Source organism: Electrona antarctica, assembly GCF_951216825.1.
Source record: "Electrona antarctica genome assembly, chromosome: 6".
NCBI lineage: Eukaryota > Metazoa > Chordata > Actinopteri > Myctophiformes > Myctophidae > Electrona > Electrona antarctica.
Genome location: NC_136811.1, coordinates 35645415 through 35785285, shown reverse-complemented (window position 1 = coordinate 35785285; position 139871 = coordinate 35645415). Strand labels below are relative to the sequence as shown.

The 139871-nt window shown below is 42.5% G+C and overlaps 3 protein-coding genes and 1 long non-coding RNA gene across 7 annotated transcripts in view; 3 read left to right on the top strand and 1 right to left on the bottom strand.

The window, feature by feature from the left end:
- Positions 1-5955, bottom strand: part of LOC306925516 — a 7269-nt gene extending 1314 nt beyond the window's left edge. The window contains exons 1-4 of one of the 2 annotated variants that reach the window (XR_013790259.1): positions 5534-5949; positions 1427-1549; positions 1242-1396; positions 1-738 (exon numbers count right to left, since the gene is read on the bottom strand). The exon at positions 1-738 is cut by the window's left edge and continues 1314 nt beyond it. This is a non-coding gene — a long non-coding RNA (uncharacterized lncRNA). Of the gene's footprint in view, positions 739-1241; positions 1550-5533 lie in introns of both variants that reach the window. The other variant, XR_013790258.1, reaches the window with a different exon arrangement.
- A 1555-nt stretch (positions 5956-7510) lies between these two features.
- meox2a (mesenchyme homeobox 2a) lies at positions 7511-17208 on the top strand. Its single transcript, XM_079504457.1, has 3 exons — positions 7511-8543; positions 13430-13599; positions 15597-17208. The coding sequence occupies exons 1-3, from the start codon at positions 7979-7981 to the stop codon at positions 15813-15815; spliced, it is 954 nt and encodes a 317-aa protein (XP_079360583.1). The 5' UTR covers positions 7511-7978; the 3' UTR covers positions 15816-17208.
- A 1833-nt stretch (positions 17209-19041) lies between these two features.
- On the top strand, positions 19042-72805 carry agmo (alkylglycerol monooxygenase). Of its 2 annotated transcripts, none has more exons than XM_079504194.1 (14): positions 19042-19160; positions 19858-20105; positions 23007-23137; positions 27349-27500; positions 40875-40978; positions 43078-43173; positions 49103-49169; positions 49281-49346; positions 49551-49630; positions 50235-50369; positions 51709-51825; positions 54478-54560; positions 56537-56654; positions 71109-72805. In XM_079504194.1, exons 2-14 carry the CDS (start codon positions 19959-19961, stop codon positions 71322-71324), a joined length of 1512 nt encoding a protein of 503 aa, XP_079360320.1. In that variant the 5' UTR covers positions 19042-19160; positions 19858-19958; the 3' UTR covers positions 71325-72805. The 2 variants fall into 2 exon arrangements, with proteins under 2 accessions (XP_079360320.1, XP_079360321.1); XM_079504195.1 differs by lacking the exon at positions 19042-19160 and adding an exon at positions 19610-19717.
- Positions 72806-90001: 17196 nt separating this feature from the next.
- The window catches only part of dgkb (diacylglycerol kinase, beta), a gene marked incomplete at its 3' end in the record, with an annotated part of 75182 nt that continues 25312 nt past the window's right edge, over positions 90002-139871 (top strand). The window contains exons 1-19 of one of the 2 annotated variants that reach the window (XM_079503962.1): positions 90002-90104; positions 101152-101228; positions 102378-102398; positions 104980-105124; positions 107489-107626; positions 109572-109621; positions 110157-110231; positions 113184-113303; positions 116992-117109; positions 117443-117531; positions 117846-117962; positions 118170-118268; positions 118695-118796; positions 119718-119791; positions 120584-120658; positions 123213-123298; positions 124195-124284; positions 124905-125065; positions 137671-137735. In XM_079503962.1, coding sequence (XP_079360088.1) covers positions 90035-90104; positions 101152-101228; positions 102378-102398; positions 104980-105124; positions 107489-107626; positions 109572-109621; positions 110157-110231; positions 113184-113303; positions 116992-117109; positions 117443-117531; positions 117846-117962; positions 118170-118268; positions 118695-118796; positions 119718-119791; positions 120584-120658; positions 123213-123298; positions 124195-124284; positions 124905-125065; positions 137671-137735 — 1772 coding nt within the window. In that variant the 5' untranslated portion in view covers positions 90002-90034. The remainder of the gene's footprint in view (positions 90105-101151; positions 101229-102377; positions 102399-104979; positions 105125-107488; positions 107627-109571; positions 109622-110156; positions 110232-113183; positions 113304-116991; positions 117110-117442; positions 117532-117845; positions 117963-118169; positions 118269-118694; positions 118797-119717; positions 119792-120583; positions 120659-123212; positions 123299-124194; positions 124285-124904; positions 125066-137670; positions 137736-139871) is intronic. The other variant, XM_079503961.1, reaches the window with a different exon arrangement.

Here is a 139871-nt window from a genome sequence, read left to right as displayed (position 1 = left end):
GATTGTAGCCTTCCAGCAGGAAGTCCCACCTCCTCCGCCTCTTCTTCTGCTTTAACGAAGCCCCTGGGAGGTTTCGGAAAGCCCTGGAACTGAATGCTGTCCGTCCCATCCAAGCCCCCACCTCCTCTTCCATTCCGCCGGTCTTGGACCAAACCCTACATCCTGCACACACCACACTGTCACCATGACTACTACTACTACATACAGGACAGCATAGGGTCCCCTTTAAAGGCAAATATGATTTCAACAGATGTCAATGTGATGTAGCAGAAGTCTCGAGCTTCCCTCACACATCATATTTCAGCCATCCATGAAAAAGAAATAATAAAGATGGTAATGTTTTGTATTTCATTTAGTTGCATACTGAACGACTCATCCATTATCAATCAGTCCTGCACAACACAGCAGCTCTCTTTTTGGTGCCACCAAGACATGAAAACACAGGAAATCGACACAGGTTTAGTTCATCGTTCATAACAACCCATCCTAACCCCGTCCTCATAAAAGGGGGATTTCTTGCACCCAGTACAGCGTGCCTTTTGTATCCTCCTATTGTTCTGGCCATGCGTCATGTCCATGCTCTGGACGCTTCAGCTGAAGCCAGATACGGGTCTTCTCCTGACGGAGACACGGGATTGTTCTGGACCATGTTAGGGGAAATGCTTGGGAACTCCTCTTCCCAGCGTGAGAGTAGACCGAGCGCACAACAGCTCCCCGGAGGCCCAGCCAGTGACCTTGCTGAGTGAAAAATATGCAGAGGTCAATGGGTTTCTATTGGGCAAGAGCTAAATCTGACTGACACCACGCAGCAATAAACTTTGACTCTGGAGCTGTTCTGAGATGCAACTATTTGTAGAGGGATAAATATCAGAGGACTTATATTAGAATTTCAACAAACTCTTCAAACAATGAAATAAAATATGAATAAAAATCTGTCATGGTATTATTTTTACTCTGATCTATCTGATCCTGAATATGATATGATTCTCTTAAAGTATCAGTTATGACACGTTTAATCATACAGTTAAATGTACATCAAATTAATACATAACGTATTAAGTCTCCCATTCATCTCCTGAATGTTTGAATGAGACAGCAGACTATAATGACCCGCCATACCTCAGAGGTCAATCTTGTACAACATCAGCCATAGCTGGGTCAGTGGGGGATCAAAACCGGTATTGCTATAGTTGTATATCATGTACTTGTATACCATACCCATACCCCCTTTCAACACCCACCAGCAGAGGTCAGCGTTCTCCTGCATACTTCATTGACCTGTGAGAGGAGGGGAGATGCAGCCTTGGGGCCTTGGCTCATGGCGTAGAGTAGAGAAAGCTTCACTGACAAGCGACAGCAAAGAATCCAGTCTCAGTAGAACAGGCTGCCCTGAGACCTGACTGCTTGGGCCACGGTGTCCTGAGACCTGACTGCTTGGGCCACGGTGTCATTTGCAGCTTGGGAAAAGTTCATGCATCCATGGATATGTTTTTAGAGTTGTATTAGTCCCAGTGTGATTGCAGCTGCAGGTCACTTTTTCAAGAAGCTCCTGCAGTCAAGTGTCAAACAAAAGACAGTTACAGAAAAACAACACAAAAGCCGGATTTAGTTGTGAGCTCAGCAACAGATAAAAAACCCAAGTCCAGGCAGTGACTATAAAAGGTAACTTCCAAAACAAGTGTTATGTTGTCATTGAACAGCTATGGCGCTACAGCATGACCGTTGCTCAAGATCAAACCAATGTTGCAGAGTCTGAATTGAGTGTTAATGAGCTTCACCAGCTCCAACCCACTGACTTAACGTTAGTCATGAGTGCCTATCTGAGAAAATAGGCTGGTTCGACACACAGCAACTATAGGGAATCAACCCTCTGGGAATCATCCAGAAAACCCCCAGGAACCTAAAGAGAGAAGGAAGCCGTTAAATCATAAAAGGTTGACTTCACTCTTTAGAATTATTAGGCTTATTGAAACAGCATGTTTAGGCAGGACCATCAGAGAGATGCTGAAGTGATGCAATATGGTCAGAGTTCTTCCAACGCTGTTGGACGAAACCCTGACTTGTGGGCGTTTGAAACAAATTGCATTGTGAAACAGGAGGCATAGCATGGGTTGGGGGGCTGGGGTGGGGTGCTGAGGCAATCGAAAAAATAAAAGCACTAATGGTCCCATTCACAGATTGGGGAGTGCAGGAGTCTGGAGCCGCTCAACGCCTGGCATCCATTCACACATGAGACCCTTGAAGGCAGCAAAGTGTGTGAGGGGGGTAAAATGGAGGAGGGCATTTACAAATTTAGTCTGGGAGGAAACGGGCTTAGCACTATTGGGTAATGTGCATGGCTGGCTGGAGCCGGGGCCTTTTGGTTTTGGTGGTTGCACCAGGTCCAGAATTAAATGAAGGTTTTAGTGGGGGACCCTGGGCTGTTTGAGGTGTGGTCTGCCTTGGTGCTAGGTCCTGTACAATATCACACACGTCTACCCAGGCTCCAGTGCCTCCAAGCTAAAGGCAGAGGGGAACCATCACGCTATCCACAAGGCAGCCCCAACCACCCCCATTATAGATGATGATCTCACTCTGGCTGTCTTTGGCCATTAAAGCGACAGAAATGGCCACCTAAGAGCTGAACCGGTACCGTTTTCTCAGTGACTTGCATTACATTATGAATGTATACTGCAAGTCATTGGATCAAAAGTTAGACATTTTTCTTTTAAATGTTATAATTCAAAGCAGGAAATATTAATGCCCCTGAATCGGATTTCTAAAACAAAACCAAAGACATAGATGGATATACAATGATGTAGCCTATATAAATTGTTTTGTTTTTTTTACATTATGCTGCTATGTCAACACGAACTATGAAAGCAAGCCAGACGTTTTCTCATACATTTTTTATATTAAATAAATGTATATAATTTTCCACTTCATTTAATGTAACAAGTGGTTCATGTATTCTCTTTCAAACTAAATTAACCAATAAACATTACATATATTCGATATTTTTAACTGCCTTTATGTTTTTACAGTAGTGTTCTTATGTACAGTAATTTGGCCTAACAACAGGAAAACGCAGCTGAGACTACATTTACTAAGACTACATCATTCATATCTTCAACATCCCACTAACGTCTGTATAGACAGTTTTGGTCTGACAACTGTTATGAATCTGTAGCAGAAGTTAGAAGTGTAAAAAGCAGTGATGAGTGCCTCTCTACCAGAGCCTGACGTGCATGCTGTCAGCACATGCTCATCTTATCTCATTTCAATATATAACTTTGCACCGGGACACCACCAGGCAAGTGTACTGTATAAATTGTCTGTGAATGTGTAATAATCTAGTCAAAAGTAACTATCATTTTAATGGTTGTCAAACTGTATTTTATTTATAAGCTACACCAAATGAAAAATGAATTACTTTTGCAGCTGTACAATCATTTCAAGAATTAACAGCATAACTCATTTCCTGAATGATTTATTTCCAAAAGAGATTTACAGACAATCATTATCAATTGTATTAAACAAAGAAATGTTATTTAACAGATAATATCTGTGTTTAATATCCATTTCTCAAATTTCCAATTTTATCCTAGGATGCCTATTTTGAATATTATCATTCAAAAGTGATTTAACAAGAGTTGAATTACCGTTCTAAAACATGGAAATAAATGCCTTTTTGATGACATGCTTTATATTTTTAGAGGTGCACAACATGTAATGTACTCTAAAACCTTTCCATATTAGCTGAGGAATAAAATCATATAAAAGTTTAATGACGATCATACACACATTGAGTCTTTTTAAATATCCAAATTATATTATAGACTAGAGGGTTACATCAAGGGGTTTTGAGTAAAACATATAACATTTTTGAGGCAATAAAATTCTTGCAAAAAGAGGCGGGCAGTATGGACTTTAACGTATTAAAATGTTTGAATACTTTTTCATACTTTAGCCTGGGGATCATTAAATTCTGATAGTCAGTCAGTTCTGCTTTTAGAACTGTTATTGTTGTCATCTCTACTTCACTATAAGTATGTCAAACACGTTTAATACCACAGCTTATAAGTATTTCATTTTTTACTGTCATTTTGTGTTTAGGGGGGTGCTGAGAAACCCTGTGACATATTCCAGTGCTGAGGCCACTCTGATTTGAAATATTATCTTTCACCTTTCAAATGTATTTTTCAACTGTTTTAACCTTTGTTTTAATCATTTAGGATGATACTTAATGAAAATTATGCTATTATATAATGTGCTCACAAATGTCCAACAATACAATGTTAAGTAAAAACATAGTGTGAAGTTTATAGGTATACTGTTACAAATATTAGAGACATTTTAATTAAGTACAGCAAATTACAAATTTATCCTTAAATTACCTTTACTTCCTTTAATAGGACATAGATTATTAAACTGGATTTAGAGCCATTAAAATATAGCTAATTCACATTGGCTTTAATACTGTATGTCTATTGCACAAAGGACACTTCTGCAATAAGTATACATTTATTCAGGGACGGAGAGAAGAGTAAATCACTGCCACCCAACAAGCTGCATTTTGACATTTTGAGGCCCCAGTAGGACATGAAACTCACACTACATGACCACTGTAAATGCAGTTCAAGTAGTGCACAGCAAATTCCGGAGTGTTAATTTAACTCTGAGTGTTTATAAATGGACAGAGTGAAATCATCACCCTTGATTTTCACAGTGCACAGTGGTAAAATCCTCAGTGTTCATTTATCCATTTGTAACTCAGAGAGTGCACAAATGTACCCAAACAGACCCCGTTTGTGCACTCTCCACATTTTGTGCACTCTCTGAGCTAAAGGTACTTCTGCCACAGTCGATCCGCGTGATACGCCCGCAGGCCTCCCCATCATCTCCCTCCCCGGGCCGACATGTCTGACTGACAGCCACAGGTTTAGCAGCAGGTATCAAGAGCACCGCTATCTGTCTATTCTGGAGGAACAAGCTGTCCTGACCTCACGGGGTCCGGTCATGGATCACCACACCCACATCACATCAACGTATGAATCCATACCCTGACCCTGCAGCCTCTGTTCCCATCGCTCGGTTCCAAATCAGGGGACAAAAGTTTCACTCACTCCCAAACCATCTTCTCTTGCCTCTTCTATCTCCTTCTATCCCTTTTTGCACGCACGCACGCACGCACGCACGCACGCACGCACGCACGCACGCACGCACAGACGCACACACGCACGCACGCACGCACGCACGCACGCACGCACACACACACACACACACGCACACACACACACAGACTCACTCAGTCACTCAGTCACTCACTGGTAGATATTGCCTCATAGCCTTACGGCAACAGTGCACAAGGGGCAAAGAGAAGGATTCACTGAGACGCCCTCGCCACAGGGCATCACAGCTGAGAGAATCATGCCAGGATATTGGAACCACATGTGCATTAATACCAAGTCAAGGCCGGAGCCAATGCAGTTTTCACTAACCTGCTAATAGCCTTAATTTGTAACATAAACAGCAGCGTCTGACACTCACTTACCTAAGGAGCCTTTAGCCGGGTGCTGCCTCCCTCCACTCCCTTCCGAGGGTATGACTGGGAGAGTGATAGCACCACAGTTAGAGCCTGCCTCGGCTGTGCTATCTGCTAAAGTCATTTTCTCTCAAAGAGGAATTAATTTCCTTTCTCAGTCAGGCCGTGTATGTGGCACAGCCTGTCTGCGTAGCTGGAGTCAAATCCACTGCTGTGTGGAGCTGTGACCCATTCATCTGCAGCACACGTCGTGGGAAAAGTCTGATACAAACAACAGAAAAGTTGATTTAAAATATGTTTTTATTTATTAATAAAATCATTTATTTTTGTATTCATTTTATATTATTATTCTGTTAAATTAACTCGGACAGTGTGCAAATGTAACCAATGGACATTTGTGTACTGTACACTCTCAGAATTGCAAATTGATAAATGAACACTGACGCTTTTCATTTTAATTTTCTTTTTTTTGTTCATGTAACAAACATAATAAAGCTTCAATATTATATTGCATTGATTATACACAGTACTGGGTTGGGTTACATGGGAGGTTTTGTTGACGCCGTTTTCAAATGCTTGCTCTTACCTGCTCTACATCTAAAGTGTCATGAGATAACTTTTGATTGATTTGGGTGTATTTAAATAACATTGACTTGATTTGAGTATTCTTTGAACTTTGATAATTGTCTTATTCCATAATAAATAAATACATAATACAAGGTCTATACTGTGTGTGTGTGTGTGTGTGTGTGTGTGTGTGTGTGTGTGTGTGTGTGTGTGTGTGTGTGTGTGTGTGTGTGTGTGTGTGTGTGTGTGTGTGTGTGTGTGTGTGTGTGTGTGTTGGAAATTAGAGCATCTAGACTTGAATCTTTGTCATCAATTGACACATACTGGAGGCCACTGACACTGAATGTGTGATTGACCTTGTGTAATACCTAAATCACACACACGCACACACACACACACACACACACACACACACACACACACACACACACACACACACACACACACACACACACACACACACACACACACACACACACACACACACACACACACACACACACACACACACACACAATTATTTACACAGTATGTATGTCAATTAAGAGAGGACAGAATTTTAAATAGTTCTCCTGACCTGTTCACATTTTTTATTCAAATCTGATTACTCACAGTTGCGGTGAGTCACCCTGAGTTGTTTATAAATGTATACAAAGTTATTGAGGACTGAGTATGGAGATATTAATTAAATATGGATTTTGGCTTATTTTGAGTTTGTGATTTGTTCATGCTTGTGATTGTTTGTGAACAGCATTGTCAAAAGGTCTCAATACAATGTCAAATGAGAAATATATTTTTAAATAGAATGTCATACTTTGCAATGCCCTTCCAGGATGCGTTATTTAAACAGCTGAATGAAGTTCCATAAATAATTAATAAAATAATAAGTTACGAATATTTGTGTCGTTTTCTTTGTCCCAGTTAACATTTTGAAGTCATTAATTTGGTATGACAAAAATAACGTACTGTATATTAAGGTGGTGAAGAGAAAGTGCTCTTCAATGCACAGGATGCAGGCTGACAGGTTTCCACTTGAAGGGGAGTGGTAAGAAGAGGGAGCCATTAGAAGTGGGTGGAAGCAGCAAATGTGCTAGGAAACCGCCACAACACAAACATTACAGAGAGGGGTCAACATCAACAAAAGTAGGGTGACATCCCAGAGTTAACCCATGACACCTAGCCCCCTATCTCATGCCTGCTCACATCCCAGACCCCGTGAACCATTTAGGGCCTGTTTTCTTAGGGGGGGGGGGGGGGGGGGGGGTGGAAAGAAGGCCACCGGAGGTCAGATCCAAGTCCAAAATAAATTGCCGTCTTTCCTGAGGCTCAGCCATTTTAATAGTGCAGATTTATTGTGCTGTGCTTTTTGGAGGGCGATCATATGTATGTGGTCAGTGGCGCGTATGCAGTCTGTGACCCAGCCTCCCTCTCACATTACACCCTATTTATAACTTTCCCCCGACCGGCTCCCCTTCGTTCTGCAGTTCGTAGGAACTACCTTCTTCTCCCAGCCTCGAGCTCCAGTCCCCTACTCTTCCTGACATCCGAGAGGCTCTCCCAGCGCAGCTTACCCAGGGCTCACTGTTTATCCTGTGCAGCCTGGCAACTGGCCGCATGCTCCGGATTACCATAGGACCCACCTTTCAACACACACTTAATTTTTTTGTGTGCTTCCAATCTCAATTTATTTTTTTATTATTTTTGTACAAAGAGGAAAGGTTTTTGCACTAACTAGTTGAGGAAAGAGACAAGCATTGTGGATATCTATGTGCTTTCATTTGCATTTTTAATCATTTTTTTTATTTTTTAAAATTCTGATTGATTTATAACTTTAGCCTGTTGACCTTCCCTTTTCACTTTTCCTGGAGTGCCTTGTGTTTGCATGTGATGGATCACACACTCTTCGGTTGCCTGCGCAGCCCCCATGCCCCAGCACAGGCCTTGCACCCGGCTTTCACCCAGTCTCCCCTGACTCTGCACGGACGCTCGGACCACGTCTCCTACCCTGACTTGGCCGTTTCCTCCTCCCCCGCCACATCCTCTCCGTCGCCTTGTATCCTCTCTGGCTACCCCGCCGATGATGGCCTGTTCTCTGGACAGCACCATCACCCCCATCATCGCGGCCACCTGCCCTCCCAGCAGCATCTTCATCCGCCTCAGCACCAGGCCCACTGGCACATTCCGCAGATGCCCTCGCCTGGCAGCACAGGCTCCCGCCACAACCTGTGCCACCCTCACACTCATGCTCACTCTCACTCCGCCCAGGACGGTGGTCCCACAACCCCAGACCTAGGTCCCCCAGGTGGGCCCAGCATGTGTGCCAGTACCCCCAGCCTGGGGGGTGGCAGCACCCCCACGGGGGCCTCTTGTATTCCTGTAGACTTTGGCAGACAGACGCTGTCGCCAGTCGAGGCGGAGAAAAGGAATGGCAAGAGGAAGAGTGACAGCTCAGGTAAGTAAGGACAAAAACATAAGAGAGCGACTGAGTGACTATTTTATTTTTAGTTGCGCGCAAAACTATGTGACGGGGCTAGATGCGGTCAAATAAGAAAGACTGGTTGTACTTTTAAGTAGCCTATAACATTTTACGAACAACAAAATTAATTCAATTTAGACTACATCAATAGACGTTCATAATGTTGTTAAGAATATGTCAATAGAAGTTCATGAAGTTCTTCAGATTCATAATGTTATATTCTGAGTGAAACCGGGAACCAAATTAATCTTTGGCAACATATTTCTGTTATAACCCGTGTTGTATTATCCTTATATAAACGTTATCGCAACAACATCCACTTTTTAAGGGATCCTGAGCAGATCACAAGAGAGACATTACTTTATTCATATATTGCTTTAAAGTTTAAATCTTTCAGCGACACATACCAAACACAGTGGAGGTTCACACTGCTTTGACAGGACAACATGGCAGAATATTGCCTTAAAAGCAGTTTGTACGTGTTGGTTGACATGAACAGAAGCAGTTGCACTTGGTTCACTATACCCTGGAGCAAAACGCTATGCTACAGCTCTGTGGCAGGCACTGGTATGTTTTGTTTAAAAATCACATCTGGTTCATTTCTACACATTTCAGAGAGCAGAAAATGAGGCACACTGTAAAGAATTAATGTCACGGATTGTAAAAGACTACACCGGCGCCTAGTGTGACATTAAACACCCAGAAAGATTTGGGGCTTTTCATGCTATGCGCAGTGATTTATTTAAGGATTTGTCTCACTCATGCATTCTCAATAAATCATTATATGCTCTGTTCAAATAAACCCCTCGGAAAATAAAATTATGCAAAGTTTAACACATAATCAAGAGTGCTTATTCATTGAGATCAAATTGATCAGTGTACTGATGAAGTTCATTTCAACATAATCAGTTACATTTACATTTACATTACATTGTCCATAATCCATTCATTTTAATGTCTTTCTTGCATGTTACTTTAGTCGTCTGTTTTTAGTAGTGGTAGTGCACCTGGCCATTTCATATGTAATGTAGGCTACTATACAGGATATTATAATGTATATTATAGCATATACTGTATATTATATATACTATACAGTATATTATAATGTATAGTATTGTTATGCTATTACCGCATGTATTTTATAAATCAAGTAGTGTGCTGGCTACAGGTGTCTTGACCCATTTCCTAAGGGTTATAAAAACAAAATGAAATTTCCTGTACTGTACACTACCTACTACACTGTAAATATAATGAATTAATTATTTTATTTAAGTGTCATGCCACCTCGTGGCCCATCCCTCATGGGATTATATGACACCGTTTCATACAGTTACAATTATTCAGATATACACTTTAATAAACATTAACTAAAATTGTATTTCTGAAAATAATATTCTAATTCTATCCATCGTCAATTCAACTAGATCAAATGACAAATCTTTATATATTAAATACCCTTTGTAAGGAAAATCTGCATTCCAACACAACTTCCTGATAATCAGTGCAACATTTAAAAACCACATTCACCACAATAATCAATCACGGCATGACAATCTGCTATGGTTGGGGGCGCGGGAGATTTTGCATGGCAACACGATACGAAAATGAGTGATCGGTTTTCTGGAAAGTGTGCCTGCCGTACTGTCCGTCTGTTTGCAGAATGTAGGCCCTCGCTAGGGGGATTGAACCTGAGCTCTTTTTAAAAGCCTCGCTGTATACTGTACGTCACCTGGTCTTGGCTGTGTCTACACAGCACTTTACCACTGACTGATATTTCCTTATACGATTAGTATTCATTCAGGATGCACATAGCCACATCACAGACATCTCCATAGTATGCTCTTTCATAGTCTGGTCACTCAGACGTGACTTTACAGGACCCCAGGGACACGTAAATAACATTTCAGAGATTCATTCTTGAGTGATAGAGTGTATGATGATTCTGGGTACATTCTTTTTTATTTTGTAGAATAATTTCAGTTGGAACACCACATTTTGGGTTTCGCAGGTAGTGTGTAGTGTAGACAGCATTTTCCACATTTCAGCTACTTTTACAGTATTTTTGTGGTTGCTAGGTAGGCTATTGAGTCAAGGCACATGGTTCATAAGTATATATCTTAAATTAATGGCCTTAATGATATTACTTGACAGAGCTTTTCCTGCACTTGAGTGCCTTCATTTCTAATTCTACTTCTAGTATAGTTTTGCTAAGCCTCCTGTCAAGACGCATCACATTGCTGTAGTCCATTTGATTAACAAATTCAACACACCAACCTCTATTTCCTTTTCCCCTTTGTCAAGTCGTTTGGAATGTAACCCCTGGCCCCCAAACCCCATTTCACTAATAACAATAGTTATTGCATGCTCATATGTGCCATGCTTTCTCTTAATGCGAACACCAATCATGCTGATTATTGAGACTATTTAGCTTTCTAGCACAATCAGCTGTCTAAATATCATACCCCTGCTAGTTCAATAAGATAGGCCACGATTTGGTTTCACCATCTGGCTCGGAAACTGAAAGCCAGGTGAAACTTAAAGTTACATATCAAAACAATAACCCATTTTAGTCAAATAAGTAGGATCCCACTTTTGGATTTAAGCTGCATGGCTTAATATTGTTGTTATTGCTAAATGGGGTTGGCCACCTTTGGCATTTGGGTGTTTTGTTTCTGTGGAACTTGTTAAATTTCAGTAGGCCATCTGAAGACATCATGGGTGTACAGGTCCTCTTTACTGAGCTGCAAGCAGCTCTTTAAGGGAGTGGCCATTCTTTATAAGTTACAAGAATATTCTGTGTGGAACAATAAAAATAAGCTTGAAGTCTTCTTTTGTTGAGGCAGACACTTCTTTTGGACAGCAATAAAAAGGAGTGAGCAGAAATGGATGAGTCATTCAGTATTCAGACTTTCTAAAAGCAATTTTGTTTTTTCACTCATTTTTCTTTTCTTTTTTTACTTCAATGCATGAATAAAAAATAGGAAAATTGCCCAACTCTTCTATATCTTCTATACAGTAAGCTTAAAGCTGAGCTAAGCCAAGCTCTGTTCATTTGGGAACCCTAAATTAAATACCCTGTCTGAGTGCATGTTTTTTCTCCTATTATTCATCCTTTTTAGTGGAGAGATGAAAGTTACAGAGGAGACCTAATTGCTGTGGTGTAGTGGCTGCGTCGTAAAAGCCTGCCACTCGTTTTAAACTCTGGGGCGGCTGGTCACAAGCAGCTGGCTGTGTTATTCTTTTATTCTTCTTACACAATGTCTGTGTTTACCAGAGAGAGAGTAAATACATCTGAGTGCCTGTTTCAATCAGCCCAGCTCCGGGCCAGAATGCCATTTGGACCGCTCTGCTAAAATTACAGGGAAGATGGTGTGAGGTCAAGGGGAAGCTGGACACTGACTGTGGGTCAAGCAATAAGCCGCTTCATTTCAAGGGTTCTCTTTTTGGGGATTCCTGCAGTAGCTTAGGCATCGCTGCATCATTCATCCTTCATTCTAACTACTAACAGTTTAAATTTACCCTCTGTTGAGCAGTTTAAATTTACCCGATGTTTTATAGCCACTACATAATTTTTTTCCCCACTGCAAGAAAAGAATGCATGCGTGCGTGCGTGCGTGCGTGCGTGCGTGTGTTTGCTGTATGTATGTATATGCTGCAACAGAAGACTCTCAATCCAAAAATAAATAAGGATTTTTCACTAAACAAAGTAGACATATACATTTATAATGAGAGATTTTACATAAAGAAAATAATCAAGTTTCTTGTGACGTGACTGGGTCTGACACAGCTTGTGAAATTGGCTCTGAACCCAAGGCCTATTTACAGTTTGGCCTTAAACAGGCCTGGTGGATTAACACACACTACAGAACATGGCCGCAGATGAATTAGCATGCAATCACGACTGCCTTCAAATACAATGTGTAACTGAAGCATGTCCAACAGAGAAACCACAAGGCCTGCTCACAATAGGAACGTTTTGGAAACCAAATTAACAATACGTGTTTTCTTGGGAAAGACCGTGGAAAAACAAAAACAAAATGTATTTTTCGGAAGTGAGAATGATGTGTTCTTATTTTTATATTACATTCATATATATATATATATTAAATGTAATATAGAAATACATTTTCTTATGTGTAGCCTACTTATACAGTATATATATATTTTGCTTAAGAATACAGTGCAGTACAAATGACCTATGTTATGTAATTTAAAGTTGTATGCTTTTCTTAGCAATCTATCCTTTCCTACAGCATGCTATTTATGAGTTTTATTGACTTTATTGACCCATAATGTTTTAGAGACATTTGCCTGCAATTTTCTAATTGTTATCAATTATTGAATAGAGGGTTGCAGTGCTGTCACTTGTGTTGCTGTTTTCAATACCTAAAATAAAATCGATCCAAGAGAAAGAAAACTGCGAATTGTGTGAGTTGGCAGCTTGTTAGCCATAATAAGGAGACGCTTATAAATGCTGAAGTAAATAAACGGAGGACCATAGAACATATTTTACACATCCTGCAGAGCTGTTTTGTTCCATATTAAAATGTTTGGGGGTAGCAGCAGATTCCATTAAGACTAAGACAAATTAACTCCATGTTGGAAAATCTATGAGCCAGCCTATTGTGAGAGTGCAGCTGCCAGAGTCAGACACATGTGCAGCCGCCTATGGGTCCTTCCAGCCGCGTAACATACGCCTGAACAATAAAGTCTGATTGGAGCTTTCCATTGTTTCTCTTACCTGATGTTTTCCTGTCCTCCACTTGACTTGCACCTGCCACACTACACTCATTTAATCATTATTTCCCTTGCTTATAAATCTCCCCTGACTGGAAAAATAAATGTGTGGTGTTTGATTTCAGAGTCCCAGGATGGGAATTACAAATCAGATGTGAGCAAGCCCAGGAAGGAGAGGACGGCCTTCACCAAGGAGCAGATCCGAGAGCTGGAGGCAGAGTTTGCCCACCACAATTACCTGACCAGGTTAAGGCGCTACGAGATAGCTGTCAACCTCGACCTTACCGAGCGACAGGTATGTTCCTAACCATTGTAACTGCTTTTCCATTGGGTTCACACATCATCAGGCCCCTATTAGCACATTAATGCCATGTTATGAAAACAGAGGGGGCCTCAAGGCGAAGAAGAGGCTGTTCAGCCTGCTACTGTTTTTGTTACTTTGGTGCATGTGCTACAGTATTATGCACCAGTCTGAGTGAAGGGAGCAAGGGACTATTATATTCCAGTTGTTCCTGTCTATTCCCCCTATTTTTCTGGCAGGCCACGGTGAAGTCAGAGAGAGGGGTTGAAGGAAATGCTGTCTAGCAAGTCACTTCCTCTCCTCTCTAGTCCTGCCTTTAGACATTAGTCTGAATGTGGGAAGACTGTTGTACAAGCAGGCAAAGGCATGCAGTACAAATAATACGAGACAAATTATGCGGGAAGGAAACACCCTGCAGTGCGTTGTCCTGACACCTTTTTGGTTTCGCAAGTCATACTTAGTTGACCCTTTGCCCGTGATAGATTGTAGTGAGATCGAGATCCTGTATGGATTCAATATAAAGAAAAGACGAGTTAAAGAGTAACATTAGCATTGGATTTCAGTTCTTACTTCAGTAACTCAATAACTGTTTTCCCCTGGGAGAGTTTAGACTTCTAATTTGTTTTAGCTCAGAGGTTGAATTATGTTTGTCAAGGCCCTATAAGTCCCATGCAATCTGAGTATCTCATTTCACACTGAAATCAAAAGAAGTAACACTTACGCAACAAGTTAAGTAGATGTTATGAAGAACCAAACAGATCGAATTAGCTAATGAACCTAGATGAACCTTCAGACTCTAATACAAGTCTCAACTTACGGAACTCAAATAGACCACTATTTTATTCTTCGTCTCAAATTCAGTCACTGTAATGATTACTCACAGGAATTTTAACTGTACAATTTGCCTCAAACTTTGTGCATAAAACCAACATACATTTACAAGTGTTTTATTTTGTTTGAAGTATTAATATTCCTGCTGATAGCATAAGTAGACATAATGCTGTGAAATCTCCTTCAATGCTTTTACACAGTGAAATCCAGTGTGTTAACTGGATTTTGCTGTATACTCCCTGAATACATGGGAGTGAAAAGGCAATGCTTGCGGATATGTTTTAAGGTTAGTCTACTTGGAGTAGTGATATTTGGGAACCTGGGTGGTCATGTTTTGGACTTCATTGCTCAACAAGCAAGTGAAAAATGACAGTGATATATCTCCACAACGGAAGTCTCCTACAGTACTATATACTGTAATGCATTAGGAGCCACATGTGTCAGGAGTCAGGACTGGAGGTGGTCAAAGGTTAAGTTTAGACACAAGAGAGCTTATGCAAGTGTCTTTTGCACCTGTCACCAAGACTTTGAGGGCCATAGGTTATCTTTCTGGATAAGGGCTTTACCAGTGGCCGTGGATTGGAATCGTGCCGTTGCTCAAGTCCCCCTCTGTCCTCCAACCCTTAAAAAAGCCCCCACCACCATGTCATAAAGATGAGGTGATATCCAGCATGGCGCACGTTGCTGATGTTTAAGACAAACGTTTGTGCTGCCAACTGACTTCCTGACCATGTGACCTGTGGGGCCCCTCGGAATGACATTCCCCAAAAATAAACCCCACACGACATGAGGGGCGCGAGCCCCCTCCCTTAAGCGCAGTGTCAACACTCAGGGAAGCACGGCCTCACTACGTGTAAACCGTTTTAAGCAACAGCTTAATCATCAATCTGAGAGACGTAAATACGGTTTAAGTTGTCAAGTCAGGAAAAAAGAGGTAGATGCCAAACAGCAGGTGGAACATCACATCAACACATAATTGCTGCTGTAGAAATAGCTGCCAAACATTTACAGTAGCTAGCTAGCTATCAAGTGTATCTGTTTACTCAATATTTGGGTTACTTGGGTTGTCCAAATATCGAAAGATGTGAAAAGCCATTGTGTCTACTTTCCCATTCAGACCTGTGTTTGACCACTTCATTTATGTCCATTTGACCCCCTAGGTCAAGGTGTGGTTTCAAAACAGGAGGATGAAGTGGAAGCGAGTGAAAGGAGGCCAGCAGGGGGCAGTAGCACGAGAGAAGGAACTGGTGAATGTGAAAAAGGGAACATTGCTGCCTTCCGAGTTCTCTGGCATGTCTGCCCTTCACCACTCCACAGACTCCTTAGCCAATGAGGACAGTCATGACAGCGACCAGAGTTCTGAGCATGCTCACTTATAATGCACGGACAACTGGCCACACCTTCACAAAGTAGGCCTTGCCTCTGCCTCAGGAACGTCCTTAAAAGGATTGCTGTTTGCTGATTTGCCATCGTCATTAAGAGTACAGCGATGCTAAATAAATGTACAAATGTACAAATGTACAAAGGGATGATGTGTGTTACTTGATGTAATAAAGTCCAGAACATGGGCAGGCAAAAAGTCAATTTCATGAACAAAGTAGAATGTTGAAACGTAAACACTGCAAAGTGGAAAATAGCAATAAAGGGTTATTTTACAAATGACAGAAACATGAATGTTAGACTGTAATTCTATTTTACATACATTTATTGAATATATCATTTTTGATACAATTCAAATTTGGTCAAAACATTTTGAACATTCCATGTTGTGTGTCTTTGAGAAGGATGCAGCAGCAGGTTGATTTGCACTGTTAAACATCAGCTGTATGTAATGTAAATTACCATGTAATTGAGTTACTGATCAAATCAAGTGCCAGGAAAGTCTACAGTACCTAATATATTCTGTAAATAATCCTCAGTATTGTCTTACCTTAACAATAACTTCTATATGAAAACTATTCAACTCACTTGAACAATAAACAATTGCGGTTCTTTAGTTAACACTTTTCTGCCTGAAGATTATATTTTATAAACACACCTTGAGTTATCATTTATGAAAATAATTTGTAGATCTATTAAAAGTGACCCTGCGGTACATTTAATTCCTGATGATTGCATAACTTCTCCATGTAACCCCACCCCATCTACTGTATCTGTCCATATGAATCCATGGTAATGTGTCCACATAACGTGAACTGAGGCTGAAATGAATTATTCATTACAGAGAGTGTAGAAAGCTGTCGAAGGGGATGCATGCTAAATTCGCCTCCCTTCAGGCAGAGTCAGGACATTCTGCCAAGTCTCCACATCCACAAGAGAACCTGCAAATTGCAATGGATCATATTCTATTACAAAATCCAGTTGAAAATAATTTCATGGTTTGATCACGTCTCTCACCACATTGTGAGTGTGCATTCTAATTAGCAGAGAAGGTGCTTTACAATGTGATTCTTTTTCCTACAAAAAGGTTGGCCTATATACTGTAGGCTCTCCGCATTTTGGCCTATGCTGAGAAATAATCCTCCAATATGAAATTCAGTTATTTACAATATTTCAATCATACCTTCATCTGACATTGATGTCTGATGAAGTTCTTGTGAATTGCTAGTATGAATACTAGCATTACTAGCATTACAATACTAGAATGTTTTGACCTAAATATTTGGGAATTAGAAGGCTACAACAAAATACTAGCCTATATATTCCCATAGTACTCTAAAGCTATAAATGTTTTTGGATTTAAAGGGATAGTTCAGAATTTTTTAACTTAAGCTGTATGAAATACGTGGTTATACTTGGTTACCCCCTTGTTGGGGGCACAGGGGGCCACGCATTAAAAGTAAATTAATTCACAAAACTAACGTAATTTGTATTATTGACCTATTTCTACCATATAGTGCAACATTTGTTAATTTCTTACCCCTCTATCACAGGGAACTATGTTTTTATGTCCATATCACTATACCCAAAATAGTTCCATGGGATAGAGGAGTCAAAGTTGAACGAAAGTTGAGCTAATATTTTAGAAATAGGTCAACAATACAAATGACGCTAGTTTTATAGATTCATTTACTTTTAATGTGTGGCCCCAGTGCCCCCCACACAATGACCGGAACTACTTAATATTCACCAAAACCAGAGCAGAACTCCCACCACCGGACTCGGGCAATCAATTACTACAGTTTCAACCACTATATTAATGGCAAGTATTTCATACAACTTAAGTTAAAATATTGTGAACTATACCTTTAAGGGTAATAGTCAGGGAATATTATCAGAATAATGTCAAATCTGGGAATATATCCCACATTAGTTTCTATTCAACCACCCTAGGGGAAGTTTTGACAGCTGCTGAAAGTTGGGGTACCATCAACAACCAATATAAGGCAAAATGTGCTACTTAAAGCATAATGAAATTTAGAACATTTTGGTTGTTGATGGTACCCCAACTTTCAGCAGCTGTCAAAATTTCCCCTAGGGTGGTTGAATAGAAACCAATGTGGGATATGTTAGTAGACAGTAGACACCTTTACAAACACATTGGTGAAGAAAATTCTTAATATCCCCTGACTATAGGCGTTATTGAGAGATCCTGAATCCTGATTCATCAACACTACATATAGGCTGCTTGACCCTGAGACGCGAGCGGGCCTTTCCCAGCGGATCCCAGTCGCTTGGCGACTGGGATCCGCTGGGAACGGTATAGGTTGCCTATAGACACACAGAGTATACCTCAGTCAAAACAAACCTGTTTGGCTGGTTTACACATTGTACAAGCAGGGTGAATTCAAGCTGAGGTGCATATAGGCTGATTTAAGACAACCTAAGTACAGGTGAAAAAATAAAACCTGTTCCTGCAATTGTTTAGGCTATAACAATGTTTTGTCTTGTTTTTTTTTTTATAGCTACAATGTTTATTGTTTTCTTGTAGTATTCTCTCAGCAATGCATCTAAAAGCAATCAGCTCATTCACTAAACAGGGTAATGGGTATAGCCATGAGGTTTGATTGATGGGATACTTTAACAGTTTGCAGGGGAAAAAAGCACAGGGAAGTACAGTTCAATACCAGGTCTGCTAAGAGGTTTTAAAACCTAAAGTCTATGGCTTGTTTCCATTGTGGTCCTATATTCAATTCATCAGAGGTGACCTGTCCTGACTGTGGCTATAGTCTACCTGTGTCCTGACTCGTTTCCCCTATCTGCAGTGGGTAGATTTAACATGGGAAGAATGCGCTTGTTCCTCACAGGTTAATTACATGTATGTACATAGCATACCTGTCTTGAACTCACCCTTAAGGCTATTCCCAAGAGAGTGCAGGTTTGAGCAAATACCGGTATTCAAACAATGTTTTGAGTGTAGCTATGAGCCTATTTATATGCAAGCAGTGAGAAATATTGCTCTTCACAGACACAGACAGTAATCTTTCATCAACAGATGTATTATTATTCCTTTTTTTTTTTTTTACTTCCCTTTGTTTTCTCCATCGATACAGGATGTATGATTGGAGTGTTGCTGTTAAAAAGGCCAGAACAGTTTAGTCCACACTCACCCCTCCCCCCTCCTAGAGTGGTGGCTTTCACTAGCAGGTGAAGTTTATTGAGTTAATTAGGTCACTATGACACCAGCAGGTGTATTTCACTCAGTTAATCAAGCCACACAGTATGCAAGTACCAGTTCATTCTTCACTGCAGAGTTGTTGTGAGAGGTTGTGAGTCCATTGACAGTAAGTGTGTTTGGTTATGCAATGCAAAGATGATGTTTTCATGCTTATGTTCGATCTAAATGCCTTGTCTGTATTTTGTGTATTTGACACTAGGCTACTGCTAGTTTTACCACTCAAAGCCTATTATGTGAGATCCTGTAGATCAGTGCTTTTTGGTTGATACATTTGATTGTATACTGATTGCCGGTCTATAAATATGCTGTTTATCTTCTCATTTCTTGTACTATAGAAACCACATGCCTACACAACCTGTACAAAATAAACTGATCTAAACATCACATTCACTTTTCTTCAGTTGCTCAACACTGTCTCACCCCCCCAGAGTCCCCTGCGTTGGGTTGCACACTGCTGCACACTGCACACAGACAATGCTGTGCAACTCTCGCGAGTTGAAACGACCCTTTTCAATGAATGCACAAGTGAACAACTGACTGTCATTCAATCTAGTAGCCTAACAAGTAGGCTGACTATAGGCTCTATGATACACACAATATGACCGCGCTCAAGGGCAGCTTCGCCCTTTCTAACCAAGCCTAAAAGCCTACGCTACAGTAAATGTGAGTTCAAATATATTGTAGACAGACATTATAGCATAAAGCAGTTTGTTTAGCCATTTAGAACTGTCCCTGCTGTGAGGAACGACAGGCTGCGACCAAGTTATTTTTGTTGTTGAGTGACCCAACTTTACCTTCCCAAGGCGACTGCAGGGACTTGTTGTGGTCCAAAGGGCGCGCGTCGCACGCTCCCAATATAAGCAGCAGCATTCCATTACCTATCAGACTGCAGTCTGCAGGCGACATGGCTCAAGTTCTGGATGCAGACTTCTTGTCTCAAGTTCGGGATGCAGACTCCTTGTCCAGGGGGGTTCGGTCCATGTTTTACTTTGTTACACCGAACGAGTCATCCTTTCAGCATGTGGAGGAAGTGCCGTTATATGTACAGCAGGTGAGTGGGCTACCTGGTTCCTCGTTTGTTTGTTTGTTTGTTTAACTTATCTAGACCACATTGATTAGGTAGGCCGAAATGAGCTGCACAAAAAATAATAAATCATAATACTTAATTGAAAACACCTGTGTAAAGACTAAGAGAAAAGTGTGTGGTAGTTTTACAACATAATTTAATTTTATAGTGGCACACGTGTATTTTATCATTACACTTGTCTGATAAAGGTTGGCTGGCATAAAAACCAACATGCTCCTAATAAAACACACTTTATTGGGCACATCAGGAAAAAATAACAATTACTCACTCAGCAGGAGACATTATAAAGTACCAAACCAAAATTAAACAACTTCTGTTTGGATTTTATGGTGTTTACATTTACACTGCTGTTTACTGGGTGTGGCAGGCTGTTGTTCAGCTTCAGCTCTAACATACTTAAAACGTTGTAACCGGCAAGAACAATTTATTTATTACAGCAAGGCTAACCTTCATACACAAAAAACTCATAGGCCTATTTTGTTTTTGTTGTTCTTGGGGTTGTCATAAGTTACTGTGAGAGGGAGGATGACTGATTTGGGCAGTCACACCTGGCCTGAGTCAAACTAGAACTGGACTCAGAGCTGGGTGTGGCTGCGCACCTGTTGTGCATGGACTTGATCAAGGCACAACAGGATAAATCAGTCATCCTCCCTCTCACAGTTACATTGTGTACAATGGCAATATTTTTAAGTCATGAGTGTTTATAAGTGTGTTGTCAGCTCACACCACTCATCCATGACGACATTATAAAAAAGACGCTGTTAAAGACAATTCTTGCCTACAAATGCCATTTCCCATGTAAAGTTTTAAAGTAATTATTGAAAATAAAACTGACTCCACAATAAACAATCCACAACAACAAGTTCCCTCACGTATGGTGCAGCCTCTATTAGTTTGGGTGACTTTGTGTGGCTGATTTAATCAAAAAGTCCCATGGCCTGGGGCGCCTGCTGGCCAAGTGGTCCAGGCGCATGCCACATATAGGCTATGGCCTGTCGAGTCACGTTCATGACTACCTTTGCTGCATGTCTCTCCCCTTCTCTCTCTCTCTCTCTCTCCCTCTTACCTGTCTATCTTCACTTGATACTATCAATAAAAACAAAAGCCAAAAACAAATCTTTAAAAAAAAAAAAGTCACATGGCCTGATAAGAATGGTGGAGAGGGTCAAATTAGTATTCAGAAAAACATGAGGTGAAAAAACATACACTCCTTGCACAGCTTGAGTATCAACGTGTCTCTCTGAATAATTTTTCACTGAACTGCCGAACTGTCAGGAACTATCCGCTAGACAGCGGACTAAAAGAAGGGAAAGTTTAGGCTAGCATCCAGAATGATAATCTCTCTCTCAGCGGGTTTGGAGAGAGACAGCCTGTGCTCTGAGCCCATTTGTTAGCTGCAGCTCTCAGTCCGTTGCCAGATGTTGGAGTGTTGCGTGTGATCGCAGGTCCCTTGTGGTGCTCTCACCTCTGCTTGTGTAGTGACACACACACACACACACACACACACATATGCCGGTGCAAATGCACACAGTCACAGCCGGCGCACACTTAAATGTACAGTACTGTATTTACGACTAATCTGACACACAAGTATACACACTTCTGCACGCATGCATGTGCACCTACTGTATGAACATATACATGCATGCGTACAAACATACACTCATGCTGTGTGTGTGCGCGTGCGTGTGCGTGTGTAAATGCACATGCAGATGTGTTTCTCAGTGGTTCTGTTACGCCTACATTCCTCATTGCGTTTCTCTGGGTGGGGCCACATGTCCATGCTGGGGTCATAGTGACTTGGTCAACCTTTGGCTACAGTCAAAACTAATCACCTATCCGGTGTGTTCATTTAACTCTGAGAAGCTTCACTATGTAACTTCCCTCTTCTACCCCAGATTTGTGCAGATCTTTTTTATTTTTATTTCACAGTTTCAAGTTATATAGTGCTGCTTTAAGTATGCCGCCCACAACATAAAGTTGCCACCAACAATGCACTTAAATGCTGACTAAATATCTGGGGACAAATGGTGGAAAGATTATGTAATTACAGTAAGTCTAGGGCACCAAACTTGGTGTTGAATACTTCATTGGTCTTGAATACTTCCCAGGTGAGATATTTTTAGATATGGCTTGATGACTTTTACGTGGAGGGTAATATATTTTAATCATTTTAATAATCCATAAACTAAATCCTGACTCAGTGAAGCCGAGTTATGCTGAGTGGCCATATTTTGCCATACACAATTGATGCCCATGTGTCCTTTAGCTAGAGTACTAGATATGCTGAATTGCTGATGATGTCATTTATGACCTTTTTGTGACCCTGTTGGTCCATGTTTGACATACCCATGGGGTGGTACTTAAGTTGCTGGGTGAGAAGTAATACTTACTCTGCCGAGGCTGCATGAATCCTTGGGGACCACTAACATGTGACTTTCACGAGTTGTTTCAACACACTGCCATTAAATAAATATAAAGCATCACAAGACATGAAAGATGTGCAGATCCTCTGTTCATAGTCCAAATCAAACATTCAAGCTGAACACAACTGTTAAAGCTAACAGTGAAACTTGAAAGTGTCCTGTTTTCTCTGCGTGTAAAGCCTAAATTATATTCTGTGAATTACCCATGTTTTATGACAAAGTGTGAAATGTTAGTTTTTACTTATTTTATACTTTTTTTGTCCTTTTATTGGGGCTAGCCAATGCATTACAAATTAGTTTTACGGTATGCTTAATGTATACTCCACCGTGCAAGTATTGCTTGCTGATAATAGCCGATCTATCTCGACACATTGTGAGCTTGTATAAAAAGTTTTAAATCAGGCTTTAACATTGCTGATTCATGGTTGTCTGTTTCCAGGCCAGTCCTTTCTTTATTGCCTTGGTTCTGCTAGAGTCGCTGGTGGGCTGGCTAAAAAGAGGGGTGCCAGTGGTCACCATCAGCGATGGTCTCACCTCCATATTTGCCGGCATGGTCTCCAGACTTCCAGCGTGAGTTTTTCACGTTATTATAATTTTGTATTCTTATGTGTTATGTAAGCACCTACTGTGGGACATAATTTCCTCCTTGAGGACAATTGATTGATTGAATACTTTATTAACATATGTTTATTAACAGTACGGCAGTACAGCCAAAAAGGGTGCGTAGCGTTAGTCAGACGTCCCAATAATCCAACATTACTAACCCTACCCTAACTGCACGTGGAAGCCACTGTTGAGTCTTAACCGGCCACGTATGTCGGACTATTGGTAAGTCGGACTAACACAAAAAGCCCCCGGTGTCTTGTTTCCAGTGTGGTCCCTTGTACTCAATTCATCAATATGACATTAAATGCATACATATCGGTAACAACACCAATAGCAGCAACATATATATTTACACAAAAAGAGGGGTAGGGTGCCAGAAGATACCACTCCCATGAGTTGCCTTCTGTGGAGCTCGCTGAGGGAGTGCGTTGTTTGAATATGTTAAAATTATGTTTTTATATGGCCATACCCACCAGTTCATTAAGTATACCTGGTTTTCACCGTAGAACCACCCACCTAAATTTAAGCCTCGCCCACAGCTGTGCGTTGTATGATAATACAAAAAATATTTTCCAGAATTACTGTAATATAATTTATCTTCCCCCCTGAGCTTTTTTCACATTTTTTATTTAATTACATTGCAAAAGAAGTAGCATTACTTTTGACAGTGCAGAAACATAATTGCCTTCCTTGATGTATAATTGAGCATCAACGACCACCTGGGCACAGTCACACAGCTCCCCTCTACAGAACTCTTCTACTGAAAGTGACTGAATGTCTAATTTCTGTAAAATTACTTAATTTCTGTGAAACAACTGTAAACATGCTTTCTTGTTTAGAACCTAGCTTGAGTTAACATGTAAAATAAAGCTTTCTTTAATGGCATCTTAGGATAGATGTAGATCTATTTGACAGTGCAGAAACATAATTGCCTTCCTTGATGTATTAATGAGCATCAACATCACCTGGGCACAGTCACAGACACACACAGCTCTCCTCTACAGTGCTCTACTACTGAAAGTGACTCATTTATCTCCAGAAGCACTTGAATATGATGGAATATGATTAAAGCTCACACTTCATATCACACACCATAATTCACTACCCCCCCCCCCCCCCCTAAAAAAACAAACAAACGCATATCTTTTTTTGAAAATTGATTGATTTATTTTATTAAATTGATTCATATCGTCTGGATTAATATCGATATATGCTATATCGTTGTAACATTCTACAGTATGTGTTACAAAACAGGACACCAAGTGGTTCTACGGCTAGATGAAGGGTTGTAAAATTAAAGCTGCAATCTGCGTGGCAGAGTATGAAGAGTGGAGGTGATCTCCCTACTCTTTCATTGAAAGACCCTGGTGTCGGCTAGGACACATAATGGTTAACAAGTAGCCCTGCCTTCAAGTAGTAGTTCACCCAAAAAATTACTTATCTTCTATCAATTACACGCCCCATGAAGCCTTGACGTCATGGAGATTCTTTTTTTCTCTCGCATTCCTTAAGCCCTAACCACACCAAAGGGTCAAGACGGTTTTAGCGTTGTCCCTGCGGTGTGATATGTCTTGTTGCACGTTGACCCACGTTGACCCTAGTGATTCAACACATGGAATTCAATGGTCCAAACCACACCAAAGGGTCGGGACGGTTTTAGTGTTAACTCCTTGCAACCGTTTGGACCCAAGGACCCATGGTGACCCTTTGGTGTGGTTAGGGCTTAAGTCAAAAAGTTGATGACTAGCGGGGGGACTAACTACACCAAAGGGTCACCATGCAACTCCTTGGGTCCAAACGGTTGCAAGGAGTTAACGCTAAAACCGTCTCGACCCTTTGGTGTGGTTTGGGCCATTGAATTCCATGCATTGAATCACTAGGGACGACGAGCGTCAATGCGCGTCAACGTGCAACAGGACATCACACGCAGGGACAACACTAAAACCGTCTTGACCCTTTGGTGTGGTTACTGGTTAGGGCTTTAGGTACAGATTCTAGGTGTTACAGGTGCTTATTACCTCTCTCTGTCAGGGGACGACATAACATTCTGGACCTCGTAAAAACATGATGAACTGTGGGCACTATGAATAATTTTTCTGTTTTACAATGCTGCTGATGCTGCTGGTGGTGATGATGATGATGATGATGGTTATTATTAAGAGGGTGCTGTTTTTCCTTTGTTTTCCCAATGGGTACCCAGATTGGGAGACTTGGGTACAAAGTATGGGTGTTACAGGTGCTTAGTTACTATTGTTGCTGTTAAAACCATTTTTGAGGAGCGCTAGCCCCTCCTACACCTGACTTTGTGTGTGCCTGTGACGTCATGTGTGTGGGAAGTCTATGGAATTTTTACGGAATAATTTACGTACAATCTTTCAGGCCAAGTCAATGGCAAATTACATAAGTGTGTGACTTCATCATCATACTGCCCATGATCATCATACTAATGTGTGAGTTTTGAGTCTATTTTAAAATTTAAATCCCATACATTTTAGTTGGACCACTCAAAGTCAATACTTGTTCCCCAATCCGGTGGGGTTGATTTCTGACGCACAGCTGTAGTCGTACACTAGAGTACACTCGAAAACCTCATTGCCTGGAAAAGCAGAGCTGATGTAGGAAGCATTTCAAGAATTCAGAAAAGAGCATACATTTTAAATAGAATGTATGGCTATATAGAAATACAGCTCTTGAACTTATGAGTGGCTATGAAATTAAAAGCGCATACAGTAGCAGAGTTTATCCATGAGATGGACATAAAACGACTGTGACCATTAGGATTCTGATAAAAGATCCTTTGATTCATGTATTTTATTGCAAGTTTAACTCATAGATCCTCTTATCTTTGAATTAAAACAAATTATCTATTATCCTTTTAGAGTAGGGTTGGGCTTGGCTTGTCACATGGTGCAGCCAGGGAAAGATGAATGCTACTGGTCCAGATGAAGAAATTACATTCCGTTTGTATAGTAGACTGTTACAGTACCCATTGGTACTGTCTGTTGTTCAAGTATCTTGAGAACCGTCCGTCGGACTGACTTCAAACTCTGCGTTCCCGTCGTCAATGACCTGAAGGAGTGCCGTGCCCGGTGCTAAGTCGGTCGGGCAGTCGATTGTCCAGAATCGATGATCCGACCAATATGCCCATATAACAGCATATATGGAGATCTGGTTGTCCAGAGCCGATCTGACCGATATGCCCATATATGGGCAAGTCGATTTGCTCAGACACATATGACGTAAATTCTCCATTCATTGTCAGTGGGGGGGGGGTATCCTGGACCTACGGGCCTCAATGTATACCTCAAAACATTCCATTTCAAGATGCTGACAGCCGCATCCCTGCTACATTCTCTCTGCCGGGGCGACTGGTACACCAATATCGACCTGAAGGACGCTTATTTTCATGTGCCGATCTACCCGCCACACAGGAAGTTCCTGCGGTCCGGCTTCGAGGGAAAGATTTACGAATACCTGGTCCTGCCATTCAGAATGTCCCTGTCCCCGAGGGTAGTGTACAGAAGTGGCAATTGCCCCCCTGCGCGCGCATGGTGTCCGCAAGGGGTCAGTGACGTGGGTGGCCCTGGGACTATACAGGAAATGGGATTTCTCGTGATAACGAAGGGAGTTTATGAGGTCTCCCATAGAGCAAAAATGCGAAACGCAGTATCATTTCACATAACTGGAAGTTATGCAATAACCGTGGATATGTAAATAATACAAGTGAGCATTTTTGCTCAGTTACCCTTCTTGCTTGAGGAATCAGCAGAAGGATGCATGGACGCGGCTTTTATCCGGGGAACCCCAGAACCGGGTGCGTCCTACGTCATGACGCAAAGACCCATTCCTTATATTAATAAGAAATGTGAGTGTATGAAGATGTCTTCTGTTCAGCATCAAAGGATGAACGAGAGCAAAAATGCTCACTTGTATTATTTACATAACCACGGTTATTGCATAACCTCCAGTTTTGCTGCGATTGGTCCAGCGGTGCCAGAGATTAGCTGCTCGCAGACGGACAGACACTCATAAAAAACATAAAAACATAAAAAAGCCTTCGGCCTGGGCGCAGACAATAATAAACAGGCAGCATGGGCAGTACATAAATGACTGCAACATAACTCATCGGTTAAACATTGTGAAACATAACATTTTCCATATTGTAACTTCCTCAGGTTGCTGATGCGAGGTGTTGAGCTGACCAGTTACATCTATGTATGGGACCATTATCATCTGTTTGAGCTACCATGGGACTCTGCCTGGACCTGGTGCTTCACCTTCCTGGGCGTGGATTTCTGCTACTACTGGGTGCACCGCTTTGCTCACGGTACGAACAAAGTCTGGCTTAAAGTCCATGGATCAGCCATTCTCTTTTCTTCTATATTGTGTATGTTAGTTGCAAGATTAAGAATGAGGGGAATGTTTATTTTTTTATTATTATTATTTGTATATAATATTTATCATTATGGAGAGGGAATAATGATGATATTCAAGATTATTTCTTGATAATTGCAAGATTAAAATGTTGTTTATTCTAAATTAAAAATATATAGTGTCACGGGTCGGCATATAGAATTAAGAGTAAAAATCTCAGATCTACATGCGTACAATGCGTTGTGAGCTTGTAGATCAGCTATTTTCATCATTCTTCGTACGACAAAGTATATATAGGACCGTGGACCTAAGTGGTTAACAAAAATACATCAAATAAAAACTACAAAGAGCTGATGATAAATGATTGTGAAACATTGACTTCAGTTGCCGTCCCCACAGGGAGGAACTGTGAAGATAGTACACACTGTGAAGATGGTACACATCATGTTTTTCTGGATGTTGAGGAGGAAGCAATTATTTGTGAGTTACGTCCAGCTGGTTCTGAACATTGCAGATGTGAGAGGCTATGGTCTCCAGAGTGCTGTAGTCCAACATGGGGCTTTCAGAGCAACATGCTGTAAATAGTGATATCTCAAAAGCACCAGGTTCCTGGATCTTCACCAAACAGTGCTGGAGACTATATATTTGCACTGCTGTCATGGTACTAGTTTTAAATCTTTAAAGACCTAGACCATTAAGTTCTGCTTCTTCTCGTATGCCTTTGAAGTTTGAACCCATGGTTGGTTTGTTGATCAGTGTGCCAGCCATTTGGCATATGCCACATTGTTTGTGTGGTGGATTGGTGTTTATTTGTGTCGTGGGCATATCAAATGGTTCAACGTGTGCAGCCACTGTGTTGATATTTGAATTTGGGTAAACAGAAGCTGTGTTTTTAAAGGTTCCTCGCCAACGTATTGTGTGACAGAAAATGGCCCAACATACCCTCGACTCTGCTAGCCTTGTTTGAGAGGTCATTGCTCAAAAGCTGTCCGTTCTCTGGCCATAATACACATAAACAAACTTCCTGACTGTATCATTATCCTGACAGGCAATCTGTGAACCCATGTTAAGGAGCATTTGTTGATGTTTAACAGGGTTGATGTAACAACCTTGCTATCTGCTAAGTGTGTCTATCACAATAGATTCTACTCTATGGCTCCGAGACATGGACACTTTCAAAGAAACTAGAGAAACGGTTGGATGGCACTTACAGGGCCGCGGGAAGGTATTTACAGTAGGAGGTGCTGAACATTTAGGAGGGGGTGCGCACGTGTAAGCGCGTGCCGCAAAATGTGCGTGCACACACCTCGTGCACGCACATTTGTGCATTTTCACACGGAAAAGTGGCTTTTACTTTCCCTCTCTCCACACGCAAGTTATATGAACAAACATTTTGATCAATATTTTATTTCATTAAGACACTTCAGCTCAGATTGACCATTTATTGCAAAGCTATTGCATGTTAGTATGGCGGTGTGGCTCTGCTCATGTGATATCAGATGATCTGTGTACCTAGACACGGGTCTGATATCACATTTGATATCTCCGATTATCTGTGCACCAAGACACAGCTCTGATATCAACGATCCCCCAGAGCAGAGCCAAAGATACAATAATCCATGAACAACAATACACAATAACACATAAACACATGATTCAACACAATGAAACACATCAACACATGATTCAAGAAAAACAGAAGGGCCCAACAAATGATTTGTGGTTTGTCCGCAAACGTCTTTCCAAGTTCTCTTTCTTCACCATCACTGTTCAGTTCTTGCTGATGAGACAAATAATGACAGTAGAATAATGATGAGCGAGCTCTATCCAGTTCCATGTATGGTACACAAATACATATGGCTGAGATTTCTTGTTCTCAGTTCTCTGTTTGCTGGAAAGTTCTAGTCAAATGATTTGTGGTTTGCCACCAAGTTCCCTTTATTCACTATCACTGCATATAGTTGTACAATATGTCTTTTGTGTCATGCCGTTTGTTCCCAAGTCTTGTCTCATTAGTAGTAGCTTAATAAACAGGTCAATCCTGTGTTAATTCACTCTATCCCACTCATTTGTTAGTTTCAAGAGTAGTAGTGGTTTCCGTTAAGGTGAACAAGTATTGTGCCTGTGGGGAGGAGGTGCTCCATTTAACCCTATTCGACCTTTTTTTTCCCTGTACCATGGCAATACAAGCATCTCTTGAATAATATTTACTGGATACTGAAGTAATTGTAATCATCTCCTATCATGAGTGTGCAATCTGCACATATTCTTTCAATGTCTGATTCTGAAGGAACGATTTATACAATATATCTGCTCTGTTTGTTCGGTTGGAGTTCTTGTATTTTTGAAGTGTGGTATTTTTATGTCTAAAAAAATGTTCCACTTACTTTCATTTCCTCCTCCAACCGTTGGGGTTGTTATTATGGAACATTGTGGGGTCATAGATAATTGTCTGGTTCTGGGTGACCGCAGTGCTTGCTGAGGATATAAGCTTTTCCCTTGTTACTCAAGGGAACCAGCCCTTTCTGACCACAGGTTAGGGCTGGCACAGTGTTTAGTTCTCACTCTTTTCAGGTGAGGTCATCTCAGTCAACCAGGTTTTGACCTCTGCCTCATTTCAAGGTACAATAAGGCTCGACCAAGCCATTGTATTACAGAGTTATTTTGTTTGAATAGTCAAAGACAGAAGGGTTGAGGATTTGGTTACGTACAGTAATATCCTTGAACATAAAGATTACAATTAAAGTTCATCATTCTGTTGGGACTCGGTCCTTGTTTTACAAGGTCAAAGTTATTGCGCTTTCATCGCAAAGAACAAATTTACAATCTAACCCGATTTCTGCTTCAATGGACCATGGGAAAAATGCATCCATAATCCTATTGTATCAAAACATATGAACTATAAATCTCAATATTTCATAAAAATGAGAAAATCACAATAGAAAGCTGCACAAAATGTGCTAGTGACATCCTCCATTGGGAAATATGAACCCTTATTAGCTGCACTGTAAAATATCATTTTCAATTTAAACAGTTTTATGGCCCTTTTTTTTTCATACTTTCCTCCTCATGTCTTCCGCTTGAAAGGACTCTTCCCACCAAATTGAATGGAAAGTGCTTTGAAACAGTGGTCAATCATATCTGCTGATGCCATCTTTCTTTCCTCTGAGCAGCCACTCTTGTCTTTGCAGTAAAATCAGATTAAAAGACAACGCACCATAGTGTGCAGGTATTTTAGTACTGCATTTTCTACTCGGTTTTGAACTTCTGTGAAATATAGTATAATGCTAAGCTTAACCTGTACGGCTGTACCTGTACAACTACATGTTCATGCTTCCAGTGCCCCCCCCCCCCCCCCCCAGGATTAGCGCCCAGGATTACATTAGATAATTGACACTGGATGAAATAAAATGGGTTGCAAGATCGTGGGATAAAAAAGGAGTGCCCTTCACTGAAGCTTCATTTACAGTCAACTGAGTATACTTTATTTCTTATTTGTGTCCCGTTTTGGTCCTTAATTTATATGGACAAAATTCTAAATATTTGAATAACCAGTAGACATATTTATATTTTCATTAGTAGTGCACATCATAAGCAGCTATAGCTCTTTTATTTAAACTAATCTATCACATGATTGGAGTAATTGTGTCCTCAGAATTTGTGGACGAAATTTGAGTACGGAATGCGTCCGCACATATTGCACGCTGTCATTCTGCGCTGCGATTGGCTGAGCATCGCATAAGGGGTGTGCTACAGGGGACACCCATTATATACAAGTGGCAGATAGAGGGGGGGGGAGAGAGAAGGGGGGGGGGGGGGGGAAGAGGGAAGCCGAGAGAGAGGGGAGAGAGAGAGAATATGTACTAGTACTGTCAATACTAGGTTGGATGTCGGGAACGTCCATTTATACTGCTATGCGGCACTAATGTTATGCAAAGCTCAGCCAATCAGGTAAGCCGATGGGTTGGGTTAGCCAATCAGGCACGTATACTGTTTTAGCGGGCCAAATTTGATGTGTCGCTTCGCCAATCCATGAAACCAACGGTTTGGGTTGGGAAATCAGAAGCCGATGCATACAATCTTCCGAACACACCTCTTTCATAGATATTTGTGAATTTTCAGTGCTTGGAAATCGTTGTTCAGTCCACATGGTCAGTCCACATTGCTAATCAACAGACAGACAGACAAACTGGCAGACAGACAGACAGACACACACACCAGGGGCGCCTAACTTTGTTTCCAGGTGGGGGAGCACAGATTTGGACTCATATATGCGCGCGCATAGCGCGCGCGCAAAAATGCGCGTGCATGTGCCTCGTGCACGCGCGTTTTTGTGCATTTTCACACGGAAAAGTGGCTTTTACTTTCCCTCTCCACACGCAAGTTATATGAACAAACTGACAAAATGCATCATAAAAAGGCATAGGCCTATTTAGACTACACTTGGCAAGGCGCCGATATCAAAACAAAACATATAAATTATAGCCCTATTATACAACAGACGAGCTGACAGCGCAGTTGGGCTCGGCGACCCCGGTGTTGTATCATCATCATTCATCATAGATCCCTCCCCGTCAGAATCTAACATTAAATTGCAGCAGCATTCAGCAGTTCAGTTGGCACGGCGGCCATAGTAATTAGTAAATACTATATTATTTCTCACTGCAATAGTGACTATTAGAGAAATAATATAGTTAAATTGTAAATGCTTTACCTTAAACCCCAAATGTGCTCTTGCGCTCCGGGGTGGTTAATTCCCTCATCATGGCATTTACTGTATATCCAACGTGAGTTACGTGTCCAGAATGTCATTATGTAGGCTACGTGAGATGGACACTGCTGCTTGTGCTGCTACTGCTGCTGCTGCTGTTGTTGTTTTTATTATTGTCCTCCTCCTCCGACGACAACGGACTCAACGTTAGCACATGAAGGCCAAGGGTTCATGAACTAGACTTGATTTGGGCTTGGACCCACCAAATAAATCACTCATTCTCTTCTGAGCCATGTTGACAACAACAACACACACATTCAGGCTGACCAGAGAAATTCAAATCCGTGCGCCCCGTGCGTAAAGGTAACCGGAAATAGCGTCAGCAGCAGAGCAGTAGCCTCGGAAACCCAGACGTTTTTATTTCCAGGGAGAAAAAGCAGAGCAGAGACGATGATAAAAAAAAAAAAACCCAAAAAGTCACACAAATGTAGTTAAAGAATACTATTTATTTTATCCTCCAACCAGTCCACTTTTTATTTATATAAATAACGTGACATTATATATTTTTTTAAATTTCCCTTTTTTTTGGTAGGCTACTGCACATTCATGTCATGAATAATAATTTAAGAAATCATAGCAGATTATATGAGTTAAAAAAAAGGGATCTCAATTCCACAGCTGTGGGAAAAAACTTCCAGCTGTAGTACAGTCATGGCCGGCCTGTAGATGGCCACCAAAAAAAAGAAAAAGCTTATTCTGGTATTTCACACAGGTGTTGCCAAATAACTAATTATCAGATGCGGACGCGCATATGACATATCTAGGTCATATCAATTTAATCAGCAGAGCAGTGCTGCTTCTCTCTCTGAGTCTGCACACACTGACTGACCAGCTAAAATGTATGCCTACTTTAAAACATATGACAAACCTTGAATTAATTCTTCTGAAAACTAGCAGCAAGCACAAAGTAAGTGATTCACACAGGTGGGCAAGCCGGGCATTATTGGATGCAATGCGCGAATTAGTAGCCTATTTATTTTTTAACACGCAGCATCCCTCTCTCCGCGCGTGCTGCGCTCACACACAGACAAACACCCTCTCCTCCTCTCTCTCTCTCTCGCTGTCGCGCACCGTGCACTTCGAGCGTGCCGGCGGCCGGGGGGTGGGGAGGGAGGGAAAGTGGGGTCGCAATGCGACCCCACTTTTTAATCTGGTGTCGCAGCTGCTCCGTTTGCTCCATGGCTCAGGCGCGCCTGGCACGCACACACACACACACACACACACACACACACACACACACACACACACACACACCATAAAATATTGTATATTGATCGTCACGCAAAGTCACCTTACAAAACATGTATTTGTTTTTCTATAAATAGCCACTGCATGGCTTTTGGCTTTGTCTAGACTCTAGAAAGATATGCTAATAATGGAGGCACACGCTCTATTTACAGTACCTTGTGTAATTAAATAACCCTGGGAAATGAGTAGTTACACCTGTACCTATAGAAAAAGAGTGATTCTGGCAACAAATGTTGTTGCTGATAAGTTTCACTACACTACTTTTTCAACAAATAGACAGTCTATATATATGTTCCAAACAATTCTATTCTAAACAGCCTGCAGCCAGATGGTTTTGGGTAAGTCCGAGGTGGACATTTCTGATGCGGCCATGTTGTTGACAGCCCTGGTGATTCTGTTTATTCTAACCTCGTATCACAAGTCCCACTAATAGCAGCTCTGCTCTTTAAAGGACGTCTATATCTAGCCGTTCAGGCCCAAAGCCATTAATCAGTCAGTCTGTAGTCCCGTACATTGATTATATGTGAGGTAATGGAATTATGCTGAAGCTGTCTCACCACATTCTGTGCTGTTGTACGGTACCGCCGTGGCTAACGTGCATCCGAGTCACCGGTCATACTGAGGCTTGTTTACTGTCTTATCAAATGCTGCTCTTGCAGTGTAATTTGTATGCTTTAAGCTTAAGGGTACTGTAATAGGAAATGGTGGCCGTGGTTACTAATTAAAATGGCACCATTAAGTCATACGCAGTCAGAAATAAGGTTGATTACGCCATATTGTGTAAGTTGTGCGTCTAGCACTAGTGTAGCCACTGCCGAAGTGTCAATTGTAGTTTTCAAAGATGATGAATCAATGGAAATCATGGAAACTGTGTGGCTAATAACAGAAGCTGAATGATCTCAGGGCTCGGCCAATTAAAGTACAGAGTAATGTGTTCAGCCGCAGGGGGTGCTTATCTTTGGTCCGACGTACTAATAGTCCGACACCCTATACCCCAAACCCTAACCTAACCCTAACCGCACACGGAAGCCACAGGTGAGTCTTAAGCCCTAACCACACCAAAGGGTCAAGACGGTTTTAGCGTTGTCCCTGCGGCGTTATATGTCTTGTTGCCCCACGTTGCCCCACGTTGCCCCACGTTGACCCTAGTGATTCAACGCATGGAATTCAATGGCCCAAACCACACAAGGGTCAAGACTGTTTTAGCGTTAACTCCTTGCAACTGTTTGGACCCAAGGAGTTGCATGGTGACCCTTTGGTGTGTTAGGGCTTTAACCGGCCACGCATGTGTCTTAATCGGCCACGCATGTCGGAGCCAAGGGTGAGTCTTAACCGGCCACGTATGTCGGACTGTTGTTGGGTACGTCGGACTAACGTATGCCCCTCAGCCGCAGGTAGTAGAACACAGAATGTTAGCACAGTGAAATCAGTAACGGCCTGTTATCTTTTGAACGGAAAGGGTAAAGGCCAAAACAAATTAACAAAGGTAATGCTGGACATGGCCTCATGTGCCTTGAACTTCAACATTCAGATTAGATATGAAGGTAAAATTTGACTCATCTCAGTTTTACATTCCTATTATCTAATATTTGTGTGTGTGTGTGGTGTGGTGTGGTGTGGTGTGGAGTGGTGTGGAGTGGATGCGCAAGCACGCATGTGTGTTGCTGGATTGCTGCTCTACTGTTTTCATATTTACCTACCGCCTGTGTTTCATACTCATGCATATATCCGATCTCGCCCATCCTTATCCGTGCACCAGTCCACTGTAGCATCTGTTTGGCTAGAGTCCACTCCACACCCCCTCCCACTCCTCCAGCCGTGCAGACAGTTGTTAAGACAAACAGATGTGCTCAGTACTCCTCTGCTCTTCTCTCCTCTCCTCTCCTCTCCTCTCTGCTCCCCTCCTCTCTGTGTGCGTCCCTTGAGGAGACACTGCTGATGTGGATGTTATTGTTTAAAAAGAGGAGCTCCTCCTGTCTGTGTGGCAGGGCGGGGGTTAACCTCCCCCCGGGAGGCCACGTCTCCATAAATCTTTGCCCTGACTGCATGTTCCTGATCTGGCACAAGTTAGGAGAGAACCCCCCCCCCCCCTCCCCAATGCCGTCTGTTGGAGGGGATATGGGGGCTCTCCCTCGCTGCACTACGAGAGACCCACAAAACACTTCAGGGGATCCAGAGATAACATCAACAGTGGCCTGCAGGTCACCGTGCTCTTGCACACTCTGTCTCGTGTACTGCGTCTCTGCGGTTCTGTGTGTATGTGGGATTTTATATGCACCCAAACTTGTATTATCCGCACCTGTGCGCGGCTGTCCGTATCTCTGCAGCGCTGTCTGTGTGAGTTCAGGCCACAGCTTGTGTACACTGACTACAGCTTGACAAAGTGAGGAGTCAAGTGCTGATAACGAGTATCTCAGCGACACCGTCAGGCAGCTGAGCTCAGCAGCAGTCTGCTGCCCTCATGTGCTCTGGCAGCCTCACAGAGACAGACACACTTCCCCATGTTGACAGACAAAGCAATTTCCACTGCTGACAACTGCTGAGTGATGACAGTCTGATTGGAGGAGGCGTGTGAATGAACATGGTTGTCCCTCCTATTCCATAAACACAATGTGTACCATAACATACAAATGCACTGAATGTGCATTATCTGTGCTATATGGTTTTGAATGGGACAGAATAAAATAACAGATCATCAAAATGTCATTGGAATAAACAAACAAATATAATTTAGTATATATATAGTTTTAGTGGTGCAGCCACTCCATTGCGTAGCTATGTGTGTGTGTGTGTATATATACGTGTGCGTACGATCCGGGGACCCCCCCGCCCCCGGGGACCCCCATATGGTAACTTTGTCATTTCTAGACCGTTTCCTGTGGGTCTGGAAGTTCCGGGGACCCCCAGACGGAATTGCACCACTCAGTTCACACGGGTGTGATTTTTTTTTTAAAGGTTTTCTGACTTCAATAGGCCTTATGCAGCCGACACTTCCGCGTTCAGCTTGGGCCGCCGGAACGCTTCCGGTCGGGAGCAACTCATTCACTGTGAACGTACGGTCGTGATTTTGTAGGAATAAAGTTCAGTACTTTATACAACACTTTCATTTGATAATGTGATGCCATAGTTTTTCATAGTTTGTATTATTTGTGTTGCGACGTTGACATGATGACATGAGTTAGAAACGTCTTAAATCTCCTGTTAAAAACGAGAGCTCTTCATGTATTTCTCCGTTGTTGCCATGTCCGCTTGTTATAAGCGAATTGGGGCTTGGCTTCTTTTCATAGACCTGCTTATTTCTCTCACACAATTTGGCGACACCTACCTCTCGTCTCCAGCTGTTATACACAGCAGTGTAAACAACTGGTGTTGCCAGATTGTTGCCAAGTCGCTTATAACAAGCGGACATGGCAACAACGGAGAAATACATGAAGAGCTCTCGTTTTCAACAGGAGATTTAAGACGTTTCTAACTCATGTCATCATGTCAACGTCGCAACACAAATAATACAAACTATGAAAAACTATGGCATCACATTATCAAATGAAATAGTGTTGTATAAAGTACTAACTTTATTCCTACAAAATCACGACCGTACGTTCACAGTGACTGAGTTTCTCCCGACCGGAAGCGTTCCGGTGGCCCAAGCTGAACGCGTGTCGGCTGCATAAGGCCTATTGCACAAAAGAACCTGAACACACAGATCTGATTCAGTGGATTTTCTGTGGTCTGGGGTTTTCTGAATAATTAGGCTGTGCCTGGCTGTGGACACTGATGTAACGGTCCACAAATCCCGCCCCCTCTTCTGCCCCTCCCCACCCCATGACCATGATTGACAGGCAAAGTGCCATCTGTTGGCTAAAATAAGGCCTTTTTCCATTGCATCTGAAGAAGCTTTAGAACCAGAGAGAAAAACACCTGGCATGTCATACTGGAGTGCATTTTTCTGTTAAAACCGTTTAATGCACTTTTGAAGGACCATGGCAAAGACTTTAAATGTTGTTAAAATAATGTCATTATACCTTGAAGAATAGAATACACTTAATAAAATGATATGAAATGGAGTTAATATTCGAATAGGTGCTTTACCTCACCCGTGCAGCTTTTAACACACTGTTAGCGAGAGCCGTAAGTGGGCCTGACCAGGGTTATAGTGTGTTTGGTTTACTGTGTGTGACTGAGCTGTGTGGACAGCATGAAGCACGGCAGTGGCAGAGGGGAGCCGGCCCACAGAGAGCACAGCCCAGCCCATTGTGTTTAGGTTGGCACCCCATCCAAGTGCCCTCCAATCCAAACACTGGAAAGCTGTTCACAGCCCATTACCCACATGACTGACATGGCATCCCACCACTCACAACAGGGACTGTGCTGTTAATGCCAGGGTTTGTCACAGAGGGTGCTGATTTCAACGTTTGATTGATATTGCTGTAAAACGGTTTCATAAGGCAGGTATTTGAAAGGGTTGAGTGGTTAAAGAGAGTCATTCAACTTTCTTTCTACAATCTAATGGAGGTGTGTGTGTGTTTTTACCACTCATACCTGTTTATTGACACTGTTATCCAATGCTTTACTTGATATAGCCATTGCCACTTATCACTGGTTCCCATTGCACTTCGATTTATGGCGTTCAATAGGACGTTGTTGTAATTTTATGACATATGTTATGTAAGCACTGTGTTTGGCAGGTTTCAGCATGGACAAACAGTTAAACACTAACTCTCACATGATTTCTCTCTACATATCACATGACCATGACTGCTGATTATGAATTATAGGAGGCATACATTATTTGATTGAAGATCATACAGTATTACATCAGCTTGCTTTGTCTATCTGTCTGTGTCTGTGACATAACTGTTATTTCAAACTAACAAGGTCTGCTCACATTGGCATTATTGTCCCCATTATTCTTGAGAAATCAATCGCAGATCGACCCCACTAGAGGCCAGCCCATATGGACGCATGGTCCTCAGTGCCTTCTGCTCTTGTTGGGAAAGTGGGCTCTGTGGCATTGGTTCTCATCATTAACAGGGCTTCCCTCCTGAATAGGCCTTGCCAAACTATGCAGTGTCCCGCCGAGCACAGAGATGAGGACATGGGCTTGCAGTGAAGCCTAGCGGTTCCTACTTCCTATCAATGACAACGAGCATCAATCTTTTCCCCACCCCCCCAGCCCGGGACTCCACCATGCAGGAGTCCAGTGAGGGGGGGGGGGGGGGGGGAGAAAAAAAGATTCGGGCTGTTGGAATTAAACAAAGGCTAGATTATACTCTCTCTGTCTATCTATGTATCTTAGCAAGAGAGTTTGTTTCAAACCCATTTTATGAACAGAATAAAGTATGAAAAGGTATCCATTTATAGGACTTAGTTTCTTTCTTAGTATCTGTTATGTTTATCATCATTAACTAATTCCGTTCTAATTTTCATTCAAAATCTCTCTCCTTGTCTCAACTTGTCCCGTATCTTCTCTGCACAATAATTTATTGTCTCCACCAGGCCGAAGGCATGGGGGGAGAGTATGTTTTGCACTCCGTCCGTCTGTCCGTCCGTGTGTCCGTCTGTGGACAGCTAATCTCTGTCACCGTTGCCTTGATCACAGCCACACTCTGAACACACACTCCCTGGATGGCAGAGCTGAACCTCTGCCCCAAAGTTTTCACATTGGCCTGTTATAGCGCCACCAGGAGGCCGCTTTTTGCAAAACACATTTTTTTACAGTACACCTACAGATTTTGTCCAAACATCACAGGTCTTTCAGATTGGCTAAGATTGTGCTCCATTTCAAACAAAGCCGCAAATCATGAACACATTGTGTGATTTCCGTGAAATTTTGCTTGCACATTCCCACTGCCCCCTCCACCCCCCACGCTGTATCCAAGGCTTGACAAATTCCACGTCCTCGCGAGGCTCCTTGATTGGAAATGGTTGACCATGCTCTGCTGGCTGACGGCTGTTATAATTAGGGTCAGATTGTAACGCCGCACGTAATATGCACACCTTCAAACTCACTTTCTTTGTGGCGTGTTTGTTCAGGTGGCGTAGTCTTGACCCATTGGGTTTTATGGTAGCCGGTCTCAATAGAATTCACAAGTTTATTAAACAGTGAAAGAGGCATACCGGTATGTATTGTTCAAGACGTGTCTTTTGAATGATCTCTCAAAATAGAATGGCGTTGTCCCAGAGAGAGAGAGAGAGAGAGAGAGAGAGAGTGTGTGCGTGCATGTGTGCATGTCTTTGTGAATGTGCTTCAGGCCATGACATTACTGTACTTCCTTTCATCTACTAAACTTGTTGATCCCATGCCTTGGTATCTAGTACATTTTACTTTACTTACTTAAATTATTTTATTATCATCCATTGCGTAATCACACATCAAGCCTGCTAGATGGAACTTTAACCCAATTTAATAAACTTCAACTGCTTTTATTGAAATGTATACATTACTATAGATAGCCTATATGAGTCTTTGCGGTCCCGCAATATTTGAAGGTTACTGCACTCATGTATGGCCAAAGGAGCCAACGTGTCTGGTAGGTGCCAAAACGCACACGCTAGACAGGGTGGTCCGGAAAAGGGCCGGAGATCCAGTGAAACTTAACAAGCATGTTCCTTTTGAATGTTAAAATGAAGTGTAACACTGATATTAATGTAGCAAGTATCACAACACAGCAGAGGAATGTAAACTGGAGCACTGGGAGCCCAGGCTGGACTTTAACCAGCTGCAGCCCTTATACCCCTGCTGTCATAATATGCCTAGTGACCCCCCCCCCCCCCCCCCCACCAATGGCCAGCCAGGCTAATGCCTAATTTATATTCTGTCGTATGACAGTGCCCCACACTGAATATAGCCGATATACAATCTCACAACATGTCGCGATGTGACGTGTCGTGAGTTTGTAGATTGTCTACGTTTGGCACGGAACACTGCCGTACAACGAAGTACTGTAACTGGCTTAACATTAGCTTTTCATCAAGACTGTACTAGCAGGACCACAATGACTCCTTCTGTGGATGGAGGTGTCTGGTTACTCATCCGGGGGTTGATTTTCTGAGATAAATCACTTGTCGCGCTGATGCAGAGGCAGCTGGATGTGTGCGGAGCAAGTGCTTGAACGATCGTGTGGAAAGTTGTGTGCCTGCTGTTTGCTCTTAATGAGAGACTGTATGTATTACTCATAGGTGATAGCCTCATGAATTTAAAGTTTTCTTTGGGCACTTGGGACTGTGGTGATTTAAGTTGTATCTTTCTCTCGGTCTCTTACTGTGTGTGTGTGTGTGTGTGTGTGTGTGTGTGTGTGCATTTCTCAGAGGTGGCCCTCTTTTGGGCAGCCCACCAGGTACACCACAGTTCAGAGTACTTCAACCTCCCCACTGCTCTCAGACAGTCTCTCACGCAGCAGTACTCATCATGGGTAAGTAAGGGTTCCGCTCCAATGTAACGGTTGGTGTAGTTACAGGGTAAGGGTTCCGCTCCAATGTAACGGTTGGTGTAGTTACAGGGTAAGGGTTCCGCTCCAATGTAACGGTTGGTGTAGTTACAGGGTAAGGGTTCCGCTCCAATGTAACGGTTGGTGTAGTTGCATGGTAAGGGTTCCGCTCCAATGTAACGGTTGGTGTAGTTACAGGGTAAGGGTTCCGCTCCAATGTAACGGTTGGTGTAGTTACAGGGTAAGGGTTCCGCTCCAATGTAACGGTTGGTGTAGTTACAGGGTAAGGGTTCCGCTCCAATGTAACGGTTGGTGTAGTTACAGGGTAAGGGTTCCGCTCCAATGTAACGGTTGGTGTACAGTTGGAGGCCATCGATATTGTCCTTTTCTTTTTGCTGAGGTTTGCGTGATCTGCGCAAAACCCCTTTTGGTGTTTTAAACATTATGTTATAATTTAGCTATTGAAAAATAGCAGATAGCAAAGATAGCAGACCTACAAGCTCGTAGCGCGCCACCGAGTGGCGCGCTACGAGCTTGTAGGTCTGCTATTTTTGAAAAATCGTGAAAATATTTATTTCAGAAAACTGGATTTAGAAGGATTTTTTAAAATTTTGAGGTCAGGCCTAAATGGGTCAAATGATAAGGGACAATATCGGTGGCACCCAACTGTAGTTACAGGCAAGAGGACTTGATAGCACGACTCTTATTAAAAAAAGTGTTTACTTGCAGAGGATCCGTACACACAGTAGTCAGTCAATCGAAAGGAGAAGATGAAGGAAAGGTTCAGGTAAACGAAGCAGAGATGAAACAAAAAAAAACAAGACAGAAATCTGGATATGCAAACAAATCTGGCAAGGGGATTACAAAGGCCATATCCGGGAAATTAAGCAGAGATTAAAAAGAAGTGAAGTGAGGGGCGCTCTTATCATCATACCAGAGCCTTAGATATAGACAGAGTTACGCAAACTGCGCTCACTTCATGGGGCCAGTCCAATGGCGGCTCTCGTAGACACCCAAGTGGACGAGCGCATCACTGCATGCCTGGCTGACATCTCACAATGGATGTCTTCTAACCACCTTAAGCTGAACCCAGACAAGACTGAGCTTCTCTTCTTCCCAGCTCCTGCCCTATGCGGGAGCTAACTATTTCCGTAAACAATGCCCTGGTAACGTCTGTCCCAACAGCCAGGAACCTTGGTGTTGTCCTGGACAGTCAGCGCTCGTTCAAAACACACATCACAGCTGTCACCCGATCCTGTAGGTTTACACTCGAAATCGACCGTTCCTCACCCAGGAGTCAGCCCAGCTCCTAATCCAGACCACAGTATTGTCAAAACTTGACTATTGTAACTCCCTCCTTACTGGCCTACCGGCATGTCCAACTGATCCAAAATGCCGCAGCTCGCTTGGTCTTCATTTCAACCAGCCAAAATTCTCACACGTCTCCCCCCTCCGCTCCCTCCATTGGCTCCCGGTCGCTGCCCGCACAGAATACAAAACTCTGATGCTGGCATTCAAAGCAACCAAAGGTATGGCTCCCCCATATCTTGCAAGTATGATCGAACCCTACAAACCCTCCCGTGCACTCAGATCAGCCAACGCTGGTTTGTGATTTGCATTATATTCTCATGAATAGCACACCATAGAGTCTGTACCCTATAGGGCACTCCCACAATACATGAATAAGTGTACCGGGGTCCTCACCACACCTCCAGCAAACCGGACTCTCTCTGAGCTTAATTAGCCTTGAACAATCTTGTCGGAGTCCAGTAGACGCTTAAATTCTCATTGATAGGATATTGTATATCGGTCCTTCTGATGGTACCTTCTACTTAAAATGTTATTTATTGAGAATGACATTCTGTAGGAAATATAGTTAAACTCCCGGCCCTTACATTACCAAGGGGGCTTTTAATTAACACATTGCACCTACTGTATGTCTGTATTTTAATTAGCTATGTGTTTTATTGTTTTATTTTCATATTATTTAAAAACAATTATTCACTGTACAGTGGTCAATTGTGCTTCATAAATGAAGTTGGATTGGATTGATTGGATTAACAATGATGTCCTGCTCTTCTTAGATCTTCTATCTGCCTTTGGCTCTTGCTGTGCCTCCGTCTGTCTTCGCTGTCCACATCCAATTCAACCTGCTCTACCAATTCTGGATCCACACAGAGGTAAACACACAGGGTCCACCGACAAAGATTCAATTCTGTGATGAGGTTTTCAGCGGTTTTGGGTGAAAGTCAGAAGGATCAGAAGGAGGTTATGAAAAGTCTTAGACGTCCAAAATATTTTTGAGATGTCATGGTAGTTTATTCATGAGCACGTACTGTATGAGGTTTGTTAAAAGTGAAGCGTGGCTGCTTGTTGTAGGCCTATGTGCCCCTGGGGGAAACATTAACCTCAAAGTGAAGCATGGCTGCTTGTTGTAGGCCTATGTGCCCCTGGGGGAAACATTAACCTCAAAGTGAAGCATGGCTGCTTGTTGTAGGCCTATGTGCCCCTGGGGGAAACATTAACCTCAAAGTGAAGCGTGGCTGCTTGTTGTAGGCCTATGTGCCCCTGGGGGAAACATTAGCCTCAAAGTGAAGCATGGCTGCTTGTTGTAGGCCTATGTGCCCCTGGGGGAAACATTAGCCTCAAAGTGAAGCGTGGCTGCTTGTTGTAGGCCTATGTGCCCCTGGGGGAAACATTAACCTCAAAGTGAAGCATGGCTGCTTGTTGTAGGCCTATGTGCCCCTGGGGGAAACATTAACCTCAAAGTGAAGCATGGCTGCTTGTTGTAGGCCTATGTGCCCCTGGGGGAAACATTAACCTCAAAGTGAAGCGTGGCTGCTTGTTGTAGGCCTATGTGCCCCTGGGGGAAACATTAAGTGAAGCATGGCTGCTTGTTGTAGGCCTATGTGCCCCTGGGGGAAACATTAGCCTCAAAGTGAAGCATGGCTGCTTGTTGTAGACCTATGTGCCCCTGGGGGAAACATTAACCTCAAAGTGAAGCGTGGCTGCTTGTTGTAGGCCTATGTGCCCCTGGGGGAAACATTAAGTGAAGCATGGCTGCTTGTTGTAGGCCTATGTGCCCCTGGGGGAAACATTAACCTCAAAAACACATGTCCTGATTGCAGCAGTCCCAAGAGAAAGTTGTGGCTTGCCAAAACAAATCTTTCAACATTTGAATCAGCTATTAAAGAGCAACAAATAAAGTACACTTTTAATAAAAAGAAAAACATGGAAACAATATTGACCATGACAAGCAACGTTTTATTTTATAATAATAATAATAACTAGAACTGCACTCTGTCGAGTGCCTACTTGCTTGTTGCACACAAGTAGGCCATAAATGTCCTACTAGTGCGCAAGCAGAGTAAGTGCTGTAGACCGCTATAAACGTTCAAATCTTAGTCTCACATATTGAGTTATTAGATTTAGCTATTTGCTACGTACCTTCTGAAGGAAAAAAAGTAGTATTTTTAAGTATGGTAAAATCATCGTTACGTCACCGTCAACTATACCCTGGCATTGGTACATATATTCATCACGTCATATGTCCATATATGTGTACATGTATGTATATGTAGAGTGGTTGGTGGTATAATGTGATCGGCTGGGTGGTTTGATGCGTATGTACTTGACACTGAAACGTATCATCATTACGTCACCATCGTCAACCAATTATACCCTGGCATTGGTACATAATCTTCATCACGATTCATGGAAAACATACCTGCACGATCAGCTTCCGTATGTCCGTATGACATCATATCACGTGCATTCTAAGGGACATTGGTACATATCTTCATCACGTCATGGGACATATGCTTCGTAGCATGACAAAAACACACCTGCACGGTCAGCTTGGGGCCAGCATATGACGTCATAACATGTGCTGGCCCCAAACACACGCATCGTAGCACCTGACTGAAAACATGACTTGCACGCTCTGCTTGCGCAAGTAATAACTATAACTGCACTCTGTCGAGTGCCTACTTGCTTGTTGCACACAAGTAGGCCATGAATGGCCTACTAGTGCGCAAGCAGAGCGTGCAAGTACCGTAGACCGCTACAAACTTTCAAATCTCAGCCTCTCTGTGAAAGAACATTTGCAATATTGAATTATTAGGTTTAGCTATTTGCTATGTACCTTGCTTTTGGAGGAAAAAAGTAGTATTATGTTGGTAATGATTACTTATGCCTGTTATGGCAGTGGTGTCAGATTACATACATGTATACATAGGGGCATTACCTTTAGTCCACCCGACACTGAAACATGTCATCGTTACGTCACCATCGATAACCATTGGTACATATATTCATCACGTCATATGCTCATATGTCTATATATATGTCTATATGTATGTTGTATATGTAATTTCTGAGTTGAATAGTGGTATAATGTGGTTACTCGGGTGGTTTGATGCATGTCCCTTTAATCCACCCAACACTGAAACATATCATCATTACGTCACCATCGTAAACCAATTATACCCTGGCATTGGTACATATCTTCATCACGTCATGGGACATACGCTTCGTAGCAAGGTCTGCTTCCGTCTGTACCGTGCCAGCATATGACGTCATATCATATGCTGCTAAGGGACATACGCATCGTAGCACCTGACTGATAACATTACTTGCACGCTCTGCTTGCGCAAGTAATAATTAATATTAACCCGGTTTTCACACACACTCCCTGGATGCCAACGATGAACCTCTGCCCCAAATTTTCCAGAACGGCCTGTTATAGCGCCACAATGGGGCCGACTTTTTTGCTATTACTCCTCCAGATTCTGTCCAAAAATCCTGCAAAACGTTACACACTATCTCTATAGTCATGTGTTTAAGGCGGATCTGTCCGATATTTCATATTCCATCCTAATTGGCTAACATTGGCTTTCAAAGTTTGCAGGATTGGCCTTGAACAAAATAAATCATGAACGCAGCGTGCAATTTACGTGAGATTTTTCACTGACTTTCCTACTAGGCTGAGTAATGTATCCCACCCTTTTCACATTGGCCTGTTATAGCACCACCAACAGGTGGATTTTTGCAAAACACATTTTTGGAACAAAATCCCTCAAATCATCCAATTGCCATCCAAGGCGTAAGAAGAAATGGCACCCTTTTCACATTGGCCTATTATAGCGCCACCAGGAGGCTACAACCTGACCTGCCCTGGTGGAGACCTGTGCCCGAGGGACACTTTATCTAATTATTATTATTATTATTATTATTATTGCGACCGAAGGTAGCAGTTAACTATGGAATCGCGCATTTCCCTTCAGTTTGTGTGTTGGGTACGTGACATCATCAGAGATGGAGCATGTGACATCACGTGACATAGTCAGGGATGGAGATCCCTGATGTCATACTTACTTACTTACTTACTAACACTACATTTCAACGTGTTCTGTGATCTGCTATGTTTGGCGAATGTTGCCCCCAGAATAGGGATGCTAGGGTTGAAGTGATTAATGTATGATATACTCCTTGGAAGAGTCACACTGTCCAAATATTACAATAGCCAAAGTGATGCACATACAACAATCAACTAGTATTTATGCTGCATGAATTATATATTTCCATATATATGTTTTGTGTGTAGTCAAAAAGATACTGTGGCTGAGCATAAATTGGGTTTATAGTCTAGCTATCTCACTCTCCTCCCTGTGTTATTGTACAGACTACTAAAGCTGGCCTTTATAGACCCAAGGCTGCAATGGAACCTGTATTTAATAAAAAATAATGAGATTTTATGAAATATTCCAAACAGAAGCACAACCACTCTCCCGCCCTTTAAAGTGACTGGGAGTATCACTTTTACAATCCCCTGGATCGTTAGTGGAAATGAAGGGATTTGGAACACCTTCCATCTTTTAGTATGCTATTAGCGAAAACAGTCATAACAGTCACAATTTTTTGAAGGGATGTAATTTATGCCTCCTTTATGGACTTTTTTTTGACGTCATGTAATTTATTGGCACACTAGTCCCACACCGTTCCAGCCACAGAGGCTGGAGTGAAGTGGTGGAGACCTTTTTCATTCAAGATAAAACTCTCAGAGCTCACTTGCCAGACGCAGTCATTACATGGAAATAATGACTCACTGAGAAATTCTGTCCAGCCGTGCACATTTCCCCAGATTGAGAGGTCTGTCTTGTCGACTCGAAACATCAAAATCTCTGTAAAAGTCACACCCAAAGGGAAACCTGATCTGTCTGAAATATAGGCTCCATGTGATGAGATCTCTAGTGTGTGTGTGTGTGTGTGTGTGTGTGTGTGTGTGTGTGTGTGTGTGTGTGTGTGTGTGTGTGTGTGTGTGTGTGTGTGTGTGTGTGTGTGTGTGTGTGTGTGTGTGTGTGTGTGTGTGTGTGTGTGTGTGTGTGTGTGTGTGTGTGTGTGTGTGTGTGTGTGTGTGTGTGTGTGTGTGTGTGTGTGTGTGTGTGTGTGTGTGTGTGTGTGTGTGTGTGTGTGTGTGTGTGTGTGTGTGTGTGTGTGTGTGTGTGTGTGTGTGTGTGTGTGTGTGTGTGTGTGTGTGTGTGTGTGTGTGTGTGTGTGTGTGTGTGTGTGTGTGTGTGTGTGTGTGTGTGTGTGTGTGTGTGTGTGTGTGTGTGTGTGTGTGTGTGTGTGTGTGTGTGTGTGTGTGTGTGTGAGACCACACACAATTTTGTCTTTAGTTGAACTATGCTATATGACTATATCCAAGACCAAAATACACTCTGAATTCGCTCAGTTGCATATAGGTGCCCTCCTACATACTGCAGGAGGGCACACATATTTGTAAGACCATGAATGTGTGTGTTTTGCAGAAGAATGTAAATTGCAGTAAACATTATCAGTAGAATTAACGTGCCTCTGGTTTGGCACCTTTCCTCCTCCGTCTGTTTGTTGTGCTTCCAGACGTTTATTGTTCTTTCCGATGAGAAGCTTGGCCACCTCACTTAGTCCATGGCTCATGGAGCTTAGGACCTGGACAGCTCATTTAACAAGAAACCACTTGAGCAAAAAAAATCACACCCGTGTGAAGTGAGTGGTGCAGGTAGAGAAATTACAGTTACCATGTGGGGGTCCCCAGGGGTGGGGGGGGGGGGGGGGGTGGAGTTCCAGACCCACAGGAACGCGCCCAGGGGGCCAGGCCGGTTCCGGCGTGCCGCCCCACGTCCGAAACGGTTGAGAAATTACAGAGTTACCGTGTGGCGGTCCCTCTACTGTACCCTCTACTGTACTGTACTGTCACTGTACTGTACTGGCACACCCGAAAGCATCATATATATATATATATATACAGTTAATACGTGCGTGTGTGTTTGTGTGCGGTAGGTTGCGCACAGGTGGTGAAAAACAACCATGCTGTTTTCGTGCTCATACCCAGACACCCACCCACACACACACACACACACAGCTCCGTAAGGGAGTGGTTGCACCACTCAAAAAGAGAGATAATATTGTCTGAAAGTATGTTCTTACTGTAGGTATCACTTATACAATTTGAAAGGGGTGCATTACCAAAATATATATCAATGTGCACCTAGAAAATGGTAAATGTCTACAAATTGGCTTTCACTGGGAAAAGTCCACACTTAAAGAAGTGCAGTGTATCCGGGCACTCCAACAAACAATTTGTTTATGAATGGGAAGCCAGCAGGATTTTATCCTTGTCACTGCACTAACAACTCCTACTGGTTGGTCAGGGGCCAGGGCCCCTGTCCATAGTAGAGGGGAACTGGGGGAGATACTGTGAGCGTCCTCTCACATTACGCTGCCATTGAAATTCCTCACTGTCAGGTGAAAAGAAGCACCGTGAGGAATCGTGTATTGGAGGAGGCATGCAGTTGTTTCCTCCTCCCCAAGCTCACAGTGGAGGTTGACAGCTACAGGGATCACAGTACACAGGGGGAATTAGCAATGATTGAATTGGGGGGAACATTTTAAATAAATAAATAAATACTGTAGCAGGCCAGGGTATATTTAATGTTGAATATATGTGTTCTTCAAAGTGGGGTACAGGGACCCTCAAGGTTCCTTTTGAATGTTCTCGGATCTGTAATTTTGCAAAATGGTGCAAGTTTGAGAACCACTGATTTACAGTATTTTGTGTGTTGCATGCAGGTCATCGGAAGCCTAGGTCCTCTGGAGTTCATCCTCAACACCCCCAGTCACCACAGAGTACACCATGGTGAGATACATTCTAATTCACTCAATGTCTTTCCATATAAGTACATTCATTTGCGGGCATTTTGACCGCAAATGAATGTTAATTAATTTTGACTAAAACATTACATTACAGGGCGGAACCTTTATTGCATTGACAAGAACTACGGGGGAGCTCTGATCATATGGGACCGATTGTTTGGTAAGAATGATAATAGATTATAGTATTAGTAGTATACGGTTATGGTGTCCTGTTAGAAAATGCACATGCAAATGTTCTGTAAGTCTTCTGCAAATGTAATCATAAACATGCCTGTTTTTTTTAGAGCATGAGTTAAAGCATTGTGTTTCATGCCAATATCCATTATCCGCCAGGTTTGCTCACACTATACCACTGTCTCCTCAGGTACTTTTGCTCCAGAGACAGACAAAGTGGTGTATGGCTTGGTGTTTCCCATCAGAACCTTTGAAACCTTTGAAATTCAGGTTAGTTTCCCAACTTCCCACGATGGTGACATCACTGCCACTGGGCCACTTGGTCAAGCAGCTAGCCTCCATCCCTCTGTACCATACTGAGTGTAAACACCTGTGAGAGCAGCGATAGATGAGGCGTGAGCTCATATTTCCCCTGCTGGCGGACTAACTATTTTGTAACCATAACATTATTACTCTACTTTAAACAAACTGCCCAGCTGAGGTTAAGGAGGCCAATAAAATGAAATGCCAGGAGGTAGATGTTTGATTATTTTCACTGCCCTCACCCTTGGCACGGTACGGTATGAGCAATGTCCCCCTACCCACAAACGCCAAAAACATTTCCACTCAGGATTCATTTAGGCAACAATCATTAACATTGATATGAGATGAGAAATGCAGCATTGTGTTGCGTCGCACTCAGTTTTTTAATCTGTTCATAGAAACATTAAAGTTTTTACATCCCATAGACAAAAATGGAGCATTTCAAATGTTTTTTCACATAATGTTGAAAAAAGAGCTGAACACCATTAATTTGTATGAAGTCAGATACTACACTATAGGCCTACTTTATTGTTGATGTCTAAATAAATACTTTTAATATTTTCATTTTCAGTTCGGCTACTATCTCTATCTGTGGAGAAAATCCCGTAATTATGAGACAATCATCCATAAGCTGTCAACCTTCCTCAAGGGGCCAAGCTGGTTACCTGGTAAACAGCGACTGGGAGATCACAAAGAGGTTCCCATAGTAAGTAAAACTTGCCTGTGACAGGTCAGCTTGTACATGTCTTATGTTCGGTGCACGTCACTGACACGAAACTAAGTGTACTGTAAATCAGACTTAAAACCACTTTCTCTGGTGTATTTCAGTATAAGAACCGCCAACCCATTATTTTGACACATTCAAATCACAACCCAAATGACTCAGCGGTTTCACATATTCTACCATTTTTTACAAGGACCCACCATGACAAATAAATCTGGTGAGCCTTTGTAGAGGGAACACAATATGCTCTTTTTCACCCGACTTTAAATGCAGTCTGTGGGATCAAAAAGGCATGTGTGTGTGTGTGTGTGTGTGTGTGTGTGTGTGACTGTGTGTGTGTGCGCGACTGTGCATGACTGTGTGCGTGCGTGCGTTTATGTATGCACTGGTGTGACTGTATCTTCTCAAGTGCATGTGTATGTGCTGGTGTGGCTGCTTGTGCATGTGTATATTCTGTGTGAGCAGAGTGAAATATAGGCTCTAAATGAGTAGCCTACCCCAGTGGTTAGCTTTGAAATAGCACTGATGGTGGCACATGTAGCTACTACACGCACGCACGCACGCACGCACACGCACACACACACGCTCTCCCCTTCGCCTTTACAATTAAATTTGCCCCTTAAACTCTGAGCATGTGGGGGGAGCTGGAATCTAACTGAAATATCTTGAAAGACTTGCCATTGTAGTCCAAGAGAGGGCGTGTGTTGATATCTGTTGATGAAGGAAAGAAAGAAAAGTGAGAGGAGTGAAAGGGTAAGTAAAGGGAAACAGGGTTGAATGTGTTTCAGCTTTTGAGACTAAGCAGAGCTGTGTGCTGGAATGCCCACAGGGTTTGGGTTATGTGGGGAACCCACATGTGGTTTAGTAACCCAGGATCCTGGGAAAGACCCTGAAGGAAAAACCAAGGATCCCTCATATCATGTTGATTTGTTTATTTATTAATGCATTGTTGATTGATAATGATTGATATTGTTACGTGTTTGTAATATGTTTTCAGGGCATCATGCATAAGGACATGGCATTGAGAGTGTGTGCATATGGGTAACAGTAGATTTATGATTGAGTTCTGTGGTGTATACAGACAAAGGGGGAAGAAGCCAAAAGTTACAGGTTAAGGTCACAAGTCCGTTATAGAGTCCATGATGCTGGAAGCACATTTATTATTGATCAACTAAATGCTGAATATTTACAAAGGTTATATTTTAGTTTGTATTTTATGAATCATGCCATTTGCAGTTTTGTGACCACAGTATATTGTATTACTCAAACATGAATCAACAAATTCCTGAATAGAAATCTGTACTGCTTTTCCCCTGTTCAGGTGACTGGAAAGGAGATCCCCCTTAAGTCCAGCTGTCCAATGACTTTACAGATCTACGTAGTTGTGCATTTCGTGCTGGTCCTGGGGCTGTACCATGATGTGTTTGAGTCCAAAATGGTACGTACAGTACAGTATCTGGCACAGTACACTAGGTCTAGGAGAACGACGGCAGTAATTTGTCAAATTCGAGTCTCACAATGATGTCCTTTGTCCGCTAATAATTAGCATACAAATTTAGTACACCTTTTCTTTTTCTTGCGGGGGCTTATGCCTTTCACACATTTGTTTGTCTCAATCATGATGGCACATTTAAGTGCCATTTTGGTTGTGGCTGGTTGTGGCTGGTCCATGGTCCTACTTTTACCCAGTAGGAAAAAAGTAGCTCTTTCTAACATCCTGACAGAATGACTGATTGGCATTCCTTTTTAGAACAACTTTTGTCTATTATTTTCCATTCTGTGAGCCAAAAGACCCCCTTTCTCCCTCTCAAAGAAAAAAAGGTCTTTTCAACAGTTATCTTTGGAAGCCTTGCTTCCCTAGGCATAGTTTTGGTTAGCCAAGAAAGTACTGTCCCACCCAGCCTCTTCAAACTCCCAAATAAAATGGCCTGTCTTCTTCTACCTCTGTGGCGATCCCACAGTTGTGGTCCTCACCTCTACGTTGGCCGTGGTTGAGGGTTCCCCCTCCTTCTTAGCGAATGAAACAGCAGCAACAGCTGGTGGTCCAACAACGAACACAAACGCCCTAATTGTCGAGTCAACCATTTCCCAACCCAAATAGCCTTCAGGATGCAGCAATCAGGACTTGGAGGGGAAAATAACAAAGTGAGCCGCCTGGCCCGACAATAAATCATGTCACCGTATGTATTTATATCCACATGTTCGCTAGCCACTTATTTAGTCTGACAATTGATGATACACTGCGGACAATTTATGGGCTTAGCGCTAATTCGAAGCCATGAAAACATTTCTATTTCAAACAAGTGGAGCTACACTGCAATTACATCATTGGAAAGCCAATGTGTACATTTTATTATACTGTAGGTCGGATGAACAGTAACTATTGAAGACAGAGGAGGAAATTGTCCAAGTCGAGACTACTCAGCCTAGCAAAACTTTGCTTCTTCATAGACATCGTCATAACAATGACTCTGATAATGGTCCAAATAAAAAAATATAATCTGCCAAGCCTTGAGGGACTTAAGAAACAATAACACGATCCATCTATTTCTTTGGTCACCACACCACCACCAGATGTTAACTTTCAACTCTGCTCACTGCTGTTATTGCTGCAATTTGATACGCCGCCAAAATTAAAAATCATCACGCTGAAAGAAGCTTTCTTTTAGCATGTGAATATTACTTGTTTCCACCTGATGACAGCAAATGAATTTTGAAAGATTTTCCCTAAAGGATTTCTGCTAGCGTCTGGGGTCTGTTCCCTTGGGGTAGCAGATAGTCAAACTAAAGATCATGTGACAAAACACACTGCCTGGCCTACTGTGCCCCCAGGGTTAGAAGACATGGATAGGTTCACATAACCCTTGATGCTAAAATAATTCCTCCAGTCATTATACCTCTGGCTAAAAATAATTGTATCTATAGCCTTTGAACTTTAATGTCACTTAACTGCTGAACAGTCAACTGTAATGAATTTTTATGGTTTAGGGTGACTTGTGTCCCCTCTGTAATGGAAACAGTCTGACAGCCGGACGAAACTGTCTTATTGAGTCACAGAACCATAACCATACCAGCTCACTTCATTCCCATGTGTGGGCTCAAAGAAAATGATTCATATGAGGCTCGTGGATTACAATTCTTGGATAAGCATGAAGGAATACTACTTAATCGCATCCTGTTGATAGGCAGATGCTTTATTTACTATATATGGCTTGCTGTGTATGTAGTACTAGAGCAATATGCTGTCAGTGGGGTTTGGTTTGACTTGAGGGTCTTTATTGAGTGCAGTAGAGATGTAAACCGAAGTTGACAGACCACGGCGTCCTCAGGAGAGACCAAACATTCAGCTGTTGCCTTCAGCCAAGACCTTAGACTGGACATGGATGGAATATGGATTGCATTGTACATCAGATGCGGCATTCATCACCATGCATGCACGCATGCACATGCACACTGTGTTTGTGTGTGTTTCTGTCTGTGTCCGTGTCTGTGTTTTTGTCTGTGTCTGGGTGTACTATCAGTGATTATGGGCTGACGTTTCTTTCTTCTTATGTGTGAGAAAGATAGTTTGTGTACTGTGTACTGTGTGTGTGAGTGCGTGCGTGCGTGCGTGCGTGCGTGCGTGCGTGCGTGCGTGCGTGCGTGCGTGCGTGCGCACGCACTGACCGCAAACAGCTGATAGGTCAGTGTGGATATGCATGGGACCATCGTTCTCACGTTGATTGCCGTGGCTCTGTTCAAGGCTATCGGGATTCAAACTGCAGTCTCTTCCACTGCGGTCAAATCCCTTCTCAAGACGCATCTGAAATGATTAGTGCTCCAATGTAAACTGGGCTTTTCAGTGTAAAGAAAGAGATATAGTGCAATACCACGGGATATGTGCCAATATGTTCATGCTGAAGGTCGGGCTTATTTGCGTTGGCATTTTTGAGCATGTTCGAACAAAACTGTGGTTTATGGCTTCTCTCCCAGTGGGCTCTTCTGCAATTGTAACTTAACCAACCATGATATTGATTTAAGGTTTACATTCTAATGTATTTTCTCCCCATAGCCGTTTCTCATGCTGTGCAAATGTGTCTTTTTGTCATAGATGCTGTCCCAACTTAACATCCTGGCGATGATTGGCTACATCCTGCTCACTCTCACCTCCATGGGTTTCATTATTGACCAGAGGTATACCGTCATTATTATTATTAATTAACCTATTTGTATTTTTAAATTAAAATCTTAGGAAAGCAGAGCAAATAGTGAGGGAAGGTAGTTGTGGTAAATACTGGTGTGGTACAACACACCACTGGACACTGTAATTATTGTACCAGTTATGTATAGCCCCAGAATATTGACCTGCTGATGCATTATCTCACTCCTGTCACTCGCCATGAAGTAGCAGGGGTCAAATCCATTTGAACTCAATCAGCTCTGCAAATTGAAATTGCTTCCATTTAATAATGGATTATTCAGATGAAGCTGTTACTGTTAAAGTGTCCTTGGAATGAAGGTCAGGAGATGAATTAAGAGGATTGAGCTGAAATGTTCACTGAGTGCAGTGATGGAAGATGTACAGTTGGAGGCCATCAATATTGTCCTTTTCTTTTTGCTGAGGTTTGCGTGATCTGCGCAAAAGGACAGTTAACCCATTTTGGGCGGGAACCCCTTTTGGTGTTTTAAACATTGTTATAATTTAGCTATTGAAAAATAGCAGATCTACAAGCTCATAGCGCGCCACCGAGTGGCGCGCTACGAGCTTGTAGGTCTGCTATTTTTGAAAAATCGTGAAAATATTTATTTCAGAAAACTGGAGGATTTAGAAGGATTTTTTAAAATTTTGAGGTCAGGCCTAAATGGGTCAAATGATAAGGGACAATATCGGTGGCACCCAACTGTACTCACATTTTTCCTTTAAGCAAAGGCAACAATGTCACAATGTAGAAATGAAAATATTGGCACCAGAATATACTTACCAAAAGTGTAGCAAAGTCATTATGAATGAGCTGTTTATCCATTTCTTTCCAAATATTTCAAAATGGGTCCAACTCACACAGCTCACAGAGCTTGAGCTTTTAGATCATATATATATATATTTGTTAAAGAAATCAAATATAAATTATGGCTTAAGTGGTTAATGTATGATATGAGATGATATATTGATATAGTACTGTATTGTCAGTTTGTACTAAAATTTGTCTTGCGACCCAGCGGCCTTGTATGCAACACATATACTGTACACACATTTTAACATAGAGAACAGGAATTAAAACATTTCATACATAAAAACATAAAGGCAAGAGCAATGTCCACAGCTCAGTCTAGTCTGGGCCAAACTCCTGATTAAGCCTCAAAAATCGACTGATGGACAAAGGACCCTTCAGTCTGACCTTATTGCATGCTGGAACACTACTCTACTGTACGTTCCATACAAAACATGGCTAGTATTTGAGGTTATATTCCTTGCTAAGCTTAGGATGCTGTTATCATACATGGATGTATAGAGTCTCTGAAGTGGTTGTCCAACAATCTTTGAACAAATGTTGATCAGTTGTTGCAGCAATTGTGACTTTACGGCTACAGACAAACATCCATACCAGGTGGTATTACAGTACTGTAGATGTAGAACACTCATAATAACAGAAGTGAAAAACAAAAGAAGAATCTGTCTACTAGAACCAAAATAAATACATTCTCTGCTTTGTTTTCTTACACACTGATTCAATCTGATCTGTCCACAACAAAAGATGGCCTATTACTATTATGTTATGTAATAAGAATAAAAATCTACAAATTAACTAGTAACTAACGTTTTCAAGTAATTGTAGCGTAGAGTGGAGTAAAAAGTGCAATGTATTTGCTCTGAGATATAGTTGAGTAGAAATATAAGTATTGAAACATAAAAGTAACTCAAAATCGTACCTAAGTGCAGTACTGGAGTAAAATACAGTACTGGAGTAAAATATACTACCAGAGACTGTGGGAAGGACATCTGAAACAGGATGATGTGACATGTTATAAATGTGATTTTTAGCCATTTTATGTTTTTTTTCTTTTTTGAGTTTTTTGTTATGTTGTTTTGCGTTGGGTTTTGTTTCTTTTTCTTGGGGTATGTTTGTTGTCTTGTACTACTGATTGACTGTTGACCGGCTTATGTGTTCCAGGCCAAGGGCAGCCATCCTTGAGATGATGCGGTGTGTTGTCATGGTGATGATGCAGCACTACGGTTACATGAAGCCCCTCCTACCATCACTCCTACCATCACTGGCTGTGCTGACAAAGGTATGAGAGAATCCATCTATATAGGGCTTAAGTGCTTAAAGAGGATTATGCTGTACTTACAGTACATTTTCATAGGAAAGAAAAACATCAATTTGTTGCCAGTATATACCCGTTTGTATACCAGTGGGTCAGTTATTAACTCACTAGTATCCCAGGTCTTCAACTGCAGCGTATATTTAATATGTGTTATTTACATATTATGTACATGGTAAATGGTGCATTTATATAGCACCTTTATCCAAGGCGCTTTACATAGATTGTGCATTACATTCACCCATTCACACACGCATTCATACACCGATGGCGGCGGAAACCATGCAAGGCACCAACCAGCATATCAGGAGCAATTAGGGGTTCAGTGTCTTGCTCAAGGACACTTCGACACTAACTCTGGGGGAGCTCGGGTTCGAACTGGCAACCTTGCGGTTACCATCCGGCAACTCTACCCCTGAGCCACCGCCGCCCCATGTACAATGTAGACCGACAAAAAGAGTAATAGAGCTCTATACCGTGTCCAAATACATCGAATCATTGTCTCCTCACACCGCTGTGTGTGTGTGTGTGTGTGTGTGTGTGTGTGTGTGTGTGTGTGTGTGTGTGTGTGTGTGTGTGTGTGTGTGTGTGTGTGTGTGTGTGTGTGTGTGTGTGTGTGTGTGTGTGTGTGTGTGTGTGTGTGTGTGTGTGTGTGTGTGTGTGTGTGTGTGTGTGTGTGTGTGTGTGTGTGTGTGTGTGTGTGTGTGTGTGTGTGTGTGTGTGTGTGTGTGTGTGTGTGTGTGTGTGTGTGTGTGTGTGTGTGTGTGTGTGTGTGTGTTGAATATGGCTTTCATCTTCTTCTTTTTTAAGATGAAAACTGAATTTACCAAATTTTGGTTCAGTGACATTGATGTAAAATGTTTTGCCACATGCTGTTGTACCCTAGTGGCTCACCTCCAGTGAGGAGCCCCCACCAGAAGGACGTAGTGCCTCCAGCCTACTCCTCATTATGCACCCCTGATGTATGTGTGTCTACATGCACAAACGTGTTTACAGTTGTAGTGTGGGTGTGCAGCCTGTTGGGTCTCCCTTGAAGCCAGCGGCGCTGTGTCTCCCAGCAGGCAGTGAGTTAGAGCTCAGGTAGAAGACTGTGGAGTGTGGAGATGATGAGAGGTGGCTGGTACAGTGGCTTGGTGACCTAAAACTTGTATTCATTTCAATATTAGGATAATTAGAAAAATAAACTTTTCATAAAGAACTTTTCAAGACAGCTGTAACACATTTACATCATGAAAAAGAATTACAACGTAGCCTACGAATTTATAGTATAAATGAAAAGAATAAGAAATTCCAAAGTAAATGATTGGCACACAAAGGTGTTCATGGTCAAAGTGGCCTCATTAGCAATGGGGAAACTATAATACTAGTGTATAGAACTGTATGTGTCCATGTATGTGCATGTGGTGTGCGAGAGTGAGTGGGCTCTAGGTCGTGTGATGTATGGGACCAGATGCACAGCCCAATTGACCATAAAATTGCCGTGCCTTTCTGGCACTCGCAGCTGAGCTGTAGATCGCGTCTCGGCGGCTGACCTCTCATTATGTGCCCTCCTCCCACCCAACCACTTTCTCCCCCCTCCCTCCTTCTTACTCCCCCCCCCCCCCCCCCCCTTCTCTCTCCCTCCTTTCGTCCCCGCCTTTGCCATCTCAGTCAGTGTGAATGAATGCAACACTTCTGGAAGCAATTAATGCTGTCTGCCGCTAACTAGCACTGGCTGATGAGATTTGCGCGTGAGCACTGAATCGCTCCTTTTATTGTCCCTACTCCACATCTGCAGCACTCAGGTGTTTTTTTTGTTTATCATGGAATGAATTCTTGCATCATGCTTGAAAGAAATGCATATCCAGTCTTGATTCATGCAGCACGTGTCACATGGCTGTTTCACTGACAGCATCATTGTCTCATGTACCCATTTCCTTGAATGAATCATTAGGCTTCATTTCAAGTCATGGTATATCAGCCTGAGTTGAATAAATGTCACCCATGCAGGTGGTGCTCATTGAAACCTCTAACGATTTTCATAAAATGGTTCCTGACGTATTTGCCCCTTTTGCTCTCTACTATGGCAATGTGCAGAATAGGGGGGGAAATCCCCAAACCTGAGTGTACATTAATGATATATGGTCCTGACGTGTGAGGTGAACGGCCAACTTTTTGTTGCAGAGCGGGACCTGTTTTGAAGTCGTGCCAATCAATTAACAGTGACTTGAAATGGAGGGGGCGAAATACACATTTAATTGTATTCAGGCCCAAGCGACTGTATGTAGGGAAAGACTACAGAAAAATGACTAGGAAAAGAAGGAGGTTGGTTTGTGGTCCTTAAAAGCCAGCGGTGTGATATACAGCACCCTTAAAGCTCACAGCGGTATTTATAGTGGCTCTGGAGATTTCCCTTGTAAAGCTGAAGGCTTGACCTGCAAACCAGGGCTGCCTCTCGCTCCCAGCCACCACACTCACCCACCCACGCCCAGCGTCTGTGTGGCAGACATGGAAGGCCATGGTGGTTCAGACGGGATGATGCTGGTGCTAGTGTGTGTAATTTTAAAAGCTGGGTAGAGGACAGGGTGGGTGGTGAGTGTTTTTTTTCTTTCTTTTTTGTTCTTGTGTACACGCACGTCTGTGCTTGGGGACAGTACGCTTCAAAGTGTAGTGGAGGAGTAAGTAACAAATAACTGAAAATATTGTACATCAAAACCGATATTTAGATCCAATAACGCACCAAAACGAATCGACACAGAAAATTCAAATTGATTTTTATAATCAACTAATTTGATTACTCAATCAATTATTCTGATTACCCACTATTATATACAAAACGTCAAGCTTTAGATCTGCTAAACTAAATCTGCTAAACTTTATTTGTTTAAAGTATCAGGTTTGTTTATGGTTATGTCTGAGTCGTAGTGATGTGACTGTGGTCCTGCCTATATATGGGCGTATCAGGATTGTTTTTTGCGTCCGCAGGCCGCAGTTTACTATGAAAACGTGCATTTCCCGTCAATCAGTCCGTCACCCCACGCTTCCATATATGGCATTGTGATTTTGTGTGTTGTAATAGTTAAAAATGGACTGTTCAGGACAGTTCATTTTATGAGACTGTAAAATGAACTACTGTATTCCGATTCTGAAGTCACAGTAATTTAAAAAGAGACCTCTAAAAAGTACAACTGTCTAAAGTACACCTGTCTTTGGGCATCAATGTTGTTATGGAGACATTGGCTGAAATCCTTGTTTGCACAGTCAGTGGCAGCCTCATGTAAGTCGTCTTTATGAATGCATTATTGAATGCATTGATACTGTACAGCTCTGTACACCAACTGGACATAATAATATAATGTGTACTGCAGAATTACTCTTTGACCAAAAAGAGCAAGTTTAGAGAACATCAATTTAGCATTTTATTAGATAGGAGAGCATGAGAAGCTGAGTTTGAATTCCATCACCAAGAATTCCTCTTGGTGATGAAAGCATAGCCATAGATGTCTGTACACTGTGTTTTACTATATTGTAGCGCTGGGTGTGACACTTCAGCTTGAAAGGATTTCCCAGCATGCCTCGGGGTGTGCCTGCACTTATTGTTTTATTGTTGTGTTCATTTGGCTTGTTAATTGATTTAGAGACGGCGGTTTTGCATGTTTATTGTGATTAATGCTGTTTGATGTCTGTGGTTCCATTTGGTCGTTTCTTGTATGTGTGTAGGTTTGGTTTGAAACTGTGGGTGATACTGTAGGTGTAGCTGTGGTGGGGCAGGGGCAGGGCACCCCCTTTTCTGTGGCAATGCATTGCAGAGTTTTTTTTTATGAAAGCTGCAAATGAATACGTTTCCTATAAGAAGACACCATGTCTTTCAAAATTGGTATTACTGTATAAATACAAGTTGTAACCTAAGTCCCATTGAAATTTCCAGTTTTCAAGTGAAGTTACCGTACCAGTCTTATCTTTTTCGTGTTCAACTTCCAAGGGAAAGACAAATACCATTGTGGCCAAAATAACAAAACAAAACGGAGAGGCTAGAACAATATTATTAAGTTCATGTCCAGCACAAAAGCTTCACCTCACTGCGCAGTGGCCCTTATCTCCAACACAACACCTGACTGGTCTGCAAAAATGATGACTCCCACCCAAACCACCTACCCCCTTTACCCCTTCCAGTCATTGTCAGAACTCTCCAACCCTGAACATTGAGATAAGACTGCTATCAGTGGGAGGTTTTTGTTATGTGTAAATGTCGTTTTCCATGAGCCAGATCTCAGGTGCGAGAGGTTAGTGTCCTTTTCTGTGGCGGGAATGCATGGTAGCAAGGAGCACTGCTGAGGTTAACGGGATCGTGTGCAACTATGGAAACTCGGCGAGCATGACATCATCTGAAAGCTCGCAGGAATGGAAAGGAAAGGAAATCTCCTCGTGGCGAAAGTGGAGCGATTTCAAGAAAACATATAGTGCTGGATAGGACTGCTCTGTGAGAGTAAACAATTTGGCGGTCGACAGTACACGGTGTGAAATATTATCACTCAATGTGCAGGGGATCATGTCCGTCAAAGTGTAAGCACTTGGTTTATGTTGTCAAACCTGCTGCCAGGGAAAACTATGGAAGTCTACCACCGATTGGTCTTTAGGGAATTTTCCATCAGTATTTGGTTCTGGGGCTTAGTTCTCAGTTCACTTCTTAGGACAAAGTTTACTTTCTTTTGAACTGAAATGATTGCATCTTCTTACAGTAATTGTGATTTAGTTTATTAAATGCCCTCAGGGCCTGCATGTGACTGTAAAAACTAATCTGGTATTTACTCCTCTCCCCTCTTGAGATGCGCATGAATCTGATTTCATACGGCAGTAATAATGCTCTCAGAAGAAGTCTCTCTCTCTCTCTCTCTCTCTCTCTCTCTCTCTCTCTCTCTCTCTCTCTCTCTCTCTCTCTCTCTCGCGCGCGCGCGCACGCGCTCTCTTAATTGCTCGATCACTTGGCTGATACTGTGGCTCATGTGGAGTGAGATGGTAAATGTCTAGTGGTTTGCTGTGATTTGAGCACACGTACCGGACTTGTTTGAACTGAAGACAGGGCTGAGGTCGCAGAATTGGGAACAGGCGTTGACATGTGGACCAATCCTTTAAAAGTTTATTCTCCACTCTGACCACAAATCATCTTCCTCCATGTGCACTAGCGTGGGCGCATGCCTTAGAAGGAGCGGCAGTAGCCTCGTAGATAAATAAGTAGGACTGTGATCAGAGGCTTAGTGAATGATAAACTGTCTTCCCTTTAATAACTACTTTCAAGGTGCCTTTGAGTACAGCGCTTAACCCAATATACTTAATTGAACAGGTTTCCCCAGGGTTCTATACGAGGTCCGCTGCTTTTCCCCTCTTCATCGAAAAAAGCAGATCTACCAGCTCACAATGCACCACATTGTGACACGTTGTGAGCTTGTACATCTGCTATTTACGCCCCAGAATAGGGACACTAGGGTCCAAGTGCTTAACACCCTGTAGAGAATAGCCAACAATGGGCTAGGGGTGGAATATGAATCATTTCAGTGCACAGTAAATGTGCTAAAACTGCTTATTTTAACGAATAAAATATATGTTTTTCTCCTTTTTTTTTATTGGCAACTTAAACTTTTTACAGAATAAAAGTTTATTTTAACCAATCTTTATGGCATATTATGTTAATGCATTTGAACTAGCACATGTGCAGTAGTTGGAGGCCGTGGTCTATTTATACTTCCATTGAAAACTTTACCCAGTTGTTGTACAGTATACTACCTGAAGGTTATAAGCGAATTATCTCCCCTGCCAAGCGGGGATGTCTTCTTGGAACAGTGGTAGAAATGTGACCTCTCATGCAAGAGACCGGCAGTCATAAGCCAGATAGAACATACAGTATTTAAGCTATTATGGATTTTAAAATAAAGCCTTACGGGTCTCAGAGTTGAAGGAGGATGTCGCTGAAAACAAAGCCGGTCAACACATTCCCTGGGTAAATGTTGTAAAAGAGGAAGTGGAGGAGGTAGAAACAGACATAGAGGTGAAACAGGGGTGGGAGGTTACATGTCCTAGGGGACTCATCTGTCTGTGCTCTCAGTCTGAGGTATCTAATTGAACCCATTCTCAGAAGATACGGTTTTCCACCACTCTGCCTCTCTTCTCATAGCACCACACCTACATTATGTACTGGCTTGATTTTGCAGAAATCACCCCCCACGCATTACTCCCCCTCATCGCATTTCTGGATTTGTGCCCTCTACTGTTGCTTCCAACTTTCCGCCAGCTAGCTAACTCTCCACGAAGTTGTCCGCCAGCGGGGCCACCCAGGGAATTGCGGTTATTAGAGGTGTAGACTTCAGACTCTCATTGAGGCTGAAGTCAAGCCAAGCTCATGGGGTCTAACGTGACTTATAAGAGATATTGAATGTGGAATGTGCCTTATGATTTATTTCGTTTTTCTATTCGTTTTTTCATGGTATGGTTTCAGTGCCTCCTTAACAAGGTACAGTTTAGTTATTTATGTAATTTTGTGGTGATCTATTGACCCTTGAAGAGGAAATTAGTATTTTCGCCTTCACGGCTGGTTGGGATTCAATATCTTACTCTGGAACTTCAGCAGCAGAAGATGCTATGCACTGTAATAGTGTAGGATCAGATCTCGAGCCTTCCAGATGCAACTGTGCATGCGTGCGAATAGCCCGAGCATCCAAGCATATTTATAGATTATATCAAACTCATTGATACCATTAAAGAACGACACAATCCACACAGCAAGTTCACCAGCTGTAGTTTGAGCCAATCAGCAATTCAGTAATACCCCTTTGCACACCAATAGTGGTTGTACAGTATAGTCTATCTTATCTAGCCTATTTAATGCTCAATATTGATTGATTGAATACTTTATTGGCATTCAGGTCCTGGGTATTCAATTCATAAACATGACAAAAATAATAACTACATTTTAATCATCATAAATGGGGTAGTCACTTGACTAGCAATCATTTCATCTCCCTTTGGCCTGCTGAAAGGTGGAAGCTGTAGGCCTATTGAAGCTATAATGTCAGCCACCCATCAGAAAATGGCCATTTCATCAATGTCCAGCCTGACACACGTCACATAAAGTTTCATAAACGTGTGTGTGTGTGTGTGTGTGTGTGTGTGTGTGTGTGTGTGTGCATTCTTTCCAAGTTAACTTGACGAGTGCTTACAATGCTTGGTATAGAGAAATGGCTCTTGACCTCTCTGCTTGGCACTGCTAGATATCCCGTGATGGGACGCCCTTAAGCGCAGAACCTCGGTTTTGATGGGCGCTGATGGGACGCTTGTTGTACAGCGCCGCCTACTACCGAACGACAACCTACCTCAAACCCTAACCTAACCATAACCGCAAGAACAGAGCCTCACCAACCTTAATCCGGTCGTTTTAACGGACCCCTCAACAACCTTAATCCGGTCATTTTAACGGACCCCTCACCAACCTTAATCCGGTTGTTTTAACGGACCCCTCACCAACCTTAATCCGGTCACCTGTAAAACAAGCGTCCCCTCAGTGACCATCGACTCCCAGGCTCTGCGTAAAAGGTCATCCCATCCCGTGATGCAGACTACTGCCACTTCCTAGTATGCAGCAAGGAATCTTAGAGAAGGAATGGACATGGTCACGTGATTGGGCTGCGCCATGACACTTTCATGGATGCTTTCATGGGAGCCAAACTACAGCTCATGAACACACACTATTTCTGAATGGCTGAGCCCTTTTGTAAAGTAATCGCTTCTGGAAAATAACAGAAGACATGTAACACATTATTGGCTGCTGTGTTGCTCTTTGATGTGTACACTGTGTAATTATATAGAGGTATGGTATCGCGAAACACCGTTTTCCTGTCTGGCAGCCAAATCTTGCGATACCTCCGAGCCAGAAACGATACCTGCTGCTTTTTAGATCCTCAAATAAAATGATATACTGTGCACTCTGTGCACATCAAAAAGCAAGTGATTAGAAAACAACCTGTAATATGTCTTCTTTTATATTCCTGAACCGATTATATGACAAAGGTCTCAATTGTTCAGAAATAATGTTTGTTATGAGCTGGTCCAGCCGGCTCCATTCACTGCCATGTAGTCATTGAACACTTTCATGGGAGTTTTGGCTCCCATGAAAGTGTCCATGAAAGTGTCATGGCGCAGCCCAGTCATGTGACCATTTCCGTTCCTTCTCTAAGCTTCCTTGGTATCTGGTAGCACTAGCACCGTAGCACAGAACAGCAGCATCAGCTGAGTGTCAGCTGTAGTCCTTGTGGTGTGTTCCAGTGCAACTTTTACCAGAGACGTGAGGTGACACAAAGCAATCTGATCAGTCGCCGTTTGTTAGTTCTTGCTTGGTGTGTCAGGGCCTGTAGTGTTGGGACTGCTGCCTTAACCACTTGAACCCTAGTGGCCCTATTCTGGGCATGTCATAATGGGCAAACATTCTGCTAAAATAGATGTACAAGCTCAAAATGTGTCGCATTGTAACATAATAGATTGCATTGTATAGCACTTTTCCAAGTGCTCAAAGCGCTTTACAATGGTCCATTCATTCATACATTGGGAGGTGAAGCGGCGAACAGTCGACGCCAGCGTCCTCCCTTCCCACACCATGGTGGCAAGGTAGCACCAACCGTCTTAAATCACTACTGTACAAAATTGTTTTAGATTTTGCCAGAGAGTCTTTTAGACCTTTCTATATAACACATATTGTTGAATCATCATATTGAACTGCCAAATCCAATATTTTTTGAAGGAAATTCTGAGTCAGATATATAGATAATGTATGATATATATATATAGATAATGTAGAATCAATGCTATAAATCTGATCTCTAGAGCAGCTATTGCAAACAGTTAGATCTCGGAGGACTGGCCACGTACTGTGTTAAACTTGCAACATCACCAGACTCCCTTATGTTTTGATACACTTCCACTGTACAGTTGCTGCTATTGCAGCACATATGTTACGCCTGGCTGTGCGTCTGCGTGTGGGTGTGGTGGGATATTTCTCATGGCTGTGCTACAAAGCAGGCACCAGACTGCACTCTCTGGTGAGACATTAAGTTGCTCAGTAGTGTATCCTTCCTCTGGGTCTGCCCAAAGAACTCAGCATATAGACTGTATATCTGCTTGTAATGAACAGACAGGAAGTACAACTTGCACAGGCGAGGTGTGTGTGTGTGTGTGTGTGTGTGTGTGTGTGTGTGTGTGTGTGTGTGTGTGTGTGTGTGTGTGTGTGTGTGTGTGTGTGTGTGTGTGTGTGTGTGTGTGTGTGTGTGTGTGTGTGTGTGTGTGTGTGTGTGTGTGTGTGTGTGTGTGTGTGTGTGTGTGTGTGTGTGTGTGTGTGTGTGTGTGTGTGTGTGTGTGTGTGTGTGTGTGTGTGTGTGTGTGTGTGTGTGTGTGTGTGTGTGTGTGTGTGTGTGTGTGTGTGTGTGTGTGTGTGTGTGTGTGTGTGTGTGTGTGTGTGTGTGTAAATCATTATCTGTTACCCTATATCTACATGGACCTAAGAGATGTATGCCAAATACCATATCATTCACAACCCATTTAGTTTGTTCTTGTCTGTATCAGGACATGATGGCGTGGACCTGTCATTTAGGAGAGTACAATCAGACCCAGAGAATTCTGATAATCAGAAAGCACTTTTCTGTCAAAGCCCTCCTGCTGTACGTGGTAGACAGTACAGTGGTTCCCAGACGGTGTGCCGAGGTACAGTACACTGGTGTGCCATCAAGTGTATGAGTGCCTTGGTATTCGACATTATTATTGCAATACATTCAACACAATTCAAAACGTTATGCTTTAATCTATAATATACCTCTACTGTATATCAGTATGTTGTGCACACTCATGTCCAATACAGAGACACATTTTATACCCTAAAATAAATCGTATTTTAATACATTAAAATAACACATGTGTGCGCACGCACAGTGACAGACACGCACGCACACACATATACTTTGTAGATACCGGTAGGCTATTGTTACTGAATGCAGGTGTGACTTGCCCATTGGTGTGCGTTTTGAAATCACTGTGGTAGTAGAAGCAGACTGAAACCAACATGAAAAAATACCATTTGACCCTAGGCCTGGTGTACTGTAGGCAGCCATATGGACGGGGAACTCTGGAAACATCCCATTACAGGTCATATATCACAGGGCTGACAGCAGCCATTCTGCCTTGTTTTCATTTCAATCATGAGTGCAGCTGCTTTGGAGAGCACTCCAGCCATGTTAACCCGCTACAGCCTGGAAGGCTTACTGTAGCATAGGCTTCCATAAGAGAGATTTGATGAGGTTCAATCCAAATGCACCGTTACATCATGCATTTTCTTTAGGCAAATGTTGTCTTATTTAACATCAGGTTTTGATGCCCCTCTTTTCAGCCTGGCTGGGCGCTCCAGCGAACCCAGTTGGCAGTGTTTGTGGTTGAGAGGCAGCTTAGGTAAATGTGACTTTGTCACTGCACTAGTGACTCCTACTGGTTGGTCAGGGTGCATGTTCAGCGGGTAGGGAAGTTAGGGAAGAATTTTATGCTCTCCCCGTGAATGGTGATGATTTGCTGTCAGGTTAAAAGAAGTGGAAGGTGTCTCCGTGTACATCAGATAGAGGATGCATGCGGCTGTCCACACCCTCCCCATGCCCACAGAGGTTGTTGGCAGTGAACACAGTACATTAGCAATGAGAAAGTGAAAGAAATACCCCAAATTCTGCTCGCATACAGCTACAGTGTGTGTGTTCTATATTTGTTATTCAGGGGTGCTATCCCCTCCTATATACAGGTTCAATGTTTGTTTTTCCTTAGACAATCATTAAAAACGCCATTGACAATGGACAGAGTTTAATGTTTGTTTTGTCCATGTTTGTTTTGTCCTCGATGTTGTAAGATGATAAGAGCGCCCCTCACTTCACACGGGTGTGATTTTATAATGTAAGACAGCTCACTATATATTTGAACGTAAAAAGATATGTGCCTCAAAGCTAAGCCTTAAATCTTAGTCCTATTGGCTACATGCATTCCATTATGTACTACATTCCTCCTTTATGCGGACCCAGCAGCAGTCAATTAGGTAGGGTTCATACTGTAGTATACCTTTCACCTGGATTTACTCGTTTTGGTATTTTAACTGGAAAAAGCAAGTGGGCATACTATGTATACTCTTTGATTTGGTATTTGTGATATCTGAGCTTACAATTTTATCATAATAAAATGTCTATGGATGCTCTGTCCACTCTGCCTCTCTTCATCCACCTGAAACAAACGTAAGATCATGGGAAACCACATGTGATTGATTTCTCTTATTGGTGCCCTTAACGAACTACCCTCTCCCCAAATAAAAATAAAGTGAGTGTGAGGCGATTTGTTGAGATTCCTACTTTAGGAGCTGGTGTTCTCTGGTTGTAGCGCTTATTTGCAGATGATCGAACCCGCTTCCTTCCACAGTGTAATCTGTCCCACATGGATTTCCTACCTAGTCCATTAAAATGTAACACAGTGGAGCCAATGGGGAAAGATGGGAACTGGAAAAGAAAGAAAAAGCCTCCCCTCCCCATGTAGCTTTGATAGAAATGTCTGTCAGACAGTGTAATGTGATTTGTGAGGTTCTTCCAAGACTGTTATGTGCTCCTGATCCCAATCCATCTCGGAGATGGGCACGACGCAACTTCATGTCTGTGTAATCTTTAGGTGCTATAGCAACAAAAAAAAAGCTTCTTTGGAGACTTTGGCACTATTTCTCTACTCCCATCGGTTGCTCCCTGCCTTCTATGTTTTTGTGTGTCCTACTGTCCTGCACTCCCTCTTTTTCTCTCTGTGGGGAACATGTATGCCAGAACAGGTAGTAAGAGGCGGGAAGCACGGGGGGGTTGGGGGGGGTTAGTAGGGCACATTCCAGTCCGTGTTGTGATCTGTTCTCTCGGTCCTCTCTAACCCTCCCACTCTTAACGTCTCTCTCTCTCTCTCTCTCTCTCTCTCTCTCCCACTCTTAACGTCTCTCTCTCTCTCTCTCTCTCTCTCTCGCACTCTCGCACTCTCGCACTCTCGCACTCTCGCACTCTCACCCTACATCCCTTTCCCTTTGCGTTCTCTCTCAGAGGAAAACAGCTGTGGCGTCCAGGAGAAAAAAATGCTTTTTTCCCATCAGGCTTTTGCCTCTGATGGACAGGGGTCTGGTTTTGGCTAGCTTTGCAAGGTAGGATGCAGTTTATGGCCCAGAACACAGTTGGGGGTGGAGGGTAGGGCCGTTTTTCGCAAGCCCTTTTTGCTGAATAGCATGGTCCCCTATGGTGGTGACCCCTCAACCCTGATGTGAGACCATCATGGGAGATGACTTTGCCCCACTCCTTAACCTTTTGGAATCAACTTGTCACTATGATCCTATGGTCCAACTACTAAGTATGGAAGCCTGTTTCCGCTAGTGAGCTAAAAAAATAAAAAGGCTAGATTTGTGACTTTCTTTTCTCACAATAGTGGGGTAGGCAATTGTGAGAAAGTAAGCTATACTGTACTATATGTCTGTGGTTCACAGTTTAGGTTCTGGGTACCCCCAAGGGTTTGAGGAGGTTCCAGGTTCCTTATAGGTCCATTTGATTAATTTGTACAATCTCAGAGTTAAATTAACCCTGGGGATTTTACAGTGTCTGTGGGCTAATGCATATCAAACTGGGGGATCTTTGACATAAAAAATCACACTCGTGTGAAGTGAGGAGCACCCACTGTATTTATATCGGCCACATACGTCTTGCGTCGTATTTAGTGCCCTAAACAAACATTAACGTCCATAGACTTGACTGGCAAACGATTTACGTCATAAGTGCTCTAACAGACTTGGCTGCCATTATGTGCCATATGATGTCATCTTCAAAAGCCATGCATTGGCGCCCCTCCAAAAGGTTTAGAAACACTGCTGCTACGTATAACAGTATTTCTTTGTATTTTTACTCGGCAGTGGAAATTAAGTTTTCTTAGTTTGTGTTAGCCAGCCAACAGATGGGCAGATTTTCATGGAACATCGTTGAAAATGATCATCAGTTGACTGTCCTGACTAACTTTTGGATCAAAAAAGCCAATGTTCAAGATCACAATCATGTCTTAAATAATTGCCCATATCTCTAGAATTGAGAGATGTAGAACAAAATATTGTGCAGTCTTAAACCTAATTTATGGTCTGAGAATAGCAGACCTACAAGCGAGTTGTGAGCTTGACGGCTATTCTCTGCGTGGCACGATAAACTATGAATCAGGCTTTACTCAAAGGATCACCATCTCCAAAAGCTGTGCATGAGGCAGGATGTAACTCATTTGACCCTACATCCTAATTGTAAGTCCAGCATAATTTATTGCAGGCAGTGCTATTCAAACAGTAGCAATATTTTGGGTGCCAGCAGTGCACAGGGATTGGTTCAAGCCTTGTGGTTTTAGACACATAAGCTGTAGGAACATCTTGTTCCCGTGCAGGAAGCATTTGAAGACACCATGCAGCGCTTGGGGCTGAGACAGTGGTGGACAAAGTACTCAACCACCCCAGTAAAAGTATAGTCAGTATAGCAACCTCACAACGCCTCGAAAACTTCGAGGCCTTGTGAGCTTCAACGTAGATTGTCTATTTTCATAATATTTATCGTTGGAACCGGGTCAAACTAAATGTAATGCCAGCAATTCCAAATGCTTAAAGGTACCTCACACAGATCAAAACGGGATCAAGGCATAGATAAAAAAAGAGACACTCAAAGTTAGAAATAGGAGGGAAGCCTTTATTAAATTAAAAAGGCCACTGCCAACATGTTTCGACCATTAACTGGTCTTCATCAGGGCAAGAATGAAGCACATCACCAAACACACTCATTAATTCCAAATGCTTGTCAGGGTGGGGGTCCCCAGTTCAAATATGACGCGGCTTCAACTAGAGCATATCAAACTGGGGGTCCTTGAATTCAAAAGGTTGACAATGACTACTCCACACAACCACAATAAATTATGATCTGCACTGAGGTTGTAACAGTATATACAACTCTACAGTATATATATCACTGTATATACTTTATTATTATTATTATATTATTATTATTTAGTCTCTTACTTAATACACTAATGTCTACAATTTTGCACACTGAATCTTTTGCAGAACATTTCCCAACAACATTTCGCTTCTATTAAGTGACAAATAAAACTACTGAGTATACTGTGTAGGACTAGGCCTACAAGTCTGATAATATATAAAGAAACAAAAACAAAACAAATACACATGTTAATTTAGTTCTGAGAGTGAAAAGTATGACTTATTGGGTAAATGTTTTCCGCTTTTGGGGTAAAATGTTAACACCCTTTAAAACCGGGAAAGCATCTGTGTCATTTTAGATGTTTTTGTGTGAAATGGAAAACATCACTTTGTGCTTGTTTTTTCTCCAGGCCTTTGTCTTCCTCTCTCTGCTTTACTGGGTCGTGCAGAGCTTCTCTCAGTTGTCAACCTCTCGCTGCTTTACTGGGGCGTGCAGACTCTTCTCTCAGCTGTCTCCCTCTCGCTGCTTTACTGGGGCGTGCAGACTCTGCAGAGCTTCTCTCAGCTGGATAGCTTCTCAGCTGGATAGCTTCTCTCAGCTGGTCAACATCAAGAAGTCCAACTGAGTGAAGAGCGGGCCTCCGATTGACCACACTACAGTAAAATACAAACCAAATTATAAATAACACTGAGGATTTTATTGTCTATGGGTGCCTGACCCCTGACACAACCTGGTGGTTTGGGATTCCAATTAGTTAGTGTTGAAGTGTTACATAATTTCATAGCTACAAATTTTAACCAACGTCAAAGGATGAGCATGATATATGCATGACCTACTAATGACATACTTCCACTTCTATGAAAAGCAGTTTTAGTATGCATACTATATATGTACAGTATATTTGTATATATGTGTCTGGATATGTGGTGTATATGGTATGTTCACACTAGCCACCTTCTATGACGAAAAAGCGCTGTCTAGAGTGCTTTTTCTGCTGAAAATGAATAAATAAGAAAAGAAGGAGGAGGGTTCCACGGTCAACTGAAACAGACTTGAATATAACTGCATGGAATCGGAATGTAATGCATATTGAAAGTTTTAAATCACGTAGAAGGTACAGTATAGACGTGAAACTAATCATGCTGCCAGCGATGAACGCTGAGCTCTCTGTGTTTTTCCTCCCCTGCCTGTTTTTAAAGGCGGCTAGTGTGAACATACCATTTGGTGAAGGGCCATGTTGACAAAATGATGTCAGTAAATCTATAATAACAGGCAATGTGCCCACCACATTTTTCTTTTCTTTTTTTCATGTAATTCTGAAAATGTTTTGATCATTATTAGAGTGGCCCCACTGCTTGATATTTGTTTATAATCAATCAGGGCAGTGTACATTTCAGTCAAGCAGTTTAGTTGCTGTGTATGTGCAATAATGAATGGCTTTTTATCTCTGTAGTGAATATTCAGCCGCCTGACCCTCTGCGTTATGTCATTTGATTGGTCTGGGACTAATCACATGGTTATAGCTTACAGTTTGTTAACCACATGAACCCTAGTATCCCTATTCTGGGCATGTAATAATATCGGATCTAAAAGCTCACAATGCATCGCAGCGCGATGTGTTGTGAGCTTGTAGAGTGGCTATTTTTGCCAAAGGTATTGGTGTAGATAGAGGTAAAATACAACAACAAAGGAGCGGGCTTAGTATAGACCCCTGGGGGGACCCCATGCAGGCAACAAAGTACGCTATATGGTTTACTGTAAGTGGTTAAGTTGGGACATGGGTTTGGTGTGGTTTAATTAAGTCTTATTTTTAGTTACGGTTAGGCAGTGCCAGTATGATGATGTTTAGGCATGGGTTTGGTGTGGTTAAGGTTAGGGTAAGGATGTGGGGAGGGCGTTTGCCATGCGCTCATGCACTGAGAGCACTTTGAGTTTCTACTCAAAGCCGTCCGACGGCTGAATATCTACAGCTTATTTTCTACGCAAAACATACTGTGCTATTTACCTTACTGTTCATATCTGTACTTATTATTACCATTTCACATAGTAACATTGCACAAAGCTATATTTTTCAATAAAACCATTTTTCGCATTTTATTTCCATTACTCTATTGTTCTGGCATTATTACATTATGTTGTGAACAACCAAAAATATATGACACTCAGAACAAAAGCAAACCTTCAATGTTACTCAATATATATGATTCTGAAGAATATATTCCCAATGTACAGTGTTCATGTCAGAATGAAACATTTACAGCAGATGGTGCTATTGCTGCCCTGCACTGCCTTCTATCTCACCTTGGCAGATGTCATGAATTAACTTCATATTAATGTTACTGAATAGAAAGGGAGGTTGGCAAACTACTGTACTTGCAAAATAATTCCTATATGGTCTGCAATATTCTGAAAGAGACAGCTTATCCTATTTTAACAACTTCAGTCTTTAACTCCATCAGCAATCAAGTCCACGCACAAAAGAAAATAGATACAAAAAAACTGTTTCTATGTCAGTGGTTCTCAAACTATTTCATGTCCAGGACCCCCAAAATGTATGCAATTGGCCGCAGACCCCCATCTGACTCTGTTGTTCCAGGGACCCCCCAGAAGCAAAGATTTGAGTTAAAAACGTTCGCTCTGAAAGAATATATATTCAAAGATTTGCACCACATTTTCACGATTTTTCAATTGTTAAAGTATAACATTATGCTTAAAACACCAAAAGGGGTTCCCGTCCTGAATGGGGTAATACAGAAATGTCGGCCATCTGATTATGTTCATTCATGCTACTCAATATTTGGTCTGGGTTACTTTTCAACTATTACTTCACCAAAACTTTGGTATGGAGGCATGACCAAAAATAACCCAGTGAAGTAGAAATACAAAATATATAAAAAGCTCTGTTGGTCTCTAATGTATTGTGCATTTTAGGTACTATTTGGTTCCGCCTAACTTCATGGAAGTACAGATACTGTACAGTAAATATGAATTAATAAAAACAATTATATGGTATTAGTGCATTGAAAGAAATGCAAAAATACTTTTATTTTTGTTAATCTGCACCACTTATTAAAACACTGGAGGTGAAAAGAAAAACAATGTAGATGACATAAACGGAGGGAAAGAAAAAACACTAACATCTTGACTTTCATTCCATAATGTCTAATTCTTTCACGTTTCCCCATGCCATTGTGGCATTCCCTTTTACCTATATCATGAATGAGATTAACAAGTGGCAACTATTTGGGGTATCAATCAATAGGCTTTTAAAACACTGTCTTATTGTTCCCTGACAAAAACAATCTCATACTTATATCTGTGAGGCAATTGAGATATCAGTCATGGGTCATCTAACTGACCCATGACTGATACACTATTGATTCCATTGTAAGAAGATATATATGGCCACCACCTTTACATGAAACCTTTGTAATAAGCAAATTCTCCCTGGTGTCTCACTTAATGGAACATGGAACCACGAAAGACAATCAATAAGTCTGTCTTATTCATTGTGAAGTAGATCAGGACCTGCTCTCATGTTAAAGGGAACTAGCCGAATACCAGACGACTCGATCGCCCCTTTACCAACTCGCCCCCGCAAAAAGTGTTAATGTAGTTAACAGTTAATTTAGTATTTCCCTCCCTCCCTGAAATCTGAAATGATCTTGTATACAGATTTATTTATTTATAGTAGTCTATCTCTATACTTCCATATGTATCCCATGTTTTGCAATGACATCATGATGTTATGCCCATGGATATACAGAGTGAACTTAACAATTATAAATTAATATAATAATAATAATAAAAATTATATAACCTTATATAATCACCAACATGAATTTATGTTTGTTATTTACAGCTTAAGTAGAGTAGTGGGGCGAGATGGAAAAGGGGCGACCATACCTGTTACCAACTAGCCTTGCGTAGCCATTCTTTTTCTTCTTTTTAAGATTTTCTTTTTACCTTTTTCTGCCTTTATTGAAAGTAATCTTACAGGAAATGGGGAGAGAGATGGGGGGAAGACACGCGGCAAAGGCCGTCGGGATCGGGAGTCGAACCCGCGGCACGCCGTCAGGCTGGCTCAGCAGCCTAGGTGCCCAGGCCAGACGGTTGAGCTAACTGTCCGGGCCTTGCGTACTGCGTAGCCATTCTAATATCTGCCTGGGGCAATATGCATTGCAAAGGCAGATTGAAGGCTGGCTGCGTGAGGCTAAAAGGGAACAATACAGTAGGTATATATAGGAATGTATGTTTAGTACTTTATAATGCCAGTGTTTCAAGTATACAAATCACACTTGGTAAAATATTTTAAACTATTGTATACTTGGAATGTGTTCTAAGGGCAGCATTCAATTTCAGTGGCCCTTGCGCCTGTCCAATCTGCAACAGTGAGAGGCGGGGCTAATAGTGGGATGGGGTGGGGCTAAGAGTGGGAGGCAGGTTCAATCAGGGTTCAATGGAATTCTGAATTTTGTGTGAAAATGTGGAACCTTTTCTTGCATGAAAAAGTTTTAAAATAATTTTCAAACTTAGCTATCAAGCTATTAAGGCACATTCTGCAGTCAGGGCTCAGCTGCTCTGAGAGCAGAATTCAAAAGCTGCCCTCAGAGCAGCAAATTAACATGGTTGTATGTATATGAATATGGTACCAGAATATGGTTTGAGCTTCAATGAATTCTTATGGTTCATAATCATAAATAAAGATGACTGAATATTCCACCCCATTCTCTCCATCTTATTCCCACATGTCAGTGAAGGTTTGAGCAGCACGTGGCTCATCATCTACCACTTCCTACACGTGGTGTATTGCTTGATTAATGATTTTAAATGTTTATACTCTTGTACAATGGTATTGGTAAATAGGCTAGCCGATCTAACAAACTCACAACGCATCAGATGGGATGCAGTGATAAGCTTGTACTGTAGATCGAGTATACATTTGGCTTATGAAGATAATATGATACACTTTGATATCACCAAAGCACTTGCTGCATCACATGTGAGAGTTCCCCCCTCTGGGCCGATGTATTGGTCGCAAAAACATGCTGTGGCCATATTTATGCCCCTGCGCTTGCTGAATTCCGCCACATCTCATCTTTGACCACATAATTGCTACTTGGAATTGCAACCTTGAAATCGTGCAGTGCATCTTCAGGCAGCACCCAACAGACCTGCATGCACCAAGAACAATATTTGTGGTAAGATGTTTTAAGAGAACTGTTTTTTACTTCACTCCAAAAAATAATGGAGTGCATTGTGTTCTGGCACGCTAGGCTTCATCATCCACTATGTCCACTTGTCACTGTGCAAGTAAAGAAATACATTGTTTTGATTTTAAACGACTGTGACTGCCCCCCACCCCCCTTTTTTTCCTCATAAGATGGCAGATGGGCAGAGTGAACAAAATGTGAATTGTAGCACAGAATGCTCTAGTGACTCATGTTATGTACCAACTGTCTACAAGATGATTGACAAGAGCCCTGCTGCCAACATGGGCAAATACACACATGTAGGTACGCACGCACGCGACGTGCCCACGCACACACACACACACTAAGGCTGTCCCCGAACATTCGGGGGTTCGAACGTTCGCTCGTTAGGGTTGGCACTCGAATCTTAATTAATGGGCTTGAACCATTCAGGTTTTTTTTTTTTTTTTACTCGAAAATATTTCTATCAATAAATCCCACTGTTGGAAATATCTTGTCTTATTAATACTATTTTGGATTTATATAGGCTTTTATAAGATTTAGATGTTATTAATAATGGTGTTAAGCACCATTATTAATCCTTCCCGGGGACGCGTTGTGAACTTAACCCTTATTTCACTGATAGTCTATGCAATGTCGCCCCCATAGATAGATAGATAGATAGATAGATAGATCTTTATTGTCATTGCTTGCATGAAACAACGAAATTCAGTTTAGAGCTTCACCACTGGCATACATTCATAGAGGAAAACAAAAGTAACCCCAAGTTCCTTTTTGACACTGGCAAAACTGACAAAAAGTAATGATTCCACTGATCCACGTATCCCTACAACTCTCAATAGTAACGATTTCATGAGTTTCTTCAATGGCAAAATAGGAACTATCAGATCAAATTGATCTACAACTACTCTCGGCCCCCACTGGACTGCCCCCAAATATGGTGGTCCCAGAGATGGCCGCACACCCAAATATATATATGGACAGTTTCTCCCCAATCGAGCTCTCTGATTTCACTTCAATGACAACTTCCTCAAAATCAACGACATGTCCCCTGGATCCAGTTCCAACTAGATTACTCAAAGAGGTCCTGCCCCTGGTTGGTACATCCCTGCTCAATATGATCAATATGTCCCTGGTGACAGGCTACGTGCCACAATCCTTTAAGGTAGCTGTAATCAAACCTCTCCTCAAAAAGCCTACTCTTGACTCAAGCATTCTAGCTAACTATAGACCCATATCAAACCTTCCATTTCTCTCCAAAATCCTCGAGAAAGCAGTCGCCAAACAGTTATGTGACTTTCTACATAACAACAATATATTCGAAGGCTTTCAGTCGGGCTTCAGAGCTAACCATAGCACTGAGACGGCATTGCTGAGAGTTTCAAATGACCTCCTGACTGCAGCAGATAATAACCTCCTCTCTGTACTGGTGTTGCTGGACCTTAGTGCTGCATTCGACACTATTGACCACCACATTCTGCTACAGAGACTGGAGCACCTGGTTGGCATCAAGGATGCCGCACTGAAATGGTTCGAGTCCTATCTGTCTGACCGATTTCAGTTTGTTAATGTCAATGACGGATCCTCAACACGTGAAAAGGTCAAATACGGAGTTCCACAAGGCTCTGTGCTTGGACCAATACTTTTCTCTTTATATATGCTCCCTCTGGGTAACATCATCAGGGAACACTCTATAGATTTCCACTGTTACGCGGACGACACTCAACTATATCTATCGATGAAACCGAACGAAACGGACCAACTAGTCAAACTTCAAGCATGTCTTAAAGACATAAAGAGTTGGATGACCCGTAATTACCTACTCCTCAACTCTGACAAAACGGAAGTTATCGTTATTGGCCCTAAGCCCCTAAGAGAAACTATCCGACGAGAACTTTTCCCTAGATGGCATTACCTTGGCCTCCAAGGCCACTGTAAAGAATCTGGGAGTTACCTTTGATCAAGATATGTCCTTCAAATCTCACATCAAACAAATCTCAAAGACTGCCTTTTTTCACCTGCGTAATATTGCAAAGGTTAGGCACATCCTGTCCAAAAATGACGCAGAAAAACTTCCACGCATTTGTTACCTCAAGGCTGGACTACTGCAACTCGCTATTGTCAGTCTCTGAAAAGCCTACAGCTAGTTCAAAATGCTGCGGCGCGTGTGCTGACAGGTACCAGAAGAAGAGACCATATCACTCCTTCACTGGCCTCTCTACACTGGCCCCCGGTTAAATACAGAATAGAGTTCAAAATTCTTCTCCTCACCTACAAAGCTCTCAATGGTCAGGCACCAGATACCCTGGGTAAATATAGATTTCATTTCATTTCACAATATCTCAAAGAACTCATCGATCCCTACAAACCAGTGCGTTTACAGTATGCAAAAATGCTTACTGTCCCAAAAATATCAAAAGTTACAATAGGAGGCAGGGCGTTTAGGTCCCAGGCACCCCAGCTGTGGAACCTTCTCCCGGCTTCGGTCTGTGGGGCTGACACACTCTGCACATTCAAAACTAGGTTAAAAACCTTTCTCTACGACAAAGCCTATAGCTAGACTTGTCTCCAGTACTCGCTCACCCGATAGTCATAAGGGTGAGAACTGAGTAAGGGGAACCTCCCGCCAAACCCCGCACCTGTGCTGTGTCTGCTAAATACCATAATTGTACATTGTTTGTGTGGGTTTGTCTCCCAGCAGTGCTTGTAATATACACTGTACAGGCTCCAGTAAGGCCTGCCACTAACCCAACATCCGGGGAATCCCTCCCTCTCTTTTCGTCCTCCACTTCGCAGTTCCGTGGACCTCTAATATTAACCCCCAACTGACTGCCGATTGTGACCGTGGACCAGGCCACTTCATGGAGCCCACCAGAAGTGTGACCGTGGACCCGGCCTCACAGTGCACGACCTGGACCAGCAGTGCTTGTAATATACACTGTATAGGCTCCAGTAAGGCCTGTCACTAACCCAACATCCGGGGAATCCCTCCCCGGAGTCTCTTTTCGTCCTCCACTTCGCAGTTCCGTGGACCTCTAATATTAACCCCCAACTGACTGCCGAGTGCGACCGTGGACCAGGCCACTTCATGGAGCCCACCGGAAGTGTGACCGTGGACCCGGCCTCACAGTGCACGACCTGGACCAGATGTGGACCAGGCCCCTCCATGGAGCCCACCCTGTCTATCTCTCTTCTATTCTTTCTTCCTATTCCCCCTCTACTCCCCCCCCCCCCCACCCCCCCCTCTCCCCCGACACGGTCGAGGCAGATGGCCGCCCACCCTAGAGTCGGGTTCTGCCTGACTAAAGGGGAGTTTTTCGTTACCATTGTCGCAATATTGCTTGCTCTGGGTGGATCTTTGTTGGTTGTAAAGTGTCTTGAGACAACTTGTTGTGATTTGACACTTTAATAAAATTGAATTGAAAAAAGAATTGAATTGAATAGGATCTATTTATGAATTGCAGCCTGGTTAAAAGCACTCAGAGGTTCGGAGCTCGAAGGTTATTTTTTAAATTAATTAGAAACGAATGGTTCGGATGTTCGTTTGAAAATTCCTGACGAAGTTCGAGTCCTAAAAACAGGGCTAGGGTACAGCCTTAACACACACACACACACACACACACACACACACACACACATACACATACACATACACGCACACACACACTTGTGTGTCTTTGATTCAGTTTTCAACCACATTATTTGGTCATATTCTTTTGTGATCTGGCTTGAACGATAAAGCAGAGCACAAATTAGGGCAAATCAACTTAGATTTAACATGGCAACATTAATGAATGAAGATCATCAGAAAAGGACACCAACTCATCCTAATGGGATGAGAATGCCCTGCAGAATCAGCTGGGACAGTACAACAGTCTAACAGAATCAGCTGGGACAGTACAACAGTCTAACAGAATCAGCTGGGACAGTACAACAGTCTAACAGAAACAGCTAGGACAGTACAGCAGTACAGTATAACACGCTACGCTGCCTCCGTCTCGGGCTGTATTCGAACTAAGAGACCCAGCTGTTTAACGCTACTAGGTTAAATCGGCCCTCAGTCCCACAGGGGGACACACATGGGTCAGGCAGTGTAGACGTAACCGTGGACAGGACCTTACGTAATACTCACATTATGATACATTGGGGATGCTATATATAGCACAGGAAGCTAGAAGTGGGGTAGGGATAATATATGTGCATTGCAATTTGTCACAATGGGGGGTGGCTATGATGAAGAAACCGTGTGTAGGGATTTGTTGCAACATGTGGCACATTAATGTGTACCTATTGAGCTATAGAGATGTGTGGAGATTAATTCTTTGCGTGCATATGTTCTTGCTTAATCCCTTGATGTATGATCATGTCTAACCTGTATGCATAACATAATGACCCTGAGAGATCACATGATGACGCACGTAGTCCATGCGTCTGTTATTGACATACAGTTGCCCCTGGCGACGACAGACTGTTTCACCTATGCTAGGGCTGATATGTTTCTTTCAAATTACCGTATGTATGTACAATTTCTAAATTACTAATTCATTCCTAATGATGACTCTGCAGTAGATGAACAGTCCTACTGTATAGTAACCCTACATCCCACATCCACATGTAAAGGACAAGTCGATATAATTTATTTGAAACTGGATCTGCAGCTGTGAGTAGGAATGTAAACACTCACATGACCTAAAGACACAGCCTATACGACACACTAAACCACAAACACTATTGACACACTGGTCCAATCCCTCACCCAAACACCCCCACACCTTTGACATTGTTTGGCTCATTCTTTATAAAATCCAATTAACGTGATTTGTGGGTCACATAATGGGGGAGGTTATAGTGGAAGGTATAATTGATCATGTCTTCCAATATGCGAAGGTGGGCTGTTAAATATATTGTAGGTATTAGATTTGGTTCCAACAGGTCACTCACAACATTCTGTTGTGCATGAACGCTGGAGGAGACTTGGCTACACAGACGTATTACTGAAGAGAGTAGCAGAGCATCAATCCCATTGTCAAATGTGTGAAAATGAAATACAAACTTGCCTTTGTCAGGTCATCATGACCTGATGAAGATGTATTCTGACATCGAAATTTGAAACGTTGTCGTTCTTTTGCCTTGCACCCTGTTCTATATTACAGTATAGTATTAAAGTATAGTATAATCATCCAAGTTGATTCAGTGCCTTCTTTATTTGCACATATTTAGAATTATAGCTCCAAAGCAGGCATTTATGCACTTTGCTAATACTATTATCTTGAGTGAATTACAAAAGTGTTTTGCTCAATGATATTTTGGCAGGTGTATGATAAGTTCAGAAACAGTAACTCTTATTGCTGTGAACACACGGTCACCTCACCTCACACTGCGTGCTAAACCACTTAAACCACAGTATCCGATTTCTGGGGGAAATACAGCAGAAAATAGTAGATCGATAGAGCCCCAAGGGACTTTGGTCAACCACCTCTAGGGTTTAAGTGGCTAAGCCTCATTCCATGCCCATTTTAGATTTTAGATAGCTGGATTTCACTTTCTTTTTATTTTATTTTTGAGGGGCTCGACTCTAGCCACTCATATGTCCAGCTTTGAGGGTTTGTGTAAACACAAACATTGTCCTAACATAAACATTGAATGCCATTGACAATGAATGGCCAGCTTTGAGTGTTTGTGCAAACACAAATATTGAATACCATTGACAAAGAATCACAAACACTGCGTAAACACAAACATTGAAGACGAAGGTGAGGACAAAATTCTAATTGGCCAGAATGAGATAATGGGAGATGTCATTGTTTGAGCATCATGGGGGTTACCGTTGTGTTGCTGGTAGAGATGTCAGACGTGGCAGCGGTGGTCGAACGGATTGCGGAGCGGTCTTGATACCGGAAGGTCGCCAGTTCGAATCAGCCGTCCGACACGTTAAAATTACCACCGCTGAAGTGCCCTTGAACAAGGCATTGAACCACTACGATGAAATGTTCTATGAGCAGGGCCTGGCTGGAAACAAGTTCTTGAGCTTAGCCCAGATACCCTGGGTAAATATAGTAATCATTTCATTTAATTTCATTTCACGTTGATGTTGGGAGTGAAGCTGCAGTTCTGATTGTAAAGGGAAGTGCATTCCATGGTTTTGGAGCCAGAAGGGAGAAGAGTTTGGGACGCGTGGAGCGTTGTCCCGGCGTTTTTAGTGAAGGTACTTCCAGCTTCCCCGCATTGGCTGATCTGAGTGCGCGGGAGGGTTTTATAGGGTTCGATCAGACTTGCAAGATATGGGGGAGCCATACCTTTAGTTGCTTTGAATGCCAGCATCATAGTTTTGTATTTTGTGCCGGAATGAGATGATGTATGATGATATGAAGAGCGCCCCTCACTTCACACGGGTGTGATTATGTATGTAGATTGATGAGTCCAACTCATACAGGTAACATTTTCCTCCTTTTAATTCTTGCACCACATACTTTAACCTTCCTTCCATGCCATATCCTTCCATCCATCCATCCATGATCCATCTGTCCTTCCTTCTCTCCTTCATTCATTCCTCTTTTTCATCTTATTCATTGAACTTTATTATGCTAAATGCGGATAGTCAAATGCTGCCCCAGCGACTACATAAATTACTACAGAATGTGAGAAGGCGGTAGTGAGAGCTAGGACATAAGGTGGTGGTGAGGAAAAGATGACACGTGAGAACTGAATCTCTCTCTCTCTTCGCGTGTGTGTGTGTGTGTGTGTGTGTGTGTGTGTGTGTGTGTGTGTGTGTGTGTGTGTGTGTGTGTGTGTGTGTGTGTGTGTGTGTGTGTGTGTGTGTGTGTGTGTGTGTGTGTGTGTGTGTGTGTGTGTGTGTGTGTGTGTGTGTGTGTGTGTGTGTGTGTGTCTGTCTGTCTGTCTGTCTGTCTGTCTGTCTGTCTGTCTGTCTGTCTGTCTGTCTGTCTGTCTGTCTGTCTGTCTGTCTGTCTGTCTGTCTGTCTGTCTGTCTGTCTGTCTGTCTGTCTGTCTGTCTGTCTGTCTGTCTGTCTGTCTGTCTGTCTGTCTGTCTGTCTGTCTGTCTGTCTGTCTGTCTGTCTGTCTGTCTGTCTGTCTGTCTGTCTGTCTGTCTGTCTGTCTGTCTGTCTGTCTGTCTGTCTGTCTGTCTGTCTGTCTGTCTGTCTGTCTGTCTGTCTGTCTGTCTGTCTGTCTGTCTGTCTGTCTGTCTGTCTGTCTGTCTGTCTGTCTGTCTGTCTGTCTGTCTGTCTGTCTGTCTGTCTGTCTGTCTGTCTGTCTGTCTGTCTGTCTGTCTGTCTGTCTGTCTGTCTGTCTGTCTGTCTGTCTGTCTGTCTGTCTGTCTGTCTGTCTGTCTGTCTGTCTGTCTGTCTGTCTGTCTGTCTGTCTGTCTGTCTGTCTGTCTGTCTGTCTGTCTGTCTGTCTGTCTGTCTGTCTGTCTGTCTGTCTGTCTGTCTGTCTGTCTGTCTGTCTGTCTGTCTGTCTGTCTGTCTGTCTGTCTGTCTGTCTGTCTGTCTGTCTGTCTGTCTGTCTGTCTGTCTGTCTGTCTGTCTGTCTGTCTGTCTGTCTGTCTGTCTGTCTGTCTGTCTGTCTGTCTACCAAGGAAGGACTACAGCAGCAACTTGAGCTCCTACACAAATTCTCCCAGACATGGGCCCTGACAGTGAACCTATAACTAAGACTAAAATCATGATATTTCAAAAAAGATCCAGCCGCCAAAACCATCAATTTTTCCTAAATACAATCCCACTAGAACAAACAAAGAAATATACCTACCTTGGCCTAAACATCAGCAGCACAGGGAACTACAACCAAGCTGTAAAGGACCTGAGAGATAAGGCAAGAAGGGCATTCTATGCTATCAAAAGAAACATCAAAATAGACATCCCAATAAAAACCTGGCTTAAAATACTGGACTCTGTGATAGAACCAATTTCCCTCTATGGTTGTGAGATCTGGGGACCATTAGCAAACCATGACCTTGAAAAATGGGATAAACACCAAACCGAGACCCTACACACAGAATTCTGCAAATCCATTCTCCGTACCCAGCGAAAAACACCAAATAATGCATGCAGGGCAGAATTAGGATGATAGGATGATGATCAGCTCTGACGAACACACCTACAATACTAGACATTCAGCACAAGGTCTTTTTACGTTTCCCATCTCAAAAACTAATGCAATGCAACACACAGTAATATATAGAGCAATGAAAGAGCTGCATAGTCTTCCATCACAAATCAGACAGGCAACAAGTAAATCAGATTTTAAAAACAAGTTAAAGAAATATCTCATGTCACTTGCTTTTTGAGTCATTGAGCACTGTTTAAAATATTTCATACTGTAACGGTAGGCTACTCAAACTGAAATTGTATATATATGCAATGTTATTAATCACTTGTTTTATATTTAGTTGTATTTTATTTTTTTTAACTGTTTTTCTTACAGTCTTGTAAAATGTATTTCATATGACTGTATTGATTGTAATGTATTTTATGTGTGGACCCCAGGAAGAGTAGCTGCTACTAAGGTAGTAGCTAATGGGGATCCAAATAAACAAACAAATAAACAAACCCACTCCAATAATCAAAATAAAAAAGAGAGCACTTAAGTTCTACAACCACCTAAAAGAAAGCGACCTAGATGCACTCCATAACAAGGCACTCACACACAGCGAAACTCTAGAGAGATGCCCCCTCAGCCAGCTGGCCCTGGAACTCCGGGCACAAACACAAACAGAGCCACGAGATAGAAAACCCATTGGACTAAACCAAATTATAAAACAGCAAAAGGAAAACTACCTGACACATTGGAAAGAAGCAACACAAAAGCAAAGTAAACTAGAATGCTATCTGGCCCTAAACAGAGAATACGCAGTGGCAGAATACCTGAGCACCGTGACCGACCCAAAACAAAGAAAAATCCTAACTAGGTACAGACTCAGTGAGCACAGTCTTGCGATCAAGAAAGGCCGTCATAGGCAGACCTGTATCCCGAGAGAAGACAGACTATGCACCCACTGCACACAAAATTAAGTGGAAACCGAGCTACACTTCCTAACCATCTGTCCATTGTACCAAGACATCAGAGACACATACTTCCCACAGATTACAACCACACACGGAGATTTTGAAAACATGACCAATGACAAAAAACTCCCATATCTGCTGGGCGAAGTACAACAATGTGCAAACACAGCAGCAAGATTCGTGAGTTGCTGTGATAGGAGAAGGATATCAAACGGAACACAACCACCCTAAAGACTAATCATTGTGTATATTCCTTCACTATACCTGCATCCAGTGATCTTGGTACAATATAGAAATTGATCTATTGAAGATTCTGACGTTCAAATGTACATATGTTTTGTTTTGATTGTATTGCTGTATTGTGCTTTCTGCTTTGGCAATGTAAACATATGTTTTCTCATGCCAATAAAGCCTTTGAATTGAATTGATTTGAATTGTGTGCGAGCGACAGAGAGAGTGTGTGTGTGTGGGGGGGGGGGGGGGGGCTGACTCGCTGCTTTCTCCATCCTAGCCTACGCTGACTAACGCGATAGACATAAGTTAAGCAGTGACTGCACAGTGCACTGCGCACATGCAGCAGCAGAGCTGGGCTACTATAGCCTACTAACTGTCTCTCCCTTTCACATAGTGACAGACACGCGGCGACACGCCACCTGAATCTATAGCCTACCACAGGATTCAGGAGCGCCCAGGCCAGCAGCACAGAGCACACAGGACAGGGGGGACTTGAATTGGCACCACATGAGCGTCTTGTGCCACTCTGGAGATCGCGCGCGCAACGCGCTTTGCGTGATGATCATCTGAAAACAGCTGCTTTGAGGAATCCTTCCAGGTTTCATTGATCTGCAGCAGGTGAGTGGCATCATGTGGCTAATGTTTAAAATGTGCTGTGCGTCTCGTTTACGTTCATTTAGCCGGTAATGTTTTTACATTCAACATTACCTATACAATTCTGCTAGACTACTGCACCATGTGGAATGGTGGAGCACTGGACACTGTCCAGTGCTCCACCATTCCACATGAGTCCAATTCCACGATGTCTAGAGACATCGTGGAATTGGACTCATAGCTTTATAGCCAGTCAGTGTAGCCAGGGTACTAGTCAGAGTAGCTCTGGTCCATAGCCTTACTGCTCTTGCTGCCGTTGAAGGCATTAGAGCTATATGGACCAGAGCTATAGTCAGAGAGGATGGTGGTGGTGGAGGATGTATAGCCTACGGTAACGTTACACGGATAGTGCAATACACTAACAGACTTTGAGCTGAGCTAAGCTATATTGTTTTGCTGTAGGCTATATATTTAAAAAATATATATTGATTCACACTTCACACATTATAGGCAGCTATACTTAGTTGAGCTCAAGAGGTGTTTATGCGAAAGAGCTGCATGCACGCACGTCAACACATTTACGGTATGTTAAATTGTTAATAATTAATCATTAAAAGGCATTTAGCTTTTGTAGTCTAATGCTCATGCATAAGAATTTGTGTGTGTGTGTGTGTGTGTGTGTGTGTGTATGTGCGCACACACACACACACACACACACACACACACACACACACACACACACACACACACACACACACACACACTCACTCACTCACTCACTCACTCACTCACTCTCTCTCTCTTCCAAAATGTCACATTCACTAATACTTTCTCATCACCTGTTCTTTATCTTCATCCAAACCTATTAGGCACATTAAAATGCACTATGCATATGTATGTATACCACATTTAAATTAACCACTAGTATGGCTTACCATGCATGCAGGCATGATGCCTATGGGGGGAACAGTCGCCAAAATTGCAGATCTACAAGCTCTCAACAAGATTTGGTGTAGATGGAAGAAAGCGGTCCAAGTAGCCTACAGTACAGGTTATATATTTATTCTTTATTTAGGGACATCCACAATCATATTATACAACCATTTTTCAAATATAATTACTTTTTTGTTTTTCATTTAGGAACAAAAAAATAATAAAATAAAGCATATGGGAGAGATGTGTACAGAAATGTTAAAGTACAATACAATAGAGCGTCGCAGTCCCGCCTCCTACCCTGGACCAGGAAATGAAACCCAATGCATTATTCTCATAGACATTTCTTAAAGTATTTATTTAAAGACGGTTACGCCGCGGACAAAGCCAACTCGAGTCGTGACAACTCATGACAACACAAACAATATTTTGGACCAAACAAATAATTACAAAGAAGAAAAACAACAAAAAAAGTGTTGTAACCTGCCGTTTTTTTCTTCTTTCTAATTATTTGTTTGGTCCAAAATATTGTTTGTGTTGTCATGAGTTGTCACGACTCGAGTTGGCTTTGTCCGCGGCGTAACCGTCTTTAAATAAATACTTTAAGAAATGTCTATGAGAATAATGCATTGGGTTTCATTTCCTGGTCCAGGGTAGGAGGCGGGACTGCGACGCTCTATATACTCATAGGAAGACATAAGAGAGCATTTGAAGCTGTGATCAGTTATTCAAATAAAAACAACAAAACCAAAAAAGAGAGACATGAGTCTCTCAATCCTTGCCGCTACAAAATCTGGTCACAAAGGTATAATGTATTCCACCCAGTTAGACCAAAACTTTATAAATTTCTCCTTCTGCAGTCTGAGAGAGAAAGTGATCTGTTCCATATTATAAATATCATTTACTATATCTATCCATTCTTTTATGGTGGGGGCCTCAGGAAGCAACCAGTGTCGTGTAAATACTTTTCTACATGCAGATATCAGAATACCGAATAGGTATTCATCAGATCTTCCCGTCTGAAAATGTGCATGTCCCAAAAATAATGTAGTAAACTCTAAGGGCAAATTTGCACCAAATATTGTATTTATTGATCTCTGAAATTCTGTCCAGAAGGTTCTAATCACTGGGCACCCCCAGAAAATATGCCAATGGTTAGCCTCCCGAGACCCACAGTCTCCAGCATGTTGCTTCCCCATTCGAGAAATATGCCTTTTGTTTCGGCGTAATGAAGAAACGGACATTACGGACAAGACATTTCCACCCAAATTCCCTCCATACATGTGAATTAGTACATTTCCATTGGAATTGACATGTCTCAGACCACTCATCATTTGATATAATGATGTTACCTTCTGTTTCCCACTTTTCTTTAATATATTTTGTATCATGTTGTTTTTCTTCCATGAAGCAAATAACACCTTTAGCTAAATTGTTCCGGTATGCATCAATATATAATCTCACTATTGGATCACCAAAGTCTGTTTTGTTTTAAGGGTTTAATTTGGGCTGCATAGAAATGATCTTTGAAATTGGGTACGGCCATACCTCCATCTTCTTTTTTCAATTGCAACGTTTTAAATCTGACTCTGGGTTCTACAGTACAGTATAAAACTCAGGTCCATTTTTAATGAGAAATCTTAGAGGGTGTAAGTGGTTAAATTAACAATGTAAAGTGTAACAATAGACCAGTGATGGCATGTGGAATAAAATCTATCTGTTACAGATTATGTGCTTTTGACACTCGGGTGACGCAGGGGTAAAAGTGCTTGCCCACCACCACAGAGGTCGTAGGTTCAAATCCACCATGGTGCATCCGGCTTTGTCGAGCGTCTACACGAACAAAATTGTCGTTCGGGAGAGGGAAGCCGGGCAGGGAGGGTGATATATAATTGCTGCGGAAAATAATCCTACAGGCTGGGGTGGCACCTATCAGCAGGGAGTGTTGGGCGGGAGGAGTATAGGACAAAGACTCCGTCTGGCAAACTCCAACTCCAAAATGGACATTTTCTCTTTTATTTGGTTTTAACAATGTTTGCTAAATGTGGGAAATCATGACACAGGCAAGCTAAAAATAAATGCATTATGGACCTCAAAAAGGAAATCGACGACGACTTCTTTCTCAAATCCTGAAGAGATTACTTTTCACAGACAAAAATGAACCAGCTTGACCTGTCTATTTTGTCTCACAGCAGTAGCACTGTCCATCAACAGCCTGACTGGCGTTCTGTTACTGTCGCTGTAGTTACAATGGACAATATGTCTTCACATTAATATCAGGATTTTTTAAAACTTTCTCATTGATTACAATTAATGAATGATTATTTTATACTCAATTGAACACAATTGTACAACAAAGTAAAGTATAATACATTGCTGAAGTGGTTATTCAGACTAATCGACTTAGTCAATTGTAAAAAAGAATACAACTATTTACATTTTTTTCATTTTATTGATTTGTTCATTTGCATTTGTGAGTTTGATATTCAAGTTGGCCAGCTTAGGCCAGGAGTAGCCCTATGTATTTAATTATGGAAAACACAGCATAAGTACAAACAATTAACACTTTGGACTTGATAGGCCTATCAGTTCTGTACTGGAAAGATATTTAAGGACCTTATTAAACTACATGCTGTGTCAATTAAACCTGAAGATGACTAATGAGACTGTTCCCCTGTTTCCACACAAGTGTAAATGATCAGTTCCATAAGGAACGGCACATTACATCCTGTTGCCATGGTACTATGTGCTACTTTGTAACTTGTGTTACAGTAAGTGCATCCTTGTCAATTATGTTTCTCCACTAAGACACTGAAAATCATATTGTTGCTGTTGTGTGGAGAGCTTGTATCATGTCTAAAACCGTTCCTTTTCAGGAAATGGAAAAAACAACCTGTATTACAATAGATTCAATGTAGTCACAGCCCTGTCACAGTCAGGCCGGACTGTGACATGATACTGACATGATACTGACCATGACCGTGACTGTGATACTGACGTAATACTGTCATAATACTGACATGATACTGACAAGATACTGACCATGATACTGAACATGATAGACCATGAAGAAAATGTGCACTTGAATATATTAAACCGCCATCCACCCCTTGAAAGAATATTACTTTCAGGCAGCGCCCCCTGAATTTCTCTGTACTGCCCCACACTAGGCTATTTTCAAGTCAGCTCCTACTCTGGTCAATATCATGTTAAGAGCCATGGTGCAAATAGAGAGTGGTTTGCCAGAGGCTGGGACAGAGTATGTGTGTGATCTAATGTGTGCTCTGTTGCTGCTCAAAGGATATGAGGTGTTTTGGAGAGAAGACGGAGTGAACACAATGACCAGCCAAGACAAATGGGTCACGCTGACCCCAGCCGAATTCTCCATGCTACAGGAGTACGCTCAATGTAAGTGGGAGTGTGTGGGTGCATGCGCGTGTCCCTGTCCGTCTGCGCCAGTGCTGCATGTCTGCGTTTGTCAGCATGTAAATTCTTGAGTCTTCATTTTGCTGTGAAAGTATACAACATTGTACACTTTCAGAGTTAAATGAACAGTCCAGATTTAGCTGTGTATGCACTCTTCTTTGAAGGACATTGTGAGTCTCCGTTCCTTCGATGTGCTGTGGACATCCAACACGCTCTGTTCTCATCAAAAATAATGGGGTTCCACAATAAGGTCCTTTCAGACAGGGAGCGTGTGACGCAGACGTTGTCGCCTGGATCAACAACAGGCCTGCTCCAGGTCTGCTCATGAGGGGCGCGGGACGCATAGCAAAAAAAAGCTCAACACAATCTAGGTCTAGTCAGCCATGGGCGTGTGCACGAAACGAGCACACCTGCGATAATTTCACGGGACCACACCCACAAATAAATGCTTGCGTTGCTGCCCCTCAACTTCTCTGCGCATCCAAAATAAAGGCACGTTGCGGCCTCTCATTGTAAATGAGTTAAAATGAGTCAGTCGCTGCCTGTCTGAAAGGACCGTAACTGTTGTCTAACTAACTAAACCAAGCTGAATAGGCGACTGTGGCTCCAAAGGTAGAGCAGGTCGTCCAATGATCCATGGGTCGGCGGTTCGAATCCCTGCTCCTCCTGTCTACATGTCGAAGTGTCCTTGGGCAAGACACTGAACCCCACATTGCTCCCGATGTGCTGGTTGGTACCTTGCATGGCTTCCGCCGCAATCGGTGTATGAATGTGTGTGTGAATGGGTGAATGTAATGCACAATCTATGTAAAGCGCCTTGGATAAAGGCGCTATATAAATGCACCATTTACCATTTACCATTTAACATGTTGACCATGGGAGCCATCTGCTTCCTAATGGTCCCTACAGCCTTAAGCCTGATTTATGCTTTGTTATACAACAGTGGTGTACGTGTCCTTTGCCGATAATGGCCGATCTAGAAGCTCACAACGTTGCATCTGCAACGTGTTGTGAGTTTGTAGATCTGCTTTTTTGGGTGTGTGACACCGCCATACATGATCAGTTCCATAAGGAAGGGCAAATTACATCCTGTTGCCATGGTACTACTTTATGTGCCACTTGTGTTACAGTACTACATGCATCCTTGTTTCTCCACCAAGACAGTGAAGACACGGCAAATCATATTGTTGCTGTTGTGTGGAAAGTATGTCTAATATGTAGTTCATTTTCAGGAAATGGAAAAAAGAACCTGCTTTACAATAGATTCAATCAATGTAGTTATTATTGAGGGGCACTAGCCCCTCCTATGCACAGCTTTGTGTGTGTGTTTGTAGCATGGAATGTGATGATTTGATTGGCTGATGTTTGATGATGTTGTCATCATCATACATTATCATCATGATGATGTATGATGATAAGAGCGCCCCTCACTTCACACAAGTGTGATTTTTATTGTCATTTTTATTTTATTTAGTCATTAGCTTTTCATTGGTTAATATTTATAAAACCCTAAAACAGGCTTAACTCCTTACAACCTGGCATCCCTATAGAGGGTATGCGCATGCATAAAGTGAATGGCAAATCGAGTGGCAAATCGAGTGGCAAAGTGAGTTTAACGTAGTTTAACGTTGTTTAATGCAATCATATTGGACTTTTCTGTTTGGATGTATGGGCTGTCAAGGCCAGAAAGTAGTTTTTTGGCACTCAGTGGGCGTTCCCGCATAACTTCCTGGTTTGATGATGATGTCACGCGCATACCCTCTATTGAGGCCTTGTAATTGTAGTATTGTCATATTACAAAGTAATAAGTATATAATAGGGAATTAATCTATGGAAGAAAAAAAAGATAGATTCAAGATTTCTGCCTGAAGCCCAACACACACCGTCTGTGAATGCCGCGCGTCAAAACAGCCGCCTCCGTTATTTTCAATTAACCTATCCCACACCGGCGGCGTCAGACGCGTGCTGGGATAGACGCGTGCGAGTTCACGCCTCGCCTTACGCTCCGATACGCTGCTGTTCTATTTTCCAGGCGTTGCCACACGGCCTCCATCCGGGAATCCGTGGGCGTGGCTGGCCAGCCGCACGGTAGCGCGCTGCGTCCTGTGGGTGCGTCCATTAGGGTCCTGTCACTATGACGCGCGGCAATACTGTGCCACGTCGCTGCGCACCTGCTTCACAGACGGTGTGTGTTGGGCTTAACAGTGACATTATGTGATGTGCCATTCCATTAATATACAGTGCACAAAATTACATCATCATATATTTCACATCACATTTGTTACATGTGCAATGTACAATAGATATGTCCTAATCTCATAATAGTGTTTCCACCACTTTTTTCCGTCAGAATCATTTATCGGTCTATCCTATGATGTGTCACTTGCCAAAAAGAACTGATTTTCAACAGTCAGTTCACTCCATTAGTCAGGGGCTGATCTCATCTGTTTCTAATCCTTATCCTACACGTCCAATAATACACTAAATACACATGCAAACATACAAACGTACAATGATTGATAATCAGTTAACACTGACTTTGAGAGAAGAGAATACTATAACTCTGTCTGCATCCTAATCCAGCAAGTCATGGTGTGAAATTTAGTGAGAAATGACCCATTCAAAATGATAAAACGTAGAATCTATAATTGCCCATTGTGAGGGCCAGCTCATGTTGCTCAGGCATTAAATCTAACTGGATCTGTTTGGGCTCTGAATGATTCATTCCCTGCACGATAAATTGTTCCCCTTCTCACCAGACTGTGGTCTTGGGTGCTGTAGTTTGTTATGCTCTGAGATGTTGATGCATCATTTGAAGCAATACCATGGATGGAAAATCTGACTACTCGTACTCTTGCCTGTGAGCAGTTGTGATCGTTTTCACTATTGTCGCATTACTTTGGAGGGCCTTAAATTTGACGCAGCCCCATAATGCCTTGTGTAGGAAAGAAATTGTTACCATGGATCAGGAAGGAGTGAGGTTGTTCTATTTTGTGTGTGTTCCTACGCAATAGCAGGGTATATACTGTAGTGCCTGAGCACGCTTTTCAGAGCTACAACTTTCAGTGCCAAACTCTTTTTGTTATTTTCATTGCATTTTAATCCGAGGTTATTTTATTAGATATTCAGGGTGCAAGTCTAAATCTAAATTATTGATGCTTTTCGTCTCACGTTTGCCTTGGCTACCATGATATTCATGACTTCAATTGTATTTTGCCTAGCATTGTTTATCCGACTCTGAGAAGTGCACTCTCCCGTAGACTATAATCATGAGGGACAGTCAGTTTTTTTTGCCTGATTTCTATTGATTTCTCTTCATGATTTGAAAGTGTTGTGCGTGCGTGCGTGCGTGCACGCGTGCGTGCGTGCGTGCATATTTGGATAATCATGTTTCAATGAGCTCAGGGCAAGTCTTTGTACTCCATTGCAGCTACAGGTTATAAAATATCCCATTATCTGAACCTCAACAATGAGTATCACATGCCCCCACCCCTCTATCGCTCCCTTCCCTCTCATTAAAGAGAGCAGTGCACAATCTCAATAACACTGTATTGCCTGTGTGCGGAAAGCCAGGAGCCGAAATTCAGACTCGGAGCAATTACAATGTCACGTCATTAGATGGAATGGCTGGTGTGTTTACACAGTAAAATACCCAGTGTTAATCTTTCCATTCAATGGTTAAATGAACACCATAGAGTTTTACTTTACTGTCGGCTGTGGCACAGCCCTCTACCTTCCATCTCCCAAGACAGAGTCAATCTACAGCACAATATAATGTAACTAGGCACTTTTTTATTCATCCCCAAGTGGAAATGGAGGTGTTAATGTATGGTGAGAAAACCCAGAAGCCTACAACCCTTAGACGGCTAGGGGAAAATCCATGCCTCTGCTTCTGGTCATTCATTTGTATAGCCGGTCGGGATATGTTTTATCCCTGCTTCTGGTCAGACTGAATACATGCATTTACATTAGGAAATGTAGATTGTCTGATATGTTTGATATTTTATTAGGCCTACTTTTGTTTTCTTGGCAGCTCCATTTCCACTGCCAGTAGTATAGGTCCCTTCCTTTCTCTGCTCTGTCCGAGACTAGGGCAATGTCGTCTGCATAGTCTGCATAGTGAGTCTTCCTCAGGACCAGCGTGAAAACCCAATGTCGGTAACATGTCCTTGTTCCAACCAGAAACCTAACCTCAGTCTTAACCGGCCACATAGGTCGCTAACCCTAACCTCAGTCTTAACCGGCCAGTGCGGCCACGCTTCTGTCTTAAGTTCTCTTAACCGGTCCTTGTTCCATGTCCTTGTTCCAACCAGAAACCTAACCTCAGTCTTAACCGGCCACATAGGTTGGTAATCCTAACCTCAGTCTTAACCGGCCACATAGGTTGGACTAACGGGATGTCGGACTTATGGGCAGTCCCCCCCAAGGTCTCATCCCTGCCACTGATAATGGGTCCATTGCCATACTAAACAGGAAGGGGGCCAGGGTATAACCTGTAGGACGTCCACAAGTATCTCAAACTCTTCACTCTTCTCTCACCACCATGAGGCATCTCTATTTTGGGCATTTTTTCTAAACGTTTAGAACGTGTGCAGTGCATTGTGAGCTTGTAGATCTGCTATTTTCGCGTATGTGTCAAAGCCCCATTCCACATCTCCCATGTGTAGCTAAAATCCTCAGGCTGTTGTAAATCTCTGACAGCAACAATGTTGCGCTAGCGCAAATGCAGGGCCATTGAATTCCATACGTTGAATCACTAGGGTCAACGTGGGTCAATGTGCAACAAGACATAAAAAACCTATATACTAAATTTCCCACTTTAAACAAAAGAAACTTGTTGGCTGCCGGACTATGGATTGCCTATTGGATTTTAGTTGCTTCAGTCGATGAATGAAAACCCAGTCAATGAAAAGAAGGTTGGCTGTTGGCTGTATTCAGTCATGGCACTTGTACACTCAGTTTTCAAGCTGCTTTTAGCGTATTTTGGATTTTGCACCTGAATGGAAACACCTCAAAATTCGAAAAAGTCTTCATATTTCTACTTTTGCGCTCTGAGGGAGGGGCATTTGGGGCTTTAGCCTATCGAAAAAAAGAAAAACGTAAAAGGGGGATGGAAACGCTTGCCAAATAAGTTTGGAATTAGAAAGCATGGAACTCGCATGATATCGCTTTTGCACAGTTTATAGCTTAATTTTTACTTTAATTAGACTAGTAGGTTATTGTAAGTATGCCTGTAAGGAAGACTTTCACCTAGAGCTCCATATACATGACAGGATATTTGGCTTTACAACCCAGATATTCTCAGCGATACCTGGCATTACAACCCTGCAGACATCGTTGTGTCAGAGATTTCGGCATCTTGGTTAAGTTCTCACCGGACACCACTGCGGCGGGTCCTAACCCAGACAACCAGCACTAGTTCGAGCTATTTTATAATGCCTATACAGTAGTTATTATTTATAAAAGATGCCACGTAGTGACGTCGGCATTAATAACCAAACGGCATAACATTTCAACTAGCAGAATTAATTCATTCAGATGATAACATTAGGCTAGAGTAATGACACATTATATTATAAAGTATAGCCTACTTTAATATAACATATTAGGTATTAATAAGATCATCTCTCATCATAATAATACTCACCTCGAATGAGTTGATGTGCGCAAATCGTGGCTCCATTAATTAGGTAATGCACTAATTCTGTGATGCTTTTTGTCATTATTATTTATAAGTAGAAGCCATGTCAAACCAAACATGTTTCTGAGCGTTCCACTAGACTAGAGACTATCGTGTCTTTGGCCCCATTTTGTCATGCACTAGGGCAACGGCCTCCAAACATTTTTGGCCGTGCACCCCGTGCACTGTTACCTCCTGACCTATAGCTGGCGCACCGCCAAAAATGATACTTTTTTAATATGATTATGGCAAATAATCACAGAATGTCACTGCACTGAGAGACATGCAGCTGCTGTATACTCCTGCAGCTTCTTATATATCTCCTTACAATGGTGTTTTACCGGATCTTGCTGTTTGTGTTAAATAACACCATAAAACCGCCACTACCCTTTTCATGTCACAAAAGAGTCCATACACAAGGCAAAACATTTAAGTAATGTTTATTATACTAAATTAAATAAAGTATTTTAGTGAGCAAGTCAGTAATCACGTTTTCAGTTAATTGATTATACCTTTCCTTGAGTCAGGTTGCTCTATGGTGAGTTGCTTTTAGACATTGACTTGGAGGAGGCTGGTCAGTCTGTCAAGCTGCAGTGAAAGGACTGTGCAATTTCAAAATAGATTATAACTGATACCCTATCAGTATACAATTTGGATTCAGAATCACTAGAAGCAGGCTTCACACCTCTCTGCGCAGGCACTAGCTGATGCTTCACTTTGCTGCACCTCACGGGGCTCATAGGAGCATATATCTGCTGTCGAGCAGAAACAACTACAGGTTCACTAGTAAGAGACCACACCAACTGCTCAAGTACATGTTTATTGCACGTGTGAGATGTAGGTGTATTGATGAGGAGCCCGAGGAGGGCGAGACTCAGGGTGGGGGCGTAGTCTCGGGAGCATGGCGACCGCCATGCTCTGCTCGGGAGCGATCGGTCGCCTCGGCTCGGACGCTGCCCCCCTCGGGGCTCTTAGGAGAAGGAGAGAGAAAGAAGTGTTAGCGGGGCAAGGCTGAGGATGAAGGGGGTTAGTTGGGGAGGAGGGGGGGGGGAATTTGAAAGCGCGATGAGATAAGAGGTGTATTTATGCTGTGGGGAATGTTACGTGATTGGCTGTGAGACTGTAGGACGCAGGTGAACTCGATAAGGAGATAGGGAAGCTGAGTGATCAGGTTAAGCAGTGGGCGTTCTTTACTCCTGAACCTGCGTTGAACACAATAACTTGTTAGGAGAGAAACGGTAACGGTAGCAACACAATACACCCTCATAAAAGTTGGTATTGTGAGTTGTGACTTTAATATATTGTCAGATACTTGCATGTGCCATTAGTTTATTATCATAATTTTACCCAAATCCAGGAGGTTTTTGACCAGTGAATGATTGTGGAGAAGGGCTCGGTGCTCAACAGTGGGACAAATTGTTTTAAAAAAGTTAAATACCTAGGCACTTCAAAAGAGACTACCTAAATAAAACACTGGAGCACTCGACTGTGTCTGCACATCTTTTAGTTTTGACACTTGTCATCCATGCAAATTAAAGATGCGTACCGACGCAGCCGATTGCGAGTATTTTGGGGGTTTGTCTTTTGAAGTGCACAGGTTTTTTTTTTGTTTTGCTAACTGTCCCAGGGCTTGGCTAGCCTGGCTAATAAGCCAGACCGAATCAGCCGTTGGCACAAAAAAAAATTGCCTGCCGGCGGATTACGGTCTGGAGAGGCTCAATTGTACGCCAATTTCCTACACCAGAGAACTGGTGTGGCCAATCGGGACACGGTATGCAATATGGGCGGGTTTGGTACAGTGACGTTCAATGCTTGAGACCTTTGACTGACAGTAGCTCTGACCAATTGCGTCGAAGAGAAAATGTTTGAACCCGCCCCCCGGGAAACAAGATCCATACACAGCATCTCCAGACTCAAATACCACACGACAGTGTGATTTGACTTATTAGCCAGGCTAGGGCTTGGCAGCTATGGTGATTGTGTTGCTCTCTGACTGATGCAGTGCGTTTCTTGATAACTAGGGTGATCTGTTTGGTTGTGCTCGAGCTCATGATCTTGTTGTGCTCAAGGACGGTGCACAGTCAGGCTGAAATGCAATTTCACCATAAAACTATAGTCAAGTTGAAGCTGGGTGGAGCCTATATGCTGACAATTCATAATTTCACAAAAAGCTATCTGCCAAAAATAACAAATAAAAAGTTAAATTCATGTTCTGCCTTATTGCACATTCTTTAAATCCAGACAGTACCCCCGCCTGCTATCAAAATTCCTCATGGGATTTTTTAAATGATCTTTATCTTATTAATATACCATATCTTTATAATTGTTATGTTGATGTTAGTACAGTATTGCAGACCTTGCCACAGTTGCATTTAGCTGCTTGTACCTGTATGAGTATTAACAAAGAAACCCTCTTGATTCTTAAATTGGACTGCCCTTACAGTATTTTAACAGCGGGCCACATCCAGACGAATTTTCTGGAAGTGCATTATTTGTCAATGGGACCCGGCAACTACTGGCGATAGAGGCGATAGCAGGCGAACAGGCGATGGTCGAAAAGTGGGCGGAGGAACGTCGGCCGAAAAGATACAAATAATTCATCTTTTGGGCGACGCCGCCCAGCGATAGTGGGCGATTGGGCGATAAACAAATGAAATTCAAGCGACGCTCGCCGTTGGTCTCTAAGGTCTCCCGCTGTTAAAACAGAATTAGTGAATTGCTATGATTGACAGTTTTAGGTTTGTGCCAGCCATCCGTTTGTTGACACATTCATTCCTACACGTTAACTGTAGAGCGGCTGTACAGTTGTCTCCTTTGAGAGCATGTTGGACTGATTGACCCCTGTACAGTTGTCTCCTGTACAGTTGTCTCCTTTGAGAGCATGTTGGACTGATTGACCCTGTACAGTTGTCTCCTTTGAGAGCATGTTGGACTGATTGACCCTGTACAGTTGTCTCCTTTGAGAGCATGTTGGACTGATTGACCCTGTACAGTTGTCTCCTTTGAGAGCATGTTGGACTGATTGACCCTGTACAGTTGTCTCCTTTGAGAGCATGTTGGACTGATTGACCCTGTACAGTTGTCTCCTTTGAGAGCATGTTGGACTGATTGACCCTGTACAGTTGTCTCCTTTGAGAGCATGTTGGACTGATTGACCCTGTACAGTTGTCTCCTTTGAGAGCATGTTGGACTGATTGACCCTGTACAGTTGTCTCCTTTGAGAGCATGTTGGACTGATTGACCCTGTACAGTTGTCTCCTTTGAGAGCATGTTGGACTGATTGACCCTGTACAGTTGTCTCCTTTGAGAGCATGTTGGACTGATTGACCCTGTACAGTTGTCTCCTTTGAGAGCATGTTGGACTGATTGACCCTGTACAGTTGTCTCCTTTGAGAGCATGTTGGACTGATTGACCCTGTACAGTTGTCTCCTTTGAGAGCATGTTGGACTGATTGACCCTGTACAGTTGTCTCCTTTGAGAGCATGTTGGACTGATTGACCCTGTACAGTTGTCTCCTTTGAGAGCATGTTGGACTGATTGACCCTGTACAGTTGTCTCCTTTGAGAGCATGTTGGACTGATTGACCCTGTACAGTTGTCTCCTTTGAGAGCATGTTAGACTGATTGACCCTGTACAGTTGTCTCCTTTGAGAGCATGTTGGACTGATTGACCCCTGGATGCTCGTTGCTTCAGTGTGCATTAGAGACTGACACGGGAGTGGATTTTCACTCCTGTCCTGTCCCACTCCCACAGAAAAAATCCTGTCCTGTCCCAATCCTGGGCCAGAGTTTAAAAAAAAATCCCATCCTGTCCCACTCCTGTAGAATGACTCCTGATCCCATCCCGCTCCCACTCGAAATTACTCCCGCTCCCATCCCGCTCCTGTTTTTTTTTGTTTTTTTTGTTAGTCATTAGGCAATTGATCGATCGATCCATCTATCCATCTATCCGTCTATCACTTCTGGCTTCTCAAGACAGATATCCTACCAATAAAATTAAAATAAAGTGTTGGATTTAACTTTGACTACCAAATACAGTTCCGACACTTAATTTAAGTCCTATGACACTGTTTTTCCCTGAACAGAACTTAAAGCTTAACAGTTAACAAGTGCTTTGTCAATTAAGATAAAACAAACCCTCAGTGTTAATTTAACTCTATATGAATATTTATTCAGTGTACAAGTCTATGTGTATGGCAGTGGTTCCCAGGGGTCCTTGAGAGAGTTCCAGGGGGTCCCCAGCTAAATAATAGTTTGGAACCAAATGGACCCTTATGGGTCTAACAAATTATGTTATGGGAGTGTACAAATGGAACCAAATGTTGTTCCATTTGTACACTCAGAGTTAAATTAACTTGATTGATTTTACAATATAATTTGGGGGTACCAGCAATAAAAATGCCATTAAATGGGGGTCCGTAGACTAATGCATGTCAAACTGGGGGTCCTTGAAATTAAAATGGTGGAGAATCACAGCTAGAACCGTAATAAAAATCTTCTCTTATGGGGGTCCCTGCCCCTGGCATCTTTTCAAATGGGGGTCCGCGGGCTAATAAATGTCGATTTAGGGGTCCTTGACACGAACATGTTTGGGAACCACTGGTGTATGGGACTCGGTTGGGAGAAAGAAGGGAGACGATGTATTGAACATTCGCTCAGACAGCTGTTCAGGAAGCTAGCTAACAGTAACAGCGTTAGCATGTAGCTAACGTAGCATCACAATTGAAAGTTGCAACGTTGCCACTGCCAGGGGAAACAAATGCATCAGGATGATCTGGCTATAAATAATCGATTAAATCACGGCACCGGCGCGATGCAGATTGCAGAATCATACACGGCCGCATTGCGATCATGTCTTCATATAAAACTGTAAAAGACGTCCAGCCCGACTGGATTGCATGGAGGAGTTTTTTGAGTTGTGGAAGGCAGCACTAGCACTGCTGGATTATGGGTAACTATGTAGTTCTTTTGACCTGTGTCAGCAAGTCAAAAGAGTGTTGGCTCACAGAAAGATGACTACAACAAAAATGGGTGCTTCTGTTCTTTTGGTTGGAACTTGGCAGCGCGACCAACGATCACGCTCCTGCACACTCCCGTTAACTTTCATTCCCGTCCCGTCCCGATCACGGGATAATTAAAAATATTAATCCCATCCCGCGGGAATCCCGCGGGAATCCCGTGTCCCGCGGGAGTCCCGACAAAATGTCAGTCTCTACTGCAGACAGAGTATTTCACATTACTTTTGACCATCACCTTTTCATATTATTCATTCTTAGTAGTAGTTACTAGTCAGAGAAGGAAGCGAGTGAAATACATGAAAAGTGACTTCTGCTCATTGTGTTTCCCTAGACTCAACCAAGAAGCTAAAAGATGTGCTGCAGGAGTTCCATGGTAATGGAGTACTGGCGAAATACAATTCAGAAGAAGTATGTACAGTATATAGTATGTTTTTGAGTGGTGCTAGCCACTCCTATGAGTGACTATGTTTTTTTCGTTTTCTTTCTATGCGTGACTATGTGTGTATGTCTGTGTGTCTGTACAAGCACGGAAGTACCACGGCAATACCGCTGGATGGCACTGTTGAGCAGCAACACACACACACACACACACACACACACACACACACACACACACACACACACACACACACACACAGGCCAGGGAGGATGGCTTGTACAGTACAGTACAGTACAGTACAGTACAGTACAGTACAGTACAGTACAGTAGGCCTACAGTACAGTACAGTACAGAGTACAGTACCTATGCACTGTGTGCAATACAGTACGAGTACAGTACCAGTACAGTACCAGTACAGTACAGTATGAGTACAGTACAAGTACAGTATGAGTACAGTACAGTACAAGTGCAGTACTAGTGCAGTATGAGTACAGTACGAGTACAGTACAAATACAGTACAGTATGAGTACAGTAACAGTACAGTACGAATACAGTACAGAATGAGTACAGTATGCGTGCAGTACAGTATGAGTACAGTACACGTACACGTACAGTACGAGTACGGTACAGCACCCCTCGGTTCAGACAGGTCTGATTTCTTTACTGTATTTTGCACCCACTTTTGTCCACTATGCTACAATTGACAGTACAACAGTGATAGCCCCCCTCAGATCCTTACTCTAACCTTCACCCATGCATACCAAATCCACACCAAATCCATGCCAAACTGGACCATACTTACTAATAGTGCCTAACATTAACTCAATTACAGTATTGACTAGACTTAACTATACCAAGAATGCCTAACCTTATTAAGCCAAGTATTCTATAGATCCCTATGTGGCCCCGGTCAACTAAATACATAGGGTTAGCCCTATATACTAGTTGACCAGGGTCACCCAGGAATCTATACTTGCCTTTGTCCTGCTTCACCAATGCAGCACAACGGGACTTGTTGTGCGCTTGTAGTCATAGATCTGCAATTTGTTCTGAATGTTCACTCCAGATCAATCAAAGCTAGGGTGTGCTTTTAGGATGAAAGCGGGTATTGGACTTGCATTTTTACCCACATGAAACAGTTTGTTATCTTTTCCCCTACAATGCTGCGTGATGCATAGAAGCAGGAGATCTTAAACCAGGTAATGGCTGCCTATTTCTGTCTCCCAGTAGTAATGAATTCATAATGAATTCATGATTAATTAATGCTTAAATAATGTATTAGTTGATCATAAATTAAGCGTTATTTAAGCGTACCTTATGAGCAAGCGTTACCATTTATTTATGTATTTTTATTTCACCTTTACAGTAGGCTATTTTACCAAGAGTAATGCCTTTGAGATACAGAATCTCTTTTACAATGGAGTCCTGGCTAAGACAGACAAATAGAGCTCTATGTCTCTTGCAGACGCATGAAACTATAAATATCATAGAACTGACTTCCTTGTTTATTTATGTGGAGAAAGAAAAAAATGCTCTCAAATGAGACTGACAGTTATAGGGCACGTGTTGTGAGAGTGTGTCAACAAGAAATGCTTGAACTGCTTGATGGGGAATATTGCTCATTCCCAATGTTTAAAATGTTTATTTTTCCATGCTTTGGAGAAAGTGCTGTGTCCATAGCCAAAAGGTTTTGTTTCATACATGCAACTCAATGTATAAGCAATAAGCATGCAAGCATGCAGATACAAAAGTAGTATTATATAATAACCAAAAATACAAAACAACAAACTAATTATTAATTCATGTGAGGAAAACAAGACATGACAAGACAAGACAACACCACAGTTCAATGCTTCAGAATATATACAAAGCATTGTACAACTGTCATAGAAACTTGGTTGTATACCTGACCATGATACCAATTGAAAAGCCATATTCCAATCATATTTTATCTGCTGCTTTTGTGCTCTGTGATCGAGGAACCAAAAGTAGTGATTCCTTTCACTGTCATTGCATGGACTCTGTCAGTATACATTCTATACGAAAACAACGGAACCGATCATATCTAATCGATATGCCCATAGGCATACACTGTATATGGATCTGGTTGTCCAGATTGTGGGCACAAAGGGACAAGAACAGACAGATACAGAGATCTCCATATATGGGAATAAAAGGGACAATGCAGTCCTTCAGGAAGGAGATATGGTGTCCCAGCATACAATAAGGTCAGACTCAACTTTGAGGCTTAATCAGGATTTTGGCCAAGACTAGACTGAGCTGTGGACATTGCTCTTGCCTTTATGTCTCCATGTATGTAATTGTATTTTTTTCTGTTTTGTGTTATGTCAAATGTGTGTATATGTGTTGCATACAAGGCTGCTGGGTCGCAAGACAAATTACAGTGCAAACTGACAATAAAGTACTATATCATATCATATGTTAGTTAGTTAGTTAGTTTAATTTATTGTCCACGTGTGGAAATTTGTCTTCGGTCTCAACAGTAAAAAACAAACAGTTACAACAACAGCAACAACACTTAACACAATTATTTTCTCATGGCAAAAAAGTGCAGGACAACAGTGGCAAATACATTGGAAAAACAACACATCTAGCGAGACATGGTATCATTTAGTGCCTTAATGGCATTTGGTATGAAGGCATTTTTAAAAATGTTACGGTTAGCTTTTGGTACTTTGTACCGTCTACCAGAGGGAAGTAGTTCGAACTCCCTACAGAGTAGATGAGAGGGGTCGTTTGCTATCTTGACAGCTTTTTACAAAGTACCTCCTTGTAGATACAGCCTAATTGTTTCTGTCTCTTCCCAATGATTTTTGAGGCTAGGTTTACTATTCGCTGCAGCTTGCTTCTTCCTTTTACATTTAGATTGCCATACCACATTGCCATGTTAAAAGTCAAGATTCCCTCTATCAGGTTTTTATAGACTGTTTCCACTCACTCTAAAGGAGTTGAGCAGTTTTAAAAATCTGGTCAGTATTTTCACTGAAATTGAGTTTGCTGTCAATATATGTGCCTAAGTATTTAAAATTGTCTACTACCTTCACTATTTGTCCACCAATTGTAATGGACTGCACAGGTTCCTTTTCATGAATGACAAGTTATTTAGTTTTTGTCACATTGATCACATTGATATCATATCATTATTATCCTATAAAGATATAGAGATCTCCATACAGTATATGGGCAAAAAAGAGACACAGACAGACTCTGACAACGGGTACAACAGGTATCACATACCTGGGTCGGGTTTGCATTCCCAACTTGCTTAACTTGAGCAACATAGCCTAATATAGCCATTTTGCGGTCAGAATCCACTTTGTGTTTGTTTATGTGTTAAACTGTGATTGTGTCACCTGTTTAGCCATTCAATGAGAGTAAATGGAATGACTACACCCAGTGTCTCGCTCATGGAGCACAGAAAAAAACTAAAAATGTGCGCTCCAAACAGTTTGGAATATGGAATAGAAAATGCAAAAGCTGACACATGAGATCATGTGTACCTAATTTAGTGTTAGAATGTTTCTGAAAAGGTTTGAATAAATCTAAATAATAATCATTCCAAAATGTACAAAACTGTTCATGTAAAGTGTTATGTAAAGTACAGTATATAGTACAGTATATATCCAGCATGTACAGTATATACAATTTGATGTCAAAGGGGGTTAAAACATGCAAAAACACCAGTAGGGTCCTTTAAGGCTATGAATGTTATTTGGAACAGAGTCTCAGTACTAACAAGCATGTTCTGTCTTGCTTCAGGAAATTGACTTTGATGGCTTCAAGGTCTTTATGCAGACATTTTTGGAGAGCGAACTCCCTGAGGAGTTCTGTCAGCATCTCTTCTTGTCGTTTAGCAACAATGGGCCCAAACCCAGTCCCTCATCAGACAAATCCAGAGTCTCTGGTAAGTGAGTATTGTACATATGTAGACCCTACAGTATGTTTCCTTATTGTAGTTCTGCAAATAGACTAGGTGCATAACAATAGCAGACATGGTACAGTAGCTCAATGAGAGCAGCATGCTAATGCTCTAGGCTACATTTTATTCCTAGGATGAGCGGTGCGTGGGAGCGCTTGTTTTCAGACACCCCGACGGAGGCGCGTTGTCTGAAGCGGACTTGAACCACGAGAGGCACCACTGAGTCGCCTTGGCGAACGTTGCTAAGTCCGCTTAAGCCGTCTCATCAGTGTCCGAGTTATGTCCCAACAGGTCCCAATCTCAAATCATCTGTACATCTGAGACGTCAACAACGCCTCGATCACGTGTGGTCCAAGCAAACATAGCCGAGAGCTCCCTACCCCTGTTTCAGCCAATCAGAAACCGTGTCTGGTCCTGCTCATCCTAGGGAAACAAGTATTTGTCTGACATCTACAGTTACAGCCAGTGGTGAGGAGGGCAGAAGATGCCCTACTGTCTCTAACATTAGTGCTTATCTCACTACAAGCACTAATTAATTCCTGTAGGACTGAGACCAACCCTGGAAACAAAATGATTATCCAGCTCTGTAACAAATTAAAAATATTATTACTCAAATACATAATCAACACAGAATTGAATACCTGTGTTACAAACACCAGCCCCCCCCCCAAAAAAAATACACTCAGTTAATGTAATATGGGTGCGGATGGTGAGTGACCAGGTCCATGTGATGGAAATGTGTTTAGAGTGGTATTGATTCATACACACAAACCTGCAGCCTGCTTCAAATACCTTCACAAGTTCCTGCTGAATTACACGCTTTTTGGTTGTACAGCTACATTGGACACTGGTTCTCAATGTGGGGTCCGCATTAAGGGGGTATCCAAGGGGTCCCAAGCTAAATGATAGTTGGAAACCAAATGGACACTCATGGGTCCATCCATCCATCCATCTTCAACCGCTTATCCGTAGTCGGGTCGCGGGGGCAACAGCTCCACCAGAGTGCTCCAGACTTCCCTCTCCACAGCAACATTAGTGACTTCCTCCTGGGGGATTCCGAGACGTTCCAAGGCCAGTGAGTCGATGTATTTCCTCCAACTGCGCCTTGGTCTGCCCCGGGGTCTCCTCCCAGTGGGACGTGCGTCGAGGACCTCCCTAGGGAGGCGCCCGCGAGGCATCCTAACCAGATGCCCGAACCACCTCAGCTGACTCCTTTCCAGGCGAAGGAGCAGCGGTTCTACTCCGAGTCTCTCTCGTGTGACTGAACTTCTCACCCTATCTCTAAGGGAGATGCCAGCCACCCGTCGAAGAAAACTAATTTCGGCCGCTTGTATTCGCAACCTTATTCTTTCGGTCATGACCCACACTTCATGACCATAGGTGAGAGTAGGAACGAAGATTGCTCGGTAGACAGAGAGCTTTGCCTTCTGGCTCAACTCTCTTTTCGTCACAACAGTGCGATACAGCGACTGCAATACCGCCCCTGCCGCTCCGATTCTCCGGCTGATCTCCTTCTCCGTCCTCCCCTCACTCGTGAACAAGACCCCGAGATACTTGAACTCCTTCACCTGGGGTAATGCCTCATTCCCTACCCGGACTGCACAATCCACCGGTTTCCTGCTGAGAACCATGGCCTCAGATTTGGAGACGCTGATCCTCATCCCAGCGGTGTAACTCAAATAGTGTACAAAGGGTCCATTTGGTTCCAGTTTTATTAACAATGATGCTTTTACAAAGTAGATTGGGGTCCCAGAGATGATAATCACTGACGGAATATTAATCATGCTCACAAGAAGCTATTCTGGATTGATACTAGTGTGGTGAGAACTGTGAGTAGATGATGTGAAGCATCTATTGCCAACATACTGTAAGCATCACCCAGCTAATCACTTTGATTGAATGTAATGGTCACTGTAGATGAGCTTGTGATGTGTAAACAAACGATCTGTTGTTTGTATATTTTTACTCCACATGAACATTTTTGGGTTATGCACATTTTCTGATTAATTGTCATTGATCTTTGTTAACTGTAAGCCCAAGCACCACTCCAAACTGCCCTGGTTGTTTATCTCTCTTTCAAGCTAAAGAACACTCACTACAGAAGGGTGAAAAGTGAAATCTCATCTTCTCACCAAACAGGTCGAAGAGGTTAAAGGAGATTGATTATACTACTGTATTTGCATACGTACATGTTGATTTGCAGGCCTCTGCCACTAACTACTAATTGATTGTAATTGATTGAGTGTACAATTAATAATAGGCAATGGCATCCTATTGCACTGGACCATTTTCATTAGACCTTTCATGAATCATCCTGACCTCTCCTCTGTCCTGACCTCTCCTCTGCAGGGCTGAAGCTTATCAAAGGCAATTCGACCCCTGTGAGGGTGACCACTCTACCCAAACCCCTAGCCTTGGTGCAGCTGAAGGATATTGTTTGTTACCTCTCTCTGCTGGAGGGAGGGCGACCTGAGGACAAGCTGGAGTGTGCGTATTTTGTGACACAACCTCCTTGTTGTTTCGCCCACTTCCTCTCTCTCTCTCTCTCTCTCTCTCTCTCTCTCTCTCTCTCTCTCTCTCTACCTCTCTCTCTCTCTCTCTCTCTCTCTCTCTCTCTCTCTCTCTCTCTCAGTGGAAATATGCTGTTAATGTTATCCTTGATCATTTTTATATCTGTCCTTTAGAAAGTCTCCAGATGTCTCGTATATTCTTTAAGGATTACTCAGTGAATTCCAACACAGCACCCTCTCTCTCGATTTCTTTCCCATTCCTTGTTCTCTTTATCTCTCTCTCCCTCCAACTCTACCTCTCTCTTGTTCCCTAGCCTAGGCTGATGACTATTTAGACTTTCTTATATTCTTTACATTTATTTTTTACTGTTTACTGATGTGCTTATTAGAACATTACATACGTTTAATACTTACTTAATCCTCTTCCTCCCAAGTGGGACATAAGGCCTTAATGATCTGCCTTATTAGAACATAGTTGCAACCTATTTGTCTTTATTCCATTCATAACATAATTTATTCATGAGGTGACATTGGTTAATTGGACATCAGACTTTTAATGTGTTGCTATATTACCCCTTCACCCGTTGAATTATTGAGAAGAGGAGCGTTCATTAAACACAGGACTATAAATAATTCAGCTAATGCTGCCCTATGTCCAACCACGTACATCACTGATTTAACCCTAATGCTGCCCTATGTCCAACCACGTACATCACTGATTTAACCACCTAATGCTGCCCTATGTCCAACCACGTACATCACTGATTTAACCCTAATGCTGCCCTATGTCCAACCACGTACATCACTGATTTAACCACCTAATGCTGCCCTATGTCCAACCACGTACATCACTGATTTAACCCTAATGCTGCCCTATGTCCAACCACGTACATCACTGATTTAACCCTAATGCTGCCCTATGTCCAACCACGTACATCACTGATTTAACCATTTCCATATTGTGCATCCCCTCGCTGGCTCTCCTTGCATCTTAGCAATGCTTCTTTTCATTTCTTTTCTGGCAAATATCGCCCTCTGCTGATTGACTGTGAAAACTGCCTTGATATCATTTGAGCTTGCGTACATGGGTTTCAGCCGCTGCCTGACTAGTGACTATAAAGGAATCCCATTAGAAATCTGTTATGTGAAGCACTTCAACAGGCGTTCATGTTTTCCCATAATATTGTAGATGCACGTACGGCCACTGACGCAGTGGTCAGAAATGTATTTAGCTCAACCACTTTACTGCAAAGACAGAGGGTCACCTCTACCCCTTGTCTTCCTCTGTCCACTGTCCCATTCCTGTGGCCACCAACACATCTCTGCTCCATGACTAGACTACCCCAGATGCCACCAGGCACTTATCTCATGTTCCCTTTCCTTCACCCCAGAGGGGCCACACTCACTCGCACACAGGATGATGTCAATTAGCTTCTCATTAGATTTGATGTCAGCATCATGAGGAGCTGTGCCACAACTCCCCATGCAAAGACCAGGTTGTGCTTATACAGTGCATGGCCTAGCCATGGCATGGTGCATAGCCATTAGTGTGCAAATGACTGGGACATTTTCACAGTACTGTCACATTTTGATTGAGGAGTGTTTATGTGTCATTATGTGATATCCAATCATTTGGTGAGGGAGAACTCTGTTGCCATGGTGACTGTTGAGTGTTGGTGATAGGGGGACAGTTAAAGCTGGATTTAGATGCCTGCAAGCATTGTAGAAGGGGATCATTATTCTACCTTGAACGCAGTGTAATACAATGAGGATTGTATTACGTTATTGTTATTGTTTGATTTAATGATGAAAGCAGCCATTTCTCCTGTCCATACCACTGATGAGTGTTTCCCATTCAAGGATTCTCTTTGCGTCAAAGAGCACAGTGTCGATAGCGTGACATTTTGTTTTTCTCTTCACAGTTATGTTTCGCCTCTACGACACAGATGGAAATGGGTCTTTGGACAGCTCGGTAAACAATGATGCCATTTCATTCTCATCATTGGGAAACTCTTCAAAGTTTCATTTCAGTTACTCTGTCCATCTAATATAATATGCAGTATGTCATTGCACATTTCTCTTTCAATAGCTTAAGGTCATGAATGTTTTCCACCTGGTTGGTGAAGGTCTTCAAAATAGCAGTATCACATCATTTTGGAAGTGAACCCATATTAGCATAGTCAGAACAGCAGAACTGATATTCAGTATACAGCTATTAGAGTAGTTCAGAGCACCTTAGAGTGGTTTCATCTGCCAGTAGAATATAATTGCATGCCCCGCAAAAAAAGCGAAACCACTGTAATTACACCCTCAACCTCTGAGCACTTCCCTTTGTGTAACAGTTTAGAAATCTTGTTTGTGAAAGAATGACATTTAAAACCTACTATTATGCTGCGTATTAGTTAATTTAAGCCGAAGACACTCAATACCGACACCCCCTTTTAAGCTATAATAGACTGCACAATAAAAAACTGTATTTATAATGAGAGCTTGTGATTTCACCACAGGAGCTGGAGCACATCATCTCTCAGATGATGCATGTGGCTGAATACCTGGAATGGGACGTAACAGAGCTGAAGCCGGTAAGAAAGGAATTTTTTCTTAAGTGATAAAACGAATGATGGTAATAATAATAATAATAATATTAATAGTAACAAACAGTAACAAAATAAAAAGTCAAGAATCAAACCTATGCCAAAATTCTCCAAATAAGATTCATTCTAGTCACTCTAAATTCAGTGATTAGGGCCCTATTTTGGGTCGAAGTTCGCGCAAGGGGCGTTCCCGTGCAAAGGTTGCTATGTTCCAACACCGGCCTTCTCCCTAAAACATCTGCGATACCCGTTACATTATGCATAGGTGTGGTTTGGGGATTAGTAAAACCAATCACCATGCCAAATGCCATTGCCTTTAAGACCTGCAGGCTGCGCAAGCCATTATACACAGTGCTATCGTACGCTCTCTCCCTCTCTGCCCATGGAAGAAGTGTGTATTTTGGAATTGCGCAGCACAAATAATTATGTGTGAATAGACTAAAGTCTTATATAAACACAATTGACACAAGGAAGGAATTGAGTTGACACTCACTTATACTGATTTTAGGAAAAGTTTAATCACAGAGATTCGTTGAGAATTAGGAGTGAGGGAGACCTCCGAATGTAACTTGTGCCATTGTGCTCCAGGCCCGACTCCCAACATTCCCATTGCAGACTCAAACAAATTAGATTCATGACCTTAGTTCAGGCGCAAATAACGGAGTCTGCATAATTTACTATATAGCGTGTATAGTGCGTACTGTATAACGTGAATTACGCTTTGTGCATAATTCACAGGTAGTGCCAAGAGGTAAGGCAAGATAGTTCTGGTATTTTTAACTCCAGAATTGCAAAATATTTGGTATCTTCTATCTATAAATGCAACAAATAATTGTGTGTATTCTATGTACGTCTGTAATCCACGTAACTCGAAAACCGTTCATTTATAATATTAAAAAAAATAAAAATAAAACAAGCTTCTGTAATAAAACAGTGAGGCAGACAGACATCCCAAAAATATATGTTTAATATCCACTGCTCTTAACAGAAACATACTGAAACTACGAGCACTGTCCGCGGTGATGGTCATCCGTCCGAGATTCGGATCTGCGATCGAAATATTAACGTTTCTGGCGAAAGATAACCATTGTGAACTAATGCTAACATAAGCCGTTTCTTACAGTGGTGGTCTGTGAGCTGGGAAAACGGAAGTGGAAGTTACTGAAAATGATCAATTCCGGCTGACGCAGCTAACTAGAGGTTATTCACAGGGTTGACCTGAGCCCAAAATGTCTGAGAACCACTGCAATAGACAGCAGTAGCCTACTACTGGGTGTACCTCCCTTGTGTATTTCTAATGTGAGAAGAGTGGGTGTAGGTGAATTTATCTTGTTGATGTTTTTGTAGTGCAGTCTATTCAAACTGTCCTGGTGAATAGTCTAGAGGTGTTACAGTTCACTAATGAGCCAACAAACTTCATGCATCGCATATATTAAAAGTGCCTTTATTTCTATCGTGTTAAACCCTAAATAAGGCTCCAAACTTCCCAAAACAAACTGGTCAGGCTTCACTCCCCAAACCCACCTCACCCCTGCCCATTTTGACAGGCCGGAATGGCTTAGGGTTGACGGCAAGTACAGCATCTTGCAATGAGTCTGGTCCGCAAGATTCGCTACACCACCAAGATACCCATGTACCTGTCTAAATAGTAATAGCCTACTTCCTTAATGTCAACAAAGTCCACACCCACACCACCAGAGGGAATTCAACAAACCATGTGTAGCAGATTTGGCACAAACAAGGGGCTAAATTAATTTTGCTCCTATGCCACCAAAATGTGGAATGCCCTACCAATGTCCCTGGACTCCTTCAAAACCGCTCTCAAAGGGCACCTATGGACGGCTGCAATTCGAAACTGGCCCGCCTAAAAAGTCCCCCCCCCACCCCATTTTCCCCTCACTGTATGGGCTCCATCTTATGCCATGCTTTATCCTCAAGTAATAAACATTTTCCGTGAATTACGCATTTAGGAGCTTCCAGACTCTGTCTCTGAGACTGTGAGACCTGAGTTGGAGCTGCCTCGGCTTGAGTCATGTTGCACAACATTCGCAGCTCAGAGGTCTCGTTCTGTCTTAATTCTCCACAAATCTCTGTGATTGGAATTTTACTATAATCAGCAGTGTCAATTCCTTGTGCTTATTGTGTTTAATTGTCTAGTCAAAGAAGTTATTAGATTTGCATGAGTGAGGCTGTGTTGGAGCTACTGGACACAAAACAACCCGGCTTCTGTATCAAATATAAATAGGCTATATATTTCAAGGCAGCAACGTGTGTCGCAGGGCCGGTTCTAGGGGGGGGCAGGGGTGGGCATAGCCCACCCAAACGTGCGTCCTGCCCACCCAATGTGGGTTTGACACCCCACCCGCGCCGGCGGAGTCGCGCCCCTTACAATTCTGTCTGCCCACCTGAGTGGGGCTGGCTAAATCCGGCCCTGGTGTCGCTCTTCCATGGCCATGGGCCATAGTGTAAATCACTGGGCATAATGTTAAATGGATAATGGATCTCTTAAAGGCAATGACAGGTGGCATGGTGATTGGTTTAATCATTGTAACGCCCAAACCACACCTATGCATAATGTAAGGGGTAATGGAGGTGTTTTAGGGACTTAGGCTGTGGCACAAGATAACAAATTGTACGGGGCCACACCTCTCACACAATACTAAATCCCCAAATTAAGGAAAAAGGGCCCTGCCGCAAGATGGAGCCCTATATGATTTTCCCCTCTAGCTCATTTTATGATGATTTCCTGTTTTTTGTTATATAGAAGTGTATATTTGTACGTCTCTTTAATGTTCTGATGAATTTAAAATGGTGGACCCCATTGTAAACAAGTGTAATGATTTATAGTGTCCACAGTTTTGAAATGTACCTATTCTGCATACTGTTAATAAATATTTCAATCAATCAATCAGTGTCCCTTCCCATCATGACCTGTTGTAGATCCTCCAGGAAATGATGCATGAGATTGACTATGACCATGATGGTACAGTGTCACTAGAGGAGTGGATCCAGGGAGGCATGACCACCATCCCACTACTGGTACTACTGGGTCTAGAGACGGTATGTGAGTTAAGCCTAATTTATACTCCGTTGTGCAAGAGTTCCTACCAAGGTTATTAGTTAAGGGTACTATTATTAGTACACGGTGTGAGTTTGCTAGTTACCACGGACTGTTTCAGATACTGCCACTTGGCCAGTGGCTTTGTAGCCACAATGCCATGGGCAGTAGGCAGTTAATGGCTACTTCACACAAATGTGACAATATCATGTTTATGAATGAGCAGACCCCCCCCCCCCCCCCCACACACACACACACACACACATCTACCTCAATATTTAAACACGTATCAGGCACACTGACATGACACCTTGCATATTACTTTGTCTCATCCATTACATTCGTTTTTTTAATTATTATTATTTGTTTTAATCTTTTATATGGATGTACAACCTAAAGGCTAAAACTAAATGTTCAGAGAAAGAATTGCTGTCTAAATGAGTAAGATTTGATTTTGATTTAAAAAATAGATATACTTGTAAAGGCAATAAAGGCTAACTTCAGACAAACTCACACAGAGTAGGGAAGTTAAAAAGCCTTGGACAACTTGGGCATATCAAAGTACTAAACCACAGGGTCTTCCTCAGGCCATGGCTCAGACCTTTTTGTGCCAAGGACCCCCAAATTGATATGTTTTTTTTAGTGTACAAATGGAATATGTTTTGTGTTTAAATATTGATGTAGATGTACACTCTCAATTACAGCCCCATGAGGGTTAATTTGGTTATTTCCTAGCTAAGCATCATTTAGCTGTGGATCCTCTGGAACCCCCTCAGGGACTGAGGGGTCGCCGTACTGGACCCACTTTGAGAACCTGCGCTTGAGGCTAGGACAAGCTTGTTTGGATCTTTCTCAGAGAGGGCCCTCTAGTGGATGTGGATCTACATTTCATTTCAATGCTGAAATGAAGTGAGTGGCAGTTATGGAAGAATTACTCAGACTTTTTGCTTAACGCATTTAGGACTGAGACCAATTCTAAAAACGCCTTCTAAATCCAATTTACAAAAATGTTATATCGCTATACTGTTTTTTCGGTACCACAGCATTTTAATGATGTCACGTGCACGCACGCACGTACCTACATGTGCGCGTGCACATAGAACAGCTGATGGCCTAGTATGAGAGTTTTACACACGCAAACACACACAAATAGACAACTCGTGACAAATTAATTAATTCAAACGAGCATAAAACAACAGTAACAACACACTGTACCGGCCTTTACTAGCACCATAATACTGTGTTAAAAATCTACTGGTTCCGACGTGTCAGTTTGTGACTTTGCACGCACGCACGCACGCACGCACGCACGCACGCACGCACGCACGCACGCACGCACGCACGCACGCACGCACGCACGCACGCACACACACACACACACACACACACACAGTAGCCTATGTGCCTACTACAGACTAGGCTACAGCCTACTTAAGAGGTCACACATGGACCATTGATATCCACGAGTTGCGTCCGCAGCTTTTGTAGCTTGGTTAAATGGGGCAGCCAATGTATCTATTGTTGTCGGAGGAGCAGATTCCTTTTCTCCGTCTTTCAGCAGCCCAGCCTAGCCTGGGCAAGAGCTCCATTGACTGGACTGCCCAACAGACACTTCTGTTAGGGGATGCGTCCTACCGTGCATGCGTGTGCACTGTGCCGTACCTGTGAGTGCGCGTGAAGAAATGATTGGTACCACACCGTGGTACTGCGTTCTACAAGCATGACACCAGAAAAGAAGAATTTACTTGAATAACAGTACAAAAGCATTATAAAATAGGGCTTAAAGGACAACTTTAGTTTTTTTTCAACCAAGGTTCATGTTTAGGTTGTTATTAGAGAAAGTAAAAGATAGCGATTTTCATTATTTTTTGACAGGGGGCATTCGAGCAAGTGGCTAATAACAATTTGGCGATTTCTTCATTGTTATTTACTATAGTCCTACTAGACCCCAGGAAATTTCATCTGGCCAAAAAAGATCACGGGATCTATTGAATGTGAAGAGGGAGGTGACAAACTGACATATTGAGCATATCACTGTCACACACAGTATGGCAGCCCCCTACTGGCCCCTAGTGTGATCTTTTGTGGCCAGATTTCCTGGGGTTTAGTAGGATTATAGTAATAGAGTAGAGTAAGTGTCCTTAGTTACTTTCCACCACTGGTCAGTGGTGCCTGCTTTCTAACCGGACCGCAAAAGAACATGGAGGCGTGGCCCTTGCAACTAAACACAGGCCCACGGCCGTCTTGAGTGACAGGCGGCTGACAGGCTGAAGAGGCAGGCAGGCAGATCGCGACATTACACAAACTTCTGTTTTAACATGTATTGTAGTTATTTTAGTTCGTATTTTAACGCGATTTCCTCATATGAATGGATACGCCAAAGTTATTTCTTGATTATAACAAATAGCTTAATAAAAAATAAATAAAAACGGGCGCACTCTTGTCTGCCTGCCTCTTAACAGCACTGTCAGCCTGTCACTCAAGACGGCCGTGGGCCTGTGTTTAGGCGCAAGGGGCCACACGCGCCACGGCCCACGCCTCCATGTTCTTTTGCGGTCCGGTTAGAAAGCAGGCGTCAGGCGTAGCCAAAAAAGGTTAGAGAGGTGGGTTGGCCTTTGGCCACCATGGTTGGTTACTGGATTGAATCTCCAGCCTGACTGAAATCTGTGAGGGGAAATGAATGGATAACACCCTCTCTCCTACTCAACTACTGCACATAAGCTCTTAGCACTTACAGTTGTAGGTTGTACTGTACAAGGTATGAATGTGTGAAATTGCAACTGAGTGTGAAGTAAGTTGAAAATGTGTGCTCATCCATGTGAATGTAGCAACTATTAACAACTCATAAATCATATGAAACACGTTGTCAGTTTTATGTTGATGTCTTAGACATCCATTTTCTTATTGTATTCGATTCAGAGACTGATCAAATGCTACTACTATTATATTATCCACTAGATGGAGCCATCTAATCATCCTCTGTCTAGCACTGATGGTCTCCTGAGTATTGTCAGTTACACTCACTATATAGATATTTTTTTCATCTTTATACTGTATTTGTGTGTGTGTGTGTGTGTGTGAGTGTGTGTGTGTGTGTGTGTGTGTGTGTGTGTGTGTGTGTGTGTGTGTGTGTACTCTTTTTGTCCCTCTACACCAAATCCTTTTGCCAAAAATATCAGATCTACAAGCTCGCTATATGAGCGTGTGTGTGTGTGTGTGTGTGTGTGTGTGTGTGTGTGTGTGTGTGTGTGTGTGTGTGTGTGTGTGTGTGTGTGTGTGTGTGTGTGTGTGTGTGTGTGTGTGTGCTTGCGTACTAGGGCTTTCACTTCTAGTGATTTTTACTAGTTGACTAGTTGCCTAGTTTACTAGTCGAGTTTACTAGTTGTTTAACTACCTATTATTTTTGTAGTAGTGTACATTGGTGACATATTTGAACTAGGGACACCCGACCCTGATAAGCATTTGGAATTGTAGGATTTGAGGCATGACATTTTGTTCGACTCGGTTCTACAGATAAATATTGTGAAAATTGCAGATCTACAAGATCTAGGCTACAAGATCACATATGTTATATTATGTTTCTTATATTATTTGGCCCCCCTTGGTGTCCCGACCCACAGGTTGAGAACCACTGCTCTAATCAATCTGCAATCAATCAATGAGTGAAACCTTCAGTCCTTCTCCCTCCAGAATGTGAAAGACGATGGACAGCATGTATGGAGATTGAAGCACTTCAACAAGCCAGCCTACTGTAACCTGTGTCTTAACATGCTGATCGGGTTGGGGAAGCAGGGACTCTGCTGTTCTTGTGAGTAACCATTTAGAGCTGCCACTATGGGCCAACTGTGCCCTATAAAGCCACTGACACCAGCCAATCATTCACGGCGGCCATACTCTGGGTGTAAAAGATACCCCCCCCCCCCCCCCCCCCATCCCCTGAGTATGACATAAGAACAAACTGGATGATTAATTAATTGGCTTCAACATTCTGCAAGTTTACAGCTCCTGTAATTATATCACTACACGCGTGCCAATTGTCTTGTGGTATGTGAAAAGCATACATTAGATCAGAATAGCAAGTAAGCATACTTGAGGCTCGTCCTTTCCTTATGCTCACTGTGAACTTTCTTCTTTTCCACAGTCTGCAAGTACACAGTCCATGAGCGCTGTGTGGCTCGTGCTCCGCCGTCTTGCATCAAAACCTATGTCAAGTCGAAGAAAAACACAGAGGTGTGGCAATTGGAGTGTTTACCAATCGGCACGCTTTGAACAGCAGTGCTCCATTCAGATTTAACCAAGGGCTTCTCTTCATCTAATGAAATTATAACAACTTGAGCTGCTACTAAGCATTGCTAATTACAGAATCATCCTGCCTTAAAGATGTGCACAATACACAAACTCTTTCTTTCTTTCTTTCTTTCTTTCTTTCTTTCTTTTCTTTCTTTCTTGTGGTTGTCTTTATTTCTATTTCTTTATAATCTATGCTAGATGCTTCTCCCTTAACCTCCTTATACCCGTTTGCTTCTCACCATGATGATCTGCAGGTGATGCACCATTTCTGGGTGGAGGGGAACTGCCCCACCAGGTGTGACAAGTGTCACAAAACTATTAAGTGTTACCAGGGCCTGACTGGGCTGCACTGCGTCTGGTGCCAAATCACGGTAGGATGCCACCCAGGGAGAAGCAGCCACCTCCTCATTATTTCCCCCACTGTTTCTTGTTGTTTCTGGATTTATGTTTTTTTTTTTTTTTGCACCTCTCAAGTCATTCCACCAATCGTTCTGTGAATGTACCACCTGAAAGTGCATAGTTGGAACACATTGTTATTGATACGAGTTGGCTGTTAATAACGTTTGTCACCTCTTCAGCTCCATAATAAGTGTGCCTCCCATGTGAAGCCTGAGTGTGACTGTGGACCCCTGAAAGATCACATTCTACCGCCCAACACGATCTGTCCCGTCGTTCTGGTGAGTTCACCTCACACCCCTGCTATGTGCTATCATGCCTTACATATACTGTAAGTTACCCACCCAAACTCTCTAGACTTAGTAAACCTCTGTTCGCTCTGTACTTGGACTGCTTTTTTACCATTTACACCAAACCAGCTAGTATTCCCCCCAGGATACGGATGCTGGGGTTCAAGTGCTTAACCTGTCTGTGTTCTGTGTGCATTTACAGCTTTTAAATAAAAAAAATTAACTGTGAGAATGTAAAAATGGGACCAAAATAGTTCTGCTGTGTACCTCTATATTGTTAGGGCCCACCTACACAACTGTTCATTCCCACTTTGTTCGTTACCACTACGGCGTAGCCCATTCTGACCTGAGTTTTGTCTCCATAAAATGTCCAAAATAATCAATCAGTGTTTTATTCACGCTGCACTTTGACCCCAGGAACGTCAGTCAACATTGAGGAACGACTCCAAATCCAGCCAGTCAAGCCGAGGGAAGATGCAAAGGGCCAACTCAGTCACAGTGGATGGTCAAGGACTGCAGGTGACAGTCAGCTTTCAAACTGTAGAATTGGCTACACAGTGGAGAAAAATGTCACAAATGGCTGACGTACTGTACCTGTACAATCATTGCGCACCTTTTACAGCTGGCCTTAGGGTTTAACACTACAGCCCTTTTACAGCTGGCCTTAGGGTTTAACACTACAGCCCTTGTTTGCCATCAGCATGTATACAACAAAGTCCAGTTCAATCGGATCATTACTAATATCTGTCAGCCAGCACACCGGCGATGGAAACCCACCGCTCTCTGTGGCGACAGCTCGTCTGCGCGTGGCTGTGAGAGAAATACAATGAATCACATCCCAGTCGCATCCATCTCTGCCGCTCGCCGGCTAACCAGTGTAATAATCAGGATTATCATTTATAATTACAGGAAGTAATGGATCATTCCTGACTGGACAGAGAGCTCATTAATTCACCCCTGGCCTGCTGGGGTAGCAGACAGGGGGAGTTAAGCGCTTCATCTGTGTCAGGGAGTGCACCAGAAAACACACAGCTGAAGCAAGGCGAGTGGTTGCACACTACGGCAGGGAGAACAGTTCAAACTGGTCTGCCGGGTTAGAGCTTGTTTACACTGCGTGTTGCGGGTCCCGCTTTCATCTCTTCTCTCGCCCTCTTCCTAATGTTTTAGCTACTGGGAAGGCCTCTGACACATGTCACAAAGCTCCTCGCCAGTGAGCAAAATGGTGGAAAGTAACTACTAGGCCTATATGCTATAGATGGCCTTATTTTTATGTGCGAGTGATATTTCCTATAACATGCTGCTGGTTGTAATGGATAGCAACAGTTGTGGAAGTGCTGTGTAATTTTAATAATATTTGTGGATGTGTCATGATGGAAATGTCCTCTGGCGAATTCTCCGGTCTCAAATAACTATGCCTTTGTGTTGCTGTCTCCTATTCAGATCACAACAATAGAGGGCACTCATCCTCTGCTGGTGTTTGTCAATCCAAAGAGCGGAGGGAAGCAGGGAGAAAGGTAAGTGCACGATCTCACCATGTTCTTCCAGAGGCCTCTAAAGTCTGACAGTACTTTTAACTGGGACAGAGAGAGCATGCAGTAACAGCGTGGTCCCTGACTGCCAAGTGCTTGAGGCTTACTTAGTCAAATAAAAACACAATAACATTTACCTACTGCACCGGCCACCTTGATGACAGGCCACCGCCCCTGACACCCTCCGTGCTGTCACATGTCTGACTCGCACTAGCCGTAAAGACAGACCCCCCCCCCCCCCCCCCCCCCTACTTCTTTAACCCAGGGCTAATTGGGTTATTACTGAAACATATTCATTCACTCCTTATTACACCAGGCCTCATTTGTTTAAATTATGAGATCAAAATATGACTTGAGCCAGTTGATGTAATGAAATTGAAATTAAAATGAATTAGTCTTTCTAATGGCTTCTCCTCAAGGGGACTTTCGCTATATGTCGTACCCTGCTGCCCAGTCTACTGCCGTGTTGTGTCTGCGCTACTGTAAGACATTTTGAATCAAGTGCACAGGCAAAAGTTATAAATGTATGAATTGATCTTTACTAGTAGATGATTGTCATCATACAGATTTGTGTGCATGAATGTGATGTGTTTCACTGAAAAGTAATGGAAAAATCACAGCCCCTCATGCATTAGAATGTTCTTCTAAAGGGTGAGGGGGCCGTGATTTTTCCATAACATTTTTCATTTATTTTTTATATATTTATTTATGTTTATTTCATTTGAAGGTGAAATATCCCTTTAATCCTGTTTATCCTGTGCATTCTCTATTCTTCAGGATTTCTAGAAAGTTTCAGTATCTTTTGAACCCAAGACAAGTGTACAACCTGGCCAAGAATGGACCAATGCCAGGGTAATCTCTCTTTACAGCTGCTTCCTATATACCACATACTGAAAGAGTAAGAAGCACATTGTCTAGTGATCTGTTGTTGACGAACACGTTAATGTATTCTGCGCTTGCACACACATAATGACTGGGATCACATGCAAGAGTGGTCTTAGAATTAGTCCCTTCCCTCCTTCCCCTCACATAATAGAGACACGGTTAAGGTGGGACCACACATAACAAATATTGGATATATCATGGTGGAGCCTTCGGCGGCCAGTGTGTCAATATGCATATGCGCGTGTGTAGATGGGGGGGGATGTGAGTGCAGATGATTGACAGACAGAGAGGGATAACATTCTTACCTTAACACGTGTGATCACGCATACTAACAACAGCATCTTGTTGCATCGGCGCGAGCAACATTGGATTTTGTGATTAAGAAAGTGGGTGGATCATTTACATGCATAAGACTCCTTCACTTTTGCATCGGCATCCACCGCTGTTTGAAAAGTGAAGAGGATGCTTCTCTGCCGTGCCGTGATGTTGTTTGATTTTCATTATGATTTTAAAAATATTTTTGCCTCATCAAGTATGAACAGCAAGTGCAGGAACAAAGCCTCCATGAGGTTTCACTAAGAATGTGAAGCTTCTAGTCTGAATTTGTCGGATATGCTTCTTTTAAATTTCTCTGCATGTGGCTGGAAGGCTCACCTGTATTGCAAAGATTTGGACATGCTGCACTCAGAAGAACCCGGTCTTGGGTTGAGAGCATTCCAGATGACCCTGCCCTGCAGAAACCTTAGCTTGTTAATATTTTGTCAAGTGTGCGTAATACAGTGTGCATTAGCAAGGTGACCGGTCACCATTGGACGCTGCCGGCCGAGGCAGCCGTACACACTGCTGTCAATTAGCTGCCTTGCTAACATAATTATGCCAAATTAAGTGTTTGTTTCTTGGTATTTAAATATCCCCAAAGTTGCCTTTCATGTTTGCGGCCGTCTGTTTTGCGTCTAACATGGTTTGCAGTCCCAGTTGGAGAGTAATTGAGCGAATCATTTATCCGTCATATGAGACTTGGAGGCTGGCTCATTCAGTTAGGTCTTTGTTATTGTGAAGGAACGGAAGAGTTGGACTGAACATTGCCTGTCATGATCCAATTAGCTGTTGAACAGGCAGGCTAGCTCACTGAATAAATGACTGTCAGTGCGACATGTGTTATTTTGTGAGATTAGAGGGGCTTGTAGAGAAGCTGTACTGTACAGTGTTGTAATGGCTGAATAAAGGAGAGGACAACTATGTAAACCTTATGACAATTATGTAAACCTTATGACAATTATGTAAACCTTATGAATTGTGTGCTATTATAATGATTTTCTAATCATTATATTATAATAGTACACAGTTCATAAGGTTTACTTTTTAGCAACTTTCAACCTGGCGTTCTTATTTTGCGCATGTCAATATAGGCAAAAGGTTTAAAAGAAATGGCGACAAAATTGTCTTTCAAAAATATTGCTTAAGCTCATAAACCACCACCATTGGTGCTGTGGCTCCCCTGCCAACATGATGCACGGGGTCTTTTATTTAGAAAATCGCGCAATTCACCCCAAATGAACCGGAAGCAAAATCATAACCAATGTTGCGATCATAACTTTAAAAGTCATCAGAAGCGTTAATATTGTAATTGTGAGGTAGCAAGCTAAGGACATTTTCTTAAGATATATTTGTGGGCTTTTTCTGCCTTTATTGGATAGTGTACAGTTTGGGGAGAGAGATGCGGGGTGACGCGCGGCAAAGGTCGTCGGGATCGGGAGTCGAACCCGCGACACGCCGTCAGGCTGGCTTAGCAGCCTAGGTGCCCGGACCGCTACACTAGTTGCCCGAGCCAGCAAGGATTTTTTAAGAACCCCTAACATCGACGTTCTGTTCAATCACCTCAATCTGAGCCTCAATTCTGAGAAAAACGCGGCCAAAGATCACGCTTATAATGGAAGTGGACGGCGGGGAAACATTTCATCGACTGACCACAGCGGGGAACCTACTATCCGGTAGATATAATTAGAGGGGCGCAGGCTATTCTGAAGGAATAGAACCCCCCAAAAGATGTGCTCTGGGCAAGCCATAAAAAAGACATGAAAGATGTCCTTGGCAGGGAATGAGTGGATGCTTAATAATAAAATCCTGTGTGAAGTGAGTGGTGCAACTCCGTGTGGGGGTCCCCGGGGGGTCCCCGGAAGTTCCAGACCCACAGGAACGTGCCCATGGTGCCGGCCCGGTTCCGCCGAGCCGCCCCGCGTCCGAAACGGTTGAGAAATGACAGAGTTACCGTGTGGGGGTCCCCAGGGGGTCCCTCTACTGTACTGTACTGTACTGTACTGTACTGTACTGTACTGTACTGTACTGTACTGTACTGTACTGTACTGTACTGTACTGTGCGCGCGCGCGTGTGTGTGTGTGTGTGTGTACACAATAACAATAATATAATCATCATCACCGTCATGGCACTTAATACTTGCAACAGAAGGAGTAGTTCCAGGTTGTTGCGTAGGGCTGATGTGTTGACTTGTTGTCTCAATAGGTTGAATTTCTTCAGAGATGTTCCTGATTTCAGGGTGCTGGCCTGTGGCGGGGACGGAACAGTGGGGTGGATTCTAGACTTCATAGGTACAAACTAGACTTCATACTCTAAGTAGTGCACTTTAGACTACATACGGTTGGTATAAACTAGACTTAAACTGTAGGTATAAACTAGACTTCAGGTACAAGTGTTTTTGTCAGATGTAAATTTGTGAAACTGTATCAATTACAGTGCTTTTGAATGTAAGTGCTAATGTATGTACATTCATTTATGTATTTATTTATTTATTATTCTTTTGTATAATTGTGATTTTTTTTATATATATATTTTTTTAAATCAATCAATCATCTGCTGGACATTTAATTATATCTAAGACAAGCCATATATATATATATATATATATATATATATATATATATTGCGTGTATATGTGTGGCCAAAATCACAAACTTTTTCCATAATCTCCCTCTATAAAGGGATTGTATGACATGCAGTTCCTTTTACTTCTTCTTCTTTTGGAAATGCGTTATTATCATTAGACTGCAGCTAGTCAGCTGCAGTCTAGTTATTTTGGCTGAAATAGTAAAAGATGTTTGGTTCATTTATAAACACTTTCATTACGTGCATTCAAGTCTCCGTATTCAGGGGAGGTAAAATAGGATGATTATGTGAGTTGGAAAACAGCATATTAGTCATCATTTGAAGAAAATAAGAAATCACCTGCCAGAGTTCTATTTGGACTTGAAGACCTGTTACTTGTTCGACCTTTCAAAAATTGCCTCAATTTTTATCAATCAAAACAAAGAGAGGTAATAACCTTCTGGCCAAAATAATGTATCTCTTGAAATAGACAGAACAACGAGCCATTCATATTGACTTGTAGTTTAGCAACCCGGTCTGCAAAATGGATTTGTGTTTTTGTTTACGGTATGCGATCTTGTGGAATTGTTTTTTGTCGTGATGTTTTGTCTTGTTGCTCCAGATAAGGCCAACCTGGACCGGAACCCCCCTGTGTGTGTACTTCCCCTTGGCACCGGCAACGACCTGGCAAGATGTCTGCGCTGGGGAGGAGGTACGTGGCATTGGCAAAGCATTCACAGGAAGTGTCAAAGTGTAATGTTGAAATAATATACATTTCTTCAATTATATATACAGTATATACCTGTGGATATATGAATGAACAGAAGAGTTCTATTACAACAAAGCTGTCCCTTTGAACAAAAACAAAACAACAGCATCCATCAATTTATCTTAAAGATACACAGCATGCATGCTTCTTGTCATTTTGTAAACACGAGGAGTTAAATTACCTACTGCCCTGTAAAACGTGCCATTCGTTCAACGTGACGTTCTGTTTCAATGTTTTGCTTTCAGGCAATTTCACGTCACATTTGTCAACAGGTGGAAGTCTCTTCAAATATAGAACACTGTCACATTAAAGGCCAATAACTAGATAATTCTAAATGATTGCTTCCATCAGTGTATGCAAGGTCCTATGCTGTAACAGTATTAGTCATCATAGAAGCTCAGTGGGAAGAGCAGGATGCTGTCACTGCAAGGGTTAGGGTCTGCCCATGCTAAAAATACCATGGCATTATAAAGCACATTATAAGGAACACATGTTAGATTATACATGTTTGATTGATACCTACATATTTAACATGTTTATTGTTACGCATCTGTTTATTTTAGGTTATGAGGGTGAGAGCCTACTGAAGATTCTTCGGGACATTGAGCACAGCACGGAAGTGATGCTGGACCGCTGGAGAATTGACGTTACTCACACAGACAAGGAGGAGCATGGCGACCCTGTGCCTTACAGCATCATCAACAACTATTTTTCCATTGGAGTGGTGAGTTAGTCGGTCTGTTATATACTGTATAGCCTACTGCTGGGTCATATTTAATTTCATTATGTTACAACCTGACTCAGGATTGCAACAAAAGGGAGACACAGGCACAGTTCACACTTTTTTTGTCGGGGAAGTTTTCAGAATAAAGGCGCTAGAGTGCCAAGCAGATGAGGCAGATTTTACTCTGAAAATCCCCGCCCTTGCCTAGCAACGGCCGCTGTCAAAAAATGGATTTTAGCAATCGCATTTTATATCATTAAAAAGGACCTAAAGACGTGTCCACACGTCCTTAGCACCCGCGGTTTTATTTGAGAAGACGTGTGAAGTGTGAACACGTCTTTAGCATCATAATTGTTTAAAGTGTATACAAATATATTTATTTAAATATTAACTAAATAAACAGCAAATATAACATGTCAGTAAATATGAATGATCATCAGCCTGTAGGCAGTGCATGGGTGCAAGTGTATGTGCAGTGTGAATGTTGTAAGGTGCAAACCAACTAAAACAGATTAACAAACAACCCAGAGAAGCCAACGAATGAAGGCAGATTGACACTTATAGGCGTGGTCCAATCTCCCTGACGATGAGAGGTTCGTCACAATTCTAACAAATATATCCTGTATACATATTTATTTTCATTATAACAAATATATACTGTATTCTGCTGGGACATATTTATTTTCATTATAACAAAAGCAAATATAGCTGCAAGCAGCGATAAGACGGGACCAAACAATAAGCCCTTTTAGGCTGCTCAACAGTGCCACTTGAGGTCACCCAGCGGTATTGCAGCTGTTCGTACCCCAGACAGACAGACAGACAGACAGTCAGTCAGTCAGTCAGTCAGTCAGTCAGTCAGTCAGTCAGACAGACAGACAGACAGACAGACAGACAGACAGACAGACAGACAAGGCATGAGTTATGCCTGTTCAAACTGTTATCGCTGCTTGCTGCTATATTTTTTGTACAATCTTTCACGCACAAACTTCTCTTCAACTGACATTTCAGATAATGGTCCATAGATTGTGTGTAGAACATTTCACACAAATTGCTAAAAAATCCCAGCAGAAGCAAAGTTGTTCGGCATGAGGATATGTGTATCGGTGCATCAGTTTTATTGCTGATGGTCAAACGGTTCATGAGCTATGCCTGTTCAAAGTTAGCATTTTCAATTGAGTGCTATAGCGCCACCCTTTTGCCAATGGCCATGGGCTTCGTGTCCTCACCGTTTGGCATAGCCCTCTACCATATTGCCAAGTTTCGCGAAAACCAACAGAACTGCTATTTTTGGCGGAAGGAGAACAAAGAAACAGACAAATACAATAAGGGACCAAGAAGTCCCTTCGGGCTTGGTCCCTTAAATATACAACAAAAGAATATAATAAACACTGATGTACTGTATCTAGGCTGGCATTCTAATGTCAGTTTCAAACCAAATTGGCCTGAGAATAAGGGTTCATGTGGTTAATCAAGGCATGGATTTAAGAATCTGTACATGATACACAACTAGTGATGACATGATCTATACAGTATACAGCAAGTGCTTTTATTTACTTATTTATTAAGCCGTCAATGAGATGCGTTTAAGTCTCATTCACCTCTGATTGATGAGAGCGCCCTAAAGTGGACGCACTTTGCATTGTGCCTTCCACGCTATCAGCACTGCACGCAGGCCCCTCCCTGACTATCTCCACGATAATAACACTGATTACACATAGCTCGTGTCAGCCATTACTGATAAATGTCAAGGGAAATATGGTAATTGACATTTACAGGTGGGGGGATATCTCCATATTGTGACATTCGTGCGTTGCAGGGAAATAAGTGACACATGCCCTTACAAATGCTAGTCGAATAACACAGACAGCCATGTGGGCCGTAATGATGATATTATAGGATATTATTTAGAAGACAGGTCCTGTTAACATTGTGATAGAGGAACAGAATGACTGTTATAGTCTGCCAATGATAATTAATGAACATAACATGGGCATGTGTATAGCAGAAAGTGTTCTACTTCAAAATAAATCTCAGAATAGACTATAAGCTACTGTATGGTAATGACTAGCCGGCCTACATTTATTATAACCTTATGAGAATATGCCAGTTATTATTTATAATATTGCATTTCTTTGTGTGTGCTAAAAGTGAGGGTCAAAACGTTTGTGCCCTGGTGCTTTAGAATGATCTGCATGGATTTGCTATATTTTAGGTACAGTTAGTACTTAATCAATGCTCCCATCTAGAGCAATCTTATGGCTGTTGTTATTATAGGCTATGTCATCTGCTCATCTCCTATCTTGTACACAGAAATATCTTTAACTATAGACCACGATGCCGTATTTGTACTACATATTTATTTAAAGGACCTACAGCAGGGGTGCCCATTACGTCGATCGCGGTCGACCAGTCGATCGCAAGCGCTTGGCCTTGCCATGAAAAAAGAAAAACAATCCTCGCCTCGGGCAGGCGGCGGCGCGCCGGTGGCTTTGAAGGAGAACGTCGGGTCTGTTCTGTTGTTAAACAAACAAATTAAAAGGATATCTATCCATCATTGTTCATATAGCAAGATGCGCGCGGCAAAGAAGCCTAAAACATATCACTTCCATGGAGAGTGGGAAGATGATTATTAATGCTGGGCCGTTATCGGCGTTAACGCGACTCTTATCGCGCGATAAAAAAAATATCGCCGTTAATCTATTCTCAAAGTTGGGTATGGGAGCTGGGTCTCTGTAACTGCGAGTGTAGCCTTAGCCTGCTTCAAATGGAACCAAAGGACCCTTTTCTAAAAAATAAATGGACTAGACTCCTCCGCGGGGACCCCCATTATCCGCGGACCCCCACACAGACTACCGCGGAGGCGCGGACCCCCGCGGAGGTCGGCACGGACCCCCGCGGAGGTCGACGCGGACCCCCACGACCCCTACGGAGGTCGGCGCGGACCCCCGCGGAGGTCCGCGATAGTCTGCGTGGGGGTCCGCGATAGTCTGCGTGGGGGTCCGCGCCTCCACGGTAGTCTCTGTGTGGTCTGTGCGGTAGCATCATGATGCCATCATCCATGCATCACAACCAAAACAAACTAGGACTAGCTTTGACGGTTGCCACATTTCGTGACTGAGAGAGAAACAAGCAACCAGGTCTATGAAAATGTTAACAGGCCAGATCAAGTCAGAAAATCCGAAAAAGTCAGAAATTAAGTCTCTTCTTTGCAATGCGGGGAAACTGAAAAGATAAATAAATAGAATTGATTTTGAAACCTAGATTTTGAAAGTCCTAATGCCTTAATGTTATTTATTTATTCGCCATATAGGTACATATTGAGTATTTTAAGCAAAGGGATAATTATCTTTTGGTTGGTAGATCACCTTGAGCTGGCAATTTTAAAAGTAGACCTCAAGTCAAAAAAGTGTGGGCACCCCTGACCTACAGTATAACATAAAATTCAACTTTTTCAATTTCTTCTTAGCAGCTTTTTCGAATTTGAGGCAGAAAGTACTTTGGAAGTCTATGATGTCAGCAATGTGTGTGTACTGTCTATATGTACAGTATATCTTTACCCAGAATTGTGTGAGTGAAACAGTCTCTCTCTCTCTCTCTCTCTCTCTCTCTCTCTCTCTCTCTCTCTCTCTCTCTCTCTCTCTCTCTCTCTCTCTCATATATATGGAGATGCTGATGTCATATTGATAACATCCGCTGCCTTGCAACATCAATATGATGTCACTATATTACCCAAGTTCTACATTGCTCCAGACTGGCCTTCAAATACTCTGATAACGGCTACTGCAATAGTATAGTAGTACTGTATGAGTAGAGCAGTATTTGAAGGTCACAGTGACATTGACCTTTGACCACCAAATTCGAATCAGTGCATCTTTGAGTTTGTTGTTTGTTGATATTTCCTGAAATTTCGCATTAACAAGGTTGGGACGGACGGACAGACGGACGGATGTACAGATGCTAGGACAACACAAACTCATGATGCCTCCAGCCACCACCGAGGCCGGTGAAGGCAAAATAAATAATTCAAATCATGTGGATCTCAGGATCCATATGGGAACGGCGTGGCGCGCCTGTGAATTGCATGTCAGTCATTTATGACATATTTGATGCATTCCTTCAAATTTGGGGAAGGTTTCAGCCCGATCCGAGGCCCAATGACTTCCATTATAAAATTAAAGTTAAAGTTTGGTTTTGCCGATCAGTAGTCTCGCGTTACCAGTCCAAATGCTTCCATCATACAGTCTGGAGCAATGGAAGTTCCATCATGAGTAAAATATAAAGCGGAAGTGGAGCCTCCTCCCCACTTCCGTTTCGTCTTTACAGTCGCGCATATCCTAATATAAATTTAAATCATCTAAGTATAATATGCTTAGATCTTCTATTTATATTAGGATAAATGTGCTTGTTGCTTAGCAGTAATGGAAATTAAAAAATATGCTCTAAAGATATTTTAAAATATATTTCCGTGAACGGAAATAACAGCTTCCTTACTCGGATTTCGGGAGGTGTAGTTCCAGACTCTATATAGCAATCGGAGATTGTGGAATAGTTGTCTGGATACGTGAGACTAGCCGATCAGGGAAGCCTATTCAGTACAATCTCCCCAACACACCATTTCGGTGTCTTTCTCAGACCTGCAGGTCGACAGATATTGATATCCGTTGTTTTTCGGTTCCCAAAAACCGTTGGTCCATCCAAATTGCCATTCGGCACTAATTAACTCAGGGTCATATGAGACACACACAACACGCCAAGTTTGAGACTACTTGTTCACACACACACACACACACACACACACACACACACACACACACACCATCTTGTAGACGCCACGCCATAAAAAATCATCAACTTTAGAAACAGGGAATCATTGACGCCAGTGAATTTCTCCTTGCTGAATAACTATTGAAAAATGTACTTTTGACTGGCTACTTACATGAAGTCATTATAACTCTATTGTCTTAGATCTAACAATGGGATTAGTACCCAGCAGCCGTGATGATGACAAATGAAGTTGTTTGTGGAGGATTAAGAAGATTTTGAGCTCTCAATGGAATTGAGTGTGATATAATATTAATAAAAAAAAACTGCCACAAGTCAAGCTAATAATTACCTCAGAGATTATGCAGATGAAGAGAGATTGTTTCTGTAATGACATTGTCGAAAATCAAAAGATCAGCAGTAGCAACCAAAACGTTCACATGTATCGATTATTTAGGGAGTGTCATCACAAATTTGATCTTGACTATTCACTAATTAGCACACAATTTTACATTTACTCGTTTTAAATTATGATGGTAAAACGTGGTTTGGGGAGGGGCGGGGGCATGCAAAGCTGACAAAGCAATAATTTAACTTACACCTCAATGTCAAACCACTGGTGCCATGATGATGAATGGACTGAAGCACTCACCTTACAACTTCCACTCTCTAAGCCATTTATATCTGAAAACAGATGAGCCTTTCAAAAAAGGCTATCTTTTTTTTTGTTAACAATTTTAACCTAAAGGGCTTGATATACTTCTTTGCACATTGTGTCGCACACCGAAGTAGCCAATCAAAAAAAAGCTGTTCTATAAGCTCACAACACTTGTGAGCTTGTATATCAGCTATTTTTGGTGCGTAACACCGGCGTGCAACTACGTAAAAACCACCCTTAACCTCCTGCCTTAGCCCTGTCACAGCCCAGTTGGATTGAGAATTAATGGAGCCATCCCTTTGGGAGGATGTGGAAGTGACGTGAATTGTAATGATCTCAATCAGGGCCAGGGGTGAGAGACAGAACTAATCACTGAGCTAGCTCCACTACCATAATGCAGTCAGTCGCCCTAATGATCCTAGTGCTCCTGTCAAAGCCATTACTCTCCTCCTAGTGAAAGGGCACATCAAACCGCCTGGGCCACTCATAATTGGACTAAACTTTGAGCAATGAGAGGACATTACACATGTCCTGTATTAATTTGGGTGCCAGATTTTTACAATGGTAATTATTTGAAGGCAGCTAGGGGGAAAGTGAGTGAATTGACGTTGGCTCACTGCCCCAAGGGGGTCAAACAAGCTTTGAACATACGAACATGAAGGTGCTGATGGTTTATCTGCAGTATGTCAATAATCAATGGTTATACCATGTGTGAAGTCAAGACCTGCTCACTGGCATCTGACTCAAGACGAATACCAGGAGGTCAAGTCTAGATCATTTGATAGAATTGCCAATATTAGGCCTATCTGATTACATTTCAGTAGGTAGATTAATACAAACACCAATTCACAAATCAATATGTCTTAGCAAATATACTGTGTGGCAATAGTTTGAAATATGATGTAATAGAATAGATAGTGAAAGTAGCATATACATTTGGGCTGCACAATTACTGTAATCAAACATAATCGAAAATCGTGATTTTGGTTTGCAATTATGCTGTCATGAAACAACTAACTAAACTAATCAACAAAACATTTTATTTGGTGTCCTGTTGCACCTTAGAGGCACAATCAAATCACAGTCCATTACATATGGCACCAATAAACACAATGAGCAACAAAGACATAAAATGATACAAGTGTCTATTTCCACCAAAAATCGTCATATACAACATTAAGCAAAAAATAATCAGAATTATCCATTTAGGCATAATCATGTAGCCCTTAAACAAATCATCAATCAATGTGAGGTGACAATGCACTTTATTCATTCTGGAATCCTTGAGATAGTTTACTGTTGCCCTGCTCTAGTGCCACTGCCACTTGTACCATCTTCCAAACCAAAGACAGGCAACCTGTCTTCGGCTTTGCTGTTTTGTTTTCAGCTATATTGTCCTGTTTGTAAGAAAATCAAGTTGTCAGAAAGGTGATGGGTCACACACACCAAGACTGCAATTTAGTTTTTATTCTTTATAACATCGAATAACAGACGTTTCGGCTATCCAGCCTTCATCAGTGTTTATTTGAAAGGGTAATGCACCATAAGTCAGAGTGCGGTGATCACAAGAAAAATTATCTAAGAAAATCAAGTTACAATCTTTTATATACTGTATATCCATCATCTCACCTTTCTGGCTCGTGTTGAAGCACAAGACAAATCTGCAGGGATCTTGGAGAATTCTTTTGGTCTTCTCCTTACAGCATCCTTAAAAGACATCAAGAGAGGATCCATCCAATTTTCTTATTTACTTTTCTTGGCTTCTCCAATATTTTTGTACTGAATGCTAGCAGGGGGTCCTCCCTGTGATTGTGGTTTCAACAATACCACTCAAGCAGTGATGGTCAAAGCAGATTGCTTCAGCGGAATGGGGAGAGGAACAAACCCAAAAAGTTGTACTTGCAACTCTTATTCCTACTTTTTTGTAGTTACTGAGAACTTTTCTGTGGTTGTGTTTTGTGTGTGTGTGTGTGTGTGTGTGTGTGTGTGTGTGTGTGCGTGCGTGTGTTCATTTTTTCAGATTTTTTTTAGTCTTAGTCTTTTGAATAACACACAATTTAGTCTTAGTCCTGTTTTTTAGTCTTAGTCAACAAAATTAACACTGGTGCGCACATGTGTGCGTGCGTGCGTGCGTGCGTGCGGGTGTGCGTTCGTGTGTGCGTTCGTGTGTGCGTGTGTGCGTGCGCACGCCCCATTCCATCCATGTTTCATCTCCGTGTCTGATAACCCAGGCATCTTTACATATTTGACAGCTATATATTTCACCAGATGTTGTTGTGGTTGATGAAGAGAGAAGTGTCTGTATTTGAAATAGCCTGCACCTTCTTTGACCCTAGCCTAGAGGAAGCTCTTAAGACCATGGTCATAAAATACAACCACTTCTACATACCATCTCAGGGATTTGCTATATAAGTGCATAGTCTGCATACGATTTGTTTTTTAATATTTGGTGGCCTAGGACAGTACAGTACCCACAGACTGGTTGTTAGAGGGGTTCAACAACAGGCAAAAATGCTGGCAAAGTATTGTGCTGTCTCTGCTATAATTGGCAGCGCCACATATGGTGGAGACGCTTAGTTACTTATACCCTAAATCAGTGGTTCCCAAAGTGGGGTCCGGTGACCCCTAGGGGTCCTTGAGGGAGTTCCAGGGGGTCCCGAGCTAAATGTTAGTTTGGAACCAAATGGACCCTTAGGGGTCTGTAACTCTGAGAGTGTACAAATGGAACCAAATGGACCCCATTAGGTTCCATTTGGTTCCATTTGTACACTCTCAGAGTTAAATTAACATTGATTTAAATGTAAATTGGGGGTCCCAGAGATAGAAATGCCATTAAATGGGGGTCTGTAGAGTAATGCATGTCAAGCAGGGGGTTCTTGAAATTAAGCGGGTTGAGAATCTATGCTAGAGAAAAGTTTGGGAACCACTGCCCTAAATCTCTCAATCTCTCAACAAGATTCCGAGCTGCGCTACTGAATCTGCCGGCAGGGGCAATCAGAACGTGTGAACATTTGGAATGGAAACACAGGTGCTCCAAACGGGCCAACATCCTGTTATCCACATTCTATTGGGTGGCGGTGCCCCCCCCCCCCCCCCCCCCCCAGAGGCATGTTCAGAATAGAATTCAGAACATGCTTTTTGTATCATGAAGACATGCCATAATTGTGTGAATGTAACTTTACTGCACCTATAATATGTGTGTTCTTGTTTGCTCTCCTTGGATATAAATAAATGGTAAATGCGTGCGTGCGTGTGTGCGTGCGTGCGTGCGTGCGTGCGTGCGTGCGTGCGTGTGTGTGTGTGTGTGTGTGTGTGTGCATGCGTGCTCTCCTTTGTGTGGAAATAAATAAATGGTTAAAATGCATGCGTGCGTGCGTTGCAAATGTAAAATATATGCTCACAAATGTGGTAGGCCACGAAGGAAACCTACCTGGCTAACCACACACTGTCATGGATCAATAAAGGAAACCTACCTGGCTAACCACACACTGTCATGGATCAATGAAGGAAACCTACCTGGCTAACCACACACTGTCATGGATCAATGAAGGAAACCTACCTGGCTAACCACACACTGTCATGGATCAATGAAGGAAACCTACCTGGCTAACCACACACTGTCATGGATCAATGAAGGAAACCTACCTGGCTAACCACACACTGTCATGGATCAATGAAGGAAACCTACCTGGCTAACCACACACTGTCATGGCTCTCATTGAGCAACAGATGCCTCCAAAACAGTTAGAGATCTAAATAAGCCGGAAGTGATATGTTATGTGTCATAAGCAACAGGCGGTAGTTGCACAGGAGGTAAAGCGGCCGTCTGGAAACCGGAAGGTCCTCGCCTCGATCCCTGGCTTGTCCTGGCTTCATGTCAAGTGTCAAGCAAGACATTGAACCCCTAACTGCAACTGTGTTTCCTTGCATGATTGCACCTACTGTTGATGTGTGACTGTGTGCCTAAATGTAACACACATTGAAAGTGGCACTATATAGAAATTCAGACCATTTATAAAAAAGCTGACCTCACAGCATAGACAGGAGGAGAGAGGAAGTGTTTGTAGACTGTTAGATCTGATAGATCTGAGGATAATATGCCGCAGTCTATTAGTTATTACAATGAAATAGCTTTTTTGATGTGAGCTGCTGATAACCCCAAAAATGTAGACTACACCAAGATTGACCACTGCTTTAGAAGTTCTTAAAAATTCAAAAGGCCCATGTTATTGAAAAATATGAATTTTATTATTATTATATGATTATGGAAATCAACATTAGTTATTAACTCATATTAGTTTTCATAATGATTATTATTGTGTCACTTTACATACATTAACATAAATATTGTGAGAGTAGAGAGGGTGACATGTTAATTTATATACAGGTGAGCTAAGCAGTCAATCCTGGTGATTTACCAGTTACCACTACTGTAACTACAGTAGCTTCCTGTAGCACATTTCCCTTAGAGCAGTGACGTCCAGGGACTCCCTTAGAGCAGTGAGGTCCAGGGACTCCCTTAGAGCAGTGGGGTCCAGGGACTGCCTTAGAGCAGTGGGGTCCAGGGACTCCATTAGAGCAGTGGGTCCAGGGACTCCTTTAGAGCAGTGGGGTCCAGGGACTCCCTTAGAGCAGTGGGGTCCAGGGACTCCCTTAGAGCAGTGGGGTCCAGGGACTCCCTTAGAGCAGTGGGGTCCAGGGACTCCCTTAGAGCAGTGGGGTCCAGGGACTCCCTTAGAGCAGTGGGGTCCAGGGACTCCCTTAGAGCAGTGGGGTCCAGGTGACCCCAGGGGTCCTTAGAGCAGTGGGGTCCAGGGACTCCCTTAGAGCAGTGGGGTCCAGGGACTCCCTTAGAGCAGTGGGGTCCAGGGACTCCCTTAGAGCAGTGGGGTCCAGGGACTCCCTTAGAGCAGTGGGGTCCAGGGACTCCCTTAGAGCAGTGGGGTCCAGGTGACCCCAGGGGTCCTTAGAGCAGTGGGGTCCAGGGACTCCCTTAGAGCAGTGGGGTCCAGGTGACCCCAGGGGTCCTTAGAGCAGTGGGGTCCAGGGACTCCCTTAGAGCAGTGGGGTCCAGGGACTCCCCTAGAGCAGTGAGGTCCAGGGACTCCCTTAGAGCAGTGGGGTCCAGGGACTCCATTAGAGCAGTGGGGTCCAGGGACTCCCTTAGAGCAGTGGGGTCCAGGGACTCCATTAGAGCAGTGGGGTCCAGGGACTCCCTTAGAGCAGTGGGGTCCAGGGACTCCCTTAGAGCAGTGAGGTCCAGGGACTCCCTTAGAGCAGTGGGGTCCAGGTGACCCCAGGGGTCCTTAGAGCAGTGGGGTCCAGGGACTCCCAGGGGTCCTTAGAGCAGTGGGGTCCAGGTGACCCCAGGGGTCCTTAGCGCAGTGGGGTCCAGGTGACCCCAGGGGTCCTTAGCGCAGTGGGGTCCAGGGACTCCCTTAGAGCAGTGAGGTCCAGGGACTCCCTTAGAGCAGTGAGGTCCAGGGACTCCCTTAGAGCAGTGGGGTCCAGGTGACCCCAGGGGTCCTTAGAGCAGTGGGGTCCAGGTGACCCCAGGGGTCCTTAGAGCAGTGGGGTCCAGGGACTCCCAGGGGTCCTTAGAGCAGTGGGGTCCAGGGACTCCCAGGGGTCCTTGAGAGGGAGGGTTCTAGTGAGTCCCCAGCTAAATGTGTTAATAATATAGCATCAAAGTCAGTACTTTGGCTATTTGAAAATAGCATATCCATCGGCTATCTTTGAAAAATCTTGAAAGTTTGTGAAGCAATTTGGAATAATTTAGAATATATTTAGTTTCTCCTTTCAAGAAGCTCAAGTTCAAAAAAAATATATATACAGTATACACACACACACACACACACACACACACACACACACACACACACACACACACACACACACACACACACACACACACACACACACACACACACACACACACACAAATAGTTTCTATTCTTAGTACTGTGAACATATTGCAGAAGTGTTACTGTCAACGTTTTCATGCATTGATATAATGTAACATACATACTGTATCAACCAACACCCAGAGCTGTAGTGTGGATATACACTTTGTGCCCCCCAGTCACAGAGAAAGAGAGAAGGAAAAGGGCGAGATAAGGTTGAGAGCATCCCAAAAATTGTGTGTGTGTGTGTGTGTGTGTGTGTGTGTGTGTGTGTGTGTGTGTGTGTGTGTGTGTGTGTGTGTGTGTGTGTGTGTGGCGACTGTGGCTCAAGAGGTAGAGCAGGTCGTCCAATGATCCATGGGTCGGCGGTTCGAATCCCGGCTCCTCCTGTCTACATGTCGAAGTGTCCTTGGGCAAGACACTGAACCCCAAATTGCTCTCGATGTGCTGGTTGGTACCTTGCATGGCTTCCGCCGCAATCGGTGTATGAATGTGTGTGTGAATGGGTGAATGTAATGTATGTAAAGCGCCTTGGATAAAGGCGCTATATAAATGCACCATTTACCATTTACCATTTGTGTGTGTGTGTGCGTGTGTAATCGTGAGTGACAAATGTCCCACAAGTACAGTAGTAGAATAATAGAAGAGGTAGTATAATAATAATACAGGTGTGTGTGTGTGTGTGTGTGTGTGTGTGTGTGTGTGTGTGTGTGTGTGTGTGTGTGTGTGTGTGTGTGTGTGTGTGTGTGTGTGTGTGTGTGTGTGTGTGTGTGTGTGTGTGTGTGTGTGTGTGTGTGTGTTTCTGTTTGAGAGAGAGAGGTGGAGAGAGAAAGGAGAGAGAAAACAACTTGGTTGCCAGGGGTGCCGGCAGCATCCTGTAGGTTGGTCGGGAGCTGTGATTACTCACGATGTGTGTTTAATTAATTAGCCAGTGTGGAGACGGCGTGCTGTTCATCAGGGTTTCTGTCAATACCCCCATATCCCTGGCTGAAACCCACCGCCACCTTCCACTTGGCCAGGAATACAAACACGCCCCTCTATCTGTGTTCATGTATGAATATGCATACAGTACAACATGTGCTGAGGTGCAGTGATTTGGGGAGTTAGGAAAAAGTTGGCTTTAATCTTCATTAAACGTGTTGGCCTGTGATATTTCCATGCACATAATCACTATGAATTCATGGGATGTTCATTGTATGATGTTAAAGCAGACTATGCAAACATTTACAGTATACAAAATTACAAATCATGGCTACCAATGTTCTGTTTCTCTGTTGCAGGATGCCTCCATTGCACACCGCTTTCACATCATGAGAGAGAAGCACCCTGAGAGATTTAACAGCAGGTACGTGTGTGTGTGTGTGTGTGTGTGTGTGTGTGTGTGTGTGTGTGTGTGTGTGTGTGTGTGTGTGTGTGTGTGTGTGTGCGTGTGCGTGTGCGCGCGTGTGCATGCTGCATGCACGTGAGTGTCTTGTCATCAAGCAACACAAATAATGCCAAGCTATATGTGGTAGCGTTTCAACCTACCTGGGATGTTTTAATTGGCGATCTCCTGTGATAATACTCCATGTCCTAATAACGCTGCTTGTTATGTATTAATTATATTTTTTTACTGTAGTATTAGTTGATTTAGCCAACAGTTTATCTAATATTTCTTCTCTGTTTCTACTGTTTTCATATTTATTTCCAAAGAGAAAAAAAGAGAAAGAGAATTTCATGCTAATAACCATGCATATTCATTATATTTCCTTGACATGTGTGTGGGTGTGCGTGCGTGCGTGAGCGTGCACATGTGTGTGTGTGCGTGTGATTAAAATTCACATCAATTTAAACATTTAATTGAGCCAATTAATTAAGCTACTGTGTAATGATGCCAAATGAACGCAACACCTCTGCCCTTGTCATGTCCACTCAGGCCAGTGTTAATGAACGCACCATTAGGATGTAAAGGTTTGCATAATACCATGTGTGGTGAAATACGTTAATGTTAATGGTAAAGTGTGAACAGTGCAGTGTAGGTGTGCCAGGATGTTCATATCTTTTTTTGTTTCCATGCGCATGGTAAAGGACAGAAAATAAACTACATATTTGACTTGACATTCTGGACCATCTTACAGTAAGTGTTAGCATGTCGTCAGACTGGTAGAAGCCTACTTTCAATTATTAAACCTGCAAATTTGAAAATCAACCTGTACATCTATTCTAAAGGACTGTGTCTTATAAGTACAAACATATGATAGGTTGTGTGGCTACTTTAGGGTTCAAAAGTGGCTAATGGACAGGCTTCATATTTAGCAGCTGTGATTACTTCGAGGAGATGTGTTCACCTTTGGAGATGAACAAATTGTGGCATCTATGCTTCTATCAATATTTAACATCTCCGATACATCTCCACTAGCGCCAGCGAGTAATTGCAGGCGTAATTGAATTTGCTTGGCTAGTTTGACATCATGTATCTGTCAAACTGATGACATGCAGTCTCCTAATAATCCCATTTGTACTCATTATCATATTTTACCCGGGTTTTAGTTCAACATTTAGCCAACTGTGTTTCTACAGTATTGTTCATTCCTTGCACACGGAGGTCTGCAAGAGAAGTGGTTGCTAAGAAAGCAATGGTAATTTTAATGGAATTAAATATGTTGTTTTTTGCATGGCTTAATTGCACTGGAAAATAAGTATCTTTGCTCAGTTCAATATAGCATGTGTAAGTGAAGAATAAGTACGTATCAAAGTAGGCGTAAGTAAGTAATTATTAAGTACAGTAGGTAAAGAATACATATTTAAAAAGTTGATCAGTTAATTTCTTTACTCAAAGGTGTTCCACATTACATCAAACGGTCAGGCCAAAGTATTATTTTGCATGGCCTTTTGGGTCAACATGCTGTATAGGACACACAGAATGCATTTCTGTTGTTTTATACCATGTTAAGACTTTGTGAGAAATGATTGAGATATTTTAAGAAAATGATACCATCTGTTATTGGAATTCAATGAATAATTTACATGGTCGAATGGGTTTAGGATCTCTCTATTACACACTATCCTTGCCAATTCAATAATGCATGATTTTAGTATTTCAAGGTAGCATAGATTTTGTTGGATTTGTCCAAGGGGTTCATGTCCATTGAACAGTAAGTATAATGCTACTTATCACAGCCATTTTCATCCAACTGGAAGCTGTTTCTCAGAGTAGATGTATGATGTGGATCTATGATGACAGAAGAATCAAGTACTGTATATGAAGACAGATTGCAAGTTGCTGTTGACGGACAAATACATTGTCTGTTCAGAATCAGAATGATTTTTATTAGCTTGCATGTTTGCAAATACGTACTGTACGATTCATTTATCTCAGTGAGGCTGGTGCACTGGTGCAGGATACTGAAGCAACAGTATAAAAACATTTTCAGTGATTTGCAACTATTTACTCAAAATATAAAGATAGGCAAGAAGAAGCTAGAAAACGCTTATCTAATTA

Bases quoted from the DNA above. Each gene is read 5' to 3' on its own strand.
- agmo (XM_079504194.1), top strand. From the start codon at position 19,959: ATGGCTCAAGTTCTGGATGCAGACTTCTTGTCTCAAGTTCGGGATGCA. The intron at 43,174-49,102 runs GTAAACACACAG...TGTTGCATGCAG, and splicing joins AATTCTGGATCCACACAGAG to GTCATCGGAAGCCTAGGTCC. The intron at 49,631-50,234 runs GTTAGTTTCCCA...TTTCATTTTCAG, and splicing joins TTGAAACCTTTGAAATTCAG to TTCGGCTACTATCTCTATCT.
- meox2a (XM_079504457.1), top strand. From the start codon at position 7,979: ATGGATCACACACTCTTCGGTTGCCTGCGCAGCCCCCATGCCCCAGCA. The intron at 8,544-13,429 runs GTAAGTAAGGAC...GTTTGATTTCAG, and splicing joins GAGGAAGAGTGACAGCTCAG to AGTCCCAGGATGGGAATTAC. The intron at 13,600-15,596 runs GTATGTTCCTAA...TTGACCCCCTAG, and splicing joins TCGACCTTACCGAGCGACAG to GTCAAGGTGTGGTTTCAAAA.